We start from the raw sequence: 132,875 nt of genomic DNA, 5'->3' as shown, positions 1-132,875 counted from the left end.
CCAAAGGCATAGCCGGGCCAATTCCGCTCCGGCTCAAAGCATTCCGGAAGGCAATTTTGGCCGAGAGAACGAGCGTGCGCGGACTGTCCACTGCAGGCATGCATAAAGTATACTCTATAGTATACAAACAAAAAACAAAAAAAAAAAAAAGAGGAAAATACACACAAGGCTGTTGATACAAAAATGAAAGCACACAAAATGCTTGACATTTTCGCATAGCTCAGAAATTTGCTACTGCTGCTGCGGTGCCTTTGAGCTGCCGTCGCTGGCGGATTTGTTTCACTCCCGGCATCCCGGTTTATTACACACAAAATTTGCACAAAATTATATTAAGCGGAGAACAAGTGGCACTGGACATGACCAGGCGGCACTACTGGAATCCCCAGCACAACTGGCTTCCAGGTGAGCGTGTGAGTGTGCGGGCAAGTGGCTCAGGTGGGTCAGGTGGTGGCGCTGTGGTCGGTGCATGCTCCGTGTTATTGTGGTGGCCAACCGGTTGGCATGGCAGCCAAAATGGCCACTTGCTGGCTCATGCGTTTGGGCTTAATGCCTCCACTTGCGTGTCTGGCTGGTCCAATCAGCAGGTGAAGTTTACAAAAGTTCGGTGGCATAATTGGGTTGATTCGCTCACCATTTATTGGTTTTCGATTCAACAATCATGGCCAGCTGAGTGTATGCAGTGTGTGCATAATGGCTACACTTGCCGATTTAGTTGTTACAACATGTAGTGGCTTCGCCAATTGAAATGGCCAAGTGTCAGATGCACGAAACGCTCACAGCTGCCAAAACAAAGGACTTAACTGCTGACACCGAGGGTTAAACGTTTAAATTTCAATTAAGCCAAAAGCCCTCACGCCTGGCAGCACAAACCCAAACCCAAGCACACACATGGACCCATGGACTGAGTCCTGGTCCTGGCCCTGGACCCCATCCCCATCGCCACTCAGCAGCACCAGCCAACAACGTTACAGCTCATAAATTTCTTGACTTGTGTCAGGATGTGTTAGTTTGGCCGACATTCCACTCGTCCTAGCAGCGAAAGCCAGAAAAAAAAACACCCAGTTACCAGTTCCTAGTCGTCGTGGAACGTCAAAGGCAGTCAGCAACTACTGGTGGTAACCGGAGGGGTTTCTAGTTTTCAGGGATCACGGGCTTGGAGGAGCAGGAGCATCCCAGGGAGGAGAGCATCCCAAGTAACCCCTGCTAAGGCGGCCAGTCACTTAAATGCCCCAGAAATAAACTGAAATTGCACACAGTGTGCTCAAGTTAAGACAACTTTTGGCAGCTGCATTTGAACACTCACAAAGGGCCAAATGTTGCTGCCGAGAAGCGAACTTGGCATGCTCCTCATCATCAGCAGCTGATTGGCAAGGGATTCGCTCTGTGCTTATCACGAATGCATCAAGGATATCTAAAGCGATATCAAGATAAATCTAAGGCTTTTTTATAAAAAAAAAATGTATGTATGCCTGTAATTATTCAATAAGAACACTTAAAAAAACCTCTATAGAATTACTTGAACTTGAACATTTTCTCCCTGATTTTCGAACTTGTGATCTTTACTTGTTTGGTCCGCTTGCAGTTTGTACAGTCTTTTCTTTTCTGTCCACGCTCGAGGCGTGGCCAAAGCTCGGAACCCCTAATTAAAGTAGGTCTACAGCGGTGCAATCTAGAATTCTCTGTCTTCTGGAGGCTCACCTCCACCCATTCCGTGTGCGGCGTGATTATCTGGCTGCCCACCTGCCATCGCCTTGCCCACACATATGTATGCGTGCTGCGGCTTATGCATTTATGCGACTGAACTTGGCAGCTCATTGTGGACCCTTGTTCTGCAACTCGCACTCGCACTCGTAGTCGTACTTTGTGTACTTGTTGATGATGTCCTTGCCGGTGCTGCTACTGGTACTGCTCCATTTGCATGTCGGCGGTACGAGCTGGACGACCAGGACCAGAAGCAGGAGCAGAACATGAGCATAAGCCACCCGCATGCACGACCTAGTGAGAAGGCTCCATTTGTTTGTTTGCTCTGGCGATCCAAACTGCTAAACGGGCCAACTGCTGCTGGCTCTGCTCAGGCTGGTGAATGCGAGCAATGGACTTTGGACTGGAAGTTCCAAGACCCGGTGCCTCCGCCGGTCCTGTCAACTTGTCAGTTGCTGGGCTCACGAACAGAGCTGTGCCAGCTATGACTGTGTGGATGACTTAAAAGCCCTGACAGGTGCACTCAGGCACGCACTTGCCACATGCATACTCAAACTCATACGCGCAGCCCGCTACTTTGTTGTGCTAATCCTATTGGCATGGTGTTGGCGAACTCCATCGGATACATTGTTGCCCCAGCCGGAGCAGCACATGCCCCATTAATACCTAGACGAGCAAAAAAAAAACTTAGTTCCAACTTAAAAAGGCCTGAGTGCAAAAGCAAAATTGAAAGGTTACCCAAACTTATATCAAAAAAACATTCTGTGAAATCTCGATTTATTTCTAGTTTATCTGGACACTTGAATAATAGTAGATGACCTGCTTAAGCAAACTTTCTAATGTGTTCATTAAACTGGTATAAATAAGTGCCCGCAAAGTGGCAACTCAATGGGATCACAGTCGCACAGACAACAAACTCATTTTCCATTGCCCCTAATTGAAATCGATAAGTGGCTCGTCCTAATTAATACAAAGGAGGGTGTGACAGGTATCGGCAGCTTAAATATTAATTATCCATTATATGCACACATCCTGATTGGACCAGTCCTCCTATCACCTTCTCCAATCTTCCCTTAGCATCGCATTGAGAATTCCCCAGTCAATAGCAAGTGCTGAATTCACTTAATTGCCGACACCTTTTCATTGCCGCTGGCCAACTGAGAACATCCTGGACCGAACTGCAGCGCATCCGTATCCCTTTGGCGACACACAATTAATTCGTCCTGGCAGGCATCAGAGCTTAATTTTTATTTCATTAACGCAACATCACCACCCAACCAGGACACCAATTCCGACACCACCCCATACCCTTCGCCATCCTCATTTCGACCACATGAAGGGCGTCCATGCATCGCTAAGCGGCTTTGTCTCATTCTCTGTCAGGTGCACGTAGTATATATGTACATAAGTACATATGCATCGCATTCGAGTGATGTGGGTGGTAAATTGCGAGCAAATTAAGTGTTTCAATTCCGTTGAGATTTTCATTTCATGGAGTTCCCATTCCTGTCCAGTCGCTTTCGGAAAGCAGGGATACACAGGCCATACCCAGATCCCATCCTTTCTTTCGGTCGAGTTTATAGTGCGTAACGCCATCAAAAATAGTTAACAGCAATGAAATGCTTTTAGCTAAAATGCGCTGCGAGTCCTGGCTATGCGTAAAAAGTTTTGTTCAACTCGCAGGACGAGAATGGCGGATGGAGTCCAGCATGTCTGCGGTAATGTGTGGCAAATAAAATTATTTTAGATCTTTCGCCCCAGCCAGGTGATGATATTAAACATCTTGGCAGCGCTTTAATTTCCCACACAGCCCCCCTTTTATATTCATACAAAAGTTTAAATTGTTCACTTTTTTGCCTGGTTTTTCTTCAATGCTGCCGGCCAACTTCACAAAAAAAATACAAACTTTTATGAAATATTGCAACGAGCACAATAAATATTTGCCTGAATATATACAAAATATTTGTGTTATGTTATACTTTTTGAAGTCATAAAATTCATCAGCAACAAATTCATAAAGAGCATTCGAAGATTTTTTATCACAGCCGTTGGATTATTTAAGAGAAGATAATATGGGAATTTAACTACATTGATGGCGCTTAAACAACCTCGGGGTATTAAATGAAACTTTATGAAACTTTTGGATGCAAAGAGCCACACTTATTTCCAAATTACTTTGTAAGAATAACCCTTTCATTCAACTTTCTAATACACATGGGTATAAAAAGACGTTCTGAATATATATTATTTAAGTAAAGGACATAACAAGTCATAGTTGCAAAGTGAGAATGTTAGCTTATTTATTCACTCGAGCATGCTGTGGATTTGGTTTATGGCAACATCTTCAAATAGCGAAATCAAAAGAACGTGATATGATTGGAATATCAGTTTCAATAGTATAATAAATATATACCAGGTTGCAAACGACTTAGACAAGCGCCATTTAAATTAAAGATACCCACTAGATTTGCTTACCCTTGGGAACGGTTTGGTGTCTTTAAAAATCTCGTTTCGGGCTGCGGCTGGATACCCAGTTGGGCTTTGTTCACTGGTAATTGCTTTTCCTTTCAGCCATTGTGTTGCCAGGATAAACGCATCCTCTTTCGCTGAGCGATTCCTTGTGGGCCGGCGAGTGGCACGCGAATGGGCGCAAGGTGACCACCGCAGAGAGCAGCGAAAAACTCAGGGAAAACCGCAGCACATATGGGCAAACAAAGGTGTTTGCCAAAGGATCTGCTTTTTGTACTTTCCGCAAGAGCTGCGCGTCGCGTTGCTGGCCAACTTCAAATCCAAACTGACCGCAAAGCATTTGCACTTTGGACTTTATGCCAAGGCGGCGTTGAAAGCCAAACGAAGTCGTCGGCAGCGTCGACGTTAAATAATAACAATAAAAACCCAACCAAGGGCAGTAAAACCCAAAAACGCGAATCCAATGCAAGTAAATAAGTGTGTGTGTGTGTGGGGGGGGTATGTGTGTGTGTGTGGTATGTCCAAATCCCAGTAAAAATCGCACTGTTGCAAAAGAAATGATGGTTGTTGTCGCCGTTGCCGCCGATGTTGCTGCTGTTGTGCTAATTTGTGTTTGCGGCTTTCGCACATCAAACGCCTGTTCTTGTTGTTGTTGTTGTTGTTGCGGTTGTGGGTCAGCACGAAAAATGAAGTTGACCCGCTTTTCGATGCCGACGCGGTGGAAAATGTGGAACAGCGGCAGCAGCACCACCACCACCACCACCACTTTTTTGGTAGCAGAACACTTCCGAGCAAATTTACATAGGCTCGGCCAAAGAAATTATGCATGCCTCTGTTGATATTGAAATGCCGAGCAGGTTGAACTTTGAATACAACACCATCATACCACCCAACACACCCACACTTAAGGAAAAGCCAGCAAAGCTGGAAATGCTGGAAAAGCCAGAGGCGCGACTGCTTTCACTTTTCGGTCAGAATCGCCATTTGCAGGCGATAAACACGTAAGGTACGGAAAATAAACAAAGCGTGGCCAGCTAGACTTCGGCCTTTTTAGCCAAGTTAACTTCGACGTCGACTGCGGCATGCAAATTGGATAAAGTACGTACGTGTGTATGTGTGTGCAACGTCTCAGGAAGTCGTTAGAGCGGGAAAGGACATGCCAGGCAACCTTTGTGGGTCAAAAGCAGAACATAGAAAAAAGCAGAAGTGTGCCAGCACAAAGTCAAACGCAAGTGGAAAAAACAGCAAAACAGTGTCCCGCTTTTGACCACGAATAAATCAGTGAGCGAACAATGTACGGCGAGAACTTGGCACAAATCCATTAACATTAACACTCACCATTTTCGAGTCGCATGCAGTGGGCCATTTACGTAAACTTGGCCAACATGCCAAGTCGGGCCCAAGACAAACGTTTTGTTAGCTAAACAAAATGAACTTTTAATAAATTCATTACCCAACCACTTTATGACTACAGCTCGCTACCCCATCCGCAGTCCACTCCATCCTTCTCGCCAGATTCGATGCACATTGCTTTGCTGTAGTGCACTAGCTGACATTACGTATACGCCCCGTACATTTATGAACAATCAACTTTATAGCCCACAAGCAACGGGTGAATGTACTAGTTTATGTGTCTTAGCTTCCCCTGCTCCGCCAGCAAGTTATCTTCTCTCTTTCTCTCTCTTCTCTGTTTTATTGGCATTTGCACTTGTGTGTCTGACTTCACAAGATATTTTCAATTGGAAGTTATGTGTCGCAGGGAATTGTCTGCCAGAGTGGGTGGCATCTTATTGATGGGAGAATGTGTGCAACACAACAATTTAATGGCGGGCAACTGACGGATGTTGCTTCATGAAAAATTCCGAAATAAAGACGTGCCACAAGAATTGAATTGCAAACACGATGGTCAAGAATGCAGGATCAATCATTTAATTGAAAGACAATTGAATAAGCTGCGTAATTCTAAGGATTTAATCGCTTATGGAATATAATTTATTTAATTCCACGTCCACACTCTTTTTTTTCCATTCATTAACTTACACAATTTCCCGCAATCAGAGCCCAAGGTCAGGGGACATTTAAAAATGTGTTAGTCTGGGCAAAACAAACGGCACGACAAACTAAAATGTCCCGATTACATCTTGAAATGAAATAAATTATTGTGCACATCGCAACGAGCTGACCCAAATACACAAAGCGAAATGGGAGGAGAGTTGTGCTGGAAATGGGAATGCGAATGGGAAAAGCGAAGGACCAACGGCTGCCATTGCCAGCTGATTATCGCTAATTGTGCCCAAGGAAATAGAAATTAAACGAGTCCTTTATTTCCTAGCCAGCGTGTGTACATGGGTAATTCGCCGGGCAGCGTTTAATTTAATTTGGAACAAGTCTTTAAATATTCACTGCAATTTATTTGATCGATAATTGAGCAGGGCAAGGTTGACGATTTGCCGACAAATTGGCCAGACCTTTGATGGATAAGAAATGGATGAGATTAATTGAGGCACCAAGCCAGGTGGCCCTGATTTCAATGTCAGCGTGTTTGACTTTTTAGAATGAGGCTGGTTTTTCTGAGTTGCTTTGGGTAACGTAATTCCCTTTACAAAAATAAAAACGTACAAAAAATATGCCTCAAGTAGGCGATGAAATTTAAATCACTTCCTTTTGATATCCAAATCGGGCAATCATCGGCATTTTACATCCGTCTAACCAACAGAAACATTCGCATCCTGAAAATTTTTACAAAATTTCGGTATTACGTAAAATGATAGGCATTCAAAAAAAGCGACCAGCCGCCGGAGAGTACGTAGTGCCAAACAATTCGGCTCTAAATCTGCAGAATAAGCCCAGTATATACGATCAAACGCCCAACCAAATGGAGAAGACCACCAAGTGCCGCTATTGTGAGAACATGGCCAAGAACTTTCTGTACCTGGAGAGCCTGATCCGGAACAACAAGGATAACGACAAGAACAACAAGTGCAGCTTGTGCAACTCGTCGCTAAAGTACTTGGAGTATGTTAACCGCAATATTCGCCAGGTTTTCGGCAACTTCGATTCAATTGTCCAGGCGGATCGTGCTCTGCAATCCAAGCCGGCCATGATGCCCAAATACTCGGTGGGCCCGGCTCCGGAAAAAGCTGATCTGCGCTCCAAGGGTGGCGCCATTGTCTCCCAGCAAAGGTCGGCAAAAAGCCTCAAGTCCAAGAGCCTAAAATCCCTTAAATCTAAGTCCAAGGAGAAGAGCCAAAAGTCATTGAAGACGCTTAAATCGCGTAAATCTACCAAATCACTCAAGTCCTCCAAGTCCACGAAGTCGAGCAAATCGCAGAAGTCATCCCTCAAGAAAATTCCAACCAAACCGAAGAGCGCTAGTCCCAAGACCCAAATCAGCCATGGCAAGATGATATTGAAGCGCAAATTCCGAAACAAGGTGGCTAGCAAGTTGGGCGGCAACAAAGTGGTTCGCAGCGTCAGTCAGTACCGCGGCCTGGGTTCCGCCCGCTCCAAACTCTCGAAGGGATCTAGTCACAAGAAGCTGATCAAGCAGCGGTCCGCCGCTCCACCGACCAGCATCAACTGGCAGCTCCTCAAAAGAAACCTGCCCAAGCGGCCCAATCCAGTGAAGTAGGGGAAAAGATGACCGGCGATCGGCAGATTGTCCTAAAATCCAATGCGTCCAGCCCAAATCTCTCATTTGTCAAAATTTTTTTAAGTGATCTTTGCATGAATAAACTGAAGAAGACATAGTTTAATAAAAACTTTTTATATTGTACCAGTGAGCTATTTATAAAAATAATTAATCAAATCAAATTAATCAAATATGCATTTGGAATGTCAGGATTTATTTTGACAAAATCGCTTAAAGTTTAAATTACCATTAAATAATGCAACAAAAAAATTATTAGTGGCCTATATTAAATTTAATACCTAACAAAAAAGAAAATCTCATTGCTTTCCCCTTTTTTTTGAGGTCACCGCGTTTGCAGTTTGCATAATTGGCTGATGCTACCTTTTGGAGATATTCAGCAGGTTGTCCCTTTTAAAATGTATAATTTAAATATTTTGAAAAATTATGCACCATGCCGCAGAGTCGTGTCGCCGGGGAGTCCTTTTTTGAGTCCTTTTTTTTTTGGTCCTCTGGCTTTGAATCGCTTAAACTGTTGTTGGCGTCGGCGCTCTTTTAATTGTTGCAAATATTATTTTTATTTCGAGTGTTGACAAGCACGCAATTAGCGTCCCTTAAATGTTCCAACCCAAAGCCAACAAAAAAAATATCCTGGCTGACCCCGTTTGTTTAAAGAATTTTTGCGTAGAGGTCGCAGGCCAAACGGTCAAATGGGCGACCTAGCTTCAATTTTCATTTAACGACCGGACGACAGCACCCAAATATTTTCACAATTTAAATGCAAGTGGATTGCGGCGATGGATGGGTTGAACAAGGGGGTTCGCTAAGTGGGTGGTGGGTGGATGGGTGGTTTGCAGCGGCTAAGCAGATTGCCAACCTAACTGACTTTGGGGCCGCGGCCGGCAGTTTGACAATTTTTCGCCATGCCCGCTCAAATATGCCGCATACGCAGCTGGGTCCCCCGAAGCACGACCCTTCATTTGTTTATGGGCCACCCATTGACCATTTCCCATCGCTTGACACCCATTGTGATGCACTGAGAACAAGCGAGGACAAAAGGATGAGCCTAGAAACCTTTATGATTTAAAATAAGTTGTGTACCTAAATATATTTGTTTATCTTTTGAAGTCTTTAAATATTGAAAAACTAAAATCAGTAATGGAATTCTAATTCTAATGAGAATAGTTCCAACTTAGTTATTTTTTTTTTTTTTTGCAGTGTGTCAAAACTGTGGTTCGTCCTTGTGTTTGTGTGGGTGCACGCCTCGTTGACCGTTCGGATAAAACTTATTAGACACAAGTGTATTTAGCGCGCTTGTGTGTGTGTGTGGGTGCTCCCCCGTGTGCGTGTGTCAGTGCGAGCTTGTGTGTGTGTGTGCGTGAGTGTGTGTTGGTGGGAAAGTAACTAACTGCGGGCAGTGCTGTTCAGTAGAGTTTGGTTTCACGGGCGGACCGAGATACTCGGACTGCGAGCACGCATCTGCATATATCAATCGGATGCCCGCAGCCCATGCACCCATGTTGTGCATTTGCACAGAAATAATATTTTGCCGTAGCCCAGTTTTGGATGGAAAGGGATTCGCTGGGTAGGGATGGGATGAGTAGCCATGGGATGGGTCGGGATGGTGGCCCTTTATGAGATAGGGGTGGGTACAATGTTGGAAGGATAGTTGCGGGATCGGTGGACCGGCAACTGTGTGACGTTGCCGCACAATTCCTTTGTAATTAGATAACGTAACAAAGCAACAACATGGCGACCGCTGAACTTCCGCTCCCGCAAGCGTTTTACGGCCCGCCAGGCACTGGACGTGTGCCACGCCCCCTCAATGTGCCCACGTCCTGTACATTTCCCGTGCATTTTCGTTTTACGTAAAATGTTGAGAGCCTTTTCTGATTATTTGGCAAAATCGCAACATTTACCGCCGCCACACAGCCTTGCAGCTGCCCCGCTGCCGTTGGCAGCATAATTAGCCGCACTTATACCCGCAACCGTACCCCCTTGCCACACTCTTTCCCCATCAGGCTGCGACTGCAAAAATCCGGCCTTCGATGTTCAATTTCCACAGCGTGCACACTCGACTGCTTTTTCAAGCGATGCGTTCGTTCAATTGTTGGAGCTGGATCTGATAGTGCAGCTCCCGGTCTCCTGATATTAACCATTCAACCGGGATCCTGCTTAACTTTTCGGACCAAGGACCACTTCATCCGGCATTCCAATGCGGCGAAATGAACAAAGGGATTTTACTTCTCACATGATGTCCTGCCGCATTGAGTGTCCTTCAATTTGTCTTAATTGGCCACCTGCTGGGAAGACAAAGAATATAACGAGAGTTCATATCAATTGGACATTGTTCAATTACTGTGGCCCATGCCATAACGTTTTTTGTTCAGCCTGTCATCACTATATCTCAAAATATCCCATAATTAAAGCGAAATCCACTAACAGATTGTTTAAAGTAGTATTCATTACTGCCACCTCTATTACTTTGATTTCTCTGATAATGAATCCTTGCAGAGGCACGTCTGCTGAGAATTTATGACCATCTACTAGCTAATGCTTCAGGTTAAAAACCCTTAACCAAAACCCACTCCCAACCAGCTATAATTAGGTCTCCAATTGGATGCCAGTGGAATGCGCCAGCCGACAAATGACCTACAATAAGATTTAGTGTGCTCTCAAGCAGCTAAACTTAATATTTCACGTGCACTTAACCTACGGGTTTAAATGTCGTAATTTTCTCATTGGCACCCGGACACTTTCCCCTTCCGCATAGCTCCTTGCCCGAGGAGCTACTCGAATGTTTTACTGTCTCAAAGTTTGTCTCAATTACGTGCGTGCCAGACTGAGTCAGCTCATCCCGATCCCATGGCATACTCCCCATATACCATATCACATTGGCCAAACCGAACTGAACTGTACTGAACTAAACTGAACCGAATATTTCTGGTGAGACTACGGCGCATTTCTCAGCAGGGTCGCTGGAGGGAAGCGACCCGCAAGCCCCCGACCCGTTTGTCATTGGCAACTTTTTAATTAAAAGTTTCATCCGAGTAATGGGATATTTGCACTGCGAAATGCCACGGCGGCCAGCGACGATACTTGATACTTGTGCAATATTTGTGGGCGTTCCTCTTTCCGTCGCCACGTCCTTTATCCTTCCTGTCCCCGGCTACAAGTATCTAATTGCCAAAAGGATTTGCAAAACTTCAGCCTTACATAACGTTGCGCTGACCTCCATCGCTATCTTTATCTTTATTTCGCCGCTGTTGTTGTTGCACTGCAAACTTTTGGCCAGCGATTGCCAAACTATGCCCAACACGGGACTACGTGAGTCGAGCTAATGAGCTGCAAGAGTCACGCGCGCAATTAGCCGGGCAGGGATTTTAATTAGGGCCCACCAAACGAGCCAGGGCGTCGCAAAGATCGGCTACTTCATTGCATCAGAACATTTTTAGTAAATGGGTCACAAGAAAAATGTATACAAAATATCTGTTTAGGTACATCCAGAATTCAATGAGAATAAGCTCGAACATTTGTTAATAGCAAACACAAGAGACTAACATTCAAATCTGTTCTTCGATTTTCAAGCCTTCAGAGAGTTAGTGGCGCCCAACGTGGGACATTAAGTTGCCTTGCGGCGAACGATGTCCCTTAAGATAGATGATGCTGAAGTATAGAGTGGTCGACATTCGGACTTATTTCAATACCAAGAATGAAGACCGGAAGTAACCAACAGAGACGTGACCAAAATTAAAGAGTAAGGGCTCCCCAAAGTCGGCATATAATTCGTCGTAGTTCTATCTACATCAAAGTCCGATTTTTCCAGGAATCTCCCACGGGAAGTGGGAATATTCTTGCTGCCAAATAGAACTGAAAACTGCCAACTAACCACAATCGATTACCAGTGGCCAGTGTTTAGCGTCGTTGTTCACTTTTCACTGTTCACTGCTCAGTGTCCGCGTCTAATCGCCGCCGGATGTCCGCATAGAAATTTGCTTTCATTGTTTTTGTTCCAGCAGGCGGATTCTCGTTATATTTGCCTGTTTTTCGAACGGTGGATCCCCGATTCTGTCGCCTATTCTGCTCTATTTTAGCTCCCTCGTTTTTTTGTTTTTTGTTTGAGCCCAAACTTTGTTGTTGTCAGCATTCGCTTTCAATTTCCTCATCCACTCGAACTAACATCCTTCCGCTGACTTGTCGTGGTTGCTCATTCATGGCCGTTTTCCCAGTGTCCGATGGACAGGACAGAAGCTAGTCCTTCTGGTCAGTCGTCAATCGGCAGTCGTCAGCAGTGAATCCGAATAACACTGGACCGCCCGTCCGTTTGTCAATCAATTGTGAATTGTTTATTGAATGTTGTCGTTAGACTGCACACAATGCCGCTAACAGCCGGGCAGGAGTTGTCGGTTTGGCTTCGTTTGCTTTTCCTTTCTGGCTAGCTGGCTATTTTTTCGGCATTTCTTGCTCGAAATTATTGGTACTGAGGGTATATTATACAATGAGTTGATTTGGTACTGAAAAAATAATAAATTTTGATGGTGTCTATAAGTCTTCAGTCAAAAATGAACGTCACAATTTTGAATAAAAACTAGGCTATAGTTAGAGTAATGAGTATTGCGTGGTCTAAGCCCCTCGATCATAGTTTTCCCTTTAGTTTTTACCCACCAATTTTGTTTGTTTCAAGTTTGGTCAGTGGCGGATGGCTTAGGGCTCACATTGTTTGCCCTGTCAAACGCTCCACTTTGTATTTATCTTTTTGTACGCTGATCGATTTGTTGTTGGACCGGCTTTTCATTGAGTGCCTGGGCCATTTTCCTAACGCATTTCTTTTTTTAAGAGCCACCACTGCATGCCCGCACTCTCATAAATATGCCCAAATGGAAATGGTCTTTGTCCGTAATGAAATAGTGTTGACTTTCCTCACACTGGCACTCCTCGCACACATCGAATCGCGTGTCCTTAACAAATGCACGAAATTGCTTTTAAACGAGGACGACGCCGTGCAGTCTGCCGCCCAGCCTCTGAGCCCTTCGTTTTTCCAGCCCCCTTCCCAGATTTTTCCTCCACAACCCAGTGGCATGTGATGATTTGTTCGCACATAATGAAACTCATCAGCAGCTGCAGCCCGGAAAAAGTCGGAAAAGTCGGGAATCGGCGGGCATGGGGCATGGAGCATCGAGGGGATCGGGAGGCAAGGACTTGCTCATAAAGTACAAGCCAACTTGTTCGGATCGAGGCTTGGCATAAATTCAAAAAGTACGAGTACGTGAACCCAACAGCCACTCGGCGGGAAAATGTAGTAAAAGCATTTTACAGTTTCATTTTCCACGACTCAGTGCCGGCCACTGTCCATCCGTCCAACGGTCCATTCCATTCGCCATCCACAGCTCGGCTTTTGTGCGATTTACTTAATTTGAAGTGTGCCGGGGCCATCGAGGCATTCCTTTTAAAATCAATTCGAAGTTTATTTTTCTTGCGGCTTCCGCCCGACGCCTCTCGCCTCCCATTCCCATGACCACCATCGCATATTTTCTTCGTTTGCTTTCAATGTTTGACTTGGACTGTCGCACTATTTATGCACGTCTTTGCTCCGCAGACAGCAAGGACCCACTTTGGCCAGGACATTAAGACCGATGAGCAGACAGAGGACAGCCAAATGGACCTGCTTTGGACCAGATCGAGAGCCATCCGGCCAAGACCTGTCCAGAGTCCAGAGTCTGCCAGCTGCTATGCAAACTATGTCGAGAATAATCTCTTTTATTGCTGAAATGCTTATTCAAATATGTTTTTATATTAACAAGTTTATGGATCAAACGAGCGCAGATGGGACTTGTGCACAGCAAATAAATATAATTAATGAAGCTAAAATCAAATTGAAATTAATTCAACAACATAAAGATATTTGTCAAATATGTCTAGAAACAATATAATTGGTTGACTAAGCCCACAAATAGTGTTTGACATATTCAATAATGCATAATTCAGCATAATGGCTGCCTTTATTTCTTATTGTGTGGTTCAGTTTCCTAGCTACCACCAGCCTGGGGCAAGAGTGAATTTTAAGCTGCGCGCAAACAGCTTGAGCAAATTCATTAACAACAGAGCCAGAACCGACGCCCCCGATCCAAATCCAAATCCAAAATCCCACGCCCAACCCAAAAAGGGAGCTGAGCGCCACAGTTGCGGTTGCCTTCGAAAATGGGGGCAATGCATTTGTCCCGAGGGTGCCAGAGTGGCAGGGACCAATCCCGACCAGAAATGGGAGCAGAGCTGCGGGTTGCCAAGCACTTGTTTTTGATGTGACGCTGATATTTAAAAGTGGAGTTCACATCAAAGTTACACAGCGGTCCAGAATGGCCGACATCACCGTGCCATCATCCCCATCAGCATTATCCCCATCAACATCATCATCATCATCATCATCATAATACGCAGCAGTCAGCATGTTTTAAACAAGTTGGGTTAGGTTTGGGTATGGTATGGCATGCTCTGCTATATTGGGAGCAGAAAAATGAATGGGATTGGTGAAAAGGAAACCCGCTTTACTTTACTCTACTTTAGTTGTCAATGCAACATAAGCTACTTATTGCGAATGAAAGTAGAGAGCGCCACTTACAAGTTATGGTAAACTCTTGGCCAGAAGTAAATATTTTTAACTGCGCCAGGGCATCCCATGGGTCGAGTACTTACTAAATATATATGGCTAAAAAGGGTTCCCTATGTGTACTTGCGGTAATTGCAGAGCGTTTTAACTATGCTGGCTGGGCCTTTGTTGCAATGGCAACTGCAACAGCAACAACTTGCTGCTCTTACTTGACATATGTCAGTCACTCACTCACAGCGCTTGACTTTCGAGGTAGTGGGTGCGGAAAGGATAACCAGGATGTGCTGCCATAAATTGCACTATTTGTGATGCACTGACTGCTGCTGCCTCTGCTGCTGCTTGGTACTGCTGATGACTTGGCACTTAAACTGCCAAGGGGACAAGTGCCAGGACATTCGATCAGCTGCGCCCATTAAGCATACGCCATGTTGGACGCTGAAAATGAGCAGCCCCGCAACATCATTTGCATGCAGCGCGGTCTTAGCCAAAACCATCTGATGTTGACTTATGAGCAGCCCGTTCTGGGCCGAGAACTTTCAGAAAAACGGAAATTACATTTCGCTCACTTCGTGTGCAATTAAAGTTTGCCAGGTGGAATGGTCGGGTGGCGGGCTCAACTTTGCCCTCTTGCATTTCGCATTTGAAATAGCTGCGCGAGCACACACTTTAAAGTGTTTTTCCCGTTAATGCGAATTTGAAGTTTGATCGATATGTGGGGCGTGGTTGGCGCCGCGTCCACCGCCCACTGGCCACCCGGCATTAGAGGTCACACGACGCGGGCCCATCATCATTTCAACGCCAGTTGCCGCGGCGAACTGTTTGATTTGCCGCATCGCAGCCGCCCGGTATACGTATCCGTCGATTTCCACCAACGCGTTCCCCTGACCGATGTCCGATGCGGCGGCAATGGCCAGCAGTGATGAGGAGGGCCTGCCCGCCGGGAGCACCAGCGGTCGCCAGCGCGTCCAGCGTGACTACAGTGATGCCAGGTTGGAACGGGTGGCCGCCTACACAACGACCACAATGCGCCTTAAGCCAGATAAATGGACCAAAATGATGGCATGCGATGACCTGCGGGTGAGTTGCCATTATAAAACAGGGATGAAATACCGGGAATGAAGGAAAAACAATACCATCATCAAATTAATAAAATTATTATCTTAAATAATATATGAAATTATGCAAGTGAATCATGTTGTCATTGTTTTCACAACTTTGCGTGCAGCGCATTGTTGTGGAGTGGCAGCATGGCCACCGTCGTGTCCTGGTGATGACTCTCAGTCCGGGCGGAGATCTGGTGCCCAGGAGCTGCCTCAGCGACTTGTACCTACCGTATTCGGTGCAGAGTGCCCGTGGCTCCATTCCATCCGCCATGTTGCCCGCCGAAGATGAGGCGATGGCCACAGTTACGGCCGCCGTTTCTGCCGTGGTGTCTGCCACGCCCGGTGCTCTGCTCATCCCGCTGCCACCCGCCTCTTCCAGCTTCACGACTCTGGACGGCGTGCCACGTGGCAAGTGCGCCTACTTTGTGCGCCGCAATACTTCGGACGGACCCTTGACAGCATCCAATTTTGCGGAGAGCGTGCTGTACGGCGACTTCCCGGTGCACAGCAAAATCGAGACCATGTCGCTGCTGTTCGACGACGTTCTTCAGCCGCTCCTGGAGCAGGCTCAAAGTCAGTGGCCCGCCATTGTGCGCAAGGATCTGCAGGCGCGCATCAAGGAAGTGCGGAACACACTGACCGAGGTGGGTTATTCTGGTGGTGCACTCAGGAAAAAGTCGAGCTTAACATTGGTTTCCTTTTTATTCAATTGAGTTCTAAGTAGGCATCTTGCAATGCGATTATGATTTAGTATTTACAACTTGTTATTTCCTTATTTCATTAAGAAGATACATTTTTTCCTGAGTGCAGCTGGCAGCTGCGGTATCTCATCAAATTAATCTAATTGAGTGCAGTGGGGCGGAGGATTCGAGTAGGAACGGAGGAGGCGCGTGCCCAACCGATCCCATTTGGAGCGACTCCCGACCATTGTCTTGGAAGTATTTCGCTTAATTGGCAAAACTTTTCATGTGTCTACGGGCGATACGTATACATTCTGTCTGTATATACTTTATTGTTATCCCAACAGATTAAGGGCAAAACCAACAATCGCACAATTTTATCGTTATTAGTTTCGCCAACAATCGTCGAGGAAGTGTTTGCCCACGTGAGTCAAGGGTAAGTTCCAGCCATCGGAGGATGGCCATTGTCTTAGAGTTCCGCCCTGGCCTCCAGCTCCTTGGAGTGGAAGATGTCGCCCCAGCAGCTATCTGGTATTGTTTATGTGGCCAGAGAGAGAAAGGCTTATTCATGATACCAAATTGATTTTCATTGGCATAACTTTTCGCATGAATTGGTCGAAATTTATTTAGCCAGAAATTCCGGGGAAAATTCAAGTTGTTTACCCCTTGGCCATACATACACAACTGTTTGTGTACTTCGATTATTTTCCCATCATACAAATGCTTTTAATTAAATTACAACTATTAAAAGAAATAGCAATCGTGAGCTGGCCATCAGCATTGTTAAGAAAATTGTCCAGAATTTAGCCAAAATTGCCATCGGTACACATGTCAAGAGCCTTTACAATATATTAATTTTGAGATTTTTGCTCCAACAACTCACAATGTTCGATTCGATTCAATAAAGACAAAATTGAAAGCCAACTAACAGCAAAATCAAAATAAACCATCAAGCCATTTTGATTGGTATCAGTTAGCTGTTGAAAACTAACTACGGAAGGATGAAAAAAAAAAATGGCAACATAAAAAGGGGAAGTCAAGTGCAAATTTTTTGCGAATTAGGTCAATAAATGTTTCCGCTCATTATAAGAGTTTTCGCCATGAACCAAAGTTACTTGTAATAAAATTGAAAATAAAACCAATTTAGGAACTTAAAATCATTGGAGAACAAGTAGAGTATAACGAAACTTCAAATTATAGTACTTAAATTTAAAGGGCAGACATCGAACAAACAATTATATTTAATTATACTTTTGCGATGTTTAATGAAGTCTTGATATTTACAGTCACTTAAGACCGGCTCTAGATCCTAAATTCCGAAACCTACTGGAGGAGATGTTCATAAATTGGACTACCCAAATGCATGACATTGTCTTGGAGCGCTCGGAGTGTCAACCACTGGGCTCGACCACCCAGTCGGCCGGACATCAGCCAAAGTACATAACACTGGTTTCCTTGCCCGCCCAGGAGATTGGATTCTGGACGAACCGGAAGCTCAACTTACAGAACATCTACGAACAGCTGCGAGAGTCCACGCACAAGACTCTGGCCCAGATATTGGAGCGAATCGAGTCGGTTTACTATGAGCCATATGCCACCGCTTTCCGGAAACTGGTGGCAGCCTGGCTGGAGGCACAGGATGTGTCCCTTTGGCTGCAGCCGTTGCTACGTCAGACTGCCGCATTTAATTCGGTTCAGTTCAGCAATGGTCACGATTTGGTGGCGCCACTCGTCCATATCGTGCACCTGGTGTGGAGCAATGCCAGATACTATCGAAGCACCCAAAGGATGAGTGTCCTGCTGCGTTGCATATGCAACATGCTGGTGCATCGAGCCGCCGAGGATCTCGAGCTGCAGCTGCTTTTCCAGGGCGATGCCGATGAGGGATTACTGAAAATCAATCGAACCATCGCGGTTCTGGAACTTTTCAAGTGAGATTGCTTTACTTAACGAGGTGTATTAACTTAAATATTCATTCGTGGCATCATTTGACACCATTTTCACAGTTATATAATTCAAGAACCAATTCATGATGTGTGTAGAAATTGAACAACCTGAAAACATTCATCTGTGTTAAGCATTAGCACAATTTGAATAGTATCCAATCCATTCAGCATTACTGTTAGCAAACTTCCAAAATTCAATTACAAATTTAATGTTCAATTTCAAGACGCATTACAATTTCATTAAAGTTAGTTGCAGTTAGTTATAAATATGTAATAGTACAGTTATAGTACAACTAATCTTCCGCAGGCAACGAATGTTGGACTACAAGGAACGCTATGCCGGCAGCCAGGTCCTTCTGCCCGCTCTTTCCGAAGGAGCAGCTGCGGTGGCTTCATCTCCATCGCCAGATGACCAGCAGCAGCTGTGGCGCTTCTGCCACGAGGATGTGTTTGGCCAAACACTCGACGGCTTTTCGCTCCAACTGTTGGAGCTGCGCCAGGTTTTCGAGGCAGCGGTGCAGTTCCAGCAGCTGGAGAAGCTGGAAGTGGGCGGATTGCGGGGCAAAATACTGACTGAACGCGTCAGAGAGGTGAGCACAGAGCTTGGGTGTAAGTTTAATGTGCGATTTTTCTACCCTAGATTTTCGGCGAGTTTAAAGTGCTCTTTGAGCAGTGGAGCAACGTGGACATCGATCTCACCGCCACGGTGGCCAGCAAATGGAAATGCTTTCGACGGGAGCAAACCCTGTTCTTCAGCCGAATGCAGCTGCTGGAGCAGAAGCTGGCCACAGTTTTGCTGCAGGCCTTTGAACAATGTCACAGCTGGATGCACTTGCTCCGGCTGACTTTGATGTTTGGCTCCCTGCTGCAACGCGAAGCTGTGAGACCGGAATTGGCCCGAGTCCTGCCGCATATCCTCTTTATCTACGACACTGAAATGGAGCAGCTGGAGGATAGTGTGGGGGAGGTCCTGCTGGGCTACGAAATACGTGGCTTGGCCGCTTTACCTTTGGCCAACAACTTTCCACCGATTGCGAATGCCATGATGTGGCTGGAGCAGCATATAAGTCGATGCGATGAGTTTGGAGCGAAGGAGTTAAGCCAACTCGTTGAGCAGTTGTAAGTACATTCGAAGAAATCCTCTAAAACTATGTTATATACACTGAAAATATTAGATTGAAGGAAAAATCGGAGCTGCAGACGCTACCGATACAGTGGAATTCCTTGCTCTCGCGTCGCAATATTTTGACCACCAAACTGAGTAATCTGCAAATGAAAATCTGGATCTCATGGCATGAGTGCGTTGATAAGCTCATCATCCAGGGACTTGATGAATCGGTTCTGTCACGATCCCAGGATCTTAGCCAGCTCCACCTGAACTTCTCCCAAGTACTGTTTACCCTGCTGAAGGAGACGAAATACTTGTTGGCTCTACAGGCTACTGGCAGTTTATCCGGTGATCTGTTCCAGCTGCCAGAGCCACTGCTCACACTCTATGGCCACCGAGATGCCTACTGGGAACGTCGCATACGGCTCATCAAGATTGGGGAGTTCTACAATGGCATCCGCTCCGGAGAATGTGCCGCAGCTGAGCTTCAATTAATTCGCAATGACCTGGCGTCCATCGACGAGCACGTGGAAGTGGCCTGCCAGCAACTCACATGGCGCAACTACAGTAAGAGCAATCAATCAATACTGGAGAGAATCTCTGAAGAAATTTATTTAAATAACAGATGATGAACTTGTGGCGGGCATCTTTGAGCAGAGTCGCGACTTATTTGCCCGCCTGCAGCAATCGCACGGCAACCTGGATGCCATCCTGGCCAGCATGCGTCGCTGGAGCCGGGAGCCACTGCATCAGCGCAGCTTATACGGTCGCAATCTACTTGATCTGCGCCACCAACAGGACCGAGTGCGTCTGCGGTTGCTGCAGTGTGATGAGACCAAGATGCTGCTCAATCGCCTGCTGATTGCCAACTTCTGTCTGTTCTTCAACTATGAGTCGCAGGAGTTTCAGCTGTACTCCAGAGATCTAAGTGTGCAGGAGGTGGGTTTTTAGGCACTTTAAAGGGATTTAAGGTATCCTGCATTATGCTATTTGAAATGATTATCCTCTATGTGAAGCTGTATGTTTGAAGCTATCAGTCTGTCTTCGTTGCAGTTTATTCGTGAATTTCCGGAGGAGCAGCGGCGGCAGTACAACAAATATTTGGCCAGCGTGGATGAGTTGATCTGCCGCGAAGTTCGGGAGGCGATGAGAATAAGGTTTTTAAGCAACCCGAACCGACCTAGCACTTGAATTTCCCACTACCATCATCATCATCATCATCATCATCATCATCATCATCATCATCATCATTGTCAGTAGCACTCATCGCCAATCAATTGCACTTCTTCATCAGACAGCCAACTATTTCATTACATTTCGGCACGCTGGCAGCTCCTTTCATGTCTCATCAGAACTAATCAAGTAAATGAGCACGAAATCGCACAACTGCAACCGCAAAAATGAAAGACACCTGCAAGTGCAAGTTGCAAGTTGCAAGTGCAATTGGAATTGCAACTGCAAGAACCACACTTTGCGACCGCAGCAATATGGGGGCAAACAATGCCAACAACAAATTTGCCGGGGGCCGAGCATTCATGCGTCAATTGCATGTTTCACTTAGCGGCACTTTTCGTGATTGCATGCAGACAACGTCGGCCAAAAATAAATAGGGGAAGGGGAAGGGGGGCCACATTGGGGGCGTGGCTGTCTCAGCCTGCAAACGAAATAAGCTGCAAAGCAAACTGAACACTAAATTTAATTTTCACATTACTCATACGCCGTGTAATTCAGTTTAGAGTATTTGTACAAAGAAATGACAGCAACAGCAACAGCAACGACGACGCCAACAGCTCCACCAGTGGATCCTGGCTGTTCAGCCGGCATGGCGAGGTTAGTCCTTCAGCAAATCACAACGCCACAGGCGACATCCACTGCGGGAGCGGGTGCTAGTGGCGCACCGCCCACAGCCAACGATGCTCCACTCTTCGAAGTAAAATTGGAACTGACGGAAACGGAAATACGCTTTTCGCCCGCCTTTGATGCAAGTGTGGAAAATAATTTTCAACAAATTGTGGAGCAGCTGTTGCTCGATATAAAACAGACATGCGACTGCATGCCAAGAATTGTGGCTGACAATGCCCCGTCAGAGGATGATGAAGATGACGACACGGCGACGGTGGACTACGAACAGGAGCTGAGGTGGGAGCCAAGAGAGGACCGAGCACAGGAATTGCAGGAGAGGAAGAAGAAGGACTTGGAGCTGGAGCAGGAGCAAGGCGATCCAAAGCCGCAGGCCGTGCAATTCAACCTGCTGGCTGCCGCCAAGGCGTACAGTCAAAAAATGGAATGCACTGGTAAGGATTTCGCCACCCCAATAAGTGGTCGCATTGCGATTTACCCTATCTTAGGGCATATCTATACTTCCGTATATTTGGTTCCCCTTTTATATTCAATAAATTACCGATAAGTTAATGTGCATAAGTTGAAGAACAAATTCCACCAGGCTACTTTAGTTACAGTATGGCACCATATTTTGCTCAGATCTCAGTTCCTTTCATCCTCTTTTTTTTTCCACATCCCAGCCGATGGCCTGGAAATGCTCGAGAGGGCGATACGCGATGCCCTGGCGGATACGGTGGCGGCGGCATCGGCTTACGCTGCCAAATTCCAGGCCTATGCATTCCTGTGGACCCAGCAGAGCAGCGAGGTGCTGGCCGCGTGCATGCAAACAGCCAGGGAGCAGACGCACCACGTCAGCGCTGGCGGCTATGCCATCATGGAGACGTTCAAAAAGGAGGTGAGCCGGAAAAGGCAAAGGAAATGCCCCCGGGGTGCCGAATGCCAACAGCTTTAGTGGCTGCGACACTCACACCCCACAGTTCTGGGAGCAGATAAGAAGTGGGGGGTGGATGAGGCGGACGGACGAACGGACGGAGGAATGCAGACTGGGTCGCTCAATTGGCAGCCACACAATTTACGCCATGTAGCCCCTGAGACCAATAACGCTTGATAAATGCCAACCATTTAGGGTCAAATGTGTGGCAACTGACCGGGCCAAGAAGGAAATAAGCGAAAAAAGGCACAGGATCCCCGAACGAAAGAAAGCAAAACACCAAACAACTGCTTAACCACCACATGGCGTCGTTGACTTATGTTCTGGTGGCAACTGGAACCCACTTCCTAAAGCACAGCAGGCAAATCGCCGACGTATGCGTAATATTTTCTTTAAACAATTATCAAACGCCCCGAAAAGTATGCAATAAATTACCCAACAGGCACTCGCACATACACACACACACACACGCAACAACAAATCATGGTCAAAGTGCACGGACATGGCGGGAAATTGGGTGTTGCCCAATAAAATGAGGGAAATTCGCCAGAAGGAAAACCTCGAACTGCAAATGGTCTAATCTTAAGCACAATCTTAAGTTCAACACGTTCAAACTTGACTTCCTGAAAGTTATCAAATGTTTTGATAAAAGAGGCACGAGTTTCAATAGATAATTTTCTATCAATAGTTTGCTTTTAATATTGGAATTCCAGCAAAAACTTCATTCCTTCTGTGATGATCACTCGATGATTTTCAACATATTTTTGACATAGAAGCTTCCCAGACATAAGTTCAGTGATGCCCCACTTCCGGCATAGGGCACGAAAAATCACTGGCCGGCATTTTATTTATGACTAGCCATTGTGTTGCCTCTGAGGCAGCTGGTGCCTCTTAATAAACCGACAGCAGCAGTAGAACCCACTGTAATATATACACAGCACATTGGGACTTATCCTGCCACACACACACACATATGAGAAACACCCATGTGTGGCAAATTAGCAAATAAATTAGGGTAGGGCCCAATCAAAGGATGTTGTCACTCCATAAACATTCACATTTTTTGCAGATCGAGAACTACAACGAAGTGCATGATGCCATTGACCAGTGCGAGAACAGGGAGTGCATCAACGGTTGGCTGGCCCTCGATATCAAGCCCCTCAAGTATGGACTCCTTAATCTGGCCTGCAAGTGGTCACACATGTGCAAGAAGTGGCTACTCCGCTACGTCCAGGGAACTCTGAAGGTGAGACCCGCACCCCAAAAAGTTAGAATACACTTTAAATGGAGGGAACACTCCATTTGCAGGAGTTGAATGCCTTCATTGCTCGCGGCTTCGAGACACTCCAGCTGCACATCGCTCGCCAGGACTTTGCCACCCTGCTTCGCGTCTTGGCCATTATGTCGGAGATCCGGGAGAGGGAACCCTATGCGGACAATGTGTTCAAGCCGCTCAAGGAGATCATGGGTCTACTGAAGACCTACAATGTGGAGTTCGAGCCGCAGCTGCTGCGTGGAATCGAGCAGTTGCCGCAACAGTGGCAGCAACTGAAGCACTCGAGTACCGTTAAGCAGGAGGCGCTGCAGGACACCCGCTTCCACCAGCAACAACGTGTGACCGCTCTCATCGGCCTGCATACCTGCCACCTGCAACACTATGCCCGGCAGTTCCAAAAGATGCCCGTGAGTGGCGAATGAAATGTGGCTTCCATTATATTTACATTTTGTTTCCAGTTCTTTCGGGTGCCCTGCCCGCAAGTCTACGATGTATGCGATGAAGTCTACCTTCGGTTGCACCGCTTCCGCCGACAGCAGCGCCTTTACACGCGCTGGGCCCGACTTCTTGACATCCAGCCACCCGATCCTGCAACCCTGCAGTTCTGCGAGGTGGAGCTGAGAAGGGTCAAGGTGGGTACATGTCAATTAATCATTTTATATATATGGGAAATAACAAGATATAAATACATCTCAAGCTTAAATATATCCGTTGGCAACATTTAGTACTTAACAATATTAATATTATTTTAAACCAACTCCCTTTGTTGCTTCATAAGCTAGCGCTAGAAACGGGGTTGTCTCAACCATATCCTTGTTAGCACAGCAAAACTAATAATTGACCCATCGCCGGCAGCAATTGTGGGACTTTGTGCGCGTCATCGAGTCGTGCATCGTGGCGTGGCACGCCACGCCCTGGCTGCTCATCGACACCGATGACATGGAGCACGAGTGCAAGAAGTTCACCCGCGACCTGCGCACCCTGGACAAGTGCATCCGCGAGTGGGCGCCATACGTTCACATAGTGGGCGTGCTGCGCGAGCTGGTCGCCTCGCTGAGGGCCATCACGGAGCTGCAGAATCCGGCAATTACGGAGCGCCACTGGATGGAGCTGATGCAGCTAACAAAGGTGAGCACAATGGGAATGGCGAATGGGGTAGGGAATATGTGTGTGTGTGTCTTTCCAAATGATTGAGCGTGCCAATATTGGATCAATGGAGCCGGCAATCTGGCCGCCGGCTGATGTCTCTTTGTGCCCAGTTTACATGGCGGTCACAATGGCGCACATTGGGCAAACACATTAGCGCAGGTGATGTGTTGTTAAACAGCGAGCTGAAAACCTCGGAAGCTGGAACTGGAGCTGGAGCTGCAGGGCCTGTCACAGGTTATGGACACATCTGGTGATTGCCTGTGCTTTTGCCCAATCAAAGAAACACTGATAACAAGCAATGCGAATCTTTCAAACTATCCCAGCAATTAGATTGTATCACATAGATCAAAGGTCGCATAAATAACTGAAACTTAATCAAAATTCCCGCTTATCTCTTCATGCTCAGCTGAGTGGACAGCATTCCATGGAGGAGCTGGTAAGTGTAAATTATAATCAGTAGTGTAATACGAAACCAAATCAGTCTTCCTCATTCGAAGTCATGTATTAAAATGTAGTTATCGCATTTGCTCATCTAAGTCCAATCAGAAAACGGCCACTAGGCATCGGTCATCCTGGGTTCCGGATTATGTGCATTGTTCAATGGCATTCCTCCAGTTTATGGGGCGTGTTCTCTCCATTACATAATAGCACTAACAACTAACAATTGGCTGATGGACAGCATAGCTCACTACTGTTAATTATTTAATTTACCAAAATTCGGTCGAAATGTGTGATTAATATTGTGTGCCGAGAGCGACGAGGAAACTTCTAATTGACATTCAAAGCAATCAATTACACTAGTCTACACGAATATAAATATTTAAATATTAATACCAAAATTCTTAGTCGTAAAAAGGTTTCAGTATGCTAATGACTTTTATCTAACTTACACATTGCTTGCAAAAAATATACTTTAATATTTTTGTTGAGACAAAATACAACGCAGTGTTTTGCTAATGAATTAATCCCCTGACTTTTGAGACATCCATAAATCCATTGAAATGCATTCAAATTTCGGAATAATTAGACCGACTAGGCGTATGCGTAATATATGATTTCCACACTGCAGCTGTCGTACAAATGCAACAAATCCACAAGATTGGCCCAACTGCTGACCCTGCAGCTGCAGCATCACGAGGAGGATATCAAGAACACTGTGGACCGTGCCATCAAGGAGATGACAGTGACGAAAGTGCTCGACGAGATCAAGGCCACGTGGGCGCACCTGGAATTCGAGCTGGAGCAGCACCACACCCGTCCACATATACAGTTGCTGAAGGTATCTGAAGAGCTCATCGAAACCCTAGATGACAACCAGATGCAGCTGCAGAATATCTCAACTTCCAAGCACATTGAGTACCTCCTGGACAAGCTCACCCACTGGCAAAAAGTCCTGGGAGGCATCGATACTCTGATTGTCAACTGGTTTGAGGTGCAGCGCAAGTGGATCTACCTAGAATGTATCTTTATCGGATCAGCGGATATACGCGCCCAGTTGCCAGCGGATGCGGCAAACTTTGAGAGGATCGATGAGGACTTTACGGCTCTTCTAGCCAAGGTGGGTCATCACATGCAACATTCATGAACATTTGAGGATTTAGGATTCTTCTATAGGTGCAGGAAGTTCGGGTGGTCATGCAGGTGGTGTTGCGACACGACGATGTCCTTGCCCAATTGCTGCAGTTGCAACATCGACTGGCAGTGTGCGAGAAGGCTCTAAATGATTACCTAGAGACCAAGAGATTGGCCTTTCCACGCTTCTACTTCATCTCCGCCGCCGATCTGCTGGACATCTTGTCCAACGGTAACAATCCGCAGGTGATTGACCGACACCTCATCAAATTGTTCGATTCCATCCTTCGGCTGCAGTACGAGACCAATACCCCAAATGCCTTGGGCATGCACTCCAAGGAGAATGATGAGTATGTGCCCTTCGTTTCTTTCGATCCGGATCAACCGGCGTTTATCGTTTGCGGCGGGAGAGTGGAACTGTGGCTCAGGGCCATTATCCAGCAAATGAGGAGCACCCTGCACGAATTATTTCGGCGCGCCCTGCGCGTTTTTGGGGAGAAGCCGCGGGAACTCTGGCTCTACGACTGGCCCGCCCAGGTGGCGCTGTGCTGCAGCCAAATCAGCTGGACGGCGGACGTGAACCGATCCTTTGGCTGCATGGAGGAGGGCTACGAGGGTGTAATGAAAGAGCTGCACAAGCGACAGATTGCCCAGCTGAATGCCTTAATTAATCTCCTGCTGGGCGAACTGTCGCCCGGAGATCGCCAGAAGATCATGACCATCTGTACGATCGATGTGCATTCCCGCGATGTAGTGGGCAAGATCATAGCCTCCAAGGTGGACAACTCGCTGGCCTTCCAGTGGCAGAGCCAACTGCGCCACAGATGGGACGATGACCAGGCGGGTAGCTCCAGTGGCCGGGCCAGCACGGCCATAAGTTGTGGAGGAGGCGATGAGGATTGCTTTGCGAACATTTGCGATGCGGAGTTTCGGTATGCCTACGAGTATCTGGGAAACACCTCCCGACTGGTCATTACCCCGCTAACGGATCGCTGTTATATCACCTTGACGCAGGTAAGTGAAACGAATGCCACGTGGCGTATACGCAATATTAATTGAATAAAGGCAAATAACTTGCACATTGTAGTCATGCAAATCCTTTCTAACGAGTCCTGAATTAAATATAAACCTTTTCAACGCCTGCCAGGGGGCGTTAATGGATTTAGCAGCGGAAATCCGCTACAAATGTAAAGTCCATAGCCCGGCTTTGAATAATTGAAAGCCAATGTCCCGTGGCTTGAATATATTAAAACCAGCAGCTAGTTAAAGTCAGTTGAGACAAAAACCCACTGATAGCTGTGAGTGACAAGAATGAGAAAGGGCGGAAATTCAATAAATTAAATGTATTTGCGTGTGCAAAAAGCGCAGATTATTGCATTGACAGTCAAATATTTCATGCACGACTGCTGCCATATCAGATGTTATATCACTGACACCCGCGAATCATATTGTTAAAAATGTGTCGGAAAGTTTCACAAAATTTAGGTGTGAAAACTAACATCGGAGAAAACCAATCACACATGTCAAATGCAATCATGTTCATATTTCACATTACAATAAATATCATATTTCCGAATCATTGGCATCAATAGCACTTCTCATTGCATTCAGTTGCAACATGTCGCAGCTCATCTTAATTAGGATAGTTTTAATAAATACTTCATTGAAATTGATTACAATAATTACATTCAATAAAAAAAAACTTCTTGATGAGGTAAAAATTTAGGGGCAATCCCTATTGGCAATATATGTTGCAATCCATCTGCGTAGCTCAGAATATCTTACAGCATATTTTCAGTAAATACCCTATTTTCAAGTCAAGAACATCCTTCAGGCAGCCATTCTCGACAATTGAGAAATACGTTTAAATTGAGTGCAGCATAACCAGGTGATTGCACAAAACCGCATCGCATCAGTTTTGCGAAGCAGTATTCAAATTGGAGTTGCCGCCTGCGGCAAATTAAACAACTCGTTAGTGGAAAATAAATGTAGCTACCAATTTACATATGCCACCTCTACCAACGAATATCTCTTGGTTTCTTCCCAGTCCCTGCGATTGCGATTGGCCGGAGCGACCGCTGGACCGGCTGGAACTGGGAAAACGGAAACCACCAAGGACCTGGGACGCGCCCTGGGCGTAATGGTTTATGTCTTCAACTGCTCGGAGCAAATGGACTACAAATCTTGTGGCAACATTTACAAAGGACTCGCCCAGACGGGAGCCTGGGGCTGCTTTGACGAGTTCAATCGCATCTGCGTGGAGGTCCTGTCCGTGGTTGCCGTCCAGGTGAAGACCATACAGGAGGCGATAAAGGTACGCCGCCCGCTTGCAAATTGATTTCAGTCACCTTTCCTCTGTTTCGCCATCCTGCACCGTTCTGCATTGATTGCTTTACCAGGACCTCGCAGACCAGTGGTGTCCTGTCCTCTGTACTGCTCCTTCTCCTCTTCCTTGTTTACAGATGCATAAAACCCAATTTATCTTTATGGGCGAGCGCATTTCGCTGGAGCCGTCGGTCGGAATTTTTATCACCATGAATCCCGGCTACGCCGGCCGAACTGAGCTGCCGGAGAACCTGAAGACCCTGTTCCGGCCATGCGCCATGATTGTGCCGGACTTCGCCTTGATTTGTGAGATTATGCTAATGGCCGAAGGCTTCCAGGATGCCCGTCTGCTGGCCCGCAAATTTATCACCCTGTACACGCTGTGCAAGGAGCTGTTGTCCAAGCAGGATCACTACGATTGGGGTCTGCGTGCCATTAAGTCCGTCCTGGTTGTAGCGGGCACTCTCAAGCGGGATGACCACAGTCGACCGGAGGATCAGGTTCTGATGCGAGCACTACGCGACTTCAACATACCCAAGATTGTCACGGAGGATGTACCCATATTTATGGGTCTCATTGGTGACCTCTTCCCGGCCCTGGATGTCCCACGAAAGCGGGTCTTTGAGTTCGAGAAAACCATCCGGAGGGCAGTGAATGAAATTAAACTGCAGCCGGAGGAGGGATTCCTCATGAAGGTGGTGCAACTGCAGGAGCTCCTCGATGTGCGACACTCGGTTTTCATAGTGGGCAATGCGGGCACTGGAAAGACTAAGATCTGGCAAACCCTACGAGAGACCTATCGCATCCAGAAGCTGAAGCCCGTGTGCCATGTCCTCAATCCGAAAGCTTTGTCCAATGACGAGCTCTTCGGCATCGTTAATCCCACGACGAGGGAGTGGAAGGATGGCTTGTTCTCCTCCATTATGAGGGAGCAGGCCAACATGCCACCAGGCAATCCCAAGTGGATAGTCCTTGACGGCGACATTGATCCCATGTGGATCGAGAGTCTTAACACGCTGATGGACGACAACAAGATTCTGACCCTGGCCAGCAATGAGAGAATATCCTTGAAGCGCGAGATGCGTCTGCTTTTCGAGGTGGGACACCTGAAAGCAGCAACTCCAGCCACAGTTTCCCGCGCGGGCATTTTGTACATCAATCCGCAGGATTTGGGCTGGTCGCCGTGAGTAATCCAAAATAGCATTGTAAAAAATATATATATATACTCAAAAAACGGTTGAACACCGTTATTTTCAATTTTTACCATGTTACAATACATTTCGTGCGAGTGTTAAAACATTAACAATGCAATAAAATATTCGATGGGATGTAGAATGTCATACTCCATTGAACTCGCGAAAAAAAACCGAATGAATTGGAATGCCAACAGATTTTTATATTTCATCTTTTTTACAGACATTTTTTTACAAATCCTTCCTTTTCCTTTCATTAGCTACGTATCCTCCTGGCTGGAAACTAGGGTGGACATGATTGAGAGGGGCATCCTCAACGCCCTTTTTGAGAAGTACTTTCCCTGCCTGATGCAGCGGCAACGCGACTTCCGGCGCATTACTCCCATCACGGACATGGCCATGATCCAGATGACCTGCCACTTGCTGGAGTGCCTTTTGGACAGCGATGAAGGAAATGCGGATGGACGAGGGCGAGGAAGTGCAACCGGAGGAGCTGCAAATCCGCACAGTCTGCATCACGGCGAGCTGTCCCATGAGGCGATGGTCATGGCACTGGAAACGATCTTTGTATACGCCACGGTTTGGAGTTTTGGTTCGGCCCTCAGTCAAGATGTAATCATCGACTGGCATCGCGAATTCCACAAGTGGTGGATTGGCGAGTTCAAGGACATCAAGTTGCCCAGCCAAGGCACTGTCTTTGATTATCAACTGAATGTGCAGACACTAAAGTTTCAGCCTTGGTCTGAGTTGGCCGCCCATCAGTCTCTGGAGGGGCAAATTGATTCGGAGACTCCCTTGCAGGTAATAAATATTATTTATTAATAAATATTCTGGGGATAGAAGTACCCTATAATGCGAACTTACCGAATAGAATGTGCTGATTTCCACTGCGGAGACCATTCGACTGGCCTACTTTCTCAAGCTGCTCATCGACCGCAATCTGGCTTGCATGCTGGTGGGAAACTCTGGTTGCGGCAAAGGTGCCATCTTCCGGCAGCTGTTCGGTCAGTATGCCAACGACCAGGAGCTGCTCGAAGTGGCCGTGTCGGCGGCAACAGCTGGTGACAGCAGCCATCAGCAGCAGTCGGGCAATCCAGCAGGAGCCGTAGTTGTGCGCCGCAAGGCATCCTCCTCAGCCACGCCACTTCTGACCACAGTGCAGGCCACGCACTTTAACTTCTACACCAGCTCGGAGATATTCCAGAAGATGCTCGACCGACCGCTGGAGAAGAAGTCGGGACGCTGCTATGCTCCAAGTGGACCGAAGCGCAGACTCATCTACTTTGTCAACGATTTGAACATGCCGGAGGTGGATGCCTACGGCACAGTTCAGCCGCACACGATAATGCGTCAGTTCATGGACTACAGGCAATGGTGAGTGTACGCGAGTGTGCCGATTGTTGTGGTTAGTGATTCAGAGTCATCTCCCGACCAGGTACGACCGACAGCGTCTGCAGCTAAAGGACATTCGGCACTGTCAGTTCGCAGCCTGCATGAATCCTACAGCCGGCTCCTTTACCATCGATCCACGTTTGCAGAGGCACTTTTGTGTCTTTTCGGTGGCACCGCCGGGCGAGGATACACTGCATCACATCTATGGCAGCATTCTGAGCAGTCACTTGGAGAGTCCAAGTCAAGGATTTACCAAAGAGATTCGATCCATTGGTAGCCTACTGGTGCGAGTGGGTATTGCCTTGCACCGTCGTGTGGAATATGCCTTTCTGCCCACCGCCCTCAAGTTCCACTATCTGTTCAATCTGCGGGATCTCACGGGAATCTATCAGGGATTGATGAATAGCGTGGGTGCTCCGGCATCGGCGGGTGGAGGTGGTGCATCCGGTTTTGGCGGCACCATATGTAGCAGACCCTCTGAACTGATGAGGCTCTATGTGCACGAGGCCTTTCGAGTCTACCACGATCGCTTGGTGGATCCCTACGACATTAAGTCGTTTAAGTCGTCCATACGAGACATTTTCAAAAAGGATTTCGAGGACTTTGACGAGGATTTTGTGTTTGCTGAGCCGCTGATATATAGCCATTTTGCTCAATCGCTGGTGGACCAGAAATATATGCCACTGAAGAGCTGGGACTCCTTGTACCAATTGCTAATTGAGGCACAAGCAAGTTACAACGAGGTGGTGGGTTACATGAACCTAGTTCTCTTCGAGGATGCCATGATACACGTGTGCCGGTAAGCAAAACATAGTTTATTCAACTTACATAATATATTTTTATTTTATTATTGACAGAATCAATCGCATCTTGGAGAGTCCCCGGGGAAATGCCCTTCTAATTGGAGTCGGAGGTTCCGGGAAGCAAACTCTGGCCCGTCTGGCGGCCTTTATATCGTCCTTGAATGTATCCCAAATCCAAATCAAGCGAGGATTTGGACTACTCGATATGCGTGAAGAAATCGGCAACCTTTACATGAAGGTGGGCCTCAAAAATCTGGCCTCCGTGTTTCTCATCTCGGATGCACAGATTCCCGACGAGTCCATACTGATGCTGATTAATGATCTACTGGCATCCGGTGAAATTCCCGAGCTCTTCAACGACGACCAACTGGACACCATCACAAATGGCATACGCAACGAGGTGAAACAGAGCGGTACGCTGGATACCAAGGAGAACTGCTGGCGCTATTTTGTGGAGAAGGTAAGGCGACTGCTCAAAGTGGTGCTCTGTTTCTCGCCGGTGGGCCAAACTTTACGGGTTCGGGCCCGAAAATTCCCGGCCATCATTAGTCGCACGGCCATTGACTGGTTCCATGAGTGGCCCAAAAGTGCCCTGGAGTCCGTTTCCCAGAAGTTCCTCAATGAAATCAACGGTATTCTGGAGGTAAGTGTGACTTGGTACAAAAGATTAGATAAGGAAAAATCATTTTTGTTTGTTTTTAAAATGCACATGGCTTTCATTTTTTCGAGTGCACTGGTAGCCCGTTCTCTTATTTATGCGTCTGTCGGGCGCAATTTACAACAGCAAACCGTCAGGCCGGACACTTTAAGTCCTGGCAACCAGGACGAGTGCCGACTGACCTGATCCATGTGCTCTTTCCGTTTCGCCCAAACGAAATTTCCACACAGCCTGCTCTGGTGCCGCCCATCGGTTGCTTTATGGCTTACGTCCACGGCACCGTGAATCAGATATCGAGAATTTATCTGCAGAATGAAAAACGCTACAACTACACGACCCCGAAAACTTTTCTCGAATACATTTTCCTCTACCGCAAACTGTTGGTGGACAAAAACGGCGAGTTCGCCGAGCGCATCGCTCGTCTGCAGAGCGGAATGTCCAAGCTGGCGGAGTGCGCCCGTCAGGTGGACACGCTGAAGGTGAGTAAATGATGGAGTGGACGACCGGCGAATGCGGCACGGCGTCCATATGGCATATGAGAATGAAATGTGCATGCGGTGAATCCGGTTCGCGGGTGCTAATACACTGTGACATCAATTTGGAATTCGGATTAAATTAATCATATAAAAGATATAAAGGATTTCATTATAAGTGGATATTATTGATATTATTAGGTATGTTTTACAAAAACAAATACATAAAATACTGAAAAATCGGTAATGAACCACATTGTATATTGATCCCTTAATGTTCAGAGCTCAATAATCTCAACGAAATCAAATTAATTGCTCATTTAAGATTCCTTATTTAATTCAGCCAGACTTATTTTCCACTCTGCACAAACAGATTGTGCACACTAGTGTCCATACCTCCTACCAGTATGCCAACAAAAAATACAAATAAAAAGTATTACAATCTCGGCAGAGTTAAAAATTGTGTCTGTCTGTGCTATCAAATATTAATTAAACACGAATGCAGGGTGCCCGCAAAATCGATCATCATTGGGCATCGGCTTTCAATGGTACACTGCCATTCGATCCGGTGGCGAAGCGTTCGCCATTCAATTAGTGCGCTTAATTGAATTGTTGTTGCTGCAAATCTGCTATCCACTTGTCCAACTCCGGGCAACATCAATGGCGGAAACCGGAGAGGCGGAAGGTCGCTGCCATTCTTTGAGTTTTTAACGCCGTTTCCGGTTACCTCGCGTATACGCAACGGAGACCCAGCGGCATCACGTTTATTTCGTATCGTACTCCTCGCCGCTAAACAACATTCAGTCAACTGCGATGGCGGTGAAGTGGGGGAAGCAGACCAAATGTTATTTAAACTAATTGAATTAATTGAATTCGTTTCCCTCGAACAAAAGCCGCTTCATTTTCCCGAGTTTTCACTATTGTGCTTCTGCTTTTCTAGCGATGGGGTTCACCTGTAGAAATGGTATAGGAATGGGTAAAAAAAAAGCATACCTTCGACATTGAAAGGAATTTCTAAGCAGTGTTTATTTTTAAAAGAACGTAAAGGCAATAGATTAATTTTAGAATATACTTTTAAAAAGTAAATGTGCTTGGTTAAAATCGTTATCTAACCATACGATTCCTCTCATCACTTCCTCAATTCACATGTATTTGTGTGGCTGTGCCCCCAATTTGTGCGCCATAGTTGCTCTGCGTAAATATTGAGCCATCGTGCCGGGGCTTTAATTATTTTCGTCAGGCGTAAAAGTTTTCAGCTCACTTTGATTTTGGCTTTGAGTTTCAATTGACGCAATTCACCGAATTTTCTAATTCCGCACGCAGCACCAACTGGCCATCCAGGAGGTTCAATTGGCGGCCAAAAACGCGGCGGCCGACAAACTGATTGTGATCGTTAGTGCCGAAAGTGAGAAAGTGAAGCGGGAAAGGTACATCGCATCGGAGGAGGAAAAGCGTGTACGTATCATCGAGGAGGATGTGTCGATTAAAACCAAGATGTGCGAGGAGGATCTGCGTCAGGCGGAACCCGCCTTGGTGGCCGCCCAAGCAGCTCTGAATACCCTAAACAAGAACAATCTGACCGAACTTAAGTCCTTTGGGTCGCCACCCAAAGCGGTGGTGAATGTCTGTGCCGCCGTCATGGTTCTGTTGGCCAGTAATGGTAAGATTCCGAGGGATCGCAGCTGGAAGGCATCCAAATTGATGATGGTGCGCGTGGACCAATTCCTCAACGATCTGCTCAACTATAACAAGGATAACATACATCCTAATATCATTGAGACGCTGCAAGAGTATCTAAAGGTGGGAGAACATATGATTTTACATTTTTCAACTATATTTCAATTGATATTCTCTTCAGGATCCCGAGTTTAATCCCGATAAGGTGGTGCAAAAATCGGTGGCTGCCGCTGGGCTATGTGCCTGGGTGATCAATCTACACCGCTATCACCAGGTCTTCCTAATCGTGGGACCCAAGCAGCAGGCTCTACAAGACTCCCATCAGGAGCTGCTGGAGGCCAGGGAGCGGCTGCAGTACCTCAAGGCTAAGATCAATAATCTGGAGGCCAAGCTTGCCGAGATCCAGGCCGAGTTCGAGAACGCGGTGGGCGAGAAGCAGAGGTGCCAACGGGAGGCGGACAAGACCGCCTTCACCATCGACCTGGCCCATCGGCTGGTCAATGGGCTGGCCAACGAGAATGTCCGCTGGAAGGAGTCCGTCCAAAGGTGAGTCCTTCGGCCATGTGGTTGCGGGCGTTTGGTTATAGCACTGCATTTATGAGTAATCAATTATTAAATTTAATTTACATTCTGTGTGCGTTCGCCATGGCTGTAATTGCTTCGCCAGCCACTTGTCGGCGGGGTGGAGAAGTGTTTTTGCACTGAAAAAAATATATATACCGATTAACCCAAAACGGATATCTTAAGTTAAGGAAAACATACCAGAGTATACTTACTTGCCCTAAACCTTTTGTTTATAAAGCGTTTACTGCTAATATCCCCAGTTAATGTTGAAAAAGCTTTCATAAAGCGATAGCCAATTAAATACTCCCCTGTCATTACGTTTTTTTTCCCGAAGTGCATGAGAACTTCGCTCACTGGCGGACCATGGCGGCAATAAAGGGCCGTAAATTTTATTTATCCGCTCCCATTTGGCGCAGAGTGCTCCGGGGTCCCCGAACCCGGCTCATTCACTCGATTGCGCACTCGTCGGAAGGCAATGAACCGCCAGGAGTGACGGCAATTTGCAAAAATCATTGGCAGTTAACCGAAATGCATTTAAGCAGCTCGACGCCGGAGGCACGTACTCCAAATAGGGGTATGCAAACTTGTCATACCAAGTGCGTCGTGCTGGGCTGGTGCTAATCCCATCTGTTGCAGCTCCTTCTCGTGCTGCTTCGTGCTGCTCCGATGATGTGAGCCACGAAAATGTGGAGCCAAGGTGCCAGGCACCTGCCTAACAAGCCAACAATTGCAGTTGACAAGTGTGAAAGTTGCCACAATGGTGGGTGGTTATGGCGATAGCTACGAAACCCGAAGAAACGTGGAAGGCAGCATGTGAGCGAGCGGAAGGCAAAGCCTATTAGGATTTCCAAGGACATGGGTGATGGAAACGTGGGCTTTGTGCATCTCCGCTTGGAAATCACTGATGCAGCCCGAGAAATGTACATGATATATCCAAGCGCCTCAAGGTATGCAACATGTCATCATGCGTGTCATTGGGATAATCTACTTTTACAGCTGAACTGCAAAGCAAGTAAAGCCTTGTCAAATATATGAAATGATTGAAAAATATTCTGCATTTAGTTAAAAATTATTCACTACTACTATTTATTAGCAATCAAATCTGCACAGAATCTTTTAAAGGAAACTTAATATTCTTATTTTCATTCGGCAAAGTCACAAAAAGCAGAAATACGAATCTATTTTCTCTTTTATAAAATATTGCATAACTTTTGGCTTCAACTCAAAAACACAATTACCTTGCATTGTTCTGATTTCGGAGTCCGAAATTCGGACTAACCTTACCGCAAGATGTCATCAAAAATAAATATAGTTCAATAACTAATGTGCAATGGAACATTTCGAAATTTTAGTTCCTGAGTTTGATTACTCGGCGACTTTCGAAAGTTCAACATCTCCGTGGATAGGCTCCCTAAACATCCTTATTCCTTATTGCTTGGTTTCACTCCATTTTCATGGATTTAGGCAGAGTCTAGAAAAAGAGCCAGTTAGGTCTCCGGGAGTGGAAGCAATTATGTCACAGTCAGTAATGGCGACTACTTCGTTTTTAAGATCGATAGACAAGAGCTATATACAATATTTGCAGCAATGAAGAAGTCGAATCTTCCATCTTCCATTTGACTGGCATTCCAATGTCAAGGAGACGATACCTTGGGGGATTATTTTTGTATGCTGCGAGTATAAACATTCAGCAGCTGTTAGATGAAGTCTCAACTGGTGGAGTGATCGTGTCCAACCGCAGCGTTGTGGCTTTATCTGAGAGGAAAGCAGTGGTCCTCTTTCCCCGGGAAGATGAAGCGGCTGCCGTTGTCAAATAAAACTTTGCATTGGTTTTTACATTGTATCAAATGAATCCTAAATAACTTTTCATGTAGAAAACAAAATGTAAAGAGATAACAAATGATTTTTTCTTTTTTTGCGTTTATGTATTTGGGGCGGGATATGATAACAAATGTGACACAAAATAATTCATATGTGCATTTAGTTAAGAATGTAGTTACTTTTTGCGGTTTTCATTCATTTGTTAGCTTTTGTGACTTTCGTATAATTAATTCTAATTAGCCGCAAAAAAAACTGGTGATAGCAACCAAGTTGTTAATTAATAATATTACTAGATAATATTGTATTACGTTGCCAATTGTAATGGGAATTCTGTTTGATCTCGGTCAAAATCAAAAATTACCAAATTGAATGGAAACACATGCAAGGCAAAAGCAGAGCTCGTGGCAATATTCCCATCAAAGCCATCGCCAGGTGCCAAAACCATTTTCCCAAAATATGGTTTATCTTTGCCGATTCAAAGAGCCAAAATTATCAGTAATCACCAAACTTGTGCCAAAAAACGTTACGATTTAATGGCACCTGAATGGGGAAACTAATGAAAACGCAACCGTTTTGGGGTCATGAATATCCAGAATTTTCATTCAATGCCAAAAGGACCCAAAAAGCAGTGGGGCGCCCAACTATCAATTATATAAACCATCAGGCCACATGCAATAAGCATTGGGCAAAAACTTAATCAAATTCATATAGATGTCAATGGCAATATAGCATTCGAACATTCGAACATTCGTACATTCAAACATTCAAACATTCGTACAACACGCAGAGCACTCCGACACCTTTGGCTGCCCATTGACGACTGGTTGCATTCATTGAAATTCAATTGAGTGCGCGTGCAAGCCAAAAGAAAATCCGTAAAGGGCGTCCATCGATGCTGCTGATGATGATGATGATGATGATGGTGGGGGTTTTGGGTGTGTTTCGGGGGTTTTGGGTGTTTTGGGGTGGGCAAAGTACTACATTTTTCGCACCTAAACAACTGCTGAGTGCGCACACAAACTGACCAGCTGAACAACCCATACAAAATGGGCTGCGTCAGCAGCTAAATCGCCGGGGGATCCGGCTCCGAATATAAATGCATATGAAATACGTATTGAATTACGAAAAATGAAAAATTTCTCAACTGTGTGTGTATGTGTGTAGAGGTGTGAGCCTGGTCGATCCTTGGAAATTGAATGCATTGCTGGCAAAGGAGCAACAGCCTCGACTCTGGACTTTGCCAGTGAGAATTGTTCAAATATTTATGAAAATATTATTTGACCCGCTACGGCAAATTGTTTGTACCTTCGGTGGGTGGCGTTGGGCTGCCTTTTCGGACAGGTGTGTGTGCGTGTGTGTAAGCTGCTCTGACTTGCATATAAATTTCTGCATATTTGACAATGGCATTACACACGCACACACACACATTTAAATGGATCCTCCTGCAGGATACTCGCATTTGGTTGCCAACTTATTGTTGTTATTGTTGGAGCTGTTGGCATAGTTGGTCGTGCTGCCTTCGAAAAATACTATCCGCTCTAAATGAGAATGCTCTTATGTCACCTGACAGGTATTTCAACAAAATTCAACACAATATTTTCAGCAAAAAACAATTATGCCACACACACAAATGAAAATGGCAGGCAGTGGCGTGCATATAAATTCCCAGCCAGGGTTTTAAATCAACAATGATCTACCATGTAGCCATGTTATATTGGGAAATTTCAAGCATTTTTGTTATAATTTTAGCCCCCTGTTTCGCAGAGGTCTCTGATCCTCCAGCAATTAACAGATTATTCAATTACAAAGCATTACTCGTGCATATAAATGAGCATAAATCATTGTTGTTTTCAGTTTTTAGGAGAGAATGTCTGGCGGAGAAGTGTGGTGGCCACTGGGGCTTACTAATTGAAAATAGCTTAAGCAAGCACTACAAAAAGTTGTCCTGCGAGGAGTCTGCCCCTTGCCAAGCAGCTTTGACATAATAAGCTCAAATATTTCAATAAGAGTTGGCATGCAGCAATTTCCGATAATTTATGCAACCACTTCAGCTGGAGCTGCAGCTAGAGCCCACCCATCGCCTGTGAGCCCACCCATCATCATCCAGCATGGTTGGGAATGTCAGCAACAAAAGGCAGGAACAACAACAACCTCCTACTTCCTCCTCCTCCGACATCATTATTTTTTCAATTTCCCCTCATTTAAATTTAAATGCAGCTAAGAGGCAAAGGGGGGGCAACGAGGCCGGCTGCAGCGGAAGTCGGGTGATGGTGCAACCTTAAGCTTCCTGCTGCTACTGTAATTTATACGATTTGTTAGCATCAAAAGCACGGGATTACCACTTACACTTGCCTCCCCCATTCCTTTATATCATCCGTAGCCTGCTGGCCAAGATAGGTACCCTGCCCGGAGATATCCTGCTAATTTCCTCGTTCCTGTCGTACGTGGGCTGCTTCACGCGCCGCTATCGTGAGGAACTGCAGCACAAGATGTGGCTGCCCAACTTTCGCAAAATCGATGTAAGTTCGCACTTTCACTTGCCACAGTTGATGGAACTTAAACTTCGTTTCATTTCGGGCTATTAGCCCCATATACCGCACACCGAGGGCGTGGATACCCTGGCCCTATTCTCGGATGACGCCCAGATAGCCGCCTGGAACAACGAGGGTCTGCCCATGGACCGGATGTCGACGGAGAATGCCACCATATTGCAGTACTCCACCAGATGGCCGCTGATGATTGATCCCCAACTGTAAGTGTAGGCATTACCAACTATGTACCCAAAATTTAGATATCATATTCAGGCAGGGCATTAAGTGGATCAAAAATCGCTTTGGAACCGACTTGGTGGTGCTGCGCCTGCGACAGAAGGGCTTTCTGGAGGCTCTTGAGAAGAGCATCTCACAGGGGGACACGGTACTCATCGAGCAGATTGAGGAATCAATGGATACGGTTCTGGAGCCCCTGCTCAGCAGGGCATTGATCAAGAAAGGACGCTATCTTCGCATTGGCGACAAGGAGATCGAGTTCCATGCCAGCTTCCGGCTCATCCTGCACACCAAAATGGCCAATCCGCACTACAAACCGGAAATGCAGGCGCAGACCACCTTGATCAACTTTACGGTCACGCCGGATGGTCTAGAGGAACAGCTACTGGCCGAGGTGGTCAAGATTGAGAGACCGGATCTGGAGCAAATGAAAACAGAGGTCACCGTGCAGCAAAACAAATTTAAGATATCCCTCAAGGCTCTCGAGGATGAGCTGCTGGCCAGGCTGGCATCATCGGGTGAAAATGTCCTAGACGATCACGCTTTGGTAATCAATTTGGAGAACACCAAGCGAACCGTGGACGAAATCGAAGCGAAGGTGCGGGAGGCCAGGGTTACGACTCTGCAAATCGATGATACCCGGAATATATACCGATCGGCTGCTAAGAGAGCGGCTATATTGTACTTCGTACTCACCGATCTGAGTCGCATTAATCCGATCTACAAGTTCTCGCTGAAGTCCTTTATGAACGTATTCCGGCAAGCTATTGCCATGGCCGCGGAATCCAAGAACTACGAGAAGCGTGTGCTCCACCTCGTGGAATCCATTACCTTGCAGACTTATCGCTATACGTTGCGCGGTCTCTTCGAGGCGGACAAGCTGACCTTCACCTCGCACATGACCCTTCGCATCCTCATAGCCGCCGAGCAGGTGGCCAAAGATGAGACTGACTTTCTGCTGAGATTCCCCCACGATCCCACCACCTTGTCGCCCTTGGATTTCGTGGGTCGGAGCGCCTGGGGTGGCATTAAATCCCTGACCTTGATCGAGCACTTCTACGGTATTGACAAGGACATGGAGAACTACACGAAGCGCTGGCGCAAATTCATGGCCAGCGATACTCCCGAGCGAGAGCAGTTTCCCGGCGAATGGAAGCACCGCACTCCGCTCCAGAAATTGTGCATCATACGATCACTGAGGCCTGATCGCATGACATACGCCATGCGACAGTTTGTGGAGCAGACTATGGGTCGATCGTATGCCGAGATCCAAACGCCACCCTTTGGAGCCATCTTTCAGGAGCTGAATGCGGCCACGCCGGCGTTCTTTATCCTTTCACCCGGTGTGGATCCCATTAGGGATGTGGAGCGTTATGGCCAGCGACAGGGCTTTCATTCGGAGTCCGATACCCTGGTCAATATCTCACTGGGCCAGGGACAGGAACTGTTGGCCGAGCAGGCAATAATAGGAGCTCTGGAATCCGGTCAGCAGTGGGTTATTCTGCAAAATATTCACCTGGTGGTTAACTGGCTGCCCACGCTGGAGAAGCTAATCGAACGGATTGTGCTGCAGAGCGAGTCGAAGGGGGAGTCCAATTTTCGTCTGTTCATCAGCGCAGAACCTGCTCCGGATCCGCAGTACCACGTGATTCCACAGGGCATCCTTGAGTCCTCGTTGAAGGTACGTATTTTTTCGTATCCTATTCGGTTAGATAAATCAAAGTGTAATCTCCAGGTGGTCAATGAACCTCCATCTGGTATGGCAGCCAATCTGCACAAGGCGTGGGACAACTTCTCGCAGGATGCCTTGGAAACGTGCACCCAGGAGGCGGAGTTCAAGTCGATCCTGTTCGCCCTCTGCTACTTTCATGCGGTGGCCGGTGAGAGGCGCAAGTTTGGACCCCAGGGCTGGAACAAAGTGTACCCATTCAACATTGGTGACCTGACCATCTCGTCCAATGTCCTGCACAACTATCTGGAGGGTAGCAATCGGATTCCGTGGGAGGATTTGCGCTACCTCTTTGGGGAGATCATGTACGGTGGTCACATTACCGATGACTGGGACCGCCGGCTGTGCCAGACCTATCTGGAGGAGCTCCTGCAGCAGGATCTCATTGACGGTGACTTTGAGCTGTGCCCCGGTTTTCCGGCACCGCCGAATCTCGACTTCGAGGGCTATCACTCGTACATTACGGAAATGCTGCCGGAGGAGAGTCCACTGCTTTATGGCCTGCATCCGAATGCGGAGATTGGCTTCCTGACCACCGCATCCGAGCAGCTGCTGCGCACCATTTTCGAGCTGCAGCCGCGGGAGTCGGAACTGAGTTCCCATTGCGGAGCACCGCGCGAGGAGCTGGTCAAAATCATGATCGACGACTTCCTGGACAAGCTGCAGGATGAGTTCAATCTGCAGGCTCTGCTCAATCGCGTGGAACGCAAGACGCCCTTTGTGGTTGTGGCCCTCCAGGAATGCGAAAGGATGAACGCTCTGATCCGGGAAATCAAGCGATCCTTGCGTGAACTTATGCTGGGATTAAGAGGCGAACTCACCATTACACAGGAGATGGAGCGACTGGATCATGCTATATTCTATGATCATGTGCCGGCTGCCTGGGCCCGACTGGCCTATCCCAGCATGTTGGGCCTACAATCCTGGTTTGCGGATCTGTTGCATCGCATCAAGGAGCTGGCCGGTTGGCTCAACGACTTCAAGTTGCCCTGCGCCATCTGGCTGGGCGGACTCTTTAATCCGCAGAGCTTCCTCACCGCCATCATGCAGGAGAGTGCCCGGAAACACGACCTGCCGCTGGACAGGATGCTCATAAGCTGCGATGTCACCAAGAAGCAAAAGGATGACGTCACGTAAGTTGCTTATTCTGGCTATTTAATTTCCCAGGAAAAGTTTTCTGAAGATGATAAATATAGAAAAGCTTAAATCCTTACTAATCCCTTCAAGATGTATCTTTACGATTTTAAACTGCATCTTTGCTTGCCCTTCTTCTGACACATCCTTCGAATAGCCTGCCGCCCATGGAGGGCGCCTTTGTTCACGACCTGTACATGGATGGCGCCAGCTGGGACTGCCAGCTGAACTCCATTGTGGCCCTGCGGCCCAAAGAGATGCTCTGCGCCATGCCCGTCATCTACATCAAGTCCATTGTCCAGGAGAAGCAGGAACTGCAGCGCGTCTACGAGTGTCCTTTGTACAAGACCAGGTGGGTGACATTTCCCAAGATGCACCCCAGTCTCCTTTGTCCACCCCGACTAATAATTGACTGGTGCTTTTAGGTCGCGGGGCAATACCTACGTGTGGACCTTTAACCTTAAGACCCGCGAACGCCCCTCGCGATGGATTCTGGGGGGCGTGGCTCTGCTGCTGCAGCCATAGGAAATCAACAATGGAAACTCATATCTTCAAATACGAAGCACACATCTAAATCTATTGTATACCCACCGCATATAAATACATATATACCCGCAAAAAATCGACGTCATTCCACAAACTACTCAACGCTCGAGAGGCGAGAAAGCCCCCAATTTCATGATATACCCCCATGTATGACTAATCAATTAGTGGATATTTATAACCTTCGGCACATCGATGGACGCGCAACTCACGTGCTCTTGGCGAAATGGTGACGAAATGGAAAAATATTGCTTATCTAATGTTTCGAACATTATGTGCTAAACTAGTTTCTTGTTGCCATGTGGAATATATCGTCCAAAAAGTGAAATTACTTGTTCGTATCGTGGGCGTAAATGTTCATTCACAGACTAGCAATTCTAACTGGTTACAGCCAGTTTTATGTTTCATATATTTCTAATAAAATTATTATATAAATATGATTAAACTATTCCAAATAAATAGCAACACAACCGAATGACAATATGGGCTCATATTGAATAGTGGCTCATATGATTGTGTCGTCTCATTGTGACGTATCATCTAAAGGTCATTTGCACATATTCATTGGATGAGTCTTAATAGATAGCCTCTTATTTCTCTCATTTCAAGAAATCTAGACAGTGTCTAGCCGAAATTTCGTATGGAATATTCCCTTTCGAGTTCAGTGACGTACTTGCATAAATAAAAAATATATTCGCTTTTAATGAGACTTTTCAAATATTGCCCGTGTCGAACTGAAAATATTCCAGTTGGAATTCAATTTTGTTTGAGATAAGCAGCTGGAATTAATTTTTAGCAATTGTAAAAGAAAATTGTGAAATATCTCTTTCGATTCCAGTGACGAAGTAACCAAAGTCCATTGAATGTTAGAGTTAGTATAAAAGAAAGTTAAACTTTTTATGGATCTAATCAGTCAAATAGTGGCGGTCTAATAATAGTTTATGGAGGTAGTATTTTAAATTTCTTTATAATTTGATAACGATTTTGAAATACTTCCCTCCTCTGACTTTCGAGAAAAGACATTCTTTCTCCATTTCGTGAAATTTCAGAGTCATGCGAAAGAGATTCCCCTTGAAGTCCACTGGCGGCGATCCCCCACACGATCATGATTTTTTTTTATAGACACACATACCTCACATCGAGCACGTCTCGATCGCCAGACCGACCTGGAAGCTCGTGCTCCGTAGGCCCCGGCGACTTTGACCACCAGCTGCCCACGTGTGCGCATAATCGCCAGACAGCCAACTAATTCCAGTTTGCTATGCCTCTTCGCTGCGATGGGCCAAGACATTTGGGGCTCAACGAAATTCAACCACCGCGTGATCACGTGAATGAAGTTCGCCAATCAATTAATGGCCCGTACGCCTACGAAACCGGAGTGAAAAACGTCTGGGCTCGAGATGATTACCTCGTTAGGCGATAAGGTGTCACAGGCGATAAGGTGCTGGCGGCAATTGCCTTTATTTATCGCGAAAAGGTGACACATGGACTCCAGCCGAGGGGAAAGTTACTGACTAGCAGCGCCTAGAATGAGGGGCTCGTCATGCGCACCACACGGCGGATGCGTGATCTGGCCGGGCTAAGCCTCCAACTACTTGATTGCTGGGGTTTATTGACAGTCGATACAAGTGTGTGCGAACTATATATATGCATTTGTTGACATTTTCCGTTGGCGTCATTGCTCAGAAGGCACTGGCGGCACTCTGACCTCAACCCTCGAAAATTAGGCAGGAAACAAATACACGCAAAGAAACTAAGCAGCACTTTAATTGTAAATAGGAATTTCCTTTATTTTAACAATTAACGAACAAACTGTTAAAGATTTATACATACAAGCTGCATGTATAAAATTTATAAAATAAGTTAAACATACGAGCTACATTTTTTTTTTCAGTGCACTAAGCGGTTTCAACCTGCGAGCATGTTACCTAATTTTTTCTCCAAATATGTTTGCGCTCGTTTTATGTGCGAAATTTACGGCATACCGACAGTCTGCGCTGGGAGTATTCCCCCGGCCACGACGACGACACGTGACCACGACCGGGCATCGGGTGGCCTGGCGGTCTTAGCCACCCAGAGACCGACCCGCACCCACCCTTTGGGACGCCTCAAGATCAAGGCGATTCAGTGCAAATTCTTGGACCTCATACATAGATACAAAGTGCTCGTTGCCCGACAACGAAAAAGCGTTGGAATCGGATCGGGAATCGGCCCTCGAACCAGAGTCTAGCAACGCTATCTATGACCAAAGCAGCGGACGGCGGCGTCGACGTCGTCCGACGAAATGGTATTTAAGCGGGAAATGATTCGGTATGACAAATCAGAAGTGAAATAACTCAGCAACAGCGAGCAACAGGCTGCTAGCCGTTAAAAATAACTAACGACCAAGAAATAGCACAAGGTAAGCGAAAAGGGAGAGTTTAATTCAGTAAAATATGTGGGGCAAATGCCTTTGCCAAGAATTATAGTAAATTTATGCGACGATCACGCTCTGACATCGTGGACTAATGCCCAGTTCCGGTTTTGATTTCAGAATTCCCCAAAAAACCGAACCCAATCACTTGAACAAAATGCCTACCGCATCAGCACATCTGCCCATTCAGAAGCGCCGGCCGCATGAGCACAATGGCGAGCCCAGCTGCCAGGGTCTAGATGAGGTGAACCGCATGTTCCGGAATTACTGGGATCCCACGGCCTACTGGGTGTGCGATAAGCAGGGCACACGGGCTCGTCTCCAGCGCTGTCCGCAGTCGCAGCTCTACTCCGAGGAACTCGGCCGTTGCGTCCACTATGCCGATTGGGCCTGGACGGATCCCAAGGAGCCGGCTGGCCGAGCCAAGATCAGTCAATCGGTGTCCACAAATTAGTGATATCTTACGGCTAAACTTAATTTAATGCTAGTCTAAGACAACCAACCTCATTAGGCTTACGTCTATTTTTACAAAATACCTTTATTTTTAATGAAAATAAGAAAAAAAATCAGTACAAAATCAAAAGTTGCTCGAGTTTAACAATTTTGGGGCATTGTTTACTATTAACTTAGCTACATGGAATGCACTTCCGGTTGTAAAAAGGAATGGAATGTTTATAGTGCCTAAGCAAAACAGAATTATATGTTAGTCTACAACATATAAAGCGTTGCCCGTCGAGGATCATATGAGCAAGGCCCTCGGCTAGTCTGAATTTAGCTACCTTTCGACTAAAATTAACTGGTTTCGACAGCCTGAGTTGGGGCATGATAAATAAGAAACCTTTGAAAATTCCCCAAAAGTGGTTGAGATGTTGGAGGGAAAAAGATAATAATCCTAATAGGTTTTGACTGCGTGAAGAAACTAATCTCGCGTCCGGGAATATGCCCGATTAACTCAGGAGGAAGCTGATGCGTCTGCGATCTTAAAGCTCCACATTGACGCCTTGCTTGTTGATGACCTTGAGCTTCTCCTTCTTGGGTGGCTGTGTGTCCGAGGGGATATCCTCCTCAACGGGCGCGGGTTTCTCAGGCACTGTGCGCTTGACCTTCGGTTTAGAAGGCTCTGGAGTAGGAGTAGTAGGAGTAGTAGTAGTAGTTGGCTTAGGAGTAGTGGTGGTTGTTGTAGTCGTAGATGGCTTAGCTGTCGGCGGCTTAGTAGTTGTTGGCTTCGGCGTGGTTGTCGTAGTGGTGGTAGTGGTCGTTGGCTTCTTGGTTGTCGTTGTGGTAGTGGGCTTTGGCGTGGTTGTAGTAGTTGTCGTCTTGGTAGTGGGTTTCGGCGTGGTAGTTGTCGTTGTGGTAGTGGGTTTCGGAGTGGTGGTGCTAGGAGCCGCCTTGGGTTTAGGAGTGGCTTTGCTGGGTGGCACACCAATGGACGCCTCCAAGCCCTCGCCCTCGACGCGAACATTGCGCACCTTCAGCGTGGGCTGCTTGGCCTTTGGCGACTTGACACGCGCCAGGTACTGATTGGTGGGGGAGCCCAAGAACAAGAAGTCCTGGAACTCCAGGACGTGTGATACCGTGGCGGCCGACTTGTCGAAGCCATGCAGCGAGCCCACAATGTTGCCGTTCCAGTCCACACGCACGACAGTCGTTCGCTTGGGCGCCAGCACAGTGATGCTCTCCATGTGTCCCACGAAGTGAACGAATCGCTGCGAGAACTTGTTCGGATATACGCTGTTCAAGTAGCGGAAGGGCAGCTCGAACAAAGCCAGCATGCGGGCCAGGAACAGGCGCACGCTGGGGAAGCGAGTGAACAGGGTGAAGCCGTTGGGATGCTCGCTATCCGCGCTCTGGACCAATGGCACCCAGATGCCCTCGGCGTCGGGTGTCAGGTTATCGGGCAAACCGGGCAGTCCGTCGACGAACACCTCGCTCTGACCGGCCTTCGCTCCCTTCAGGTGATACTTTGTCAGACGCATCGCTCCGGTTTCGGCTACCACGATGAAGTCCTCGTTGGGACTGAGGGCCAATCCATTGGCGAAAGCCAGTTCGTCCAGCAGCACCTCGCTAACATTCTTCGAGCGATTGTATTTGAAGAGACTGGAACGTAGAAGAAAGCAAAGGCCGTTAGAGTAACCATAAGACCAGATCGAGAAACCGGTTTGCGTTCGTCTTACAGTCATACTTCTGTAACTTGTCCCTTAATTATAAGAATTAAGCTAACTTCAGTAAGCGTGGACTCTTAATTGAGATTAATTAAGTGACTCCCTCGATTCCTCCGCTACAAACATTTGAAATAATCTTAAATGGGTCACAAAACACGTTTTATAAAGAAATACATTGTAATGGGGTCCCACTGTAGCCCTATTCCGAATAGCTATCACTTTGAATTCTAGCAATATTAGACAGTGTCGCTATAATTTGCGATGAACTCACCGGCCGGAGGGGTTAGCAAAGCTGGCAAAGACGAGGTCTTCGATGGTGAAGTCCGACGAGGAGTCCGTCCAGTAGACGTCGCCCTCTTTGCTCACGGTCACGCCGTTGAAAATCTTGGCAGGGCGGTTGATGGACTTGCCGGCAAGCTCCTGGGCGGGCGAGACCAGCAGAGTCTTCTTATTGGTGCCCAGGTCCACCTGCCACAGGCCGTAGTAGGCGTCGGCGATGATGAGGTTGTTGCCCTGCGTATCAAAGGCCAGTCCCAGCGGACGGCCGCACCGGGACTCCTCGTAGATGTCCTCTGCAAGGGGATTACTATTATAAAATGAAATTCCCTTTATAGGACTCGAAAATACGCACCGCAGGGCTGGCCGATCTTGGTGACATGCGTGACATGGTTGGACGTTAGCTTGATGACCTCACCGCCGTGGATGCCGGTGTAGATCTCGTTGTTGCGGGCTATCAGGCACTCCGGGCCGTAGACCCGCCCCTCCAGCAGTCGCTCCGCTCCCTCCAGGTGAAAGTTCGATTCCAGCGCACCCTTCAGGTCTTTGGGCGGGGTCACACTGTACGAAGTGGCGATTTCTCCAAGGATTAACACGGGAATTACGTCAATTGAAACGGGCGGCACTTACATATAGTCCTTGAAGGGGAAGGTGGTGCGCGGCGGCAGACCGGGCATTAGGATGATGAGGAGGAAGAAAATCATGAAGTTCATGATCCTCACGCGCAGCGCATATAGCAGGCCCATGATTGATTCCTTGTGCGTCCGCCGATCACAAATTACAGCCCAAAAACCCGCTAAATTTAAGCAATAACCCCGAAGAAAGCGACACGACGGCAAAGTTCAACAAGAAAAAAACGTAAAAGTCATCATCCGGACCGGTAGAGGTGGCCGAAATATCGATATGACTATCATTCGTTGATTGAACGTACCACATCTTACACTCTGCTACAAAAATTAATTGTATGCAGTTTCTAAAAACTATGTTATTAGGGATGCAAATTATAACAAGCATAGTTGGTTGAATAACATCATAATTAAAGTACCTGTTAGCCTGGTACCTGATAACTGTTTTAAAAATTCCTTAAAACTATCGCACAATGTTGAATGTGACCATCAGATACCGAAGGCTTTTCGCGCTACCTTGCGACAGTCACACCGCTGCTAGTGTTTTTGTTTTGGGAATTCCAAAACGTCGCAGTTGACGATGAGCGATAATAACAACGCGTTGGCCACCAAGGAAGACGTTTTCGGCATGGAGCACGACCAGGACCACACCAGCAAGCACTACTCGCGGTGCAGCAGTGCGGGCAGCACGCACACTCCGAACTCCTCGGCGCACAATTCAGGTGGGCGAACGCTGGTCAAGATCGGTCACGCTGATCGGTCAAGAGTGCGGGGCGGGGGCAGCTGATAAAGCAGTGGCATTGAATTACTCGCTATCAGCAGCATTTTATTACATTGTACTCATGTTTCGGTTCTGTATCGCAGACGACGACGACGATAGCGGCGATGCGCGCCATTCCGCGGCCGCCAATTCCACGCTGAGTTACAAGGAGCGGAGAAGGGAGGCGCACACCCAGGCGGAGCAGAAGCGGCGCGATGCCATTAAGAAGGGCTACGACAGTCTGCAGGAGCTGGTGCCGCGCTGCCAGCCCAACGACTCCTCCGGCTACAAGCTCAGCAAGGCTCTGATCCTGCAGAAGTCCATCGAATACATTGGCTACCTTAACCAGCAGAAACTCAAGCAGGAGGACGAGGGATCGGCGCTACAAAAGGAGGTAACAGCGTTACGGATCATTAAGAACGGCTATGAGAACATGCTACAGCATCAGCAGGCGAATCCAGGGCCGGAGGAGGCACGACTCACCGATGAGGCCAAGTTTCAAGTGGTAAGTATGGAGCGCTTACCTCTATTATAACCTCTAGAATCGCCACCCACCACCCTCCTCCGTAGTTCCAGGCCATTATGGAGGAAATGTTCGAGACATTTCAACACATACCCATGGAGAACTTTAAGCAGCTGACCACCGGCATTATCCCCTGGCTGGAGGAGCACTGCAAGCCGCACATCCTGCGCAACATACTCAGTCGTACCTTGCAGCAAATGGCGCAGGAGGCTATGGAAAAACAGGAACTTCAGGCCATGGAGCAGGAGTCGAGCGAGGGTTTCAGCTGATCGCGCGGTTAGTTCATATTCTCATTGGTTATTTTAGAAATCCCTGTTTGGTAGATACTTTCGTTACGTTTACTGCGTACAAACATTAAATGCGTCATTTGAATAGTTGTAAAAGCGTTGACAAGGAAAGATAACTTTTTGGCTTAATGATTAAAGATTAGATAAAACTAGATTTGCTAATGCTAGCCGAGAGACTCGACGAGAGCCGCTTTATCCGCACTACCCAGCTGGCCTAGCAGTTCCAGCAGCACATTCCGTGTGTACGGCTTGAAGCGACGAACTCGCTCAGTGACATCCAGCGCGGTGAGCAGCGCTTCAAGGAATCCCTCCAGACGTCCCGCGCTCCACACATGACGTGCTTCGTGCTTTAGTTTCAGCACGCCCGATGTCAGCGTGTAAATCAGTCCCTCGTAGAAGTTCTCCTCCTCCAGATTCGCGGCCAACTTGGCGCTGGCCAGCAGCGCCGCCGGCAGATCGCAGCGGAATTCGTGCGACCGCACAAAGCAGGTGGCCGCCAGTTGGCGGACCTGATCACATTTGTGCCGCAACAAATGCCAACTGAGTCGGCGGAAGCGAATGAGCAGGGGATTTGGCTCTTTCCCGCCCGACGTACGCAAGTGCTCGACCTTGGACAAGAAGGCCAGAAAGAGTATGATGGATGACGTGACCTCCTGGCGATCACAGCACCTCAGCATGTGCTCGCAAGCCTTGGGCAGCAAGCAGCCCAATTCGTCGTAGTCCAGCTCACTGGGTTCCCAGGCGGGTCGTGTGTCAAACTCTGTAGCTTGGCGCTGGCCGACCAGCTTGCCCAGATTGGCGCCAAAGAGTTGAAGTGCCGCATTCGAAATGGTCCATTCGGGGTTGGTGATGTGCTCCATGGCCACCAGCAGAATCTCATTGTAGTACTTGCTCATAGCTGGCCTCAGTTCTGTGTCGCGCACAAGAACGCAAAGGTAATGCAGTACCAATGCCTCCCAGCGATCGTGATTGCTATCGAGACAAACAGTCTCCGCGGTTTGGTTTTCATTTAGCCTCTTAAGAATCTGCTGCACAGCGCGATGGAGCAGCAGCCGCTGTCGTGGATTATCGTTCTTCAGCACGTGAAGGAACATTATGGCGAAGCCGGCACCACGTCGTGTGGTGCTCACTTGACGGCTTTCAGTCAGCAGCTCTCGCTCTAGGCAGTCGTGAAGCATTTGGAATCCCGAATCGCAGCTGTCTAAGCTACTGGTGATGGCACGGGTAAGTCTGCCAATGCTCAAGCCGGCCGCCTCTATGGCTCCTTTGTGCCGGCAAAGCGTCAAAACGGAAACATTAATATTGAGGCAACGACGCAGAGTCTCGGTGTTAACTGTTTTGGCAGACGTTTGCAATTGGTAACACCCAATGCTGGTGGCCAGATCGCAACAGCCCTGCAGAAGGATAAACAAATGATAAGTTTATCAAGAGTTAAGAAATATATCTACGCACCTTCAACGTTAACCAGAAGCTCATCAGTAAGTACTTTCGACAAGCCTCTTCCTCCCCATCACACTTGAAGGAGCTTTCGCTGACCAGCAGCTGGAGACTCTCGTCCATGTCCTGGAAACTGGCTGCTGTGGCTGCCTCTTCCTGTCGCCGGGCGTTGGCCACATTGAGGAACTTGAGAATGCCGCTGAGAATTCTCTCTAGCAATGGCAACAAATCCTCCAGAGGCGTCTCCACTGCCAAGCCAGCCTTGACCACCTCGTCCAAGGCGCAAAGATAGCCAAAGAGATGTCCTCCGCTCTTGGCGGTCTGCAAAGGATCTTCGAAGAAGGGATCTAATTTACCGGTAAGCCTTTTCAGGCACTCATCAAATATCTTTGATCCAGCTTGCTCTTTTGTAACCGCCAACTGTGCGTAGAGGGAAACCAAGGAGCATTGGTCCATATCAGACGTGTGGCACAGTTCGAAGCACCGCTCCACGCACTTTTCACTGTCCACATGGCCCATCTGAATCAACAGGGAGACCGTTAGGTCCAAAGCATCATCGAAACCTTGTGGATTGTTGAGGGTTTCGAAGAGCTGTTGCGCCATTTCCTTTGGACGAAAGACTCCGTGCTCCAGGAGAAATATGCCCATGCGCTGATTCTGCTGAGGACTGCACATTTTTGCATTTTTTGCGACTTCTTCTGCATATAGCGACCTATTTAGGATTTCCAGCAACTTCAGGGCAAAGATCTTGGGTTGATAAACCTCGCTGTGGATGTCCCGCTCAATCAGATGCTGAAGATGTGAAAAGAATCGCTTGATATTCTGAGCCAATGCATGGCCACCCACTCCGATGTCCGCCTTTAGAACCTTTTGAAAGTGCTTGGCCGTGTGATTGATAATCGTTGGCATCTTGCCCAGCATCGTGTTCCGGAACTCTGAGCTTTCCAGACAGCGATGTCGCTCTACAAAGCTGTGAAAGAAATCCAGACAGTCTTCGACGGCAAAGTTTCCCAGATTGTCAACCAGAAAGCGAAAGATCAACAGCTGCGCCTCCGTCTCCATCTGGCTGCAGTTGGTCAACAGCTCGGTGCTGATCTTAAAGAAGTGCAGCTTGGAGGTAGCATATATCTCCCTGGCGAACATGCTGAAGATCAGAATCAGACGTAATTGATCGCTCGGCGACCTTTCCTCCTCGGTGGCCAGGAACTCCACAATCTGAGGATTTGCTTGCAGCAGCTCAAACAACTCTTCCCGCTGTTGGATGCGCAGGAACCACTGCGAATGAAAGTTCTGAATCTCGGCCACACTGCCGTTAAGCAACAGCTCCACACTGGCTGCAAGTAGTGCCGGAGAGCGCTGGTTGCTCAAGCTTTTCACGGGATATTGACTGGCGGCCCGAAGTCCCTTATAGCTCAGGCTGAGCCTTAGGCCATTGAAGAACTCCTCTTCGCTTTGATTCGTTGCCGCCAAGAGATCAGGCAGGGAATGAGAGTTGAGAGCGCCGCTCAGCAGATAGTACTTGTTGCGATTCGTCCATGGCCAGAACTCCACAATCAAGCGAAAGTAGGAGAATGCTCTTTCCGGCTGTTTGCAGCAGTGGTTGTACAGCGTGAGCGTTTCCTCACGGGATCCCGTTTGCGTCTGGCGTTGCAGGCAGTGATAGAAGTGCTCCAACTTCAGCGGAAGGAGTTGCAGCTTGGGGAACTTCTTTACCAGCAAGTTTGTGGCCTTCAGCACGGCCATCAGGCTGGGATTGTTGCGCTGCAGAGCCTCAATTATGGCAGTGGTGCATTTTTCCTCCAGCAGCGCAGCATCGAGACGCTTCCAATGGTCGGTGAGCAGAATGGATTGGAGCATCAGGAAGGCAGTGGGTTGCTCGCTGGTCAAACGCTGGAAAAGATCCGCGAAGTGCGAGTCTTGTAGTTCGTACTTGTGCACTATGTGGTAGTACACACGGAAGCTAATGTTCAGGGCGGCTTGATTGGCACCACTGCACGTGTCCGCCTGCGCCGCCTCATCCTCCTCCGTCTGTATTCGTTGGGCCAGCTGCAGTGCGGCATCCTCCGGGCGGACATCTCCCAGGCCCTAGAAAGAACACAATATGTTACACCTCAGTCCCCGTGCCGTACTCAATTCACCTGCAGGTAGCAGAGGCAATCGCTGGGTCCGATTTTTGGCCGTTTTCCCGGAGATTCCGACATGCCCAATCTCAATTCTCACAACTTTCGTCTTACCACAACCAGGGCTCCACAAAACCGGCCACTGCGCTACGATAATTGCGCGGTAATCGATAATCGATGGCTTTTCGTTATCTAAAAACTTGAAACGCCCAACCGTTGTTGATTAAAAATTATGTTTCCAATTAATGTGACATATAATTTTTATATTTATCATTTATAGCGGTACCAAGTACTTCGTTTAGAGACTCAGTGTTTAAAATTTTCGTTATATTTTGTGAGGGATGGCTGTCTGGTAATGTTAACTAGGTACAGGGTACTGTATTCTGTTTTCTTTTACAGCGTTTTTAAATATTAAAAAGATGATAAATTTTTTTTTTTTTTAATAAACTTTATTAACAACAATCTTTGAATATAAAGCTTTCACAAAGCAGCTGTTTGATACAACCGATAAAATTAATTCGATAGCAGAAATTGCAGATCCGTAAGTTCAAAAGTTTTCTTGACAACCACAGCGCGTACAGGAAACGAGAAAAATATAATATTTTAAAGGTATTTCATGCAATCGATATAACAAACCGAAGACCAAATTGGCTCTTTGTTTTTTCAAGTGAGTGCTCCCTACAAAGTTCGTTATGATAAGAAAATGCATGTGTTTGTGCTCTTGGATTCAATGCTTGCAAGGTTTGCCTCGCGTTTTGTTTATTTATTTGCATACATGAAATTCAGATAAACGTGTGGATTTTCCTAGAACTGGTGCCATGCGTAATTAATGCAAATGCTTTCCGCATTTCCCAGCGTCGTGCTGCTCATCCACAGAGAATAGCTGCAGCCGATTTCAAGTTTCCTGTTCTGGCATCGCTCCCAGTTCGAAAACTCCAGCTTCCCCGCAACCCATCTTTTCGGTCCGCCCAATACTTGTAAATCTAGTTTCGACTGACTTCAGCACATGGCTTTCAGATGCGATACGAGATACAACCTATTCGCATTCTCGGCATCTGCCACCCCGAAAATTTCAAGGAAGCTCGGCTGAATGCGAATTTTTTGAACCAGTATTCAGCAGGTCGCCTATGTACTCGGTGTACATGGAGTTCTTATGCCGCAAAGGGGTAGTTTCTCACCTGTAAGAGGATTCACGAAAACCTTGTTTACCACACAGCTTGGCAGAAGCTCGATTTCCTACTGAGAATCCAATTTACAGTAGTCTCCCGTCGACAAGAACCTGAAATCGAATACCCAAAGGCCTAAGGTAATTCGATATCTTTGCTATTACACAAAAAGCAAGTTATTACAGTCGAGTGCGATTATCTGCGTTCACTTTGCTCTGACTACAGTGCGCACCAAAAGTAATCTCCCACAAGAACTTTGAAATGCTATAGTTAAATCCGTTAAGCCGTGAGTTTCGCTTTATTTTTAAATACTATTGCTCAGTTTCTAAGCTCAGTTATCCAACGGGCTTAAATCTCCAAAGTTTCAAACCTTTGAGCTAACACTCTTAACTTAATCTGCAATATTGAATTTAAAGATTATAGATAGTCTGAAACTTTCCGTTAGAGTCTTCTTCACTTCACGGAGAATGGCAGACGAGCGGAAAACAAAACTTGAAAAATCATTATACTCGATTTCAACATGTGTATACTACATTAAAACTGTAGCTTTTTGCAGTTTTTATTTGCTGTGTGTGTGTGTGTGTGTGTGTGTACGCGCGCGAACCCATAAATTTATATATTCCCCGAAATAACCCCGTTCTTAAAAAAAGAGCGGAATAAAAACGTAAATGGCAGCGAAAGAAGAAAAGGCGAAATAAAAAATAATAGGCAACTGTCTCTCCGGCAATCTCTCGCAATCTCAAAAACAACTAGCGACCATAACCATTATTTGTACCTTCCGAATACGAATACGAATACAAGTACGAACACGAATATATAACGTCGTAGCGCACACGCACACCAGCACAGGTGGCCGTTTATATAGTTGGGTTTTTGTAGGCCCGTTCGTCGCTTTTTCGAGTTTTAAAAATTAGTATTGAAATCGTCGTTAACGGCGACGGTTTGCCTCAGTTTTGACGCTTGAAAACGGTCGTATTTTCCACTCTCTCGCCGCTCTCTCGCTGGTAAGTGTGTGTGCAGTGAGCGAGCGCGTGCATGTGTTTGTGTGCAAGGTGTTGCTCTGCTTGGAAATAAATAAATAGTTCAAGTCGAACGAACTATTTGAAACTAATTGGCAGGCATGTGCATTAAGTTATCAACCGTTGCCATTAGCCGATTAGCGAAAAATGCCAGACAAAATATCACTTGTCAATAATGGATGTTAGTCACTGTGAAGGAAAGTTACGTTCTGTTTCTTTTTCTTGAAAAATTCTCAACTGCACATAACAAGCGTAAATTCGTTCGTCCCCGTCCGTGTGTGTGTGTGGGTGAGCCGAGCTGTGGCGAGAGCAAGACAGCGAGTTTAGTTCACTCTCTCGGCTCTCGCCAACCCGCACACCACCCCCCCCCCCCTACACCGTGCTCCATCTATTGGCTTATTATCGTATCTTTTTCATTACAGTGCTCTGCAGGCGATTTAAATTAAGTTGGCAATTACATTTCCATCTGGGAATTCAGTGGTTAGTGTGCCAGTTCGGAATTAGTTTGTTAATTGGGGCTGCCAAGGAAGAATCCGCCATGCAGAGCACACATCATGTGATATGTCATTCTGAAAGCTGCTTTTCGAACAACCCCCAACCACTGTGCGAATCTTGGTCGTCGTCGCTGGAAAAATACTCAAAATTTGAGATTCGATTCTAGTTTCAACCCGCCACTATGAATCTTTATATGTAACTTGCCCGCTTTCATTCATACTCGTTGTTCAGTACTGGCGGCGTATCATCCTCCGAATTGTAAGATGCGTAATCGGTTCTTAAATGTGTATTTCTACGCTGTATTCGGTTTTCGGCATTCGACGCTATCTTGTTTACTTGCATTTGGAAATCACTATCTCAAATATGTTCTGTTATTGAGCGTGTTCCACTTGCCACTTTGTCGCAGTGTATCTGTGTGCGGGAGAGTTCGTTTTTTACGTTAGCTTTTTGCTGTCATTCGTTTTGAAATAATCAAAATCGATAAAAAATTATATATATATATACATATAAGTTTCGTCGCTTTAGATTTGTAAGCTCTTTTCGTGCATTTATTTGGCTACGGCGAGCGTGTCGGTGAGCTGCCACCTTTGATGGGTTTCGATTTCGATTTCGGTTTCGGAATGTGTTAAACAGTTGGAAACACGTCAACTTTACACAAACAAATGTGTATGTGCCAGTAAATATCGAGTTGGTGGTGGATTCTGAAGACGAAAACCGAAACCTAACCGAATCCACGACTGCCTAACTTTTGACACAAAAAGTCCAAAACTGGATTTTTTCGTTGGCTCGTAGCCAGCATTTTTTTTTTAAACCATCTGCCAAGTGAATTTCCAGTGGGCAGAAGTATACATATCAAACGGAAGTCGATTTGCTGATTGAGAAGTTAGAATCCGAATCATATTTAATCAAGTTTTTCTGCAGTTTAAAATACCTATGTGATTTATGTAATATAGCCTTCAAATGAAGCGCGTAGCATGCTTTTAGTATAAATAAAATTTGATTACTAAAACAAGATTGAAGTAGTCATTTTTGGGCACAGAATGCCTACTATATGAATATGACTGACAATGTGTCTAAAAACTGAATTTTCGAGTTTTCCAAAACTGGTTATGACATCGGTTGTCAAGTCAATATTTCGTGGTTTTCGAAAACCAATTTTTAAACTAATATTGGAATATTTTCTTGCTTGTTTTCCAACAGCATCGGGAATTTAAGACCTTGATCAAAGGGTGCACCCTGAGAGCCACATCCATGTTAATGCCTCGCTACTTGGATAGCTCCACGTCGTCTGGCAGTCACGGAGCTGCAGGAGCGACCAACAGCTCCTCCTCTCCGCCGACGACGGTGGCCGCTCACACGAAGATGCGGCTGCTAAGTAAAGTGGAGCACAACATGCGTCAGAGCCAAGGTCACATCCAGAGCAACCAGAGCAACGCGAGCGGCCAGGACATCAACCACCTCCTGCACACGGCCTCCACGGGCAACGGCGTGGTGGACGATGTCGACGGACTGCTGACGCCCATGCGCATTAAGGCGCACATGTCGCCACCCTACTCCGCCGGCAGTTCGGTGAAGAGCGATTCCCTCGGCTATAGCCCTCGGCCGGAACGCAACCTGTGGAGCCGGGCCGAAATGCTGGAGATGCTGAGCATCATGCAGAACCTGAACGCCCTCGAGCAGCTAAACGACCGGAACATGAAGAGCGAGCAGGTCTTCCGGCAGATCGAAGAGGTGATGCGCAGCAAGGGCTTCGTGAAGAAGTCCAGCATTCAGATCTGGACAAAGTGGAAGTTCCTCAAGTCCACGTACAACACAACAACGCGACATGGTACGGGTGTGCCCAAGGTGGTGCCGGAGGAGGTTTACCGCGTGCTCTGCCGGATGTTAAGTGATACAAATCATGGCGGCGGCAACAGCAATGTCAACGGCAGCCTTAGTGAATGCGGCAATTCGATGGACAGTTCCAAGACGGCGGGCGATGATAACAAGGAGGATATTCTCGGAGTGGAGCATCCCATATTCGGCTTCCGACTGGGACCCATTAAACCCGAGCCAATTGATATAGGTGAGTGGGATTGTCAAAATGAAAGTATGTTAAGAGAGTCATTACTGAAAACACGTACCATTCTATATTTGCAGGCTATGAGACGACCGAAAAACATGATATGGTGTCCGAGCCCGACATGGAGTCGTTCGACTACGAGGCAGGAAGCTCCCATGCCGACAACGGCGACCAGGAGGATGTGCCCCACTTGCCGTTTATAGTGTCCGTTAAACATGAACCCGACGTGGATCTGGGCATGGACACCACCAACACACCGCCGCCCACAGCGCCAGCCTCGCCTTCACCGCCACCAGTAACTGTGGATGACACCGAAGATGACAGCGTTTACTCATCCACGCCGGTGGCACCACCTCCCCTGCGTGTGGCCTCCTTTGCCAAGGGCGAGTTGCGACGACCCACCCACGGCATACTGCAGATCGACCGCCCGCCACCGACGCTCACCAAGATGGGACAGCAGCAGATACCCAATCCGGGCCAGATGAGCCGGTCCGTGCCGCTTCAGAGCACCAGCAGCATAAACTTTGTCCACCCACACAGCAAGTTAATGTTACCGAGAAGGCAGAATCCGAATAGCAGTCAGTCCGGGCTGCGACTGCCCAGGGATATCAGTGTCCAGTCGACAGGAATGCGTATGAAGACGGTGCCAATGAGGGACACGGGCTACTCGCTGCGTCCGGATCGAATGACTCACGACATCGATCAGTCCACGTCCAGTCCACCGCAGTCGCCGTCCACAATGTCCAGTCTCTTGGGTCGCGGGCCGCCACCGAAGTATCAGATAGCTGGTCAGCAAGCAGGTGCTTCCACCAGCAGGCAGGCCCACATGATGTCTTCCCACCAGCTGACACCGGTGCAGCACCAACAGCTCCAGCCGCGAAAGCGTCGATTGGGCCAAAGTCCGGTGATGGGAATGCCCGTGCCGGTGAAACTGCAGCGCAGCAGTAATATGTACGGCTCAGCTCCGAAAGATATCCGATCTCACCCTGCGGTTGGCGAGGAGAGCAAAAAGAAGTCCAGCGAGGAGGAGACCAAGCAGCGCAGAAAGCGTCAGGACGAGCTGCTGGCCAAGGAACTCAGCCAACTGGCTTCTGCCATGCGCACGGCACAGAAGGAGATGTTGCAAGACTTCTTCCTCCAACAGAAGGAGATCGCACGGCGGGAGCACGTGTTCCAGATGAAGCAGGACTCGTTGGTAATGCGGACGCTGCGCAGACAAACAGATGCGCTGCTGAGAACAGCCAACGAGCTGGTCAGTGGAGTTTCCGAGGCAGCTAAAATGGAGCCCGACGATAAGGAAGGTGTCATTCCCGAAACTCAAATGCCGTTCGAGCCAGAAACCGAGCTTCAGACTCCGGAAAGCGAGGAGGACAATGAAAATGGAGAAGGGTATGCTGGCGATGATGTGCAGGAAACTATGGAAGAGCCAGATTATGAAGACAATGAAGATGATGATTATGAGCACGATGAGGACGAGGAAGACGAAGGCGACTACGACGAGAACATGGCCAATGACAGCGACCTGGAAATGTCCAATCTAGCCATGTCCGAGGGCTCCAACAATGCCGAAATCATTAGCGGAGGGCACTAGATGGCTATCTCCTAACTTCCTAACACATCGCCAAGTATTACCCCAAAAAGACAAACACCATTGTTAATACCGATTCATTCCAATCGCATTCCTTAAGCTATATATACTAACCATATATATATATATATATATTCCTAGAGCCAGACCCGCGCATTGTTAAAAGACTTGATTATATTTAAGCATTAATACATAAATGAAACCTAAAGTAAATTAAAATGTATTTATTGTTCATCAACCGTCTATGCCCCAAAGTGCTGTAAAGTTATTGAAACCACAAAATACTTAGGTAACCATATGATATATATCAAAATATATATGTACCTTGTACATTACATGAACAGAATATGTGTGAATTTGTTCGGGTATCGAAAGTGGGCTTTGAATTCTTAGTTGAAAAATATTCATTTACTATGAATGCAGTTAGAAAAACACATTTTCGAAATCACTGTAAATTTCCTAACACGAAATTTATTAAATAGTATTGCATTAGTTTGGGAAACAAATAAGAATTTACAACTAAACGAAAAACAGAAAAAGTAGAGCGCCCTAAAGTTACGAGAAATCAAACTTACCGCCTAGAGTTCTTGCAAAATTTTGTTATAAACCGAACATGAAATAGTAGCTAGCTTAAAATGACAATCTGCGAGTGCACTAAATTAGTTAATGCCCATTGTGTGTGCTGTGCCTGCGCCTGTCCTGTCCTATGGATTAGTGTACCTATACTCTCTGCTGATTAGCACGATCCGTAAACGCCTAAAGCAAAGTGTTAGCAGCTAGTGTTTATTTTACAATTACCATTACGACAACCCCGCGACCCTGTGATACCACGCCCCTCCTCCTCCACGACGGCACTTAGTCGGGCCGGTAGATGGGCGTTTTGGGTATAAATTCAATTAAAATAACATACTCCATCATGGAATTGGAATCACATTGTTGCTTATGCAGTCGCCAGTGCAGGCCCAGCTTATGATATAGATGATTGTTCTCCCATTCGAACAGCTTGTCCAGTGTGAGTTGTGTCTACAAAATTGAAAAAGGATTTAGGCTAGGCTCATGACCGATTTTCTAGATTAATCTAAGGCTTACGCGTTTGCTGAGACAGATGACGGGCCAGAGGGAACAACCGAGCGTGCAGCAACAGCAGACGCAGCCGCAGAAGAGCCATTTGACGTTGACGGGCAGGGATTTCTTCAGCACTCCGTTGATCCGGCCCACCGTCGCCTTGAACTCCTCGGGAGCCACGCGCGACAGCAGACCGCAGGGAAACTCCGCGTTGAAGCGGTTGCTTAGCCCAAATCTGCAAGTGTGCGTGTGAAAAAGTTACAATTCGTGTGCAGTGCAAGTGCAATTATTCTGCCCTGACTCATTTCTTATGCAACCTTCCTGTAATTGACTGCTGGGCAGCAAAGGCGTTCTCCCCCAAAAATGGGGTCAAATAGCAGGGCAGGGCCTAGATCGAAATTGGGTGGCGTTAACCTTGAACTACTTTTTAAATAGGTTCGTTCATGCAGACAATGTTACAGACAATGCTGAAAGCATACACCTATCATTTCTGTATCTGTATAATATTCTATAAGATAGATATTCTATATGCAGATAATCTAAAGGATCTCTGTGGCAACCTACCCTTTATAAAATGAAATACGTAGTTCATTGTTTCACTAAAGATTACTATGGCGTTAAAAGTTCTTACTTTGCCTTCAATTGTGCTGATAATGGTGTTGTCTTACTGAATGAGGTTATACCCTTAACTACTCCAGCTATCTGTTTTCCCGCTTATCACTCAGTGCATAGACCCACTTACACCGTCATGTTGCCCGCGCCGCGTATGATGATGGGCTCCTGGACCGGCGCCACCGTTTGGTCCTGGAAGTGCTCCAGCTCGTCCAGCTGCTCATCCTCGTAGATGGCGTCGAAGTCGGAGAAGGACATGGTTGGCCGTGCTTATTATGGAGGGCTGATGGGGCGATGTGGTGAGAACGGATGACTAGGTGACCAAGGGGAACAGAGAAGAGCAGCGGACGCTCCAGCTGTACCGAGTGGGAGGTCAAAACATGTTGCTGTCTGCCGTCGCTGGCGGGGATCCTGGGTGTTCCTTTAGAGCTGTCCTTCAATCGCAGATTGACACTGCTGCTTCCGCCATAAAATGTCGACGTCTGTCGCGCTTCCCAGTGATGCGATTATGACGTCTGGCCTCCTCTGTTGACGCAAATGCGTGGGCGAAGCGGTCGGCGGATGGCGGGGCGTTGGTGAGTGGCATTCAAAATAAAGTGCATATTAAAAAACAATAAATGCAACGCATGTGCATGTGTGTGTGTGTGTGGGGGGTCTTTCACAACACTGGTCTCTGTCTGCACTTTGTTGTTGCTTTTATCCACAATTGCGAGCGGGAGGGGAAGATACAAAATAGAAACTGCAAATACAAAGGAAGGCCAACTAAATGTTTGCGTTCCATTAATGGCCACTAAAATTGGAATTTCCTACTCAAACAAACATTGTTAAAAGCAAAAACCACAGCGCAAATGTTTTGTTTTTCCCCACACACACACAGCTAGAGCACCAAGTCACACACACACACCTTGCAGTGTATTTCGCAATCACTTTTGTTGCACGTTCAACTGTTCTGGTGTAAGCACGATCACTTTTCTTGTTTTTCCTATAGTTTTGGACTGGTTTTAAAATGTTCCGAGCAGAGACTACGACTTATACACGCTTTCTACGTTATTCGAATACGAAAAGTCACTGCTCAATTTGTTGTTGCACGACCACGACGAACAGCTGGCCGACCAAAGTTGCCAGGCCGTTGTGTAGGTAGGCAGTTCAAAATTTTCAAATAAAATGTGAGCAGGTGTTTTTCTAATAATTGCTAAGATTTATACAAATAAATACATTTTATTATTTAATTAAAAATGTCACTCTGTTGTAAGTTTTGCAATTCGATCATGGCTATTTAGTAAAGCGACCTCTAAAAGCAGCTGGATTGGCAGTGCTGCCATCCCGTTTTCCTTTTCAAATTCTTAAATTGCGTGGGGTATTATTGATTTATTAATTATCTATATAAATTAATTACTTCTATGTATAAAATACATAGCGCGCCATAAGCTTAAGCCTAAACAAATACAAATTCGACAATCGGGCAACTGAAATAACATTGCAATAGCTTAATTTCGAGTGTTACAGATTAAAATATACATGTAGCTCTAGCGTGAACGAGAAGGCATATTTGAGAAGGTTTTTGGTTTCCAGTACCGGTGGGTCGATTGACTATAGAAGATTACTTCTTTTTGGCCGCACTGGGACTGGTGGACTGGAACACCGATGAGGCCGACATCAGGTTCTCGATGTACTGGCCGAGCACCTGGTTCTCGGAGCGCAGCTTCAGATTTTCCTCCTTGACGGAATCGACGCGTTGCGACAGGTCGTCCAGGGTGTTCTGCAGCTCCAGGACCTGTGTGATGAGGCGGGCCTTCTCCTCCCGATCGTCCTGGGCCATTTCCATGGCCTCCAGCGAATTGTGCGATGAATCTGGCGTGGAACTGCGGTTGGTGAACGATGAACGCAACGAGTCCATGGACCTCCCACTGGGCATTCGTCCCGTCGCCGGTGGCTCGTCGTCCGGAATGACCACTGCGTTTTTGGGGGGGATTAGCAATTGATAACATCATCACTCGGGACTCCACCCACTCCCTCCAGTTTTCACTTACCCTGTGGATCCTCGTCCATGTTGGGAATGCTGTCGTCATTGTTTAACAGGGACATGGCTGGCAGTGTTCAGGGGTACTCTTTATTCTATAAAACTTAAACTCTATTCACTTTTGCCAAATTTCTCTTAACAATTGACACGAAAATAAAACTACCCTTTGGGAAGTTGGCCAACACTAGCTGCTGGCGCTGCCGTTGTTTAGTATGAGCGGCGTTTTCCAGTACTAACAGAAGTTTAAGGAGAAGAAGAAGAAGCTGTATTTTGTAATCTTTGAAGCAATTAAATATTGATAAAGTTGCTAAGTTAATGTGCGGTTTTAAATATATACAACTATTCAGAGGACAAACTCTTTTCGTTAAAATTGTTCCGAGAAGGTAAAAAGCTCTGTTGGATATTGCGAAATTTTCCTCTGCACTTATTTTACAATATCAGGTACATGTAAAGCCATCGCTTGATATTAATTTAAGCATTTAAGGCTGCTAAGTAGCGTATTTCCAAAACAGTTAACACCAAACAAGAAAGGCTTCGTTTATTTACCATTTTATTTCCGCCTTTTCAAAATAACCGACATCGGGCGCACACGAATCGGCAACCAGAGTTGCCACCTGAGCCGTTCGATCATAGAAATTAAAATACACACATGCTTTTGCAGTTTTTAATATTGTTGAACGACAGAACGCTTCCGTTTCGATGGCACTGCGTAATGTTTCGAGCTGCTTTAGTTGGCTTACCTGGTGAAAAATGTGCTTAAATTGTTAAGATTTTCCGCCCGATTTCGCTGGCCATTCGTTTTTGCCTGCATTTACGAGGTCGAACGAGCAGTAACACCCTCGCAGCAACAAACTGCAGTTCAATCGAATCATACGGTTAAAGCAGGTAAGCCTACATATCCTGGCCCACCTTTCGACACTCGCGACCTGACTTTCTGAACTTCTATCATTCCAGCCGTGTTCGGCAAGCCAACAGCATCCCGATATCCTGGTTTCCGCCTCCTCCGCGGCTGTACATTTCATTTCGCTCCGCGGGCAAAAACGAATCGCGTGCGGGTAAGTCAACAGTTGGATCCTGGCAGCGGAACCTGTAGACTCTCTGAAAGTGAAAAATGAAGACGCATTCCATGGGCCCTAGACCAAATTCCCTGGCCAGTGGTTCATCCGAACCAAGATAAGAGGTTTCAGTTATTGTGACATTGGGTGGGCTGCTACGTAACATGGGGCTGGGAGATCGGATCGGTTTAGCCATCAAGGGCTCGTAAATGTGGTCGTGAGATGGGATTCAAAGCCCAGAGGAGCTATTTTTAGGTTCTAGTCGTTTTTGAGATAACATAAATCTTTGGGCAGCATAACTAAAAATGGTATCAAAATTCAATATACGTGCAGTGTGGCCGTACTGGGGCAACGAGGTTTTGCCCAATGGCCGCGGGTAAATTGTAAAAACAAAAAAAAAAAAAAAGCAAGCGCAATAAACAGAAATATTAAGGTAGGATAACACAGGTATTGTAACTAATGACTTTAAGCTGCTAGATATTTCCCTTTTTATTGGGACAGATGGCGATTGGCTATTAACAGCGAATATGCATACAAGTTGCAAAGCAACTGCTACCTGCTAGCTATTTTCTGATTACCATGCTTTTGCAGCTTTAAAATCCTTATATAGCATCCAAAACTAAATCCAACTTAACCTTTTTCAGGTAATAACAAACCCAAAGTAACCGTAAATATTTAAAACTAATTCGCAATCTGTGCATTTAAATACCAAATGTTGGTATATTATCAGAACCGAGAAACACGAACAATGAGAGCAAGGAAACGCGCGAAACAATAACTTTAATTCAAAAACTTAACAATTTCTGCGATTTTGATTAAGAGAAAAGTGATTGATGAATATACGGATATAAAGCACAAATCGCGCGATCGAGAACATAACAAATTGCCAAATAGTTTTGTGAAAAGGGGGAATACAAAAAAATACTAACGCCGGTGTGGAGTGTAAAATGCCAAAAACTTTTGTGCGCCTCAACGTACAAACATTGTAAAGACAAGAATATAACTTCGATTTCCGCTGGTTAAAAAAGAAATCAAAAATCCATAGCTCTAAGCATAAACGGCTCAAAATGCTGCCATTGTCGATGGCCAGTGCGGAGGCCAAGCAGCTCCAGCGCAATATATCATTGTCCATGTCGCCAGCGAATGGAGGAGTCATCTCACCATCTACCGCGAATTGCAATGGTGTTGCCTCTGCCTCCGGCGGAAATCCAAATCCCAACAGCCTCCTCACACTAGCTCCGCGCAAGGAGGAGCTACGCTTCCTGCCCCTGGCGCCCATGGGCGGCAACAAGACCTGCAACATCACCATCAGCAATGTCCAGCCAATGAAATCCAAACTAAAGTCGGTCAACATAGTGCCAAATTCCATAAAGTCCGCTGGAGCTGGCGCCACTGTCGGATCAGCAGATGCTCCCCTGTTCCAGCTGGTGCCATCGCCCAGTAATCCCAGCCAACCGTTGGTGGCCATTCTGGCCCCCAATCGCAAGACCACGCTGCTTGGCGGAGGTGCATCCAATGGCCAACCGGTGGTCATACGCTCCGGAACACCTTTGCACAAGAACAGCCTGACCGTTGAGACCAGCAACAAGCCCATCCAGCCAGGAGGATCGGCTGCAGCAGCCGCCGTTGGAGGCGGAACTGGAGGAGCACCTTTAACGCTCGTGGGCAAAACGGTCGTTCCACCGAAAATACAAGCGGGTAAGTGTAGGGTTTCGGTTTCCCCTTCTTCCGAGTTATGTAAGTTATGAGTTACAAGTGGGTTTCCCCAGTCTGAGAGGAAGAGGAAGAACAGATCCCCCAGATCCGAGGCCAGTCGGAAAATGGGAAACACTCTTGCAAAAGTGTGCGTGTGTGTGTGTGTGTGCGCGAGTGTGTGTGTGAGTGTGCGTGTGGGGTGCGGGGCAATCTTTATAGTTTACTTTCGTTGTTCACATCAGTCTGCGGGTTTAGTTTTTAGTTGTTGTTCGACGGCTGCACATTTCATAACACCAATTTAATAGGGTTTGTGTTCGTGTGCCATTTTCGGAAAATAAGTTCCAAGCATCGAATTGGGTGGGTGCCATGTTCCATGACTGGGTCGGTACGAATTGGAGAAGCAACACGAAGAACTTATTGCTATTTCCAATATATATGATGTATATATGCTGGTTTTATCAATAGCAGTATGCAAAAGGCGGGGTGCCAGCGAGAACAACAACAACAACAACAGCACCAGCAAAGCGACACTGATGATGACGATCAGGTTTTTGCAGCTGCAATAAGAGGAGAAGATTTTGGATCAGCACTGTCAGAGCGCAGTCGATCGGTGCGGTGAGGGTGCGGCGGTGCGGGGATCGGGTTCGGGTTCGGGTTCAATGGAGGATCCAATCGGATTGCCTTCGGGTGACTAATTAAAGAAAATTCAAAGCTAATTCGTGTTTCTCTATCTTTCTTTATTTCTGCTCTCCATTTGGATGCAACCGTACAGCGACACCTGTCCAGATTCCCAGCACGGGTCCGGGTGCGCAGGTATCCCTGCTGGCCAATCCCCTCAAGCCACGTGCTCCACTCATACTCAGCAAGGTGGCGGTGGATAAGCTGCGTCTAAAGTTCAGCCAGGTCAAGAGCAACCCAAATGCACTCGTTCTCGGCAAGGCCAATCATGTGAAGAAACTTCTGACATCGCCGAACCCCAGTGGAGAGGATAAGACCAGGAGCACCCAGAAAAACAACAAACAGAATACTAGTGCCAGCCAACTGAAGCCAGTTGTGGCACCCAAAACGGCTATGCCCATTGCCACGGAGGTGCCGACCGCCGATAACAACAAAATGAGCCTAATTAAGTCCAAGCCCGTGGCCATCAAGGCAGTGCCGCTGCCCAGCCAGGAAGCGCCCATTGTGCCGGCAGTGGCGCCAGTTGTTACATCTCCAGAGAAGGTCGACGTTAAGCCCACTGCAAAGCCCTCAATCAAGACAGCACCCAAACCAACTCCTAAACCTCTGGAGATGTCCGTAAATGGACCAGCCAAGGAGAAAAAGGCGCCTGCCAAGGAGCAGAAACAGAAGACAATGGACAAACCACCGGTGGTCAAGGAAATCGCTCAACATACGCCATGTGGGCCCAAGGAATTGCCCAAACTAAAGCGGTCGAAATCCTTCGTGTCCAACCATCCCGCTTCGCCTGTGGCCAACAACGAGCGACGTCACTCGGTGGCCATTATGGCCAAGGAGGTGGATGTGATCGAGCAGCCCAGTGCGGCAATCGAGACCATCACCATTGAAGACGATGATGAGAGCGAGGAAGAGCAGCAGAAGCCGGAAATTAAGAAGACGCCGAAGCAGAATCAGAAGCCGGAAAAGCAGGAGGCGCCGAAGAAGAAGCAGATCCCCATGCCCATTCTGCCCGCAGGAATAACCATTTCCACCACCAGTACGGCCAAGAAAAAGGCCGTGAGAAAGAACTCCTCCGTGACGACAATCTCTTCTAGTTCCAGCGACAGTTCGTCCTACAGCGATGTGGAGGTGGTACCGACCAAGAAAACCGAGAAGGAACTCAGTATGCTGCCTGGCATAAGCATCATCAAGGCGGAATCTCTGCCACTGAGCAGGGAGGACTTTGAACGCTCGTTGCGTTGCGATGAGCAGGTGCCCCAAACTCCGCCCAAGTCATCCTCCTCATCCTCGAGCGGCTCTCACGCATCGGAAATGTCGCCGCCGCCCAAACTCGCCGATCCGAAGCCATCAAGTCCACCTGCAAAGAATGCCAAGAAAGCCAACGACCATGATGCGAACCCATCTCCTAGCAGCAAGACCAATGACTTTAAAAAGAGCATGATGCAGAACCTGAACATGTTGAAATGGCGCGGCCAGCAGCCGGCCAACCTGCAGAACTCCACCGTCCGGTTCGAGCTGAATGAGTTCAATTTTCTGCAGATAAACGAACGCTGCCAGCCACGCCAGGGTCCAGCTGCATATTTCGAGCGGCCTTTGTATGATCGTCCGGGCCGCAGGCCCTCGGCCTGCGTCCATCCGCTGCTGTACTTGTGCCAGCGTTGCAATTTCCACGGACCCGCCGCCGACTTTCTGGCACCACGTGAGTAAAGAGAGCAGCTACCAAAGTCCCCAAACTCTATATATATTATATATTATTTTCTCCTACAGATTTCTGCTCCGTTGGCTGTGTGCGTCGATCCCAGAAGCGTCGTCTGCCGCAGAGTACGCAGAAGGAGAGCAAGATAAGCCGTACCCAACTAGAGCAAACAGCTGGAACAGCGCCAGATTTGCCACAAAAGCGGCAAACCAACTACAAACCACACAAATCTCTGTCTGCCATACAGGAACAGCTGCAGCAACGTCAAAAGGATAAGCCCAGAAAGCCATTCCGCTGGAGCGAGTACCTCAAGTCAAAGGGAAAGGATGTGGCAGCGCCCATCCACCTGTTCCTCAATCCGTTCCCCATCAGTCCCAACTGCTTCGAGATCGGCATGAAGCTAGAGGCCATCGATCCGGAGAACTGCTCGCTCTTCTGTGTCTGCAGCATTGTCGAGGTGCGCGGCTATCGGCTGAAGCTTAGCTTCGATGGCTACTCCTCCATGTACGACTTCTGGGTGAACGCCGACTCGCAGGACATCTTTCCGCCAGGCTGGTGCGATGAGACAGCACGCGTTCTGCAGGCGCCTAAGGACTACAACTCGGAGCGCTTCAGTTGGAGCCGCTATTTGGTGAAAACGGGCGGCAAGGCAGCTCCGCGGGCGCTCTTTGGTCATCTGAATATGCAGCAGCAGATGGATGTGCGCAACGGCTTCGCTGTGGGCATGCATCTCGAGGCGGAGGACCTGAACGATACGGGAAAGATTTGTGTGGCCACAGTGACGGATATTCTGGACGAGCGCATTCGAGTCCACTTCGACGGCTGGGATGACTGCTACGACCTGTGGGTACACATCACCTCACCGTACATCCATCCCTGCGGTTGGCACGAGGGACGCCAGCAGTTGATCGTTCCGCCGGACTACCAGAAGTCTGCCTTCATTTGGGATGACTACATATCAGAGGTTGGTGGAATGGCCGCCTCCAAGGAGCTGTTCACACCACGCCAGCCAATGGAGTACCAGGAACGCATGAAACTGGAGGTGGTGGACCAGCGTAATCCCTGCCTAATTCGTCCGGCCACCGTGGTGACGCGGAAGGGTTACCGGGTTCAGCTGCACCTGGACTGCTGGCCCACGGAGTACTACTTCTGGCTGGAGGACGACAGTCCCGATCTGCACCCCATCGGCTGGTGCGAGGCCACCTCGCACGAACTGGAAACCCCGCCTGGCTATCTTCAGCCCAAGTCCGTGATGCCTTGCGATGTGGAGGGATGTCGGGGATTTGGCAACGCCAAGCGCTTCAACCTCAACGTGCATGCTTTGCGGGAATGCTGTCCGTATGCGCCGGAAAATTGGCGTCAGTGGCGCTCCAAAACGGTGAAACCGCCGCGTGTGGCCCCCGAGAATATCAGACGTGGATGGGCGAAGAAAACAAAGCGTGCCTGTTCGGAGGCCAAGCAAGCCATTAAGGAGGACTCCCAACAAGAGATTGTCTACCCGAAGGTCGCGGAAGTGGTGCAAGCCAAGCGAAAGACGTCTCCTTGTGAGGAGAAGGTTGTGAAAAAGCAGAAACAGATGCAGAAGGAGGAGGATGCGGAGCAGGTGCCGGATGAACGCTCCCTGGCCATAGCCAGGTCCTTTGTGAAGGACTATGGACCACAGTTCCTGCCAAACTATCGCCTCTGGCAGCTCAACAGCGCCTTCAAATTGGACGACGTGCGAACCAATCCACTCCACTGGACCAGCTGGGATGTGTGCGAGTACATAGAGCGTGCCCTGGATTCCACTGACATTGCCAAGGTGATCTTCGAGCAGGACATCGACGGCAGGGCGTTGCTGATGCTGGGGCGCAAGGAGTTGGATACGTACCTGAAACTCAAGGTGGGCCCGGCCGTGAAGCTCTACTCCCTGATTCTGAATCTGCGCATCGCGGTCGTCTGCAAGTTTGATTCAAAAAACATCGAACTGGAGAGCAATACTGCTGGTCCGATTCAGAGGGAGATGGATACACCTGTTTCTGCGATAAAACAGCTGCCGGAGCAGTCCCAAACCAACGGCTACAAGACGGATCACGACCAGGAGCTGTCCGAGAGCGGGGACGACGATGACGACGAGGATGTGATGCTCGACAGCGATGACTTTCTCAGCGTTAAGCCGAGCTGCCTGGTCATTGACGAGGACGCCGATGGGGATGGCGATTGTGAATCCGACGGCGATGTGGCGATGGTGCCGATGGAAGTGCGCACGCCCTTGCGCACGTCCTCTTAGGACTCCGGATACCAGGCATCCGCTTCCGTTGATTGATTTATAAGATTATTTTGTTGCACCGGCCTCGGCCCATTCGGGTATTATGTTTATAGGTAGTATTTATTCTTTAAGCCGATATGAATTCGATTTTGTTTGTTTTTCGATCCCTAATCCAATAAATGATCCCTCTAGATATGTACACCATCCTGTCTATTTCCTTGGGTGGTAAGCAAACCTATCTATTCCTCCGGCGAAGGTTTTTCTTCTTCGGGCACAACTATGGTGCCATCCACTTCGAAGAGAACGTGACCGAACAACTGGGTTACCTCAACGAGCTGCTGGAACTGCTCCATGTCCTCGTAGCGCAGGTTGTTCACATCCTGGTAGTTCTTCAGCGAGGTCAGCAGTTCGTGATCGGAGAGATCTCCATCCTTTTTCAGGATTATCATCAGAGCCTTTAGCTCCTTAACACTCAGCTTGAGGAACGAGTTGTCCATGAGCACCTGCGTGGCTACGGGGAGGATTTTCTGGAATGGTATGGGGATTAAGCGAGATAAAAGTGCGGAAATTCATACTTTCGCCACGAGATCCATCAGTGCCGGATGGTGGTGCTCGCTGGCCAGGTGGAAGACCTGCAGAACCACCTCCATGGGCCACTCCTGGTGGGCCAGCTTGTCGATGTAGCAGTCGATGAAGTCCAGCATCTCGTAGCGCTCGGCCAGCAGCATGAGGTCACCGCACATGTCGATGGTCACCGCATTGCACACCTCGTACGTGTAGATGTAGAGGAGCAACGCCTCGTAGGCGGTGGGAGAGGCGTCGTCCACGCTGATCACTCGCTTGTTCTTCTGGAACTCGGGATCCCTGATCAGGCGCTCGAACTCCGCGGAGGCGGAGATGAGCATCACCTGGTGGCAGCGGAAAATGCATGGACAACGCTTGCCCTCCTTCAACTTGTCCGGTTGCGAGACATGGAGCTCGCAGTCCGACTTTTGGCCATTCCGCAACAGGTCCAGGCGGCGTAGCTTGCAGTTCATAGTGACTGGGGATTTTTTGGAGGCTTTGCTCTCACATAGCACAAAATTTGGAATTCGAAATTAGGGTTTCCCTGGCAGGAATGTCAGACTCTGAGAAGGAGGCCGCCGGCAAAGCCCACCTGGGAAGCAACAATCGGTGGTCCGACCTGGAGGAGGAGGAGGAGGGTGAGGCGAACGACCAGGGAGGGATCCAGAACTTGAGGCCGGAACTCGTTGTGCCCAGAACCACAGCTGCATCGGATGTTGAGGAGAATTTACCATTGGGTTCTCCGAGTGATGGGTCCAAACGCGCTACGAGTAGAAACCGCAGACTGGAATACTTTCGCAGTGGAGCCGATGCCGATTGCCAGGTGCACGTCCTGAGCAACTGCCCCCAATCCGATGAGCCGGCGGTCAGTGTGTGCTACAAGAAATTTGGCTGCCATCGGATCTTCCTGGCCACTGCCTCCGACAAACTGGAGCAGGACGTGTACCAGAACAAGGACTGGAACGGCGTACTCCAGATCAATGGGGTTTCGCCCGAGAGCGTGGAGATCTTCCTGGAGTTCATATACACCTTCGAGGTGACCTCGCCGCTGGTCCAGCTGAAGCTGGTGGGGGATATGTTCATCCTGTCCTGCGCGTACAACATGCCGGAGCTCCTTCGCTCCTTTGCTGAGAAACTAAAGGAGCAGGAATTGCCTCTGGATGGCATCTTTCCTGCCTTCGACCTAGCATTCCGGCATAACATCATCGATGTGGAGCGCGTTTGCATCGAGGTTAGTAGATTGGAATATAAAATGGAGCCTTAATTTAGTTAGTTATCCTTTAGAAAATCATAGAGGAAGGCGCATCATTGATCCACGAACCCAGTTTAATGAAACTCCCGGTCTATGCTCTAAACTACGCCATCCAGCACTGGCTGGTGGCGGATGCAGTGCCTCCCGATGAACTCATCACGATTTTAAAGCAGTATCAGGAGATCAATGAGATTACATTCGCCAACACGCAAAAATTCCCGCACTTCACCAAAATTATCAAGTATTTCCCCAATGTTCTTCTGGACGCCGAGGGATTCATCAATCAAAACTAGAAAACTACTTGGAATTCCCAAAAGCTTCGCGCATAAAACCCAAAAATTTAAAAAAAATAAGCCAATAAAATATCAGTTCTCATTAGCATTGTATTGGGTATCTTTTGCATATGGCAAACTGGAAGCTCATCTAAGGGGAAGCTTAGATGAAAGACAGTCTATATTTAAGTTGTAGTTTTCAATAATTTCCTATTGATCAAAAGCGATCCAAACTTTAGAAGCATTTTTCAAAAAGATAAACGAGCAGTGCTGCCAACCGGTTGCACCACTCACGCCGGTATTTTCTTATGCGCCATTTTCGGTATTTTCCGGCAGATACCAGCCAAGAAGCGAACGCGTTATGCGAGGGCCGCATTTGGTACACTAGTGCGCCATTTTACTCGCATAAAGCCGAAAATTCACACAGTGGCCAGAAAGCGAGAAATTGCACAGTGCAAAAAGGTGTTTGGTAATTGATGAAAAGTTTTGCGCGTACCGTGAACCGACCGTTAATGATGTGCCCGCACGCGCAGCGGTGAAAGGCAGTTAATTCGCCTGTGGAGACGCGCTCACCACAACAAACTCGTGCTGTCCGAAAAAAAAAGTCGGCGCTCGGATTGCGGATTATCGAAGTACCGTACGGCAAGGCAGCAAAAAAAGTACGGAAAAGCCGCCCATGCAACGCGGCCAAAAAAGATAATGCAAGTGCAGTAATATTAATTGCCTGGCAGAGCGGCGCATACAGACACACTCCTCCTTTTTTCCCCACTTTTTTTGTTCTCTGGAGGCGCATGTTTTGTTTTTTCGTGCACTGTACCGTGGGCTCAGTGTGTGTGTGTGTGCGTCGGTGTGCCTGTGCGTGTGTGTGTACACATTTTAGGCGGCAATGGTGTGGGGCCCTGGCCAGCCGATAGTCCGCCGCGCCGCGAATGTTATCGATAGACGAGCCCTAACCATTTGTTGTTTGTTTTCCTTTTGTTGCAGTTTTCATGTCTATATAAACAAACGTACAGCGAAAGTCGGTTAAAAAATCAAGCAGCGAAATGGAGGAGATATCCAGTTTGGACTCGTTCGGCGCCGATTCCAATGCGCGACCGGAGTCGGCCACCCCCAGGTCGGAGGAACAACAGGATCAGGATCGACAACAGACTGCTCCGGCGGCCAGTGAAACTCTGGATACGCCCGCCTCGCCGCCAGCGGAGGATGCAGCTGCGCAGGAAAGCAAACCGCCTCCTTCCAAGGAGGCGGATGACGACTTCGAACAGATCTCCGAGGGATCATTAGACGCCGATGATAACCAGTCGCGGGATAAGGCGGCTAGTACACCAGCTGATCCCGTGGATGCGGAGGAGCCCGCCGAGGAGCCAACGCCCAACGAGGAGCCGCAAGGCGGTGAGGATGAGCAGCCACAAACAGAAGCCGTGAGGGTAGATCCACAGGAAGAGCCCGAGGAGGCGGAGGAGGAGACTGATGCCCTCCAGGCCACTGCGGAAGAGGTGGAGGCAGCGGCCGCCGAAGCAGATGCTGTGGACGGCGGTCCCGCTTCACCCGAAGCAATGGATGTGGATGAAGGCGAGGTGGATGCAGAAGGTGAAGCTGAGCAGGAAGCAGAAGACGACGCAGCTCTGGATCGAGAGGCGACAGATGATGTAGATATGCAGTCCGTGGGCGCAGATTCACACCAGGCGGAGGATGCAGAGCCACCGGAGGGCCGAGATGAGGTGGACACAAGCTTAGAGGAGCAGGAAAATGGCCAAGATCCTGATGAACGGGAGAAAGATGCGGCCGCCGATGAAGATGATCCGGATGCAGAAGGAGATGCGGAATCGGAGCAGGTGGATGAAAATGCCGAGGAAACTGGTGAGGCCGAACATGGCGATGGTAAGTCTTAGTACTTCTTTGATGCATGTTTATAAAAGACTAAATGAATGAACTATTTACATTATAGACACAGTGGAAAATGTTTTGGAGCCAGAGGAATCAGATGTTTGCCTTATTCCCGATGATCAAGAAACGGAAGTGACTGAAGCTGAGAAGGAACTGGCCCGCGAGAATGCCGAGAAGGCCGCCGAAGAGGAGGAAGCCGAGGAGCGGCAAGCCAAGACACCCGATAACGATAGAAAGTCCCCGGCAGATGCCGCCGCCGATCCAGAAGACGACAGTGCAGCTGCCGTTGACGCCACCGACGTATCTCCAACCACGCCAACTGGTAAGTGCTCCACACTAAGACTTGAAATGCCCTATCCCACATCTACTCTATCCATTTTGCCTGCAGATGCTCAAGCTGGAGCTAAGTCGGCGGCAACAGGCATTGCAGAAGGTGAGCAGATTGGGTTAATTCCTGGGCAAAACTCACTAACTGCTTCATTCGACTGCATTCTATTCATTTAATTCTTGCTTTAAATTTAGTTTGTTATTACAAAATTGGCTCCTAGCATACAGAACGATTGCTTATTAAAATGTATATAACGTAAATCCCCTTTTTTTGCCAGCAGATGGAGTAGCTGCAGCAGCTAACGAAGAGGAGGCCGGTGGCGATGTTCCCGATCCCGACGAGCCCACAGCCGAGGAATCCTCCAGTGCCGGAGCGGGTGAACCTGGTTCCACGCCGAAAATCATCATTAGTTGGATCGTTGGCAGCGTTCAGAAGTGCAAACAGTGTGGCGATGAAAAGAATTGTGGGTTTCGGTACAGGAGTCCAGAGGAGTCAGAAGAAATGGATAAGGAGAAGGAAAACGATAAGGCAGAGGAGAACGCTGAGGAGGGGGAGGAGGAGGAGGCTCGGCAAAAGCCTGCTGCTCCCAGTGGGTTCGAGTACATCTGCGATACCGCCTGTGTCGACGCCCTGCTAGAAGATCAACCCGGCAAGTACTTTGTACGCCGCAAGAAGTTCCTGGTCGAGGAAGTGGTTCGAGAAGAAGGCGCCGCCGAAGCGGAGGCTAGCGCCGATGGCGAGGGCGGAGATGCCGAGGAGGAAGCTACTCCAGCCAACACGCAAGATTGCCTGCAGTGCAAGGATAAGACGCGGTGCAAATATTTCATTAAACAGGACCAGGACTGCTTCTACATTTGCAATGACGATTGCTTCAATCTGCTCAACGCTGAGGAGCCAGATAAATTCAAGCTGAAGCGGCACTCGATTCGAGTGCGCAACATTGGCGCCACAACGCTGCAGCCACCGCAAAATTCGCCCACCAAACGGACCGACGGCAGCGTGGTGGCCAGGACGGTGGAGGAGGCAGAGACGGCGCGCCTGGACAGGATCGAAAGCTTCCGAAGGCGCTGCGCCGACTGCGAGGCGGATATCAATACGGACGAGAAGCAGCTCATGTGGGAGACCATGGACTTCTGCAATGAGGTGTGCCTGGGCAGCTATCAGCGCACCATTGGCTCCACCTGCGAGACCTGCAAGCAGGAGGTGAGCTCCATAGCGCTTGGCAAGTACTGCGTGCGATTCGGTTTCGATGTGCGGCAGTTCTGCTGCGCCGGCTGCCTTAACACCTTTAAGAAGGGTCTGAAGACGTGCTCCTGCTGCCAGAAGGACATCAGCGGCGGGCAGGAGGGCTTCCTTGCCCCGGTGGGTGACAAGGATCAGTTCAAGGACTTCTGTTCGCAATCCTGCCTCCGTCGCTACGAAAGCATGTGCAATCCCCGACGAAAACTACGCACCGATGTCTGCGGTGTGTGCAACAACCAGAAGCCAGTGAGGGTGGAGATGCTGCTGGAGGACAGAGAGCACTACTTCTGCTCGAATCCCTGCTTCTCCGCCTTTAAGTTTGTGAGCAACGTGAACGCTGATCCGTGTGCCATGTGCTCCAAATACTTTGAGCGGCGGAGCGCCGAGTCCTACACCATCTACAACGAACAGCAGTCACCGAAGGTCTTCTGCTCGCGGGTCTGCATAAATGTGTACATCATCGTCAACAGGCACATCGTCTCCTGCCAGTGGTGCAAGGTGAAGAAGTACAACTTTGACATGATCTATCAGATTGGTGGGCCGCACGATCAGGAGACGCTCACCTGCTCCATCAACTGCCTGACCATGCACGGCGTTAGCTGCAACATCTCCGCCAGGGCGGTTACCAAATGCGACAATTGTTCCAACTTCAATACGCCACAGTATCATTTGACCATGTCGGATGCTTCCATGCGCAACTTTTGCACCTACCAGTGTGTGATGCAGTTCCAGAATCAGTTCGCCCGCGCTCCCCTCACGCTGGACAGCGACCTACCGCCCAGTAGCGCCGGCAGCTCCAAGTCCCAGCAGCAATCCAATCGAGGCAACAAGAATGCGGCACCATTTCCCACGGGCCTGCCCAAACGTGTCAAACTGAAGCTCTCCCACGTGAGTCAAAAACTAAATAATAAACTAAAAGGGTACACACTGGGTTTTTTTTAAGTTTTTACAATCGAATGATAGCCATGCAATAAGTGTTAAAATATTGAACGTAAACGAAGTATTTGCAATTTTTTTTACCTGCTCGCTTAATTATTAATACATTTACTTCAATTTGGCTTTCAATTCAAGTTTCAATTGCAATCCTAATTTCATTCAATGTCCACCAAAATGGGAATTAACGTAAATTAATTAAGTATCATACCTAAGTTGCATATAATTAATGTCCCCGATAATTGCAGACTGGAAAAGGTGGCGTTGGAGGCAAGAAATCCGGCTCCGGCACCATGCTACCGGTTATATCCACGGTGCAATCGCTCGCCAGCGGCGAAACCGAAGCCCGGATCGGCAATCTGACGGTTCGTCGCAAGCGTGGACGTCCACGGGAATCGGGAACCTCATCACCGCCGCTGTCCATGCCGGGTGTCCATCCGCCAGCACAGCGAGGAAGGCCACGCAAGCACGCTGTAGACTACTCGGCGCGTTCACCATCGCCCACGATGTCAGGTGGCAGCTCCCACATGGGCATTCCGGTCAGGCGAAATACTACCACGACTATGGATTTCGGGCCGGCTACGGTAACGGAGACCAAGATCATCACAGTGCCACCATATCCCAAGGCTGTGCGAAACGTGAACATAAGCTGTAAGCCCTTAACGGTGACCCAGGGCGAGCAGTGTAGTCCGGATGTGCGGGATTGCGCCACCCAGACGGAGAAAGACTACTCCAACAAGGTGCTCATCCCGGTTCCGGTGCCCATCTTCGTGCCGCAACCCATGTACATGTACTCGGCTCCGTTCCCCGTACCAGTGCCCATTCCGCTGCCAATCCCGGTGCCTATTTTCATACCCACCACGCGCAACACCGCGCAAGGCATACTTAAGGAGATCAAGAAGATACAGGACAAGATGCCAGAGGATCCACTGGAGGCGGAGTTGCTTATGATGGCCGAGATGGTGGCAGAGGAGAAGCACGAATCGGACTCCGATTCGGACAACGAGATCAAGCCGGATCCGGGCCTGGTAGCTCTGCAGTACCAGAACAGCCTCGAGTCCGTCGCCCAACAGCAGCAACAACAGCAAGTGGTGGACGTTAGCGGAGCCGGACATAATCCCTACGGCGACGATATGCTGCAGATAGCCCTCAAGATGGCCACAGGCGACTACGACAATCATCACCAGACCTCGACGGTGGATCTGGAAACGTCGATGACGGCGAATACGATCAGCAGCCAGTCGCCGATGGGTCACGACGGAATGGGTCAAATGGGAGTACATCATCTAGATCAGCAGCATCACATGCTTGATGCCACGCAGCGGTGAGTTAAGAGAGATGGCAATCAGAGATCAATACTCAAGTACTTAAATGTGATGACTTTCAGAACCGCACGTGGACGCAAGCGCGGCGTAGGCGTCGTCATGGACCCACCCAACCGCAACAGCCGCTCGCCGGTGAAAAGGCAGCGCGGCGGCGAGATGGATCACTCGGCCCTGCAGCAGCAGTCGCAGCAGGCACAGCAGCCGCAGGAGAAGCCCGACGCCCAAATGTTCCTGAAGTACACCTTCGGGGTGAACGCATGGAAGCAGTGGGTGATGACGAAGAACGCGGACATCGAGAAGAGCTCGATGCGCCGGCGGCCCTTCAAGACGGAGCTGCTTCAAATGACCGCCGACGAGTTGAACTACTCGCTTTGCCTCTTCGTCAAGGAAGTGCGCAAGCCCAACGGGACGGAATACGCGCCGGACACCATCTACTACCTTGTGTTGGGTATGTAGTTACTCCCCAGGTTTACACATGTACCATTTGATTTTATTGGAATCTCTTCCTTCAGGCATTCAGCAATATCTGTATGTGAATGGACGCATAGACAACATATTCTATGATCCGTACTACGAGCGGTTTACCGAGTGCCTTGACGAGGTGGCGCGCAAGTTCTCCGTGCTTTACAACGATTCGCGTAAGTTGAATCAACTTGAAATGAGTCAGTTCCAGCGTAACCACATCTTTATACACCTAAACAGAATACATTGTCACTCGCGTGGAGGAGGAGCACTTGTGGGAGTGCAAGCAACTTGGCGCCCATTCGCCGCATGTTCTGCTGAGCACGCTAATGTTCTTTAACACCAAGCACTTTAATCTGACGGTAGGAGTAAACGATGCCGCATTTGTTGACCTGGGCTAAATTGCGTTTGGTTTTTCAGACCGTGGAGGAGCACATGCAGTTATCCTTCTCGCACATAATGAAGCACTGGAAGCGCTCATCACAGAATTCCAAAGTTCCTGGCTCACGAAACGTGCTCTTACGATTCTATCCACCGCAGGCGGGTCTGGGTAAGCTCTTAACTAAGCTTCGTATGCACAGAAACTGAGCTCTTACTTAACTTTTTTTCAAACAGATGCCAATCCGCGGAAGAAGAAAGTCTACGAGCAGCAGGAGAATGAAGAGAATCCGCTGCGCTGTCCCGTCCGCCTTTACGAATTTTATCTCTCCAAATGGTTAGTTAGTATGCTTAATAATTACAAGAATCGATTGTTAATCATGGTACGTTTGTTTAACAGCCCGGAGAGCGTGAAGACCCGCAATGATGTCTTTTATCTGCAGCCGGAGCGCTCGTGTGTGCCCGACTCGCCGGTTTGGTACTCGACGCAGGCTCTGGGGCAGGACGCACTGCAGCGGATGCTGCACCGCGTCAAAATGGTCAAGGAAATCAACATAGCGCTACTAACGACTTAATGTTTAGTTAGGCAGTTATATCATTGTGTACGTGCACGGCTTGTCCTGCAATGACACCCGGAGGACGATTCTTCGGCTTGGTGCTTAGCACATGTTTGTTTGCGGGCAAAACCAAATTGGACTAACCAAGGAGCGAGAGTTGTGCTATATTATAAATTGTTTTAAACTTATTTGTACGCATATTTCGATTGTCTCTAGTTGCGATAACGCTGATGGAGGTGACCTTGTATAAAATGTGAACGCCAACCAAGCACATCTCACTTTCGATTGACTAAACTTAATCTAGGAATCAAAAAAATCCAAGCAGCAATATACACAACTAAACTTAACACCCACTCACATACAAACGCACACTCATGTAGACACGCGAGACATTTTCATTAGTTTTAGGATGGTAAGATCGTAAGCCAGACAACCAGGCATCTTTAGTCATTACTTAGATTGTTTAGGCGATAAGACATAAGCCAAGTGCGATGTGGTGCCCGACCGGATAAGCGGATGCGGATGCGGATAAGTGCATGTATGTATGTACATAGATTGACGATGGATGACCAGATTCCCGTGTACAATGTGGGCTGTACATAGGATGCGAACCTTAACAATTAGCCGCGCTGTTGTTGTAAGTGTTGAATTGTAAAATGCTGTACACTTTAACTGCAAGATCGAAGTGCATGTACATGTCTATATATAAATACATACATACTTTCAATGAATCCATATGGTTTTTATTTGCCCGAAACTTGAATATTTCCCCATTTAGTTTAAGCTCTTCGCATTATATCTGTAGTATACAAGAAATACAAGAAAAATATGCAAGACCCAATTGAAATTCGCAAGCTTGTAACTTTCACAAATGTTTTTGTTTATTGACACAAAAGTTATGCGGCACTCTAATACATTTAATCGAGATGGTTGGTTGCAACACACCCTTAAGCTATCGTAATACAAAACAGATGGAACTAAAATAAGATACAGTGTCGGCCCGAGTACGTTGCTTTCTGTGCAGACGGTGTTGCTTGGTCATGTTGCCCAGTGATGCAGAGTCCGGTCTGGTTAGCCATTGTCGTCCAGGGCTGAAGGCGCATTCGATGAGGCTTTTTGTTTGATGTCTTTTGTTAATATATATATTCACACTGCCGCCGCTGTTCGCTCAACTGCCATCCATTACCACTCGGCGTCGCCATTCGATTTCTGGAACACGTAGTCCTTGCCCCGCATGTTCATGATGCCATCTTTGAGATAGAATTTCCATTTGTTTCGCGACCTGGTGATCTGCGGAGAAGGGTTCAAAATACATATAAACTACAACTCATTAAAACGAATCTGCGAACTCACCTTATCGTACTGACAAACAATCACGTTATCTGTGTCAAACATTTCGGCAGAGTCTTCGTCGGTGACATCGTCTTCGCTGTTGAGCGGCTCCTCCTCGGCAGCATCCTCGTGCTCCGCATCCTCGTCATCGTCCTTGTCTAGGTCATCGTCGTCATCGTTGTCGATGTTGTCGTCGCTCTCCTCGCTTTCATCCTCATCGGAGGAGTCCAGGGCACCGTCCAATTGCTTGGCGGCGGCAAGAGTTTCTAATATCACAGAATAGTTGTTATAAGTAGGGGGCGGCTGGAAAGGATTTGAGTCTGCTTACTCTGGTGATTGGCGCTGCTTAGCGCTGCGTTTACGTGCTGCTGAAGCACAGACGAGGCCAACGTGGTGGGCAAGGACATGATGGATGAAATCAGGTGGGCCGTCAGAATTTGGGTCAACTGATTCTCCTGCAGCGCGGAGGCAGGCACTTGTATGGTGAGCACTCGAGATTCCGAACTGGCAGAGCCGGCTGGCGATGGCAGCGTGATCTGTGAAGTCAATTAGCAATTTAAACTCCATCCGCATGTAGAAATCTACATTTAACTCACGTTAACAGGCATAATGCGATTGGGGTCCAGCGTGGCCACAATTGGAATGGAACCCTGTCCACTGCTCGCCGCCTGCTGCTGTTTCTGCATCATGCTTGCAGCCGAGGTAGGATGCAGTGGCGGTGGATTCTGTGAGTTGACTTCCTGCTTGATGGGCACCAGCCCGTTCCTTATGCCGCTGCCGGCGGCCATTCCAGCGGACGACTTAAGCCCCACCAGCGAGGACATGGAGCTGTTGCCGCCGATATGTTGGTGTGATGTGACCGCGGTTGCGGCGGCGGCCTTCTTGGCCTTGGCATTCGCTGCCTGAAAATGAATAGAGGATTAGTGAACTTGATTTTGGAAATTCTCCCGCAGACAGATGGCTTTACCTTGTGGCTCTGCATTCGAAACGTGCGGTTGGATGTAAGGGCGCATGGAAATGAATGGGTTTTTGAATGGATTTTGATGATGTGCAAAGAGCAGCGCATTAGTCGATGTTGTTGGTGAGGCGCGTTGCATTGTAGTGGTTCAAGTGGTGGAGCATAAGAAAGATAAAGCAAGATATCTTAGTTGGAAATTTTTTTTGGGATGAAGATATCACAATTTGTATGGACTTCTACGTTAAGTTAGACAGACACAAGGATTCGCGATGAGAATATCCACCCAAGGGCTCCGTTTCGCTTACCTTTGGATTGTTGGCCACGATGGGTGGCGGATGGGAGCCATCGCCGGAGTCCGGGCTCAGCTCGACGGCCTTGCTAGCAAGCAACTTGTTGCGCCAGACCTGCTTCATCTCCTGCAGCACCTGTTCGTCGACGCCCTCGTCCAGGAACGCGTCCCGCACATTTGTGATGACGTCCTCGATCACGGCATGGTACACCTTCAGCTGCGGGCGAGAGGGGATGCGGTTAATTGTGTATAATTAAATTTGAAATGCACGACAAATCTGGGCTTGTGTTGACTTAAACACTCATTATATTATCGCGGCTCAACTTCACGCTATTAGGGCCTAAACAGTTGGGGGTAAAACAATAGGGATTGCGCAAAAAATCCACGAAGCAAGTAAAGGGCAAGACGCTATAGAAGTTGAAAATGTGGCGCACAGTATGTGGTGAGCCTTTTTGAGCTCCCATTAAAATTCAGACGCAGCTGTAATGTGAATATGCAAAACGCAAATAAAGTATGTAAATTATTTGTTTGCGAAGAATGTCGCAGTGCACATATGTACATAGATACCATGCATATGCTGGTATATATATATATGTACATTGTACATATATATACACCGGTATGCCAGTTGCTTGTTTTATTAATAGTTTGTTTTGCGTTATCAGCGGACGATAAGGAAGGAGGCCCCGACTTGTAGATAATAGCACAAGCTACGCAGCGTGTATTACTGCTAAATATAACCCCCCATGGGAGTTTGAAGTACTACGCGGAAAAGCCGAAAATCGGAAAATCCAGAGGGCAAGAAACATACAAAACTGCAAGGCAACGAACGCACTAACACAGCGACATCCAGACAGACACGCACTCGCATGCACACACATCCACACCCGAGAGGTTTGCAGTTTTGGTATCTCGGATTTCAGCAGTTGTAACTATCGTTTTGTAGTAACTACCATGACCACTGGGAAAGCTTTCACTTTCCCGCGTGGGCGGCGGAAGGAGGTGAAGCTGGAGGAAATGGAGAAACTCCTTGGTAGGATGCCTTCCATATGTCGAATGCAATGGAGCCACCGCCGCTGACACAATTACCGGATCTCGGGGATCCAGCCGCACACTCACCACCGATGTCTGGCATAGCGCCATTTGGACCTTTTTCTCCGCCAGCTTGAGGCTTTTCCGTTCGCTGGTGGGGCTAATTGACGTATTTGCTGAATTATAAATGGGCGAAGCGAAGAATTAGCGATAGCGATGCGTTCGTGACGGTGTCAGCAGTGTGGCCACCTGCGGGGCACTTGAAAACGACGCATGTCCGCCAAACTGCAAGGCTCATTTGGTCATACACTAATTGCCTTTGGTATTTTTTAAGATATTTTAGTATACAAAATACTGTGCAAATTACATAAAATATGTGGAGGTTATTTAAAATCTATTTAATATTTTCATACAGCAAATACCTTTTTAATAATTACTCTGCTTTCTTTTTACTTCTGAATTTTAAACAGTGGCTCCTAAGCATCTACCACTTTTTCGAGTGTATTATTTGCTAGACATTGGCAGCGTTGCCAGACTGCTTCGCTCTGTTAAGCTGCTTTATCACTTGTTGCGCCGCTGTTAACAAGTCATCCACAGGTTTTCATCGAATCGCGTTGGGAATTTACCCAAAAGCGATTTTCGTTTCGCTGCAACAGGTTACCAGCGCCGCCAACCCCTCATCCAACGGGCACTCTTGCATCCGGAGCCGCATGAATCAGTCGCAACCGGTTGAACCGCCCGCCCATAAGTGAAAGATGAGTGGCGTCCAGACCGCCGAAGCCGAGGCGCAGGCCCAAAACCAAGCGAATGGCAACAGGACCAGGTCGCGTTCCCACTTGGACAACACAATGGCCATCCGACTGCTGCCGTTGCCCGTGCGAGCCCAGCTATGTGCCCACTTGGATGCCCTAGACGTATGGCAACAGCTGGCCACGGCCGTAAAACTCTATCCCGACCAGGTGGAGCAGATAAGCAGCCAGAAGCAGCGTGGCCGCTCAGCCTCCAATGAGTTCCTCAACATTTGGGGCGGTCAGTACAATCACACGGTGCAAACATTGTTTGCTTTGTTCAAAAAGTGAGTCAGTTTGAGATAATAACCGCCGAGATCCCAGAAATGACTCCTCTTACTTTAGATTGAAGCTTCATAACGCCATGCGTCTGATCAAAGATTACGTTAGCGAGGATCTGCACAAGTACATACCGAGGAGCGTGCCCACCATCAGCGAGCTGCGCGCTGCTCCCGATTCCAGTGCCAAAGTAAACAACGGCCCGCCGTTTCCCTCCTCCTCGGGCGTCAGCAACTCAAACAACAATCGCACCAGCACAACGGCAACGGAGGAGATACCCAGCCTGGAGTCCCTGGGCAATATACACATTAGCACCGTACAGCGGGCAGCCGAATCCTTGCTGGAGATCGATTATGCGGAGCTAGAAAACGCCACGGACGGCTGGAGTCCGGATAATCGACTGGGACAGGGCGGATTCGGAGACGTGTACCGCGGCAAATGGAAGCAACTGGACGTGGCCATCAAGGTGATGAACTACCGCAGTCCCAACATCGACCAGAAAATGGTGGAGCTGCAGCAGAGCTACAACGAACTCAAGTATTTAAACAGCATCCGGCACGACAATATCCTGGCCCTCTACGGATACAGCATCAAAGGTGGTAAGCCGTGCCTCGTCTACCAGCTGATGAAGGGCGGCTCCCTGGAGGCTCGTTTACGAGCGCATAAGGCACAAAACCCACTACCAGCACTCACCTGGCAGCAGCGGTTTAGCATCAGCCTCGGCACGGCTAGGTGGGATTTATCGTTTCTTTAGTGCTATCAATCTTCTTTAACTTTTCATTTCGTTTCCAAAAGAGGCATCTACTTTCTGCACACGGCGCGAGGCACACCGCTGATTCATGGAGATATTAAGCCGGCCAACATCCTGCTGGACCAATGTCTGCAGCCAAAAATCGGAGACTTCGGTCTGGTGCGCGAGGGTCCCAAGTCCTTGGACGCTGTGGTGGAAGTGAATAAAGTTTTCGGCACTAAGATCTACCTGCCACCGGAGTTCCGCAACTTCAGACAACTCAGCACGGGCGTGGACGTCTACAGCTTCGGCATTGTGCTGTTGGAGGTGTTCACGGGTCGTCAGGTGACGGATCGCGTGCCGGAAAACGAGACGAAGAAGAATTTGCTGGACTACGTTAAGCAGCAGTGGCGGCAAAACCGGATGGAGCTGCTAGAGAAGCACTTAGCAGCACCGATGGGCAAGGAGCTGGACATGTGCATGTGCGCCATCGAGGCGGGCTTGCACTGTACTGCCCTGGATCCGCAGGATCGCCCATCCATGAACGCGGTGCTCAAGCGTTTCGAACCGTTTGTTACCGACTAGATGGGCCTTATTATGTTACCATTTTATTGACGAACTTGAAAAGCTCGAAGGACCATTTGTAAACCATTTCCACATTTTGTGATCAATCGCAATATATATTTTTAACTTTAACATTCCAACGAAAATTTCCCTAAAGACTTATTGTTATGCTTAAATTGTAAATGCTTACCCTATTGTTTATTAAATATTTTTGTACACTTAGTTGTTAGTGGTATGTTTGATGTTCGGAGAAACTAAATTTATGATATGCCCCAAATCGATGATTTAAAACTCAAACGACTCAAGCGACGTGGCCAGTGGAGCTACGTTTTGATTTTAGCGTCATTTCGGTTATAATTATTTTCATTTTCACAACACAATCATCGCAAAATAATATTGTTTTTATTCGTGACGCAGAATTCCGGCTCTAACCATTGACACGAATCAATTTTATAGATATAGCTTTTAGCACGTGAAAAATTTTCAATTTTTAATCAAGGACGACCAGCGGACGAGACAATGAATTTAAAAAATTCCAAGTTTTTCAAGAGGATTCAGGAGCTGCGCCACTTCTCCAAGGAGAAAATACGGAAGGATCGCGAAAAGAGGACCCACGTTGTTCGCGCCCTGGACATGGCTCTTAATGAGCAGCCGTGCTTGGACCGGGAATGGTTCAGTCCGGAGCAATCACCGCCACTGCAGCCCATGTCCCCACGCCGCCGGATGAAGAAGACCCGGTGCCTCAAGAGGAGGACAGCCGCCGACAAGCAAGTGGATGATAACTCCCCATATTACGGACCATCTTCTGGTGAAAACAGCCCAATGCCTGCTGAGGAAGCCAAGCTGCAGGGATTCATTCAACTGAACAACAAGACCTACCGAGTGGAATGCCCCACTCGGGTGCTCAATCCTCCCATGAACGTCGACGAGGAGCGGCCAGCCAGGTGATCTTCCTTAGCTTTGGATCCTTATTGGATAACGCATCTAACATAATCCCCCAGCGAAACCAAGAGTACCATCTGCGTGTCCAACTCGCGCTACGCCATGATTGGGAAGATCTCCAAGACGCTGGGCTACAAGTTGGTTAAGGAGTCCAAGATGTGGAACATCCTCTGGTCGGATTCGTTTCCCGGCGTAGAGCTGTTCAAGAACATGAAGCGCTTCCAGCAGATCAATCACTTTCCGGGCATGATCGAGATCTGTCGCAAGGATCTGCTCTCGCGGAATCTAAATCGAATGCTAAAGATCTTTCCACAGGACTACAAGATCTTTCCCAAGACCTGGATGCTGCCGGCGGAGTAAGTAAACCCCAGCCTCACACTGAAAGTGCTAATCATTGATACCAACGATTTCAGCTATGGAGATGCCATGAACTACGCGCTCAACCACAAACGCACGTTCATCCTGAAACCGGATTCTGGTGCCCAGGGTCGTGGCATCTGGCTGACAAACGACCTGAAGACCATAGGTCCACATGAGCGCCTCATCTGCCAGACGTACATACACAGGGTAATGTATCCGCTGTTCATCCGGAATCCCATACGCTGGCTAACCATCGCATCCACTTTTCCAGCCCCTGCTCATCGATGGGTACAAGTTCGATCTGCGTGTGTACACCTTGATTACCTCCGTGGATCCCCTGCGCATCTTCGTGTACAACGAGGGATTGGCCAGATTTGCTACGAACAAGTACGTGGAGCCCACGCCCGGAAACGCCAACGATCTGTACATGCACCTGACCAACTACTCGGTGAACAAGCGGAACTCGCACTACGAACTCTGCGACAACGATGACTGCGGCAGTAAGAGGAAGCTGAGCGCAATCAACAACTGGATGCGGCGACACAACTACGATGTGGAGGAGTTCTGGAGCAATGTGGACGACGTGATCATCAAGACGGTGCTGAGTGCGTGGCCAGTGTTGAAGCACAACTACCATGCCTGCTTTCCGGGTCACGACAAGATCCAGGCCTGTTTCGAGATCCTCGGCTTCGACATCCTGGTGGACTGGAAGCTAAAGCCGTACATCCTCGAGGTGAACCACTCGCCCAGCTTCCATACCAACGAGCAGGTGGACAGGGAGGTAAAGCGGCCGCTGATCCGGGACACCTTGAACTTGGTCAGCACGGTGCTGGCGGACAAGAGGCAGATTCTCAAGGAGGATCGCAAGCGGGTCAAGCAGCGGCTGCTCAAGATCAGGGGAGACCCGTAAGTGTCTCATCATCATGTCAGCATCATCATCATTGGTAACCCACATATATATTTCCAGACCCGTACAACGTCCGCGTCTTGGTGGCGGCACCTCCAAGCCCAAAATCGATGCCCAGAAGGGCAGTCCGGATGCCCAACCCGTTGATGTTGAACCCGAAGCTGAGGACCATGGTCCACTGGCCCAGCAAATCGCCTGGGAGGAGAGTCATTTGGGCAATTTCAGGAAGATAATGCCGCCACCAGACTTGAGCAAGCTGGACTACTACACTCGCTTCTATGCCCAGTCGCACCAGGTGTCCATCTTTGCGGAGACGGCGGCCAGTAAAAAGCGAGAGGATCTCGCGCGCAAGATGCGCATCCAGCTCGAGGAGAAGAAGGCCAAGCAGCAGCAGATGCTGAACGGGAAGGCCAAGCGGGATGCTAGGAAACGACACACCGTATTGCTGCCGCGGGCTGTGCGCGAGAAGAACCGTATTAACTTCTTCCGGCTGAGGGAGAACTGGTCGCCGGGCTTCATATCGGACGCGGAGGAGCGACTGCGCCACACCTGGCTGCACATGCGGGCGGAGGCGATACGAACGCTCAAGATCACCGAGAATGTAAGTCGGTTCACTTCCAAAAAAAAAGATACATTTATATTTAAAGGAGATATTCGTCCACAGATCTACAGCAATCTCTACGAAACTGGACTCCTGACCAACACGGACATGGTCGTCTATCCGCATCTCTATCACAACTTGCAGCACGGCTACGACATCAAACGTACTCCATAGTCAGTCATTTCGCCCAACTCCAGCCACACAGACTACTTACACACATCCACGATGTGTTATTCAAATTCGTTATTTAAATTTAAATTGCTGCTCGTCACAAAAAATGTAATAAAATTCTTTCGAATCTTTAAAATAAATATTTGTTTAAATATTCAGCGATTAACACATTTTATGGAATTTTTAGTTGGTATACCTTTAATTTAAGATTCACATTAAAATTTACTCGATTCATAACAATTTGGATACTCTCCTGCTTGGATTGGAATCGCATCTGGCGGACTTGCATCTATATCGTGTATATTTGGCTGGCTGCCCGGCACACAAGCATCGTAAACATTTGCCCCAATCGGATGGCGAGAGCTCCGCCATCGCGGAGATCGAGAATCTGGCATTCCGAGAGCAGTTCGCCGATTCCATTGAGATGGAGAGCAGCGAGTTCAGTCGGTCGAAGGAGCACGCCCCGGGCAGTCGCCAATTAAATTGGGGGAAACTATTTGGAATCTTTTAAAAAAATCGATTGATATTCGAATTGGAGAAAATATCAGCGGCATGTTCAAAGTGTCACAGGAGATGCGTCTGAACACGCAGGCCGCCTCCTCCGCCTCCGCCTGCAGTTCGAGTGGGAGTGGCCTGGAGGGCAATAGTCCGGAGGAGGGCGGTATTTTTGGACGCTACCAGCGAACGCCCGATGCGGGTGAGTAGCGTCGATGAGGAAGTAAACATCGAACCGGCTATTTATACACTACGAATCTCGCGCCCCCCAACTCTTTAGATGCCTATCCCTCGGAATCGCCGCGCGTCTATGTGGCACCCGAGCTGACCGACGCCGGCAAGGTGCAGCTGCTCCACTTTCCCAGCGGCGCGGTGCGAGTGAACAGCCCGCTGGGATTCATCATCAAGCGGAACGGGGTCAAGGGAAACTTCGAGGTGCGCGTCGAAGGTCCCAGTGGTCAGCCCATTCAGCCCGTTCGGCAACAGCAGTTGGATCCGGAGCGCTTTCAGATCGATTGCCAGCTGGACGCCGGAGCGGGTCTCTACAAGGTGCACATCAAGTGCAATTCCGTGACCCTGCCTCGCTCTCCTTTCATCATCGTGGCCATCGCAGGAGCTACCGAGTCCATCGATGGCAAGCCCGCCAGTTCTTCAGGTAGGATATGTCAAAAAAAAGTGCACGAAAGCTGTGATAATCAATTGGCATCTTGTGTGCTTTAGTGCCCATCTCGGACTCGGATGCCAGCCGAGTACAGAGCCGTGGCCTGGGCCTCACCCATGTCAGCTTGGTGGAGCGCAACGAGTTCACCGTGGACTGCGGCCAGGCGGGTAGCAACATGCTCCTGGTGGGCGTACTGGGGCAACGCGGTCCCTGCGAGGAGGTGGTGGTCAGGCACCTGGGACGCGGCATACACAGGGTCACCTACCGCGTGTGCGATCCCGGTGACTACATCCTGGTGGTCAAGTGGGGGGAGCAGCATGTACCCGGATCCCCGTTCAGCTTAAGTGCGGATTAGCCGTAGAAAGTAAATGTGCCTGCATAAATCAGCTGACCTTGATGGGGCGCTACTGCCACCCATCTGCCTCACTTCTCAATGGAATCCTGCGCAGCTTCTCCGGGCGATTTCGCCCCACCTAATGATGATTGCCGATGATAGCGTTATGGGTGCTCCTTGCTGCTCTTTTCCCGCCACTAATGACGTTCGCATTTGGGAGCTGATGCTCTCGGCGCCTCACAACCTAATGATGATGACCGGCGAATATGGAGAATGTGGGTAAGCTGAGTATGAGGGGGCAAATATGTAGTAGTAATGCGTACACTTGAGGTTAGTGCAATAGTCACAAGTTTGGAAAATAGTGAAATATACTTAAGTAAAAGTAATAATACATTTTAAACACTAGCATGCATTTACCATTAAAAATATATTTTAGCTAATGATTCATTAAAATAAATTCACTAAAATAACAGTTATATAAGAGAGGTGCCATCTTAAAATTATATTAAAAATGTTGCACAATAAATTAAGATAAGTATTGTACTATACATATAATAGTTTAATATGATTTGATTTTAAGGGTAACTATTAAGCTGACCATTATTGTTTATAGAAATGATAAAAGGTGGGGGCTGCACGATGATGTTGTAGCTATTAAAATGTCAAGTTCTTGAAGATGATGACATATTCATTTTGTATTCCTAAACAATCTGTACTTAGTAACAAAAGAAAAAGATACATATTTGCAATATAGAAATTTGTAAACACTGAAGAACATAATTGTTTATAATAATATATTTAGGGAGAATGAAAATAGATTGATATTCAACTAAAACCTATTTGAAAGTAAAAATATGTGTCAATAACTAGAAATTTACGTAATATATTTTTCAAAATACAAATAAACAACATTAGTTTGTATGTCTATTATTAATTATCTCAAAGTTTACTATTTATATAGTTGGCTAGGTTCGTAGATTTTTGAATATTTGGTGACCTTGTTATTGGGATTTCGCTTCCCCCAATTTCTTCTTCCTCTGCCTTGCCCCACCCCCATCGCCTATCGCCCCGCCCCGCCAGCACTTTTTCATCGAGACGATGTGCAATTTAATGATGATTACCCCACAAGCAAAGCCAACTGACGACGACTTTGTGGCAGCAGCGACATTATCATTTTTTGTTATTTAGCCCGCTAATGACGTTTGCTTTTGTTGTTGTTGTTGTTGCTCCATCGCACAACCTAATGATGATGATGATGACCGGCACATACGTGTCGGTGTGACTGTGCCAGTGTGTGTGTGCATTATGCTCCAAGAAAAGCGATTTGTTGAAGGGAGGCGGGAGTAGGTGGTGGTGATGATGATGATGAGCGATGAAATGCGCTTGCTTTGTTGCGCCCTAACGAGCCGAGATTGAAGTAAAAGTACTGTATTGAGCACGATAAATGGCAGATGACTTGGTTCTATTGGCCTAAAGCCGCAATAAACATTTTCAATTTCCCACCTTTTGGCGCTGTTCGAAACCCCAACGCACTGCACTGGCGACTGTCTGGCAACGCCATGTCACACTAGCCGCACCGCTCACACCATGTTGCTCTTGCCATGCCATGCTGTCTCGCTCACGCCGAGAACATCATTATAGAGTCGAATTGCGAGAGCTGCGCAGCGTAGGAGCTACAAACTACGTTTTTCGTGTGTTTCCCTCTTGAAGATAATTAAAATTTAATTATTTGACTTATTATTAAGTTTTGTGCCCACGCTGTTGGCGTCGTAGTGTTGTTGTTTCGCCCGTTGTTGCATGGAGCAAAGCGAAAAACGTAACAATAGAACGCAATCAACGCAAGAAAATCGGATGTGGATGCGATGTGAGTGTGTGTATCTCTGAAATGGGAAAAGTGTGTGCGTGTGTGTATTCGAGAAAAGTAACCTCTCACCCCCCGCGAACTTACATATATGTACATTGGCTCCAATGCTGCTATCCCGCAGCCGCCGTCGCCGTCGACGTCGGCGGAGCATCTTCATCCGCATCTGAGCCCAACTCCCTTCTACACTTGAGTTACCGCTTCACTTCGATTCCAAACGTCGCCGCATCCACTTCTCATCTTCTGCTGCTGCCGCAGCTGCTGCATGCATATCGCAACTTGTTTCGCTCGCACAATTAATATTTGTTTACCGTTTACCGTTCGATTTGCATTGCATGCGTGTGTGTTTGTGCGGGAGCGGCTGAGCTGCGTCGGTGTGTGTGAGCCGGCTTAATGATAATTGAAAGCTAGAAAATAGACAAAGTACACCGACTAGTAAATACCCTTTAGTGCCAGAAAATGGGTTGTTAGCCAATGGGATTACGGTACAAACAACACGGAAGCGACAATAACCCATTTTAAAATCATTGGATGCCAAATTTAAAACAGTTCCTATAACATTTTGTTTCCTGTGATAAGAATTGTTAAAAATACTTGCGTTTTAAAAGTTTAAGCTGAAATTAATTAGTGAATATAAATAGAACTTCAAATTGTGCATAATTATATCGTATAGTAATTAATACCCATGACAACTAGGGAATGAGTCCTTCTAGGAGCTTAAAAATACATAAATATTTCTATGAATCCAAACTCTGCTGCAATATAATAGAATTTTATGTGTATTACAACATTATACCCTTTAATTGCCGCGAGAACTAAGTTAACTATGAAATGCAATCATTCGTAACCCTTTTTGTGGGAAGGTATTAGGCTACAAAAGATTAATTACCATTTCAATTCAATTAAATAGTCATCAAATAGGTGGCTGACCATATGTTCGGTTGTTTATTTACGTGTGGTGTGCACTTTTTAAGAAATCCCTGAAACTCATAGGGATTGCAATATTAATACGTCTAACAATACAAATAGTAAACAACGACACCTGCACGTTAACTAATCATTTGATTTATTTCAGGAGCGAATCCGTGTACAGTATGCCAGCCCACTAGATAAACCGCTTCATGTCCTCCATCAGCTGGCAGACGAAGATTGTCGGGCAATCCCATTTGTCGGCAGTAAGACCCATGTGAAATGCCTGTAAGTTGTCTTTGGAATCAGTAGCTTTATCATCAATATAATCGTATACCTATTCGCAGTATGAAAAATTCAACAAAAAGCGCCGACAATGGGAGGATAGTGGTGTTCTAGAGCTGATCAAACTATGGAAAGTCTGCGCCTATGAGCTGCGCACCATTAAACGCAATGGCCATCTGTATGTGGCAATGGCCAAGCAGCTAACCTCGCTGGGCGTCCCTGTTACCGCACTCGAGGTTCACTTTAAAGTCAACAATCTAACGCAGCGCTACCGGCAGGAGCAGAAGACCTTTGAGACCACAGGCATCATCAGCACCTGGAAGTTCTACAGTCAAGTGGATGATGTGTTTAAGAGTCTGGCCGCACACACCGGTTACAAGTTGGTTGAGATATGATAGATACTTCCCATATAGCAATCCCAAACTAACAAAATATCTTATTATTTTCCAGAGACAAACGCATGACAAGTGCGTCCAATACGAGCAGCTTACCATCCACATCCGAGTCACCAGTTTGGAAGAATCCAATGTCTCAGCAAGAGTTTAATAGTAACAACACGGAGGGGTTCTATAAGTAAGCACTAGCATTGGAACACCTTCCTCACAACATGTTTAAATAACAATTGGGATTTGCAGGACCGAGTACGGGATGCATCGGCACTTTATGGACCACTCCCAGCCACCACCCAATGCCGGCAGCGTGGACAACTTCATGGCCTCATCGGCGGCCGTGGCGGCGGTGGCTGCCGCTGCCTCAGCCCGCCTGGCGGATAACAACATGGATCAGCAAATGAACACGGCTGCCGGTGGAAGCGGTGGCAGTGGTGGTGGTGGGGGCAACACCAATGGAGGCGTGGCCAACTACCAGAAGATCAAGAAGTCGCACGAGGACTACGACAAGTTCGTGGACATTGTGAAGAACATCGTGGACACGCACAAGAGCACTCCCGATAAGGTGGACACGTTCGGCGACTTCATCAAATCGTACATGAAGCGCTGGCCGGAGCGGCTGCAGGACGAGGCCATCAACCACATCACCAACTATGTGATCGTGAAGAACATGGAGCACAGCATGGTCAGCAGCCACAATCCCGAGGGGGTGAACAACCGACAATAACAATACAAGCAGGAGCCCAACAACTGAACGAGTTGTTGGACGACGCAGCTCCAGGAACCAGGCACAGAAGCCGAACGAAGTGAGACGTTAGGCGAGGATTACTTAAGGTGGCGCGCAGTTACTTAACCGCATCTGAGTTGCGGCCAAGTTCATTGGACACACACACGGCATACAGTATTTTTTGTATAGTTAAAATATACATTGGAGTTTTAGTTCTCGACGATCGCGCCCTCGATACAGAGTTGACTTCCGTAAAGAGGGGGCTGGATCGATCAATCGTGCATAGAGATCCTAGGGAGTACATTACATTTAGACACCATTTCCTACTGTTAGCTGTAAACTATTATGCATAAATTAATAAATGCTTTAACGATTATTTATGATTGGTAGTAAGAATGCACTATTGACACGTAGTCTTAGGAAAATTGTACACTTTACAATTTAAATAGATATTCAAATTACTTCTTGCTTCTCTTGCAGATCTTGAGTTTACCTAGTGTCCGTCTGCCTCCGCTAGGTTTTCCTTCGTGTAATCCAAAACACGACGCTTCATACGACAGATGTATTGGCTATGCATGAGGTACATTTTGAGGAATCCCTTGATCGCTATGAAAGTCAATCCCCCAAGAAGAGTTTGTTGCAATCTATCGTCGACAGAGCTGTAAAGAACTCTACCCACGTACATGGATATGGTGGGCAAGAGGATGGCTCCACAGACCACCCGCGATGCTGAATATTCGGTCATTGGCGCAGAAGGGTATGGTTCGGTCTGGTGGTCATATTTCCGTCCTAGGCACATCATTGAAAGACTTCGCAGCAATGAATAACATATTCTAATGAAGCGCAACAGGGCATCTTCCCAGGGAATTAAGCGTCCAAGTATCAGAACTACCGAGATTAATGGGAATCCGACCAGAACAACCAACAGGTCTCCCGATTGAATTATTTGATGAACGTGACCTTCCTGACCAGTGATCTGCAAATATGTTTTTGCTCCGAATGAAACCGCTGACCAATAGGCAAAGACCACCGTGAAGACATTGGCCAGGCAATTATATAAGTTTGTTAGGATAAGATCGTTGGTCAGCTCCAAAGCCCTATCGAAAATCCAGAGATTCGGGTATGCAATGGTGTACTCCGTTTGGCATTGTGGACAGGAAACGGCTTGCAGATTGTTGTTTATTCGGGTCTTCTCGTCGATCCAGAGGGAAATGCAGCTCTGGTGCACCCACTTATTGGTTCCTCGGCAGAGACATGGATTCACCCAAGCCTGGCGACCTGCCTCCTTATCGGTCTCAAAACAGATCCAGCAACAGCGCTCCAGTTCCGTCGAATCTCCTCCAGCTGAAGCTTGTGGCGCAGCAACGTTGCTAGCCATTATTGATCTTGTTGTATATAAAACTTGAGTCTGAGAAAACTCCAGGGCATATGTTTACAAATAATACAATACCTACTTTGGCCCAAAATAACTAATGCTAGTTGTTTGTTGTTGAATGTATTTTGTGAAAAGTTATGACAAAGTAGTGTGTTCATTATATTAACTAATAATATTGTACTGATCTATTTCCCACTATCCTTTCCTTATCATCATCACAAAGTGGTCAGGTTAGATGCGTTGGACTTGACACGCCACACTGTTGAACATGTTGGCCGCCTTTCCCGGCACCGAAGGCGCCACCAGGAATCGGGCGAAAGTTCCACCCTTCTTGTCCGCGACACGGCCGGGATTGATCACCAGGCAGTCGTTGACCAAGCGGATGAAATGCCGCTGATCGCTGGGCAAGATGAGCACATTTGGTAGCTGTTTGAGCTGTGCATATTTCAACGCCAGCTGGGAATCGTAGGCCATGTCTTCGTCCGCCGGCGGATACAAAGGATAGAAGGAGCCCTGGTGGAACAAGTGGTTGATGGCCCTGTGCATCCGCTCGCCGGCATTCACAGCAAACTCGTGACTCAACAGGTGGTCCACCACGTCGGTTGAGGTAACGCCCAGCGTAAAGCCATCCAAGTCCACCAGAGATGGATCGGGCAGCATGTATAGATTTGGATAGGTTCTGCGCAGAGCGGGCGGCGGCGTTGGATATACGGAAAGAGCCATGGCATCCTTCTGACTGGTCACCACCAGCACTGCTGTGTGACTACCAATCGACTCCATTATTCCCCCAATCATCTTCTCGAAGAATGTATCGAAGGTCTCGGCCAGTTCGCCGACCATCTTGTGATCGGCATCCAGGAATGGTCCCGTGAGCACCAGCACGTCAGGTCTGTGATCCTTGAGGTACTTGAGCAGGTCGTGCAGCGGTTCGTAGAAGAGATCCGTACTGTCCGTAAAGGGTCCGGAGGCCACCACAAACTGAAGCTCCCTGTCTATTTGCAGTGGCGTTGCTGGCGTCAGTTTGCGCTCTGTGTGTATCTCCTCTACCATGAAGGTTTTGCCCCTGGGTATGAACCCTTTGGCGAGCACCACTTGACCTGGGAATATGCTGGCAGACTTGACCCTGGAGAAGTTGAGCGTGAGCGTTGGGTCCATTTCATCTTCTACATCGTCATCTAAAACGGCCATAAATGCGGAGTGGGCGTCCAGTGGGCCATCGTCCTCGGAATGAATCATTCCCACCGCGTGGAGTCCACCTGCGGACTGCAATACCTGCCTATCCTGCGGATACCAAATGCACTCGGCTGCGCCTGCTTGTCCAAGTTTCTTGTCCACTAGTGCCGGACCGGTTTGGTTGAAGCGGACGCGCAGGTTGTGACATCGGTCGGTCAGCAGGTCGTTCATGTAGCCCAAATTTGCGATGGTCAGCGGGGCGTCGTTGTGCAGCAGTTTTTGAGTCACCGGAACCGTGTGCTCCATTTGTGACTGCCAGCTGGAGCCAGCCAGGAGTTTGGGATGTCCGAAGGTGTCAACTATATCGCCCGGCTTGCCGGCCACTGAGTTGGATGGTGTTTCTAAACCTGCTTTCCTCTTTGCCGATTGGGGTGTATAGCTGGCGGGGCTAAAGAGTGCGGCGCCCTTGAGATTGGCGGTCCGATCCGACTGCTTCTTGGCCTTGGGCGTGTGCAGAGCGGAGGAGTCCACTGCCGATTCGCTGACATAGTCATCCAGCATGGGATCGTCCTCCATGACGCCATAGGTGGCCAGTGAGCTCGTATCCTGTACAGAGGGCGAACCATATGATTTCGCCTTCTGGCCAGTTGCCTTGTATCCCGCCTTGTCCTTCCGCAGCTGCAACACCTTGCGCTCAAAGTCGCCCAGATTCTCGATCGCAGGATCCTCGCCTTGGAGGTGCGACAAACTGAAGGCCATCCACTGCTCCACGAACTCGGTGGCGTCGTGGATGTTGTAGGTAATGGCCAGCTCCGCACACCTGCCCAGAACTGCGTCCGCTGGCTCCACGCCCATCTCGTCGAACTGCTGCTTCAATTCCTCCTCCATTCGTTGTCCTTTCGTTGGGCGTTTAATTTTCGTAAATAAACCTAGCAATTTATTTTGGCGGTAAAAGTGGGCACAGTGTTGCCACCCTATGATGCTTTTAACACCTGCTTGAGTTTTCTTATCGATAAGCATAGTCAGTTCAATAACATAACAGCTCCCATCGAGCTGCGATAACCGTGATCTGTAACCAGTGATTGTTATCGCCCATCCCCAATCGCAGTGCAACAGCTGTTTTAATTTTGTATTGACAAACTTTTTTGTTTACCCGCGTTCAAGCGCAAAACAAGCGAAATTAGCGGCTGTAATCGCGTCATTTTGATTCATGTGACTCCGCACAGTGTCCTGATAATCGCCGCGAAGCAAGTGATTCGCCATGAGCACGGACGATCTGCTGGTGCGCCGCGAAAGGAGTGAAGACTCCCAATCCTCGAGTGTCTCCATTCCGGTTACGCCCACCACCGGAGGTGCCGCGCCTGCGCCCAGCGCCCCCACGTCATCGCTGGACCGCCTGCGGAACACCTTCCGGCGCACGGAGAGCATCTCCTCGCAGATCTTCAGCCACATATCCACACAGTTCTCGAATGCGGCCGCAGCAGCCGCCTCTTCCGAGGTAATCGATGGCACCACCACGTACCCGTATCCCGACGAGCCCGCACCACCTGTTGTACCTGTTGCGCCGGACACGGTGGCGAGCGCCAGTGCTTCATCCCCGTCGCCATCGAAACTGAAAGCAAAGCGACTGAAACGCGGTGAGTCCGAATTATTATTCATTCGATGATAAGCAGCAATGGAAACCAAATTTCCATTGTGCGCTAATAATAATATGTTAAGTAATAATGTTGCATATATAAAATATATTATATATAATATATATAAATATATACACATATATATTTAATATAACAATTTAGGTACTCAAAACTATTCTAAAATGTATTTATTAATTAGTATTAGCAATTTCGTGGGCTGTGCGAAACTGTCGTTGAAATATTTCGGTACTTGTATAAATAATATGATTAAAAATAACTTAAAAGTGCATTGGGAAAGTGTCAAAGGTGATTTGCGCACCACACACAGCGTGACCATCGAGAACACCCCCAACGAAAGCTCGCGAGGAGCTTGCGAGCTTGGCGCACTGGACAAATCAATAGGATAAAGAACTTTTTGCCAGTCTTACTCAACGCGTACACAACAGGATAACGGTGCAAAATCAAAGCGGCGAGAACTTTCGGTTATTTTGTTAATTTCAGAAGTAAAACCCTCTGGAAAAGAGGTTTACAAAAGGAAAAAACCCCTCTAAGGTAATGAAAAAACAGTTGAGGGAAAGCGGCAGCAAAGGAAACTCGGAACTTATTGAACAGCTAATATCGATATATGTATATATCTGTATTTTTATGGACGCCCACGCACACACACACACTACTCAGGCGTACTTTGAAGCAGCAGCGAAATGCGTGGACTTGTCGAGGATACAAAAAGGACCAAGTTGTCGTCGGCGAACAACAACAACCTCAGCAGCACCAGCGGCAGCGGTCGCATCAAGTCGAGCAGCCTTGCAACAGGATCAAGTGCCAGCGGCAGCAGCTCGAAGCCCTTGAGAAGTGCAGTGAAAACGCCAACATCGGGCAGCGCGACGTCATTGTCGTCAGGAACAATGGCTGCCAAGAAGGCGCCTCAAACGGGGCAACAACAAGTAGGCAAGTCTGCAAAGTCCGCCACGGCAGCAACTCCAACTGGCACAACAGCAACAGCAATTGGAGCAACGGCAACAACAAGGGCGCAAGCAGCAGCGGCGAAGAGCCAAAAGGGTCAGAATCCACCCTCACAACAAGTGCAGCCGAAACAGCAGCCGCCACAACCGCAACAGACACAGCAGCAACCCCTGGTGTTGCAGCAACAACAGGCGAGCAACAGCAGCAATACGATTGCCTTGCCAAAGGCATCGCATGCCAACACCAGCGAGGAGCTAGCCGGCGGTGTCCAGGACACCATTTACCTGTGCAATTTCCGGGTATCCGTCGATGGCGAGTGGCTGTGCCTCAAGGAGCTGCAGGACATTGATGTGGCCGGCGGAACGGGCAACCAGGCAGCTCAGACCAGTGAGAAACTGGCAGGCGGCAGTAGTTCCCAAACGGGCGGCTTCGGGTCCAACTACAATGTGGGCTCCAGCTCCAGCAAGCGCAACAGCAAACGCTTCTCCGGACTGTCCACCGGCAGTGGAAGTGGCGGCAACGCCGGTGGAGGAGGCGGCTTGGACATCACCGACAATGGTATTATGGCAATTGAAAACCTTATCGGCCGCCGGCTGTGCGACATGGTCAATAGTGGCTCCTCGGCACTCGGCCAGTCCCAGTCGCACTCCCAGTCGCAGCACCAGAGTGTTGGCCTCTTCGCCGAGTGGTCGCATCTCTGTAGGTCGCTTCTTGTTGCCTCTGTTGCCAAGCACGCTCCTACTTTGTAGTTTCTCTTCATTTCTCGTTAGATTGCAAGGGCCATACAAATCCGAAGAACTCGAAGAGTCAAGTCATCATATTCTATAGGCTTCAGACTTTTCTACGTTATTAGTTTTCTTAAAATATTGTTTTTTATTAACATTTTTATCTTTCTTCGTAAGATATTGGCATTTGTTTATTGTGTAGACATTAGCTTTTATAGAAGACGACAGATTCTTATCAAGCACGAAAGTCTTTAAAATGTGTGAATGGCTAGATCTATGTTCTCGATTTTATTGGCCCTTGTAATCTTCCATCTTGTTGCATGCCTCTTTGCATTGTTGCACATTTAGTTGCTTGCTCTTAGTTAAAAGTTAAGTGATTTACCTAGGAAATACCCTAAGGATTAGGATTTCAATTAGGCAGTTAAAACTCCCATTTTAAAACTTCATTTTCCTTTCAATGGAGAAATGGAAAAGTTAAAAATCATAGGGTTTATTAACTTATCAAAAAATATACACTTAAGAAATAGGAAGGTTAAAAAACGAAAAAGGGTTAAAAAATTGCCAACTAGTTATCGTCAAAAGTCGTTTCCCAGCTGGGAGAGTCCTTTAAATACTGAAAAACCGTCAAGATCATTATTTTGGCATATAACATTTTGCACATCCCACTCACCTCTGCACCGCCCTTCTGTCGACCGGCAGGGACATCTGGTTTCTCCTGCGACTTCTTCCTGTGCAGAAGAGGATCATCGGATGTATCCTTGTACATTTCCGGTGTTGCTTTTAAGATGGCAGCATCAGAGGATTAAGTGAATGAATCGATTAGGCTTAAGAAATGACCAGTCATGCACTTACCTATCCTCACTTGTTTGGACAATCGCCTTTCTGGTGATGGCTGCTTTTTGTCTTCTGAGGATTTGGTCTGCTGGTGACTCTGAGTTCAGGATATCAAAAGCACGCGAAGCACTGATAACTTACCTCTTTCTTACGACCCGTCTCAAAGTCCTTATGCTTCTTCCGCCTGTCTTCTTCGCGGGCATGCCTATGTCGATGTCTATCCTCTCTGCTGTCCACTTCGCTGTCCGACGAGGGAATGACGGATAGGGTCGACTTTAGAGCGGGCTTACAAACGTCCCTGTAGGGAACTCGGCTAGGAGACGAATCATCGGAAAGAAGTTTGAGGGATGTGACCTGCTTTCCCACCGCATCTCGGCTCTTGTCCGGTGCGTAGTAGTCCCCTCCTTTCGCTCGGGAGAACTTCAGTGGCATGCACTTCCTGTTGAACTGACATCCCAGCGACGAAGATGAGGTGAAGGAATCTAGCTCGGGATTATTCGCATATCCTATAAACTCGAGCAGTTAGATTTAGTTGATTTAGTTGCCACAAACTTATTTGACTTACGATTGCTCGGCACCGATCTTTGTGAGGTGGAGCGACCAGAACCGGAGTAGTAGTACCGCCGAGTAGCATCACTTTCGTCCTTTTCATCTTTTTTTTCTTTTTCCTTCTCTGGTTCTTTGGCTTTCAGCGGCTCCTTTTCTTTTCTTGGCCTCTCTTTCGGCGGAGGAGCCTCTGCATCCGTTGGGGCAACCCTCTTCTTCCTGCCCCTTCGCATGCAACAGCAAATGATGAGCAGAATGAGGAGCAGAAGCAGGGTCAGAAAGGCGGCAATGCACCAGATCAGTGTCTCATCGTTGTCGCACTCGCGGCACTCTTCCACTTCCTCCGGCCGACTCTGAACCTTATCCAATCCGGTAAGCCATTCGTCCTGGTGCATTGGCTCCGGCCCCGACTCCTCGACTGGCCCTGAAGCCTCCTGCCAGTGAATAGCGGAGCGACTCATCTTGCGGGAGTCCTCTTTGGGACAGGATGGTGATCCCTGCCCGTCATTCTTATTGGTTGGCGCCCGGGCCTCCTCCTCCGCATTCTTCGCTTCTTTCGACAGCCTCTCCTGAATCTGCAGAATACCGCCCAGACCCGGGTAGAATACATCATCGCCATAGTGCATTTCCAGATTTTCCTTTATCCAGGCGAGCAACTGGCGATTGTAATTAGCCTGGCTAATGCCCTGAAACCGATGACAGTTGGTTAGGGTTTGGAAGAACTTCACCACGACAAATTCCGATTTGGGAGAACGCAGATTGTAGATGCGTCGCTTTCGAAAGGGCAAGTATATGTTGCCCATATAGCCATTCTCATCGAGCGTCTCCAGTCGAGGCAGGCTCACAATCATGCTCCCTTGATCCGGCTCTTGGGAAATGCATGTTTGATCCAGTTGAGCACAGCTGGAGGCATCCTCCTGGGAATAGCAGCTCTTGGGCAGCTTGACGGGTTCGATCTTTCGTACCTTGAACTGCGACAATATATCCTTGTCCGGAGCTCGCCACCCATTTCCGTTCGTATTGAGCGTCGTTTTGCACTGCTGATAAATGTTCACCAAGCGCTCCACGGTGTTCAGCTTGATGCGTCCGGCATAGAAGGATAACTGGGCCATGGGCACCAGATAGTAGCGCAGATAGCCACCCAGGGCATCGTAGAATGCTCTCTGCATGATGAGCCGCGTATCATCGTCTGACATTCGCTTCACGATCTGGTTAACAGTATTAAAGTACCGGAGAAGCATGTAGACAAGGCTGTCGGTGAGAAGGGATTGTGGAAAGGATTTCGGCACCAGCAGCTCGAAGTCTTTGCGTGCAGATATGATAGCAATGTCCTCCGTGGAAAAGCAATTCTTGCGGTAGTTGCCAAACAGATTGGTGCCCAGGAATGAGTCCGATTCTGTGGTACTCCTTGTCGCCTTTTGCAGCTCGTTGGGCAGATCCTTAAACCATTCATGCTCTTGGTATCTGCGCGGCGGGGAATAGGGAGGATTGGTCACCTGTTCATCGACCGTCTCGATCAGGCCATTGCGGTAATCCCGCAGCTCCGAGCTGAGCATGGATTGCAGGGTCAGTTCGTTTTGGAAATCGTTTGTGGGCACCTCCAAAGTAGCCAGGTCGATGCTGTATATGGGACAACCCCCGGGTGCCAGAAAGAAAAGCAGCCAGGAGAGCACATGAAGTTTCATTACTCAGTTAATCAGTTGTCAGTTGTTTTGAAGCAAATTTCTGCGCCGGCCGAGTCTTTAATCTGGGAACCACCGTTCCTCCATTTGCAGCCCGGGACACGGCGGAAATTGAGCGCAGTAATCTGGTGAATATCTGCAAGCTGGTGGTCAAGGAGCTGTTGGAGCAGTCGCTGCGTTATGGTCGCATGCTGGACTCGGATCACCTGCCGTTGCAGCATTTCTTCATCGTCATCGAGCATGTCCTGGGGCATGGATTGCGCCCGAAGAAGGGTCTGCTGGGACCGAGGAAGGAATTGTGGGATCTGCTGCAGAGCGTCGAGCATTACTGCCCGGAGGCGCAGGACATTACGGCGAGTGTAAGGGATCTGCCCACCGTTCGTACCCACATTGGCCGCGCTCGAGCCTGGCTGAGGATCGCTTTGATGCAAAAGAAGCTATCGGATTACCTGCAGGCACTCATCGAGCACCGGGAGGATTCACTCTTCGACTACTATGAGCCACATGCTCTGATGATGAGCGATGAGGTTAGGCTGCGCGCAATCTTCTCAAGGAATCCCTTTAACCCATCCATCTCTTCCTGCTTCAGATCGTTGTGATAATGGGCATTTTGGTGGGCTTAAACGTGATCGATTGCAATCTGTGCGTCAAGGAGGAGGATCTGGACTCACAGCAGGGCGTCATCGACTTCTCGTTGTACCTGCGTTCAAGCTCGAGAAACGCCGATGCGGCTCCAGAAGACAGTGCTCCGCCTGCTCTGCTGGATGCCACTGGGCAGGGCAACATGATTGCGGTGCTGGACCAGAAGAACTACATTGAGGAGCTCAACAGGCATCTAAAGTGGGTTTCGGCTGTTGTTATGAAGTGCCTCCCCAGCTAAGTTATTCCTCATTTTTCAGCGCCACTGTGGGCAATCTGCAGGCCAAAGTAGAGTCCTTAACGACCACAAATGCCCTGATGAAAGAGGATTTGGCAATCGCTCGGAATAGCTTGTTGGCCTTGCAGGCCGAGAACCAGGCCATGCGACAGTCCACGTCGGCAGGGGACAACAATTCAACTGGTTCGGGTGGTTCATCCGACAAGGACAAGGAGAAGGCGTCCGAAGAGCTGGTTGAGGAGCGTCGCAAGAACAGCGAGCTGGAGAAGGAGCTCAAATTGCAGGTGTCCCTCAAGGCGGAATCGGACATGGCCATGAAACTGCTGGAGAAGGATATTCACGAAAAGCAGGACACGATAGTCTCACTGCGCCGCCAGCTGGACGATATCAAGCAGATCAACCTGGAGATGTACCGAAAGCTGCAGGTGAGTAGTCATCATCAGGGTGGGTCTATTTTGGTTGGAGTCTGGGTAATCTGCATTTGATTTCCTGGGCGGACAAACAAAATGACTCATTCTCATTACACTCATTACACTGCTCACAACTCATCTATCCACATTCATTCGCTCATCTGGTTCGTAGCTCTGGTATCATTTCACTTTGTGTTTTAAGCTTTGGTTTATAGTTTAGTCATTTGCTCCAAGTAAATCGGTTTAAGCCTTCAAGTCAAAAAGTAATCCCGTCTAAAATTTAACCAGGAATGTGAAGATGAACTCACACAGAAGGGCGAGATGGTCTCGCGCCTGCAAACGAAAGCCTCACAAATTGGTAACATTTTACAATCGCTAGAAAAGAAATACGAATCGAAGCTCATCGACCAGCAACACCATGGACCAGGATCGGGATCGGGCACTGGAGCAGGAACTGGAGCTGGGAACGGAGCCATTGGCGGAGACCGATCGCCGAACACGCGGCGACAGCAGAATCTGGAAAAGTTCGAGGCGCTCACCAAGAAGCACAAACAGGACGCTGGCCCGCCCATGAAGCGTATGCATCTCAAGATGGACGCCTTTCCGCCCTTCGATCCCAGCAAGTATCGCAAGTCACCGCGCCAGCCGGATGCGCCCAACACGGAGGAACTGCAGCAGAGCAAGGATGCCAAGACGCCCACGTCCGCCAAGTCCCTGAACGATGAGCTAGCCGAGGCGGCGGCTGCGGTGACCCAGCACTTTGGGGTGGATGCATCCCAAAGCGATTATGTCCTGTGCCGCGAGCAGGCCGCCGATGGAGAAACTTAAGCTAAGCTAAGGCTAAATAAGAATACTTAAGATACTTAATTTATAAGGCCAGTTTCGGTTTTCACAGAATGAGTTCTACATAAATGTATTAACTTGTTCGTTTTTTTTTTTAATTGAAATCTAATCTGAAACTAGTTTAATATATTTACTCAATGTATTTAGTGCCTGACTGCATTTAAACCTAAGCATAAATTCATTTGTTCAACTATTATTTGGCTTTCTAAAGAGATCCTCTTTGAAATAATGATCTATGTAATGTCTGATCCAAAGATCAGTCCACTAAAGTTAGCATGTGAAAATCGGAACGGCCTGCATTGCTCTCAACATTCCAAGGACCTGGATCGCCACTCAAAGTCCGGATCCAGGTGCCGAAGGGAAATCAAACTGCTTAACAAGACTCTCAATTCGGGAGACCACAACTAAATGAACACCATAGACAGTGTGTACCATATATAGGATGCCTTTACTCCGTAGACCAGATCCTTTTAGAGGAAAGTATACCAGATACCAGAATTGTTTTGAATAACTTATGTATGCAACCTGTTAGCTAAATTATCTACCCAGAGTCCCCGTAAACAAAGATTATATATGTACGATTATATTGTAACCATACGTCGTTGTATATATGTATAGTGTGATTAAGAGGCTTCAGATGTTTATTATACATATGTATGTACGTATGGGATACCCACGCAATCGCTTATATTGTAATTATACACTCAGTCTAGTCAAATACAAATAATAATATTATTGTAATTATATACTATGAATAAATATCGAGACTATATGAATCTACAAATCCATGCAATGTACTATACGCGTTGGAACTTCTGCATATATTCTAATCCACGTACTCCTCCAAATCGAACCCAGAGAAATAAAACTTATCCGAACCTCAAGTCTTTCATTTTCCACCATACTAACATCGAGATTAAAGTTAACGACGACAGATTACAACAACGTTGGTACATCCGATTATTTTCTTCGTTGGCAGGACTGTAAGGCGTCGTTAACGCACAAAACGGAGCTGATGACCAAGTTGGAGGTCCAAAAGGAGGACATGGCCAGCACCATCGATCAGCTGGAGAAGAAGTAAGATGGCGGGGAAGGTACTGATCCGGAGCTAATTTTGTTAGCTTCTGGATCATGAAGTTACTTTCCGAATATACGCAAGATAAAGAAATCCTCATAAACCCCTGTTTTTCCCCTCCGCAGGTGGAGTCATGATAAGAGCAACCTGGGGGAGATTCTCAAGACCACGTCGCAAACACTGACCACCCAGGTGACCGCCAGTGAGGAGCGGGCTGCCCGGGCGGAGGCCGAGTCGAGGATCGAACGCGAGTGGCGGATATCGCTGCAGGAGAAGGAGCTGAAGCTAAAGGAGAAGATAGCCAATCTGCAGGGCTGCCTCAAGGAACTGTCGGAGGAGAAGGAGAGGAATGGCAAGCTGAAGGCTGATCTGGACAAGGTGCGAACGCAATGGTCGGAGGCACAAACGACACTGGAGGAGCTCGGCATCCAGCTGAGCGTGAGCAAACTAAAGGTGTCGGAGATGCAGGATCAGGAGCGTCGCCAGCGCCAGCTGCTCTCCGGCTCCGCCCAATCGCTGCAAGCCATGCCCGAGGCGGTGGGTAGTCCGGGGATCTGGGCACCGGACTCCATTGCCACCCACTGCACCGCCTGCGAGCGGGAGTTCAATCTTACGCGACGGAAGCACCACTGCCGCAGCTGCGGCGAGATTTTCTGCAAGGCCTGTTCGGAGCACACGCTGCCCCTCCTCAATGCCCAGGGTCAGCCGGGGAAACCAGTGCGTGTGTGTGACAATTGCTATGCCGCCAAATGATGATGTGCTCTGCATGCTGGACATGGGTGACTGGTTCGACTAGGAGTTGTGGGGGCGGGCGAGATTGAATATTTATAAGCAAACATCCTGTTCCATTTAATGGTAATATTGTGCTCGTATCGTATGTAATAATAATGAGATAATTGAAATATTCCTAAATTTTATTGATGTCAACCGCCCCTTCAAGAATCGCAACCTTTGACCACTTGACCTAATGATTAATACCCTTTTTGGGGATATATGTATATTATAGTACATTTATGCAGTTGTGTAAACAAATTATTAAAATTGTGTTACAAAACTTATTAAACTAAACAAACAAACGTTGGAAAATCATTCATAACTATTTAAAAACCATCGAAATGCTTTTCAAAAACACAAAACATGTTAAGACTACTGGGCAGTTTGGGTCGCTCCTGCTGCTCGTCAGCCAAATCGGGCTTCAAGATCCAGCCAAGTTGTATTTCAAAGATTTGGTTTGGTCCGATGCCCAAGGATTCGAATTGGATTAAGCCAGGTCGACTTCACTACATCGAAAACGATGTGGAGAAACAGGTGGACATTATCAAAACCATAGATGGTGTGGTCGTGATTCTGTACAACAAAGCGAGGGAAAAACTAATCTTCGTGCGTCAATTTAGGGGAGCAGTTTACCAGGGAATACATTCGGCTGGATCACCAGACATGTCCAAGGGAGAAGCTGATCTGGAGCAGTTTCCTCCCGAAGTAGGAGTCACTTTGGAACTTTGCGGTGGCGCCGTGGACAAGGACAAAAGCCTGGCGGAGATCGCCAAGGAGGAAGTCCTCGAAGAGTGCGGTTACGAGGTGCCCACCGAATCCCTGCAGCATGTCTACGACTATAGGTCGGGTATTGGTACCTCAAGTAGTGCCATGTCTCTGTTCTACTGCGAGGTGTGTGATGCTCAGAAGGTCTCGGCGGGCGGTGGCATTGGAGAAGAGCGAATCCAGGTGCTAGAAATGTCCTTGGAGGAGTCGAGGCAGCTGGTCCAAACTGGGGCGACCACCAATGGTGGACCATCCTGTTTGCTGGGTCTGCTTTGGTTCTTTCAGCACAAGGCACCCAAGGTTTTAGCTTAGCATAGTAGGGTTAAACACTTTAAATATACTAATTAGCTAATATATTAATTAATTTATTTTGCTTGTTGTAACGAACTTTTCAAATTCGAATAGTATTACCATCTGCTGCCTGGCATTAAACGTCAAAAAAAAGCTCTCCCGAGATAAAAGCTGCCATCTGATTGTGGCTACCCACCGCCGGCTGGAGCTTTCGCAGTCAGCTGATTGCCACTGCCGTGTTTTCGTGCACCAAGTCCACTTTTTCAGCATGGAGAACGTTTCCAAGATTTGGCTGGGTCCCCTGCCCCAGGATTCGCCGTACGTAAAGCCCTTCCGGCTGTACTACGTCCAGAATGGCGTGGAGAAGAACTGGGACCTGCTGAAGGTCCACGATAGTGTGGCTATTATCTTGTACAACACTTCTCGCCAGAAACTGGTCCTGGTCCGCCAGTTCCGACCCGCCGTCTACCACGGCATCATCTCCAGCGCCAAGGGCACCTTCGATGAGGTGGACCTCAAGGAGTTCCCGCCCGCCATCGGTGTCACCTTGGAACTGTGCGCCGGCATCGTGGACAAAAACAAAAGCTGGGTGGAAATCGCTCGGGAGGAAGTGGTCGAGGAGTGTGGCTACGATGTGCCCGTGGAACGCATTGAGGAAGTCATGGTCTACAGGTAAATGGGTGTGCATATATTGTTATATAAATAGAATAGAATATACAATTTTAAATATCTTAATTGATTTTTCAAAATCCATCCTTCACAACTTGCTTGATGCATAACCAACTCAATCCTTTGCAGATCTGGAGTTGGTTCATCGGGTGCCAAGCAGACCATGTACTACTGCGAGGTGACCGATGCGGACAAGGCCACAGGTGGTGGCGGCGTCGACGACGAGATCATCGAGGTGGTGGAGCTGTCCCTGGAGGAGGCCAAGCGGATGATCCAACAGGGAGCCGTCAACAACAGCCCGCCCAGCTGCCTGATGGGCCTGATGTGGTTCTTCGCCAACAGGGCACCCGGTGCGAAGGCCTAGAGGCGAACGCTGTTGCTGTTGATTCACCCAGATAAGCGGCGGCCGTGATAAGATGATAAGATGATAAGATGCGTCCGCATCCGCAGCGTTGCCTTATACACATCTTTTAGTCAACACCAACCATTTCGAATGCTTTCCAACCGAGCGCATTGTGAGTGCGCCTAGCGCACACGATATAATACTGAAATTCCCGTGCCTGTCGAGGCTTACCTTATGATATGTATACCGTGTAATATGTAATAAACCCTGGCCAGCTGTCCGCTCATGAATTCGGTCAAGACGTCTCTCCCACTTCCATCTCAGCTGCGAGTTCCACTCCCACCGCGGCTGCCAAGTGCATAAATCGCCTATAAATCAAAATGCCGCAAGACGCTGCTGCCGCAGAAGCTCCAAACGGGTTCCGCTTTTCTCCGATCTAAACCTATCCGATCCGATGCGATGCGATGGGATGGGACCTGGTACTGTGGAGGACCCATACCCATACCCATACCCATCTCATCCCATCCGCAGCGAAGCGAAGCTGTGTGCCGTTTTTGGGCCCCTGTCGGGCAGCGTGTTGCTGGGATCAGGTTACTTATTTATACACGGCCAGGGACTTTAGCTTCCATGAACGCTCCTGGTACTCCTGATCACAGAGAAAGAAATATCGCGCCGCTAGGAAATCATCCTTATATCTATCTATACATTCATTCGTTCATTCATTCAATTTATTAGCTTAAAATGATATTATTTTGTCTTTTTGTCTTATTGCTTGATATTATAGTTTGTAAAATCCATTGTAAAGGCAGGAAATATGAATCATCACTTTCCAAGATGATATATTTCTATATATATACTTTCTAGTTGTTACTGATATATACAATACTTTTGTATTTTCATTTATCACGCAATTATTTACCGTGCACCAGCATCTATCCATCCTCCAGCCTCGGATCCATCCTCCATTTCCATCCATCCCGGTTCAGCGGTCATGGCGAGTGGCGGCGTGGAAATTTATTTACCCCAGAGCCATGATTTGGCAATATTTCAACATTGTAATAGAATTTCTTTTGGCCTATTCAGACTTGACTTCCTTTTCGGCGGATCTCCCCTGCTCCAACGCAATGGTCCCTGTACCATATACCCCTGCTCCAGCTCCAGCTTCAGCTCCGACTCCATCTCCCAAATCCCCTCCTGCATCCTTCGCATGTACGTGCATTCGATTTGCCGCTGATAATCAAGGCCGGTTCTTTGTTGTTGTCTGCTGTTCGCTTGCGTGTTAACCTCATGTAAATTATGGACTCGAGGCGGAGGAGCCGTCGGCAGCGGAGTCAACAAAAATGCGAGTGTTGAAATTATATTTAATTTGCATATGTTGGCGGACGACCGGGCTGTCCAGGAGTCCCCTTAGGGGAATCGAGGATGCAAATGAGTTGAGGGAGTTCCACGTGGATCAGGTGTAATGTCGACAACAGGAATTTGTCACGAAAGCAGTCGCTCTCAAACTGTTGCCACAGTGGCTCTACAAAGGTTGAGGTTTGTGAAGGACTGAACTGGTTATGGAAAATGAAATGAAGAAGAATTATGAATTATGGGTCTAACATATTTCGCTTCTTTAATTCAATGTATAATTTATATTTTTTTATGAAAACCAAATTTAGACTGTGTTGTTCATTTCAGTTCCCTTGAAACCTCCAATGAATGAAAGCGCGTCTCCTTTGCACTAATTTAATGGCCGTTGCGTATTCCAGAGCGATTTCTTTTGATTTGTCTGGCGACAGTTTCGCCGGCAGCAGGCCATTACGGCTGCAGCTATCGCCGCTGCGTTTGCAGCAGATGCTGCTTCAGTTGCAGTTACAGTTGCAGTTGCTTCCTCATCGTACTGAAACCCATCTGTCGCCTGTCACCTGCTGCCGTTTGAAGTGGTCGCTGTTGCTCCCCAAGGTGCAAATCGAAGTCATCACACAAACTGATTGCCTTTACACTCAGAAAAATATCAGTATAAATATAAATTAGTATATGCTTGAAATGTATGCAGACAAATCAGAAAAATGTATAAGAAAGAGAACCCACTTTAAATTATTTAAACACAATAATGTATAAATTTAAATGCTATCTCGTTTCAAATAATTCGTAGTTATTTTCCGTGTGACTTTACCTTTTGGCTTTGCTCAGTTGCGCAAGTCCGAAGTACAGAATTGCAATTATTTCATAATCACGTCCCAATTTATGTGCTGCCGGAGCAGCCGGAGCGGCGATAGCCCAGAGATTGCCATTTCGAATCAAAGCGTCTTTCTATTCCTGCGCACCCAACTGACCTCCAGTGGCTGGGGGGCTATAGCTTTGCAGCTCTGGCCCCTGAGAATCCAATCCCAATCGTAAAATGGCGTCCGCACATGGTCGGGGCATGGTCGGATCTGGGGGGGCGGTGGGGAGACCGCTCAGTTCTGGGATGGGATGGGAAGACGGAAGATCAAGAAATCGCGATCATGGCTCGGTTTCCAGTGCGCATGCGAAAATTAAGTGCAGCCAGCAACAATCATAACAACAACAGCAAAATTACCTGTAAAACAGTTATGGTTTTTGTTGTTTCTGCTGCCGCTGCTGCTGTGGAGCAATAATGAAATTTTTTATCGGATTTGATTATAAGTTGCCCAGCTACAGCCCGGCCACCCCGCCGTCGTAATCTGCCAATAAGAAGAAAAGTAAGCGAGGTAGGTACACTGGGAATAATAGTTCGAAAACAACCACTTTATATTCTATAGAAAAGTTTCTAGTACTAAGGTATCACATGATGTCTCATAATCATGTTCCTTTTTGGTTTATTCTCTTCAAGGCAAGTGAGTAGCATTTTCTTTCAGTGTTCCGTACTGGTAGCTGCCTAGCAGGGAATGGAATTGGGTTGGCCATTGGCGGGGATTCGGAGGAAACTATGTAGCCGCCGCTCATTGATTCCGCCTACCGTCCATTGGCCGTTGTCCGTCGTGATGCACTTTAATGAAATGAAATCTTATACTATCATGAGGCACATGAACTGTAAAGCCGAAGCTGTAGCTGAATCTGCAGCCAAAACCAAAACCAAAGACTCCGAACTGCAGTCCGCGGCCGCAGCTTTGCCCACTCAAAATGTATAATTATCTGGCGGTTTTATCCGTTTGCCAATATTAAATTTCTCATCACGCCCAGAGAGAGGAAAATGCAGTTGCAGTGGCTGCTCCCGAAGCTGCCGCTTCACCTGGGATTCGTTCTTGTCGGTGCCTACAGGTGGGTGGGGTAGGGTAGCAGGAGGCATCGGAGGAGCTGCGGAGCGAAAGGAGGTGGGGAGGGATGTCCCGCTTCATGGGCACGGGCGCCGTCAAACAATTAATAAAAGGCCAAATGTCTGCAATGAAATTTATGCGGCTGCCTTTGCCATCGAGTTATATATAGGCTTCGGATTTCGGCCCGAAGTTTTGCTTTTCCGCTCCTGACGCGCCAGTGGCCAAAAGGAAAAGGCTCCGTTGGCGGCTTTACCGTTGCACTGTTCCATGGACTTTCTAAAATCGATGCCACCAGCTTGGGGGTCGAGGGCTTCTTGGGGCGTTGTTCCTGCACCTTGCTCTCTGGTCGCCGAGATCCGGAGATATGTGCTCCGCAAGGTGCGGCATCCGACAGATTGGGCACAAGAACTGCCACAAATGTGTGTCAAGTGGCTACACAATGCCTGAAAACAATACAACAGGCGAACATAATTATGGTTATTAACAGCGAATCAGTTTAGAATTAATAATTATTGAAGTTCGTTTTTGCACAGCAGTGGAAATAGCTAGTTCGTGTTTTAAGTCTTTTGATTTCGCCATGAGAAACGAAATTAGCTCAGTGCCATACAAAATACACAGAGCAATGATTGAATGTTTTTTTGCGTAATTAAACTATTGCTTTAACTATTTATCCAATTTGAATTATTTTATTATTTTTTGCCAGATTTATTTTTCTCACAAGAGCAGCCTTAACATTAATCGCCACTCCGCTAACCTTTAAATATTGATCCATTTCCCAGCCTCACTAAGAAATTCGGCACTGTGGTTGGCCCCTTGCACGTGTTGTCATTTTAATTGCCTGCCAAGTGCGAAGAAATATTTTTGGCCAAATGCGTATAATTGAAATTAAGTCATAAATGGTTAAAAATGCCGACCGAGCGCGGCATATTGGACATGGCTAGCAAATACTAATGAAGCCCGGCCAAGTCGGCCCAGATGGCGAAAAAATTTCACACTCTTTGCCTTGATTTATGACACTCCGACATAGCACATAACACACCACGGACAACTTCCGTGCAAGGAAACCCGTCGTCCAGTGGCTCCAAAACCGCCACACCTGCCCAACTGATTGATTTGCAGGCCTTTTGCACTCGAAGCCAACTTTAATTACGCGCACTTTTTGGCCTCCTCAAGTTACCAAGCTCTCTTTGTCTCGATCCATTCTCTGTTTCTCCAATGATTTCTCTTGGCCTGCTCTTAAATGGGTTACCTCTTTTGCCGTCGAAAACTCTCTTAGCCACTCGTTAGAGCCGACTTAGATGTGTGCTCCGCCCCCTTGGAGCGCAATTCGAGAAACCACAAACCGCAGGCCGCCAAAAAAAACCACAAAGAAAGTGCCAAAATGGGGCGATACGAATTAACTTTGCCGTTGGGCTTTAATTAGTTGTTTTAGTTAAACTGGCAGCCACGTTGAGTGACTCATCTGCTGCTATCTGTGTGGTCCGAAATGTGGATGTAAATTCACAAGGACTGGAACTTAATTAGCAATGATTATTCAGACATTTCTGCCGTATTAACCATTTAAACCTATTCCCTATATTGTTTTCATTTTCTAGTCTATATTAAATTATTACTGAAAAGCATTCCTTTTTCATAAGATATATCTACATCGAGATTTAGATGATTCGGAAACCTTCTTTTTTTTTTGGGTAGAATTTCGTTCGAATAAGTCACGTGAGCATTTAAAGGGTTAACAAGAAGGAGCGACCACACAATTAAAAATCATTTGCATATCAAACAATAAAACAAGCAATCCAACGAGAAGCCCACCAGATACAGATACATCGATGACTAAGGACGGCCAGACTGGGAAGTCGGCAAGGGAAAAGTGAAACTTGGCCTGATCTGGCTGATAAGCCGGAGGGAAGGCCGCCTGCACGGACACACACACACACACACACACACCGAAGTAATGGCGCATTAAAAGTCAAAGTCAAAATCAACAAAGCACCGAGATGGCCTAAACAAGATCCTGATAAGGAACCAATACCAATCATGATGATGGCAAGATGCGGTCCGCGGATCGGGGATTCGGGTATTCGGGCAGCTGCCACCGGCGACGTCCGGCGATCCGGTGATTCGGCGGCGATCTCGACGACAACGTTGACCGCAACAACTTTGTTGCCGCTTGCCAGTTGTTGAACTTAACGCGAAATCTTTCTGTCTGGGAAATTAACTACAGTGAAGCCTTATTCTCAATCAAAAAACATCTTTATAATGAATGGTCAATCAGAGTTTTACTTATAAATCGAAATTCAGATCAATTTTATTTAGGCCAAATCTCAAGAATATCATACAACACATAGAGTTCAACTCGCCTTGGTTCCACTGTCTATAAAAATCTCAGGAAAAAAAAGAGTGTATCTTCTAAACGGCAGCACATTTCGCCAGGGGCCAACTTCCACTGGCAAGAAGTCTGTAAATGTCTGAGACTTCGTATGCATTTTGAAGGAGTCGAGTTGATCCGAGGTGAGCTGAGCTGAACGGACAGCGATCGTTGTTTCTGGTCGGTTTGGCTGGGTTATCTGATTTTAATTAAACGGCATCGCATAATAAATTATCTTCATTAGGGTTGAATCGCTGCGATGGGAGCCTCATGCCGAAGCCGAAACCGAAATCAAACAGAATCGAGTTGGAGTCTGGAGCCTGACGAAATATTCGAGCAATCGACTGGCGGAGCGATCAACCCCTTACTTACTACCACACTCCTGGCCGCCCGGACATCTCCTCCCAACCCCCATTCCTATGTGGCCATAAATCAAAACAAGCCCATCCACTGATGCATTGCGTGTGTTCCACTCCTAGTCGCTCCCCTTTCGGCCATCGATCCGCCGTGGACTCATGTTCATTAATGAAAAACCGGACCAACTGTCAAACAGAATCTGCAAATCATTCGACGCGACGGCTGTGCGCCGTTGACAGTTGGAAAAGCGCTGCCGCCGAGTCCGGGAAAAATCAACACATGCTTAGATAATAAAAAAAAAATGGTTAAATAAAAAAACCTGAAGTAAAAAGTGAACTCGATTGTGTGGCTAATTGGTGTCAGTCGAAGACTGAATGTGCTTTCAATTCAAGAACTTAATAAACTTAATAAAGCCAGGAATAATTTATATTAAATCTGAAATATGATATATGGGATATATGATATTCTAATGCCAAATAGAATTCTAAGTACTATAAATAGTATTTTGTTATAAAAACATCTTGTCTTAAATATTTTGTACCTCAGAGATTTTGAAATGGAAAATGTATTTCTTATCGCAGATTTCTAGTGTTATTGTTATAACAAATAATTTGTACAAATCATGTTTTGACATTACTTCTCTGAATAGTCACGTCAAATGAGTGGTTAACAGGCGTAATCTTCTAGATCGCATATCTTTCCGTGAAAGAGTGCTTACGATACCGGCAAGCTGATCTAACCCCGCGATGAGAGTATCTGAGGGTATGTGGAATCAATCGGGAGAAGATTTAACTGGAAGTGGAGCACAAACCGGTTGCACATGGTCAACTGATTGACGAGTTGCGTACCTCAAATGTGCAGCTAACACGCACACAGGTGCGTGCCCCTCGAGGAGCATCCAAGTGTGGATGTGTGGGTATTTTATTTATTTATTTTTTTTCAGCTTTTTGTTTATTTCCTTGCGATCATCAATAATGCCAGCCAAAGGAAGCGCATGTACATGTCCGTGTAGCGCTTAATGATCTTGAAATCGAAGTTGCATTAGCATTGAATGTGCGCATGCGCAGCAGTCGCAAAATGTTTCAATTATTTGTGGGCATTGGAGAGAGATAAAGCAGCGACCAGCAACAAATTATGAATAATCGAGTTCATTAATCAAGTGTTAATCTTCATGCATGGGCATGGGCATCGGCCGCATTACAGGCCGAACACACCAGAAATAATGGTAGATACAAGACCAAAATCTAACCCAAAACAGCCGCCAGCCTCCGAGCCGAAATCTCTAATTTATTGCCTACCAAGCATTTGGCTAATGAAGACATAAAAACCGCAATCAAATTAAATATTTTTCTTCATGGGAACAAAATGTAAACGGACCGCATTACTCATCCAACATCTTAGTTGGCTTGGAAATTGTTTTGGGACCTCATATAACCTTGTCTGGCCACCAAGTGGAACTAAACTGCTTGGCGCCCTTTAAACCTTTTGTCTCACACCGAATCGAAGCTGAATTATATCTCACACTCCTTTCCATCTAGAAGTTCAATGATTTTCTGGACCAAATTCCAATTTGTGCTCGAATTTTAATCAAGACTTTATTATACAACTTTATGCCCCTTCGCAAGGCGTGAAAATTTAATTTGTACATTGCAAAGAATTCGTTTCTAAAAAGAATAATTTCTTTCCCTAAATTATTTTTAAAATTTCCTAAAAGAATTTAGTTTTTTAATGACTTTTTTTCAAAATTGGATCGATTTGCGAAACTTTCCAAAGACTTGAGCGAGTATACTGTTATTAGTGTGTAAAGAAAACGACGCCTCTCATTAGTTTTTTTTTTTTAATCCAAAACCCAATATCTGTGACCCGAATTTCGCAGCTTAAAAACCGGAATTAAGTTCCAATCAAATGCAAATGCTCTGAGCAAAATGTGAACAACGAGTCCGAAAAGCAGGGAAAATCTCGAAAATTGCAGAGCTAAAGCCAACGGGCCACGCCCCCTTAAAGCCGAGCTTCCTCATTTCACATAAGTCAAACAAAATGCGCCCTTTTGCCCAGCGACTTCGCCTCCAGATTATGGCTACCCTTATTAAGGCCGCATAAACCCAAATTAAATTGTCGAATTAAGGCAACATTTAACGGCGGACCACGAACACAGCGAAACAAGTTATAAATTTAAATTAAAACATATACAATAAAATGTAAATCTCGCGAAATAATAAACGTCTGCGCGGCGACTCTAAATGATGTAAAGCCCGCACATTTATAAGATGTTGGCTAAATGTACATATAATGCGTCGCGGATCAACATGGCCACAATTTGCCGCTCTTGTTGTTGCCACAAATTATATGGCTTGGCCGAAACTTTGCGAATTATGTATGTACGCGGCTCGTGTACAGTGAAATATGAATTACACGCACCGCGGCGCGGGAATCGAAGGCTCGAGGAATCTTGGTCGGCCAGAAATTAAGTTAAAAATAAAACTCAAGTTGAAGACCAACTCGAAAGGTAACAAAAAAACATGCAGGCCACAACTACTGTAGGTAAACACAAGCGCACAAACAATAACAAAAACACCGGCCAGCAACATCCAAAAAATTTACAAGTCACTGCCACTCACACATGCAGCTACATATAGCCATGTAGCCATATATCCATATATCCATACACCCATATAGCCACATGGACATTTGGACATTTGGACGTGGTGGGGCAGGGCTGCAGAGCAAGTTGGCGTTCGGATAAGAAGAAGACAACCGGGAAGGAGTATAAAAAATCAAATTAAACTTCTTACAGATCCCGCTCGGCTCTTTGAGAAAACATAAAGCTCCCAAAGTCCGAGAACCAGAGCATAGTAAACACAAAAACACAAAAACACCCAGCAAAACACACGTGAGGTATAAAAGCGGGGCTTCATCGGATCTAGAGATGAGTTCGTGAGGTTCTGCCCATAGGAAAGCCCTTTTAAATGGATAATTACTTTCATATATAACATAGGTAGATACACACTTATAGTTTACTAATCGAATGTTTATAATTAATAATTAATGAAGCTCGATTTGCACAGCAGTGGAAATAGCTAGTTCGTGTTTTAAGTCTTTTGATTTCGACCTGAAAAACAGAATTAGCTCATATTATTTTTAGGATTCATCGGTTCTAGAGGTTCGTGATGAATGCCCCTTAAATGGATCATTACATTCATATATACAACTTAAGTATATAAAATAAATCGGAAATTAATAGTTTTCTGATCAAATGTTTATTACAACTTAAAACTTAATGATAATCGCGTTAACTTGGCAGCACCTAAATGGGAGCTAAGCGGAAGCTTGTAAATAAAATATTAATGCCCCGAACCAATGGCAAAGTGCCGGGTAATATTAATAAATTCCCATGTGGTCGCCACACATTTTATTGTAATATTTCCTATGCCGTTTCCAAGGTGTCATTCACGCTGTCATCCCCATTCGGAGCCCCAGCAAGGCGCATAATCCAAAGAACCCAAAAGGGGCTCCAAAGAAACATTTGTGAGTCGAGCAAATAACACTTTATTTCATTCATTTAACAGGTTTCATTTATGAGCGGCCAACAACACCAACGGGCAGTCCGTCAGTCAGTCAGTCAGCCTCCGATTCCGAATCCGACTTCTCCTCCAACTCCACCATCCCCACCATCCCCACCTCCAGCTTCCATAGCATTTCCAAACGCCAAACTCCACTTGGCGGCCCAGTGGTCAGCGCAATTCAGCCCGACTGCTGCAGCCCAAGTTGGCGATGGAGCTCGGAGTCAGTGCCAGACTAGGTAATGTTCCCACGAAACAGGTTGTGGGTCCACCTCAGCTCAGATCAGCTCGGCGGTCCGCGGTCCTGCAACGTCGGAACCCGGGGCAGCGGCTCGAGCTCGAGCTGAAGTGTTGCGCCTTCGTGCATGGCCGAGAGCTATGGGCCACCGCCACTCTGGCGTTGAACGGACTGAGCTCGGGCTCGCTTCTTTTAGTTCGATGGGTACGTCTGCAGCAAAGGGTATGCTATGCCTCATCTTATAAATGAAACTATGTGCAACAGAAAATATACTGAAAATACATATTACTTATTAATTTAAGGTATATAAATGAAGTCTAAAAGTAAAGTAGGACCTTACACAGTGTTAGGAATTCTATATCATCAAACAATTAATTTTGGAAAATCATTTAAGTTACTGGCAGTCATGAGTATCCACATGTCCAGACCATCTTGTCATAATTCTTACCACTTTTTTATTTACAGCTATGTGCGAGCCGGGCCCAGTCGAGTATATGGCCATGGGCAAGGCAATGCAAGCCGAGCGGAGTCAGGGCTGCCTCTGCCTCTGAACTGCATCTGAACTGGCGGGGTAGCTGCAACTGCAACTGGAAGTTGGTAGCAGCACCTGGGGCTGGGTTTTTGGCCAGGTACGCCACTCGCACTTACTGCCAATGGCAGCGGCAAATCAAAATCTGTGCACAATTATGGCCTACACATCTGGTCAGAAAGCCAGCCAGATAGCCAGCTAGCCAGGTCGGAATGGAATGGAATGGATCGGGTACGGCGGTGCTCGTGCTCCTCATAAATATTTAACGAGTTTCATTTTTAGCCAGCATTGTCTGCGGCATTTGCAGCACTCGAGTGGCCATTAGAAGATGTGGACGCAGACGCCTCATGAGCTCCCAATTAGTGTTGGATTACATATTTGTAGCCCGATCCTGCGGCATTGTAACCAAATTGGAACATATAAATTATGGACAAATTCGGAAAGCCGGCAAGCCGAGCCGGATAAATTGAGCGCATTAGAGCGAGAGGCTTCGTTTGGTGGATTATCAGAATTATAAGTTCATTTAAAGCATTCAAATTGGAAATTAAATCGCAATGAATCATCACAAAACGCTGTTCGATTTAACGCCCCGGAATTGTTGTGAATAAACGAGATATTTCATCCATGGAATGGCTGGCGCACATTGTTAGCAAACAAATTTCATTGTGGTTACCTGGGAAACCTATTTGTTGTGCCCAAATAACTCCGGCGCAATCCATCAAATAAGAAAGGGGCTACGAGGAGCAGCGGGTTGTCCGTCCCTCGAATCCCTCGGATGCCTCGAAATCCACCGAAAATCCCGCTGCTGGCCCATTAATTTATTGTTGTTATTACGGTGTGCTGGTAATCAACACGTTCCTTCGATGACCTTGCACTATACAACCATCGATCGTGTGATAAATCGAACGGAAATCATTAATAATCAGGCAAAATCAAAAGCGTTTCTTCGCCTAATGATTGGGATCGGTGTGTTGCCCGTACCCAGATACGAGTACTTATGTAAAACGCCAACAGCAATTTGAATTATGACGATTTAAATGTAGCATCAAGACAAGAAAGGAATCTCCGACTATGCGATAGATGGATGCCCAGCCCATAAGCTCAGATGCACTGAGAAAAATTCACACTTTCTAGCATGTTCAAGCTTTAAAGTACATTACAAATTTTTTAATATTTTTTTTTTAAGATTTTTATATAATCTACTCAACAGTAATGTAAAGTTGTACCTCCCCTTGAATCATGTACTAAATAGGTACAATAAATATATATTTGAAACTCCAAATGGAATATATTTTCTCTGCAAAGGCAAACCCTTCTGGTTGCCCACTTCCCATCTTTCCCCGGCGCACTTGACGCTCTTTTTCGAGTGTCCAGCGGAGCGATGAAAGTTCGAATCAAAACCATCGAGATGCGAGATACGACTTCTCTAGCGATGGATGAGCTCCGGAGTTTTGAGTCGGACTGATGTAACGCCGGTCTGAAGTATTTGATGGCATCTGGCGCGTCTTCGTTTGGCGTTCCGATGACAGCAAAATTGCAACTTCAGTTGCCTCCACTTGGCGGCTGCGGTATCCCGGGGCCATTGTTTATTGGTTTTCGCTTTGGCTAAATTATATGGCAGTTGTATAAAAAAATATCGAGAAATGCATATTTATAAGCCAGCCAGGCGGGGACTCCGGCTCACGTTTTCATTTGCCAGGGAGCAGGGCAGCGAACATGCGATGACAAAACGACACGAAATCCTTTTTTCCATCGGATTTCCCCGCTTCTGCCGCATTGTTGTTCCCCTGTATGACGGGATGCGACGCTTTTGACATGATCGGACATTTTCACAAATGCTGAAAACGAGGGGGCTTAGGTGGCATCCATAAAACCAAGGCGCATCAAGTGCAGGTTCCTCCAGGCTTAGTTCCATCCGCGAACACATACCCATTCCGACCGTCGTTCTGAGTTGTCCCTGTTTCTTATTGTTCCTACTTAATGTCTTTAATATTCATGACCAAACGAAAGTAAGCGACTTTGTCTCGATCGTGTCCAGCAAATCGAAGTCATCGAACGCTGATCGCACAACGTGTTGTGTCTCGTATTTGAGTTGTTTTTTGTTTGTTTTTTTTTTTTTTTTTTTGTGCATGTGCATGGCAGTAACATCGAAATGTCGCGATGCGTGTTTTTGGTATCTTTATACTGTCTTGGACAGCTTAGAAATATAGCGATTTATTTGGAGATCTTAGGAAGTCCCGATCCATCTTAGAAACTTATAAAAACCATATCACCAATTTGCAAACACTTAAATTTTGAGTATTATTAAAATTATTTTTTCATTCAACATTTTTAAGATTATTTGATGACATAGTTCTCAGATTTCAGTGAGGCAAGTTAAGAAGGTCTGGCTCACATTTCATGCAGAGTATCTCTTCGCCGCATCTCTCTCTTTCTTCTGGCTGATTAAATCGAACGCGTAATTCAGCTTGGATGGATGTCTTAGTCCCTGTCCCGTCACCTGGAACCCCAATCCCCGACAGAACCACAGCCCAATGAAGTGAGCCCGTGCATGTTTATGAGCTTTGATGTTTGGTATCGGGACGTGTGGGAGTTGGATTCGATTGCAGTGGATCAGCGATGAAATATAAAACCTTTTATAGGCAAAGCTGATACTTCGGATCTAACAGGGCCAACAACAATCTCTGCTCTGCTCCCCAGTGTGTGTGTGTGTGTGTGTTTGTGTGGCATACAAAACAGCAGCTGAAATGTCCACTTCCGGCGCAATCGGACATGTGTTAGTGGTGCTGACCAATCGATGCAAATGCCGTGATGGTTAACGCTTCGAAAACTTTCCAAGAACGCCACTCTTTCGGACGTCCATCAGTCGGTCTCTGGGTCTTCGCACTACCTCGACCTACCCGCTGGCATTTCCTCCGGCCCAACTGCTGTCCAGTGGCCAACAACACACCTTCTGGCGGCTGCCAGTTTGGCCAAGAAACGGAGGAAGGCGGCCGGCGGTTGGCGGATGGCGGACGGCGGCTGGCGACCTGGCCAAGTCACGACTTCGGCAAAACATAAAAATATCGGCGGCAATAAATAATAACAACGATTTTCCAGACTATCTAGCCAGTTTGGCCGGACTCAACGAGCAGATAGGAAGGAGGAAGAGCTCTACACAGAAATAAATTGCCATATGTCGATGAGATGTTACTCGATTGAAAAGTAAACTAGATATGCAAACCCATCTCTCTACAAAGTCCAGCATTTTACACAAATAATGGGAATAATTCATGGGAATGATTTTATCTTATTTATTTTATATATTTCATTGAATAGTGATCATATGGTATTTTTATTCGCTCCTAAACATTCTCAATTAGCCAATAATTTTGATTTGGAAGATAAACTTCATTATTGCGGTCGATATAAAACCAAGTTTTTATTACCATTAATTTGTTAATGGAATAATAAAAAATATATGTTTACAGATTTTGCTTTCGTTTGGTTATATATGAAAAATATATATTATAATTCGATAAAATGTTTATTTTGAAAGGCATTGTGTTTTTCTTTGTATGTACCGCTCCAGAGCGAGACGGCGAGTCGTTGGAAAGAGAGAGAGAAGTCGGTAGGGGCGGGAGGACTTCATACTACGCCTGTTGTGCCATTTGCATGGCACTCTGGATTTTTATTTATTACACACACACTGCATATGCATGGCCATACAGACACATGTTTTTGGCATTTTATTGCCGCGGCTAATTTGCCATAAAGAAAGCGCCAAAAATTATTTGTTACCAATAATTTTGTTGCCTTTCTTGTTTTGTCGCTGGCCGGCCGTTCGTTTCGAGCGCTTGAATTATTTTGCATTGAAAATTCGCCTGGCAGTCAGCGTGAGAAATTCCCTGCCTTTTGATATTCGAGACCGCACGCAGTGCGGCCAGGGGCGAAGGGGGCGTGGCAAACCCATACTAGCACACACCTTTGAATGAAGTGTGAATTATCTGAGGCCAAAACTTGCAGAGCAAATGCGATCGGATCGGGTTTAGATGTCTCGTATATTCCAATTAAAATACATTTATGCAAATAAATATGGACTGAGGCCCGCTGGGCATTTTGACAGCAGTTTGTGTTGCTGGCCATCAAACTGCCGTTAAATGGCAAGTTTATTGGGCCCAATAGTTTTGGGCCAACTGCCAGGGGATAATGAGAAGCGCATTTCGAATCGATCTTGCCAACTTGTTTGGCTTAATTCACGACCCATTTGGCCAACGCCATGACTGACATTTGTTGCTTGTTTTCCGATTTCAACTGCCACATAAATTTGACCCCTCGACCAAAGGAAACCGACCAGCAATATCATCATAATATCAATTAAATCGCTGAATGGCAGATTCTGGCCATCCCGTGTGGAAATTTGAATTCCTAATGGCGTTTAGTGTCCAATAATGAGGCACATTTGTTTTATAATTTCATTAGTCGCTTGTCCGCTCTCGGCCAGTGCCATAACTTATTATAATTGCCTTTGGCTTATAATGCGAATGCGAGCAAAAAGACAGTGCGATTTGCATAAACATTTTATTGTTAAATTAATAAAAATTTTGTGAATAGAGCGCGGACACAATGCCGATATCGGAAATCGAATCTACAGATCTGCGACATCGGTGACATCGACAGCGATTTCTTATTGATGTTTATTACAGATCCAAAAAATTGTCGCTTGTTTCGGATTTTTATTGTCTGCCGGCTGCGCTGACAAGTGCTACATGTTTTTTCGCTCGTTTCGAATTGATTTTTGGGTTTTTGATTTGAATTTTGGGTTTTTAGATTTCTCTAAATAATACATAATTAATGTGATTGGAAATTATGGCAACTGTTTTCACAATATCGTGTAAAGCCAAAGGAGTGTGTGTATACTTATGTAGTGACTGTGCTGTGTGAGTGGCGGAAACTTTTGGCTTAACCCTAATAACCTTGTTGCTTTTTAGTGGGACAGCAACAGCAGTTGCTAGTTAAGGCAAGACAAATTGACAAATAACATCACCTCACTTAACCCGGCTTGCAACGCCTTTTTGTTTGGCCAAAATACCAGTGGCAGTCGACCCGGCCTAAAACGCGCTGTGTGGTAGGCCACAAAAAGCAGGAAAACGCTCCTCCGAGGTGGAGCTTTAATTAGATGCCCCATGGGAGTATCTTTTTTCCAACCTTGTGGCGCTGTTGTACAGTGGGCTAGAGTTGCCTGTGATTAGCTAGGATACTTGATTTCCCATTAATATATCAGGATATTATCTACGGTTTTAGATACCCTTTTATATAACAATTCAAATTCATATTGCCAAAACCCACATTATTTAAGCCCAAATGATTCAGACTTACCCCTAGTGAGTGTTTTTCCCACACGACGTATACGTGATATTTGTAATTACTTTCTAAAACATTAAGCTACATAAATTCCATTGCTCGTTTTGGGAAACATTTACCATTCGCTAGACGCTCTCCTTAAAATTGGCCATTGAAACTTTTTGTGGAAAACAATTTCCAAGTCAACAACAACAAAACACCGAGCAATCCATGTAATGGCGACAATTCGCATACGCCCAGACAACCAAAAAAAAAAAAAAGAAACAAAAATAAAAGGAAAATCCTGAAGGCAAGAAACGTAACCGAGTCAGCAAAATAAAAAGGTTAATTGAGGAAACATCAGCGAACGGGCGTGATGTGAGCATCGCCCAAGTTGAGGGACCGATTTGATTTGAGCCAGCAACATAAGGAGGTCGGTCGGGGTCACCACATTCATATACGTACGTATATTCAGGGAGTCCATCTTAGCCAGCATCTACTGTGCTCTTGGCTGGGTCGAGAGCCTTTGTCAGCGTCTTCAGTGGCAACTTGAACCAAAGCTCGGGGCCATCTGCTCCTCGATCGAGAGGCACAAATGGGGGGTTTTTTTTTTTGGGAGCTGAATCTGAACTCCTCCCTGGAGTGCCTGCCAATTGGAAAACAATACCGTTTCGCTTGTTTTCGTCCAGGTCCGTTTGATTTACAATGCAACAGAAAAACACAAAACAAGCCAAACGTTTGTCTATTGATTGTTGTTTGCCAGTGCTTGTTGTTGGCCACTTTGTGGTAGGTAGGTGGAGTAAGAAATCCCAGGCCAACATGGTCGCCATCATCGCCGTGGTTGCTCCAGCTGCTGGTCGTGCACATTTACAAAATATTACCCATATAATAAAACAATTTTCTTATACACTACACTTTTGGCTGAATTTTTCAAAAGAACAAATGGTTTGCTCGTCCCATTAACTCTCAAATCCAACAGATCTCCTTCGGTATATCTCTATAGAAAGTCTTGTTGATTGCACTACAGTACATGGCATATTACTATAGATCCTTGATTTTTTCCAGTGTTCTGCTGTCGTCAAGCAACGGAAAATATTCGACTTCAGCCGCACGATACTCTGTTCCATCTCCATCTCCGTGGCCGTGCCCGTGGATTTGCCCAGATTCGGGAGGAGGGTTGAGGATCGGGGAGTGAGGGTCTCCTATTCGCTACTTGCTAACAACAAAAGTGTAACACAAAATCCGTGAGTCGATTTCTGCAGTACATAGGCCCCATCCCCATCCCTATCTACATTTCTGCCATTGGACCGCCTGGCCCCTCGATGTTTTGGCTTTTCAATTTCATTTTATTTTATTTACCTCCCTCGCCGCCAGTGGAACGTGAGTTGGGCGGCGATTTACTTATTTTATGGCAAACTGCAATCGCTCTCAACTTTTTATAATCCGCAACTTGTAATTTTGCGATCGGGCGGCACAGAAAGATCTGCTAGCCCAGCGGTTCATAGAACCTGGCATATCCACCCCTCTGAACCGAACAGAATCGCAAGATCGAACTGATCCCAATACCCGGATCCCCGGATCCTCAGATCCTCCGATCCGCAGTGCCCATAACGGGGACTGGGGTCTGCAACTGCAATAACCAAATCATTGCTCAATCGAAAAGCGTCCACAGTACTCACGATTGTGCCACTTACGCGGTCAGTTGATAGGCGATAGGCGATAAATTGCCCGATCGGGTCTGGGATGATGATAGCTATAGCTATGGCTACGACTATATAGTAGATGGGCTGCGGCCTGGGAAGCGGAGCTGACGATCGTTTTGATTTCCAACTTAGTTCGATTAAATTTGCTGCTTTAATGAAATCATAAATTATGCCGCCATTGCACCCATTGCATGCCTCCCAGAGCACAGTGGCTATAGACTAAAGTGTACCATAGAAAATAACCCATTTAATAGAGTTTTGTAAAAATATTAAATTTAACATGTTTTAAGATACCTTGAAGCTTATTTACACTTTGTTTTTTTATCAGTGTTAGATGAATTATCAGGAAGTATTAACCACTGTGCAAGCTGGATGTGCGCGGATCGCAAGTCATAGTCAATTGACCAGTTGACCGCCCTGGCCGCCCGCTTGGTCAAAAACCTATTTGCGGTTTAATCGAATTTACCGTCCATGCCCTGCCAAGAAACAAGAGGTGGAGTTTGCTGCAGGGGGGGACTCAGCGTGGGACATCACTTGTTGCAATTGGCCGGCAACCGTTAAAAGGCGGAAAAACTGAGGGAGTCGCACTGGAAAAAATGAACTGTATGGCTAAGAAAATAAGGAAATGTAAACGAGTATATAAATGATATATATGCCTAAGCTTAGTGGCAAATAATTATTTACAATTAGATTATAACTAATATTGCTATATAGTACAAATGCTAAAACATTTTGTTCAGTGTTCAGATCGGAACGAAATGGACAGATGGAGGTTGCTCCATGTAGGATACGATGCGATGCCATGCCATGCGGGCTGTACATTGTGGCTATTAGGGGAAACCAAATTCGGCATTTGTGTCGCTGGCATTATGATTGCATATTTCAATTTTGGGCAACAAAAGGCAATTTTCTCCGGGACTTTGAAGGACCGAACCGAGATTGCTGGCAACAGGAATCGCAGACTTGCACGCTGCACTGCACTTAACTATTTTTCCGCCTTTTCGTCATTAAATTTTAATTGTGTTTTCTGTGAACGCCCATTTCAAGTCGGAGTTAAAGCTGCGGAGTTAAAGTTGCTAAAGTTGAACATTTAGTGGCCGTGGCGGGGATCGATTTCATTTACTTTCGAGTGCCTGGGTGTTAACTGTTTGGCCAAACAGCGGGCCAGAAATGGTTGTTTGAATTGTCGAGTCAACAACTGGCCTTTGTTTTTGTTTGCAATTTGTGGCTGACTTGCAGCAGTTGGAGTCTCACTTCTAATTACGAATTCCTTACGCTTCGTTCTGAGGTGCTGATTCTGGCGGACGCTGGGAATCGGGCATTTCGTTCCGTTCCCAATGGCCATTCGGATTTTTAGCATTTGAGCGTTAAAATTTGTTTGCCCAGCACACGGCGGCTGCGTGTAAATAGAAAATGGACAAACGAACCAACAAAAATACAACAAACAGACTCCGAAAGGAACACAAAGAAGCGTGAAGAAATGTTTTTAGTTACGTTTTGTTTGGGCCACACGAGCGCGTACATGGGAATTCCATCAAACGCAAGACAAATATGACTTTTATAAGCCATGAAATTATAATTTGGCTTTCGAGTGGTAAGTGGCAAATGGGCGAACTGCATACATTCCCTCTGTTGTCCATCGGCTCTTACCACTATTTGCTATTTGTATTAGCTCTTGGCTCTTAGCCGAGATGAGGCGTGCGAACCGCGCGAGTCCAAATCAAGCGGTCATATCGCTAGATGCCATGCTGGACTCATCAATTGGTTCGGAGAGGCATTTTTATATGCAATTTAGATAAAATTTATCGCTATTAGCCCAGCCCCGTTGATAGCCCAAATGAAACTCCCATTTCCCAACTTCTAATTAAAATCGCCACAGAAAGTGTCAGGCCCTTGCGTCTGCAGAGCAAATAAACATTTAGGTCGCCTGGGACTCGATTCAGTTCCGAGGTACATGGACATATCAGTGGGAACGAGAACAGGAACGGGAAGGGACGCGAGGAGGGATCGAGGTCTGGAGCTGGAGCAGGGACAGTGTCGTTTTGGGGTCTCTAATCTGGCTTGTCATCGCCTGGCAGCTTTCTGTCTGCGTCTGCGCCTTCCACGAAAATGTGCGGCCTGACTAATGAGCCGCCAAACCGCGGGAAAAATGACAAATTTTGTGCAGTTGTCCACAGAAGCTTCGGGATCGGGAACGGAAGGCAGCTGGCAGCGATTTGTAGGGCCCGTTTAATATTTAAAACAAAAGACTCAGGCAACGAACTCGGCTGGCAGCAGCGGGAAAGACGGAAAACACATAAAGCACAGAGCCATGGGCACGAAACAAACGTAAACGTAAACGGAACATTTGCCAGCTCGGTTTCATGTAACTGCCATTTTTAACACTTAAATGAGCCACAGAAACTGCAGCAGCAGCTCGTCTCTTGTCTTCTAGCCAAATGCAAATGAAGCCAACGGATCAGGGCCAGGCAAAATGCAAAGAGCTAACAAACCGCGAAATGGCAAATCGCGAAATGCTGTTTGCAGCTTGCAGCTGGCTCTGCAAATGTTCTGCAAACAACTTTGGCTTTAACTCTGGCTAATTTAATTGATGATTTCCACTGGCAGACATCTCGATGTGGTTGTGGTCACAAAGAGGTGTCATCGCTTTCCTCAGGTCCCTGTTTTTTCCCAATTTTTTGTTTTCCACTTTTTGTGTCGTGGAAGCGAGAGCATGTCAACGCCGTGTTCATTAATGTCAACCGAACAAATCGAGTGAAATAAATTGAGGCTACGCGACGTTTAATTAGAAGTAACCAAACGATCCGAGTCATCCGGCACTTCCGCATTGGCTATCCTCCGAAAAAAATAAAAGGGTAAATAAACGGGCAGCCATCCGAATAAAATGTATAAATCTTCAGCTGCAAACGCAATTCGATTGGCCGATAAATGCAATAAATCCTCGAGCTCACGCTCCTTGAACTTGGTTCGGGATTCGAGCTGCTGCTGGGCCAGCAATCATGCGTTAATTTAGTTGCATGTGAAGATTAATTAATTTCCAACGTTTTTACTACCTTTACTGCCTCGGATTCTCCGGCAGAAGCAGCGGGTGTTGTCAGAAGGATTGCGAAGTTGGGAATTGCGGAATTGCGGTTCGGCCGTAAACGTTGGTAGCTGTAGCACCGTCAATTGACGTTTTATGGCCCCAAAAAAAAAGAACTTATTTTGTTTTGGGGCCAATAAAAAAGGCCCATTTGGCCCTGGCTGCCCCACAACCGCATTGGCTGGCCTGTAAACAAAGTTGGTTAGTTTTCGATCATAGCTAGGCTATATTTACATAGAATCTGCCGCTGTGGCTGCCACAATTTCGAAATTCCATTCCCAAGCATTGGAATTTGATTCTCGGATATCCTACACACAAATAAATAAATTGGCACATAGTTGCAGTGAGCAAAATATGTAGTTAAATTTATAAGTTTGATATATAAATTTCTTTGATAATTATATAATTTTTATATGAAACGACACTTTCCAAAGATGGAAAATTAGTTTTCTCGTGCTATGAAATAAATTTGTAAGAATACAAATGGTCGTATCGAAATAATCGTATAATTCCTGAGTATACCTATTATTTTTTACACTATTTTGATTTCCTAGTACTTTTTCCAAGTGCTTCCTAATCCACACAACGAGCCACAGGAGGACGACTTTGGCACGCAGACTCGTCGGTTGCTATCTGGAGTCGCTTTTGGCCAATTCGAACCTCTTCAAAATCGCATGTTTGCAACTGCAATCGAGCTAAATGGCGAAACGTTACCCATATGTCTATATGTCTACATGCCTATCTGTGCGTCCGTCCGCCCGTTTGTAAGTCCTACTCTTGGCCAGTCAGAGCGTTTGTGGTTCTTTCTGTTTTTGTTTTTCTGGTGGCTGCTCCTTGCTTTTCCCGCCATTGTATTTATGGCTATTCATTTCGTGATCTACTGATTTCGCATGTGTTGGATGGGAATCCAGAACATAGCCACAGATCCCGGAATGAACTTGTAGCCTCTCAGCCTCCTTGGCCACGTACTGTGCCTGCAGTGAGTAGCTCAGGCAGAAAGAGATACAGATATACAGATGCAGACAGACAGCCAGCTAGCGATCCGCATATGCCATGGCTGGCTGCAGGAGAACGAAAAAAAAAAAATAGAAATCATTAGGGCCCCAAAACACACATAGTAAATCTCATCAAGAATTTGTAGCAATTTCCTGTTCGATGATTCCGAAACCGAACCTGGGAAGCAGCCAGAAGACCTTGGCCAAAACTTCAGCTCGAACTGAGTCATGTTGCCGCCCAAAATCTCCGGATTGGTGGCTTCTTCGGGTCGTTCGGGTCGTATGTTCATCATCGGAACATAAAAATTCACTGCGTTCATAAAAAAAAGAAGGGAGTCCAAAAATCTCCATCTCATGCTGATGAGGAGAGCTCCAGTTTCAAAACTCACACTCTGCAGTTGAAAATCGAAAAAATCAAAAACCCAAAAACCAAAAATCGAAAAAAAATAAACCAATGCAAACAACACGTGAGAAAATCTTCGTCGCGGGGTCCAAGAACTTGAACGATTTTTATTTCTTGTTCAGCGTCTAGGGCGACGCTTGATATATGAACAGATATAGTATGTGAGTAAGCGTGTATATGGCCAGAATCCCAGAGTCCCTCCGTTCGCTTTTTGTTTAGTTCTTTAGTCTTTTTTTTCTGTTTTTATTTATATTCTCATCACAACTGATTGCGCTTCGCTCGATGCGATTAGTGTTAAAAGGTATTAAAGCGGCAAATGCACAACACACTCACTCACACACACACATAAGAATCGAGAGTGGGATCCCTATATGAAAGGCAACAAAACGTTACAGTTGCCACTGTCCCACTGTGGCCCCTTTTTTTTTGTCCAGCGCCCATTGTCGCTCAATTTGACACTGCGGCCGAAGTTTCTGCCTCCGTCTCAGCCTCAGCCTCAGTCGCCGTCGACGTCCGCAGTAAATTTGTTGTCATTTGATATGCGAGTCATGAGGATTATTAGGTTCAGCCGGCGAAGAAAAAAATGAGCGGCCATGCGACCAGGCAATATAACGAGGGGTGCTTCAAGAGTACGGTTCCTGGAAGAAATTCATTATGGCCAACTTAATGTATTGTACATGCGTCTAGCTTTTTTGGTAAGACATATATTGTGCAACAGCTTAAAACATGCAAGTAATTACACATGTTTCCTTGGTCAACTCAGGTTATATAAAAATAAATATTATATCTTATATCTTAATATCAAAATCTTGAACTCTTGCAACTGCCCTCGCCTTCGTTTAAGCCAGCACAAAGAAGACATTTGCCTGTGTCATTCTGGAGACAGCAATCCCCTCCAGTCGGCGGAGTGGAGTCTCATTCTCGATCACAGGCCATTTCCCCTGCCCCCAAAAGCCTCATCATCGTCATCATGGTCGTTGTCACCATCAACGGGCTGTCATTATTGTCGTCTTTATGGTTTTATACTTTTTTAATTTGGAGCAAACTGTCGAGCTGATCTGAATGCTGTTGGCCGGGCCTGAAACGACTTGGCCCGTTTGCGTGGAATGGAATGCTCATTTTCGGCTCGGATTTTCGGTTATTGGTTCCCTTCTATTTAGATTTTAAATTGCT

The 132,875-nt window shown here is 47.2% G+C and overlaps 24 protein-coding genes, 2 long non-coding RNA genes and 2 other non-coding genes across 55 annotated transcripts; 16 read left to right on the top strand and 12 right to left on the bottom strand.

The window, feature by feature from the left end:
- The first annotated feature begins 6,733 nt into the window (after window positions 1-6,733).
- CG3330 (uncharacterized protein) lies at window positions 6,734-7,923 on the top strand. The gene has a single exon (NM_143301.3). The coding sequence runs from the start codon at window positions 6,935-6,937 to the stop codon at window positions 7,799-7,801; it is 867 nt and encodes a 288-aa protein (NP_651558.2). The 5' UTR covers window positions 6,734-6,934; the 3' UTR covers window positions 7,802-7,923.
- A 7,367-nt stretch (window positions 7,924-15,290) lies between these two features.
- CG3339 (uncharacterized protein) lies at window positions 15,291-43,330 on the top strand (the record flags this gene model as incomplete). The annotated part of the gene is made up of 32 exons (NM_001043297.3): window positions 15,291-15,479; window positions 15,628-16,149; window positions 16,533-16,621; window positions 17,472-18,116; window positions 18,439-18,721; window positions 18,772-19,250; window positions 19,307-19,806; window positions 19,865-20,178; window positions 20,293-20,396; window positions 20,971-21,533; window positions 21,762-21,976; window positions 23,082-23,258; window positions 23,321-23,695; window positions 23,747-23,920; window positions 24,144-24,416; window positions 25,507-25,995; window positions 26,052-27,023; window positions 28,057-28,323; window positions 28,472-29,517; window positions 29,788-30,328; window positions 30,399-30,901; window positions 30,963-31,718; window positions 31,777-32,365; window positions 32,611-32,859; window positions 34,177-34,653; window positions 34,712-35,076; window positions 39,296-39,434; window positions 39,501-39,667; window positions 39,720-41,364; window positions 41,419-42,545; window positions 42,704-42,898; window positions 42,972-43,330. 32 exons carry the CDS (start codon window positions 15,291-15,293, stop codon window positions 43,069-43,071), a joined length of 14,529 nt encoding a protein of 4,842 aa, NP_001036762.2. The 3' UTR covers window positions 43,072-43,330.
- On the bottom strand, window positions 18,370-19,288 carry asRNA:CR44287 (antisense RNA:CR44287). Its single transcript, NR_125277.1, has one exon.
- Window positions 43,331-45,406: 2,076 nt separating the features above from the next.
- Window positions 45,407-46,081, top strand: CG3348 (uncharacterized protein). 2 transcript variants are annotated; one of them, NM_144004.2, is made up of 2 exons: window positions 45,407-45,490; window positions 45,623-46,081. In NM_144004.2, exon 2 carries the CDS (start codon window positions 45,660-45,662, stop codon window positions 45,954-45,956), a length of 297 nt encoding a protein of 98 aa, NP_652261.1. In that variant the 5' UTR covers window positions 45,407-45,490; window positions 45,623-45,659; the 3' UTR covers window positions 45,957-46,081. The 2 variants fall into 2 exon arrangements, with proteins under 2 accessions (NP_652261.1, NP_001303428.1); NM_001316499.1 differs by having other exon boundaries at window positions 45,605-46,081.
- On the bottom strand, window positions 46,024-48,847 carry Hmu (Hemomucin). The gene is made up of 4 exons (NM_057811.4): window positions 48,571-48,847; window positions 48,296-48,501; window positions 47,936-48,236; window positions 46,024-47,599 (listed from the first exon to the last, which is right to left on the bottom strand). The coding sequence occupies exons 1-4, from the start codon at window positions 48,684-48,686 to the stop codon at window positions 46,483-46,485; spliced, it is 1,740 nt and encodes a 579-aa protein (NP_477159.1). The 5' UTR covers window positions 48,687-48,847; the 3' UTR covers window positions 46,024-46,482.
- Window positions 48,848-49,089: 242 nt separating this feature from the next.
- Window positions 49,090-50,250, top strand: bigmax. The gene is made up of 3 exons (NM_143299.3): window positions 49,090-49,288; window positions 49,431-49,831; window positions 49,897-50,250. Exons 1-3 carry the CDS (start codon window positions 49,147-49,149, stop codon window positions 50,116-50,118), a joined length of 765 nt encoding a protein of 254 aa, NP_651556.2. The 5' UTR covers window positions 49,090-49,146; the 3' UTR covers window positions 50,119-50,250.
- Window positions 50,168-53,836, bottom strand: CG3368 (uncharacterized protein). Its single transcript, NM_143298.2, has 3 exons — window positions 53,712-53,836; window positions 51,589-53,658; window positions 50,168-51,530 (listed from the first exon to the last, which is right to left on the bottom strand). Exons 1-3 carry the CDS (start codon window positions 53,772-53,774, stop codon window positions 50,301-50,303), a joined length of 3,363 nt encoding a protein of 1,120 aa, NP_651555.1. The 5' UTR covers window positions 53,775-53,836; the 3' UTR covers window positions 50,168-50,300.
- Window positions 53,837-54,954: 1,118 nt separating this feature from the next.
- mrt (martik) lies at window positions 54,955-60,367 on the top strand. 6 transcript variants are annotated; one of them, NM_001260398.1, is made up of 3 exons: window positions 54,955-54,999; window positions 57,574-58,438; window positions 58,513-60,367. In NM_001260398.1, the coding sequence occupies exons 2-3, from the start codon at window positions 57,625-57,627 to the stop codon at window positions 60,024-60,026; spliced, it is 2,328 nt and encodes a 775-aa protein (NP_001247327.1). In that variant the 5' UTR covers window positions 54,955-54,999; window positions 57,574-57,624; the 3' UTR covers window positions 60,027-60,367. The 6 variants fall into 6 exon arrangements, with proteins under 6 accessions (NP_001247327.1, NP_651554.1, NP_001247328.1 ...); NM_143297.3 differs by lacking the exon at window positions 54,955-54,999 and adding an exon at window positions 55,769-55,863; NM_001260399.1 differs by lacking the exon at window positions 54,955-54,999 and adding an exon at window positions 56,586-56,631.
- On the bottom strand, window positions 60,198-62,822 carry CG5938 (uncharacterized protein). Of its 5 annotated transcripts, none has more exons than NM_170333.2 (4): window positions 62,605-62,822; window positions 61,831-62,225; window positions 61,113-61,323; window positions 60,198-61,046 (listed from the first exon to the last, which is right to left on the bottom strand). In NM_170333.2, exons 2-4 carry the CDS (start codon window positions 61,956-61,958, stop codon window positions 60,879-60,881), a joined length of 507 nt encoding a protein of 168 aa, NP_733212.1. In that variant the 5' UTR covers window positions 61,959-62,225; window positions 62,605-62,822; the 3' UTR covers window positions 60,198-60,878. The 5 variants fall into 5 exon arrangements, with proteins under 5 accessions (NP_733212.1, NP_651553.2, NP_001097947.2 ...); NM_001104477.2 differs by having other exon boundaries at window positions 60,470-61,046; window positions 61,831-62,439; NM_170332.2 differs by having other exon boundaries at window positions 60,470-61,046.
- A 228-nt stretch (window positions 62,823-63,050) lies between these two features.
- On the bottom strand, window positions 63,051-63,911 carry CG5934 (uncharacterized protein). The gene is made up of 2 exons (NM_143295.4): window positions 63,731-63,911; window positions 63,051-63,653 (listed from the first exon to the last, which is right to left on the bottom strand). The coding sequence occupies exons 1-2, from the start codon at window positions 63,783-63,785 to the stop codon at window positions 63,301-63,303; spliced, it is 408 nt and encodes a 135-aa protein (NP_651552.1). The 5' UTR covers window positions 63,786-63,911; the 3' UTR covers window positions 63,051-63,300.
- Window positions 63,912-64,342: 431 nt separating this feature from the next.
- On the top strand, window positions 64,343-71,290 carry l(3)mbt (lethal (3) malignant brain tumor). The gene is made up of 5 exons (NM_170330.2): window positions 64,343-64,605; window positions 64,675-64,775; window positions 65,420-66,473; window positions 67,243-68,847; window positions 68,916-71,290. Exons 3-5 carry the CDS (start codon window positions 65,843-65,845, stop codon window positions 71,111-71,113), a joined length of 4,434 nt encoding a protein of 1,477 aa, NP_733209.1. The 5' UTR covers window positions 64,343-64,605; window positions 64,675-64,775; window positions 65,420-65,842; the 3' UTR covers window positions 71,114-71,290.
- On the bottom strand, window positions 71,193-72,159 carry CG14260 (uncharacterized protein). 2 transcript variants are annotated; one of them, NM_143294.3, is made up of 2 exons: window positions 71,668-72,159; window positions 71,193-71,619 (listed from the first exon to the last, which is right to left on the bottom strand). In NM_143294.3, exons 1-2 carry the CDS (start codon window positions 72,127-72,129, stop codon window positions 71,332-71,334), a joined length of 750 nt encoding a protein of 249 aa, NP_651551.1. In that variant the 5' UTR covers window positions 72,130-72,159; the 3' UTR covers window positions 71,193-71,331. The 2 variants fall into 2 exon arrangements, with proteins under 2 accessions (NP_651551.1, NP_001263011.1); NM_001276082.1 differs by having other exon boundaries at window positions 71,193-71,603.
- Window positions 72,160-72,185: 26 nt separating this feature from the next.
- On the top strand, window positions 72,186-73,242 carry CG14262 (uncharacterized protein). Its single transcript, NM_143293.3, has 2 exons — window positions 72,186-72,887; window positions 72,941-73,242. Exons 1-2 carry the CDS (start codon window positions 72,210-72,212, stop codon window positions 73,199-73,201), a joined length of 939 nt encoding a protein of 312 aa, NP_651550.1. The 5' UTR covers window positions 72,186-72,209; the 3' UTR covers window positions 73,202-73,242.
- A 318-nt stretch (window positions 73,243-73,560) lies between these two features.
- woc (without children) lies at window positions 73,561-81,021 on the top strand. 5 transcript variants are annotated; one of them, NM_001276081.1, is made up of 12 exons: window positions 73,561-73,839; window positions 74,165-75,061; window positions 75,129-75,389; window positions 75,456-75,500; window positions 75,676-77,525; window positions 77,819-78,894; window positions 78,958-79,343; window positions 79,408-79,533; window positions 79,598-79,719; window positions 79,778-79,907; window positions 79,973-80,072; window positions 80,136-81,021. In NM_001276081.1, exons 2-12 carry the CDS (start codon window positions 74,224-74,226, stop codon window positions 80,308-80,310), a joined length of 5,109 nt encoding a protein of 1,702 aa, NP_001263010.1. In that variant the 5' UTR covers window positions 73,561-73,839; window positions 74,165-74,223; the 3' UTR covers window positions 80,311-81,021. The 5 variants fall into 5 exon arrangements, with proteins under 5 accessions (NP_001263010.1, NP_001097946.1, NP_001263009.1 ...); NM_001104476.2 differs by having other exon boundaries at window positions 75,673-77,525; NM_001276080.1 differs by lacking the exon at window positions 75,456-75,500 and having other exon boundaries at window positions 73,561-73,881.
- asRNA:CR44049 (antisense RNA:CR44049) lies at window positions 75,668-77,566 on the bottom strand. Its single transcript, NR_074063.1, has 2 exons — window positions 77,201-77,566; window positions 75,668-77,149 (listed from the first exon to the last, which is right to left on the bottom strand).
- Window positions 81,022-81,152: 131 nt separating the features above from the next.
- TfIIA-L (Transcription factor IIA L) lies at window positions 81,153-86,504 on the bottom strand. 3 transcript variants are annotated; one of them, NM_057647.4, is made up of 7 exons: window positions 83,991-84,186; window positions 82,888-83,088; window positions 82,592-82,600; window positions 82,221-82,526; window positions 81,953-82,160; window positions 81,646-81,890; window positions 81,153-81,582 (listed from the first exon to the last, which is right to left on the bottom strand). In NM_057647.4, exons 1-7 carry the CDS (start codon window positions 84,012-84,014, stop codon window positions 81,475-81,477), a joined length of 1,101 nt encoding a protein of 366 aa, NP_476995.1. In that variant the 5' UTR covers window positions 84,015-84,186; the 3' UTR covers window positions 81,153-81,474. The 3 variants fall into 3 exon arrangements, with proteins under 3 accessions (NP_476995.1, NP_733208.1, NP_476996.1); NM_170329.2 differs by lacking the exons at window positions 82,592-82,600; window positions 83,991-84,186 and adding an exon at window positions 86,455-86,504; NM_057648.4 differs by lacking the exon at window positions 82,592-82,600.
- On the top strand, window positions 84,434-86,485 carry pll (pelle). 2 transcript variants are annotated; one of them, NM_057623.4, is made up of 3 exons: window positions 84,434-84,978; window positions 85,037-85,702; window positions 85,766-86,485. In NM_057623.4, exons 1-3 carry the CDS (start codon window positions 84,659-84,661, stop codon window positions 86,283-86,285), a joined length of 1,506 nt encoding a protein of 501 aa, NP_476971.1. In that variant the 5' UTR covers window positions 84,434-84,658; the 3' UTR covers window positions 86,286-86,485. The 2 variants fall into 2 exon arrangements, with proteins under 2 accessions (NP_476971.1, NP_001263008.1); NM_001276079.1 differs by having other exon boundaries at window positions 85,766-86,406.
- Window positions 86,505-86,608: 104 nt separating the features above from the next.
- TTLL6B (Tubulin tyrosine ligase-like 6B) lies at window positions 86,609-89,382 on the top strand. Its single transcript, NM_143292.2, has 6 exons — window positions 86,609-87,208; window positions 87,266-87,562; window positions 87,620-87,773; window positions 87,838-88,472; window positions 88,534-89,074; window positions 89,138-89,382. The coding sequence occupies exons 1-6, from the start codon at window positions 86,784-86,786 to the stop codon at window positions 89,246-89,248; spliced, it is 2,163 nt and encodes a 720-aa protein (NP_651549.1). The 5' UTR covers window positions 86,609-86,783; the 3' UTR covers window positions 89,249-89,382.
- A 241-nt stretch (window positions 89,383-89,623) lies between these two features.
- CG5984 (uncharacterized protein) lies at window positions 89,624-91,213 on the top strand. Its single transcript, NM_143291.2, has 3 exons — window positions 89,624-89,942; window positions 90,021-90,395; window positions 90,461-91,213. Exons 1-3 carry the CDS (start codon window positions 89,798-89,800, stop codon window positions 90,754-90,756), a joined length of 816 nt encoding a protein of 271 aa, NP_651548.1. The 5' UTR covers window positions 89,624-89,797; the 3' UTR covers window positions 90,757-91,213.
- A 701-nt stretch (window positions 91,214-91,914) lies between these two features.
- On the bottom strand, window positions 91,915-92,283 carry lncRNA:CR46085 (long non-coding RNA:CR46085). The gene has a single exon (NR_133465.1). It is a non-coding gene; the product is annotated as a long non-coding RNA:CR46085 (long non-coding RNA).
- An 83-nt stretch (window positions 92,284-92,366) lies between these two features.
- CG18766 (uncharacterized protein) lies at window positions 92,367-95,281 on the top strand. Of its 3 annotated transcripts, none has more exons than NM_170328.2 (5): window positions 92,367-92,426; window positions 93,672-93,793; window positions 93,853-94,169; window positions 94,241-94,363; window positions 94,426-95,281. In NM_170328.2, exons 2-5 carry the CDS (start codon window positions 93,788-93,790, stop codon window positions 94,904-94,906), a joined length of 927 nt encoding a protein of 308 aa, NP_733207.1. In that variant the 5' UTR covers window positions 92,367-92,426; window positions 93,672-93,787; the 3' UTR covers window positions 94,907-95,281. The 3 variants fall into 3 exon arrangements, with proteins under 3 accessions (NP_733207.1, NP_652657.1, NP_001263007.1); NM_144400.3 differs by having other exon boundaries at window positions 92,367-92,599; NM_001276078.1 differs by lacking the exon at window positions 92,367-92,426 and adding an exon at window positions 92,798-92,970.
- Window positions 95,282-95,285: 4 nt separating this feature from the next.
- On the bottom strand, window positions 95,286-96,349 carry CG17991 (uncharacterized protein). Its single transcript, NM_143290.2, has one exon. It carries the CDS (start codon window positions 96,282-96,284, stop codon window positions 95,400-95,402), a length of 885 nt encoding a protein of 294 aa, NP_651547.1. The 5' UTR covers window positions 96,285-96,349; the 3' UTR covers window positions 95,286-95,399.
- Window positions 96,350-96,387: 38 nt separating this feature from the next.
- PolA2 (DNA polymerase alpha subunit 2) lies at window positions 96,388-98,453 on the bottom strand. The gene has a single exon (NM_170327.4). The coding sequence runs from the start codon at window positions 98,340-98,342 to the stop codon at window positions 96,513-96,515; it is 1,830 nt and encodes a 609-aa protein (NP_733206.3). The 5' UTR covers window positions 98,343-98,453; the 3' UTR covers window positions 96,388-96,512.
- A 77-nt stretch (window positions 98,454-98,530) lies between these two features.
- CG31064 (uncharacterized protein) lies at window positions 98,531-108,111 on the top strand. Of its 6 annotated transcripts, NM_001300631.1 has the most exons (7): window positions 99,502-99,643; window positions 99,770-100,612; window positions 103,935-104,368; window positions 104,431-104,681; window positions 104,741-105,143; window positions 106,951-107,048; window positions 107,172-108,111. In NM_001300631.1, exons 2-7 carry the CDS (start codon window positions 99,793-99,795, stop codon window positions 107,797-107,799), a joined length of 2,634 nt encoding a protein of 877 aa, NP_001287560.1. In that variant the 5' UTR covers window positions 99,502-99,643; window positions 99,770-99,792; the 3' UTR covers window positions 107,800-108,111. The 6 variants fall into 6 exon arrangements, with proteins under 6 accessions (NP_733203.1, NP_733204.1, NP_001287560.1 ...); NM_170324.3 differs by lacking the exons at window positions 99,502-99,643; window positions 99,770-100,612 and adding an exon at window positions 98,531-99,091; NM_001316619.1 differs by lacking the exons at window positions 106,951-107,048; window positions 107,172-108,111 and adding an exon at window positions 105,508-106,847.
- Window positions 101,256-103,918, bottom strand: CG31068 (uncharacterized protein). Of its 2 annotated transcripts, none has more exons than NM_170326.4 (5): window positions 102,179-103,918; window positions 101,755-102,119; window positions 101,632-101,701; window positions 101,450-101,556; window positions 101,256-101,392 (listed from the first exon to the last, which is right to left on the bottom strand). In NM_170326.4, the coding sequence occupies exons 1-5, from the start codon at window positions 103,842-103,844 to the stop codon at window positions 101,345-101,347; spliced, it is 2,256 nt and encodes a 751-aa protein (NP_733205.3). In that variant the 5' UTR covers window positions 103,845-103,918; the 3' UTR covers window positions 101,256-101,344. The 2 variants fall into 2 exon arrangements, with proteins under 2 accessions (NP_733205.3, NP_001189302.1); NM_001202373.2 differs by having other exon boundaries at window positions 101,632-101,698.
- Window positions 108,112-108,147: 36 nt separating the features above from the next.
- Window positions 108,148-108,943, top strand: CG42814 (uncharacterized protein). Its single transcript, NM_001202372.2, has one exon. It carries the CDS (start codon window positions 108,184-108,186, stop codon window positions 108,895-108,897), a length of 714 nt encoding a protein of 237 aa, NP_001189301.1. The 5' UTR covers window positions 108,148-108,183; the 3' UTR covers window positions 108,898-108,943.
- Window positions 108,944-109,054: 111 nt separating this feature from the next.
- Window positions 109,055-110,546, top strand: CG42813 (uncharacterized protein). Of its 2 annotated transcripts, none has more exons than NM_001316618.1 (2): window positions 109,055-109,548; window positions 109,675-110,546. In NM_001316618.1, the coding sequence occupies exons 1-2, from the start codon at window positions 109,145-109,147 to the stop codon at window positions 109,907-109,909; spliced, it is 639 nt and encodes a 212-aa protein (NP_001303547.1). In that variant the 5' UTR covers window positions 109,055-109,144; the 3' UTR covers window positions 109,910-110,546. The 2 variants fall into 2 exon arrangements, with proteins under 2 accessions (NP_001303547.1, NP_733202.2); NM_170323.2 differs by having other exon boundaries at window positions 109,094-109,548; window positions 109,675-110,176.
- An 8,885-nt stretch (window positions 110,547-119,431) lies between these two features.
- On the top strand, window positions 119,432-121,312 carry lncRNA:CR34006 (long non-coding RNA:CR34006). The gene is made up of 3 exons (NR_125276.1): window positions 119,432-119,890; window positions 120,134-120,428; window positions 120,480-121,312. It is a non-coding gene; the product is annotated as a long non-coding RNA:CR34006 (long non-coding RNA).
- The last annotated feature ends 11,563 nt before the right edge of the window (window positions 121,313-132,875 follow it).

The sequence above is a fragment of the Drosophila melanogaster genome, chromosome 3R (assembly GCF_000001215.4).
Source record: "Drosophila melanogaster chromosome 3R".
In the NCBI taxonomy this organism is placed as follows: Eukaryota; Metazoa; Arthropoda; class Insecta; order Diptera; family Drosophilidae; genus Drosophila; species Drosophila melanogaster.
The sequence above is the reverse complement of the archived record's forward strand: the minus strand, read 5'-3'. Positions and strand labels throughout refer to the sequence as shown.

Excerpts from the sequence above, each read along its gene's own strand:
- CG3330 (NM_143301.3), top strand. The coding sequence starts at position 6,935 with ATGATAGGCATTCAAAAAAAGCGACCAGCCGCCGGAGAGTACGTAGTG.
- CG3348 (NM_144004.2), top strand. The coding sequence starts at position 45,660 with ATGCCTACCGCATCAGCACATCTGCCCATTCAGAAGCGCCGGCCGCAT.
- Hmu (NM_057811.4), bottom strand. The coding sequence starts at position 48,686 with ATGGGCCTGCTATATGCGCTGCGCGTGAGGATCATGAACTTCATGATT. Across the intron at positions 48,237-48,295 it reads CAAGATCGGCCAGCCCTGCG|AGGACATCTACGAGGAGTCC; the intron begins GTGCGTATTTTC and ends ATCCCCTTGCAG. Across the intron at positions 47,600-47,935 it reads TTTGCTAACCCCTCCGGCCG|TCTCTTCAAATACAATCGCT; the intron begins GTGAGTTCATCG and ends TCTACGTTCCAG.
- bigmax (NM_143299.3), top strand. The coding sequence starts at position 49,147 with ATGAGCGATAATAACAACGCGTTGGCCACCAAGGAAGACGTTTTCGGC. Across the intron at positions 49,289-49,430 it reads CTCCTCGGCGCACAATTCAG|ACGACGACGACGATAGCGGC; the intron begins GTGGGCGAACGC and ends TCTGTATCGCAG. Across the intron at positions 49,832-49,896 it reads ATGAGGCCAAGTTTCAAGTG|TTCCAGGCCATTATGGAGGA; the intron begins GTAAGTATGGAG and ends CCTCCTCCGTAG.
- CG3368 (NM_143298.2), bottom strand. The coding sequence starts at position 53,774 with ATGTCGGAATCTCCGGGAAAACGGCCAAAAATCGGACCCAGCGATTGC. Across the intron at positions 53,659-53,711 it reads ATTGCCTCTGCTACCTGCAG|GGCCTGGGAGATGTCCGCCC; the intron begins GTGAATTGAGTA and ends TGTTCTTTCTAG. Across the intron at positions 51,531-51,588 it reads GCTTCTGGTTAACGTTGAAG|GGCTGTTGCGATCTGGCCAC; the intron begins GTGCGTAGATAT and ends ATCCTTCTGCAG.
- mrt (NM_001260398.1), top strand. The coding sequence starts at position 57,625 with ATGTTAATGCCTCGCTACTTGGATAGCTCCACGTCGTCTGGCAGTCAC. Across the intron at positions 58,439-58,512 it reads ACCCGAGCCAATTGATATAG|GCTATGAGACGACCGAAAAA; the intron begins GTGAGTGGGATT and ends CTATATTTGCAG.
- CG5938 (NM_170333.2), bottom strand. The coding sequence starts at position 61,958 with ATGTCCTTCTCCGACTTCGACGCCATCTACGAGGATGAGCAGCTGGAC. Across the intron at positions 61,324-61,830 it reads GGCGCGGGCAACATGACGGT|ATTTGGGCTAAGCAACCGCT; the intron begins GTAAGTGGGTCT and ends GCACACTTGCAG. Across the intron at positions 61,047-61,112 it reads TCATCTGTCTCAGCAAACGC|ACACAACTCACACTGGACAA; the intron begins GTAAGCCTTAGA and ends TCAATTTTGTAG.
- CG5934 (NM_143295.4), bottom strand. The coding sequence starts at position 63,785 with ATGTCCCTGTTAAACAATGACGACAGCATTCCCAACATGGACGAGGAT. Across the intron at positions 63,654-63,730 it reads CATGGACGAGGATCCACAGG|TGGTCATTCCGGACGACGAG; the intron begins GTAAGTGAAAAC and ends CCAAAAACGCAG.
- CG14260 (NM_143294.3), bottom strand. The coding sequence starts at position 72,129 with ATGAACTGCAAGCTACGCCGCCTGGACCTGTTGCGGAATGGCCAAAAG. Across the intron at positions 71,620-71,667 it reads TGATGGATCTCGTGGCGAAA|AAAATCCTCCCCGTAGCCAC; the intron begins GTATGAATTTCC and ends ATACCATTCCAG.
- CG14262 (NM_143293.3), top strand. The coding sequence starts at position 72,210 with ATGTCAGACTCTGAGAAGGAGGCCGCCGGCAAAGCCCACCTGGGAAGC. Across the intron at positions 72,888-72,940 it reads TGGAGCGCGTTTGCATCGAG|AAAATCATAGAGGAAGGCGC; the intron begins GTTAGTAGATTG and ends GTTATCCTTTAG.
- woc (NM_001104476.2), top strand. The coding sequence starts at position 74,224 with ATGGAGGAGATATCCAGTTTGGACTCGTTCGGCGCCGATTCCAATGCG. Across the intron at positions 75,390-75,455 it reads ATCTCCAACCACGCCAACTG|ATGCTCAAGCTGGAGCTAAG; the intron begins GTAAGTGCTCCA and ends TTTTGCCTGCAG. Across the intron at positions 77,526-77,818 it reads TCAAACTGAAGCTCTCCCAC|ACTGGAAAAGGTGGCGTTGG; the intron begins GTGAGTCAAAAA and ends CGATAATTGCAG.
- TfIIA-L (NM_057647.4), bottom strand. The coding sequence starts at position 84,014 with ATGGCGCTATGCCAGACATCGGTG. Across the intron at positions 81,891-81,952 it reads AAGCAGCGCCAATCACCAGA|AAACTCTTGCCGCCGCCAAG; the intron begins GTAAGCAGACTC and ends CTGTGATATTAG. Across the intron at positions 81,583-81,645 it reads TTGTTTGTCAGTACGATAAG|ATCACCAGGTCGCGAAACAA; the intron begins GTGAGTTCGCAG and ends CCTTCTCCGCAG.
- pll (NM_057623.4), top strand. The coding sequence starts at position 84,659 with ATGAGTGGCGTCCAGACCGCCGAAGCCGAGGCGCAGGCCCAAAACCAA. Across the intron at positions 84,979-85,036 it reads TTGTTTGCTTTGTTCAAAAA|ATTGAAGCTTCATAACGCCA; the intron begins GTGAGTCAGTTT and ends CTCTTACTTTAG. Across the intron at positions 85,703-85,765 it reads ATCAGCCTCGGCACGGCTAG|AGGCATCTACTTTCTGCACA; the intron begins GTGGGATTTATC and ends CGTTTCCAAAAG.
- TTLL6B (NM_143292.2), top strand. The coding sequence starts at position 86,784 with ATGAATTTAAAAAATTCCAAGTTTTTCAAGAGGATTCAGGAGCTGCGC. Across the intron at positions 87,563-87,619 it reads ACCTGGATGCTGCCGGCGGA|CTATGGAGATGCCATGAACT; the intron begins GTAAGTAAACCC and ends CAACGATTTCAG. Across the intron at positions 87,774-87,837 it reads GCCAGACGTACATACACAGG|CCCCTGCTCATCGATGGGTA; the intron begins GTAATGTATCCG and ends CCACTTTTCCAG.
- CG5984 (NM_143291.2), top strand. The coding sequence starts at position 89,798 with ATGTTCAAAGTGTCACAGGAGATGCGTCTGAACACGCAGGCCGCCTCC. Across the intron at positions 89,943-90,020 it reads CCAGCGAACGCCCGATGCGG|ATGCCTATCCCTCGGAATCG; the intron begins GTGAGTAGCGTC and ends CCAACTCTTTAG. Across the intron at positions 90,396-90,460 it reads CAAGCCCGCCAGTTCTTCAG|TGCCCATCTCGGACTCGGAT; the intron begins GTAGGATATGTC and ends TGTGTGCTTTAG.
- CG18766 (NM_170328.2), top strand. Across the intron at positions 94,170-94,240 it reads GCCGCACACACCGGTTACAA|AGACAAACGCATGACAAGTG; the intron begins GTTGGTTGAGAT and ends ATTATTTTCCAG. Across the intron at positions 94,364-94,425 it reads AACACGGAGGGGTTCTATAA|GACCGAGTACGGGATGCATC; the intron begins GTAAGCACTAGC and ends TGGGATTTGCAG.
- CG17991 (NM_143290.2), bottom strand. The coding sequence starts at position 96,284 with ATGGCTAGCAACGTTGCTGCGCCACAAGCTTCAGCTGGAGGAGATTCG.
- PolA2 (NM_170327.4), bottom strand. The coding sequence starts at position 98,342 with ATGGAGGAGGAATTGAAGCAGCAGTTCGACGAGATGGGCGTGGAGCCA.
- CG31064 (NM_001300631.1), top strand. The coding sequence starts at position 99,793 with ATGCGTGGACTTGTCGAGGATACAAAAAGGACCAAGTTGTCGTCGGCG. Across the intron at positions 100,613-103,934 it reads CTTGGACATCACCGACAATG|CCCGGGACACGGCGGAAATT; the intron begins GTATTATGGCAA and ends CTCCATTTGCAG. Across the intron at positions 105,144-106,950 it reads AGATGTACCGAAAGCTGCAG|GACTGTAAGGCGTCGTTAAC; the intron begins GTGAGTAGTCAT and ends CTTCGTTGGCAG.
- CG31068 (NM_170326.4), bottom strand. The coding sequence starts at position 103,844 with ATGAAACTTCATGTGCTCTCCTGGCTGCTTTTCTTTCTGGCACCCGGG. Across the intron at positions 101,557-101,631 it reads GTCCAAACAAGTGAGGATAG|CAACACCGGAAATGTACAAG; the intron begins GTAAGTGCATGA and ends CCATCTTAAAAG. Across the intron at positions 101,393-101,449 it reads GACAGAAGGGCGGTGCAGAG|TATTTAAAGGACTCTCCCAG; the intron begins GTGAGTGGGATG and ends ACGGTTTTTCAG.
- CG42814 (NM_001202372.2), top strand. The coding sequence starts at position 108,184 with ATGTTAAGACTACTGGGCAGTTTGGGTCGCTCCTGCTGCTCGTCAGCC.
- CG42813 (NM_001316618.1), top strand. The coding sequence starts at position 109,145 with ATGGAGAACGTTTCCAAGATTTGGCTGGGTCCCCTGCCCCAGGATTCG. Across the intron at positions 109,549-109,674 it reads GAGGAAGTCATGGTCTACAG|ATCTGGAGTTGGTTCATCGG; the intron begins GTAAATGGGTGT and ends AATCCTTTGCAG.